At 43.6% G+C, this 144,179-nt stretch overlaps 4 protein-coding genes across 12 annotated transcripts; all 4 read left to right on the forward strand.

Moving 5' to 3' along the window:
• Positions 1-3,252: 3,252 nt before the first annotated feature.
• On the forward strand, positions 3,253-25,556 carry LOC119159946 (uncharacterized). 5 transcript variants are annotated; one of them, XM_075890293.1, is made up of 8 exons: positions 3,253-3,448; positions 5,058-5,113; positions 6,221-6,328; positions 13,085-13,161; positions 16,273-16,366; positions 17,573-17,628; positions 21,962-22,051; positions 24,504-24,742. In XM_075890293.1, exons 1-8 carry the CDS (start codon positions 3,382-3,384, stop codon positions 24,532-24,534), a joined length of 579 nt encoding a protein of 192 aa, XP_075746408.1. In that variant the 5' UTR covers positions 3,253-3,381; the 3' UTR covers positions 24,535-24,742. The 5 variants fall into 5 exon arrangements, with proteins under 5 accessions (XP_075746408.1, XP_075746405.1, XP_075746406.1 ...); XM_075890290.1 differs by lacking the exon at positions 17,573-17,628 and having other exon boundaries at positions 3,255-3,448; positions 24,504-25,556; XM_075890291.1 differs by lacking the exon at positions 13,085-13,161 and having other exon boundaries at positions 3,256-3,448; positions 24,504-25,556.
• A 6,866-nt stretch (positions 25,557-32,422) lies between these two features.
• On the forward strand, positions 32,423-51,475 carry LOC119171396 (uncharacterized). 2 transcript variants are annotated; one of them, XM_075890288.1, is made up of 8 exons: positions 32,423-32,521; positions 32,621-32,747; positions 35,714-35,769; positions 39,099-39,185; positions 39,629-39,713; positions 40,021-40,052; positions 43,653-43,742; positions 50,463-51,475. In XM_075890288.1, the coding sequence occupies exons 2-8, from the start codon at positions 32,681-32,683 to the stop codon at positions 50,892-50,894; spliced, it is 849 nt and encodes a 282-aa protein (XP_075746403.1). In that variant the 5' UTR covers positions 32,423-32,521; positions 32,621-32,680; the 3' UTR covers positions 50,895-51,475. The 2 variants fall into 2 exon arrangements, with proteins under 2 accessions (XP_075746403.1, XP_075746404.1); XM_075890289.1 differs by having other exon boundaries at positions 32,431-32,521; positions 32,674-32,747.
• Positions 51,476-55,817: 4,342 nt separating this feature from the next.
• On the forward strand, positions 55,818-98,496 carry LOC142803942 (techylectin-5A-like). Of its 3 annotated transcripts, none has more exons than XM_075890297.1 (6): positions 55,818-56,013; positions 70,193-70,476; positions 73,317-73,456; positions 76,778-76,883; positions 89,950-90,117; positions 98,135-98,496. In XM_075890297.1, exons 2-6 carry the CDS (start codon positions 70,212-70,214, stop codon positions 98,443-98,445), a joined length of 990 nt encoding a protein of 329 aa, XP_075746412.1. In that variant the 5' UTR covers positions 55,818-56,013; positions 70,193-70,211; the 3' UTR covers positions 98,446-98,496. The 3 variants fall into 3 exon arrangements, with proteins under 3 accessions (XP_075746412.1, XP_075746410.1, XP_075746411.1); XM_075890295.1 differs by lacking the exon at positions 55,818-56,013 and adding an exon at positions 65,170-65,312; XM_075890296.1 differs by lacking the exons at positions 55,818-56,013; positions 89,950-90,117 and adding an exon at positions 65,170-65,312.
• Positions 98,497-118,211: 19,715 nt separating this feature from the next.
• On the forward strand, positions 118,212-136,521 carry LOC119188161 (techylectin-5A). Of its 2 annotated transcripts, XM_075890299.1 has the most exons (7): positions 118,311-118,331; positions 121,113-121,195; positions 123,136-123,329; positions 124,377-124,519; positions 131,811-131,916; positions 134,835-135,002; positions 136,152-136,521. In XM_075890299.1, exons 3-7 carry the CDS (start codon positions 123,158-123,160, stop codon positions 136,493-136,495), a joined length of 933 nt encoding a protein of 310 aa, XP_075746414.1. In that variant the 5' UTR covers positions 118,311-118,331; positions 121,113-121,195; positions 123,136-123,157; the 3' UTR covers positions 136,496-136,521. The 2 variants fall into 2 exon arrangements, with proteins under 2 accessions (XP_075746413.1, XP_075746414.1); XM_075890298.1 differs by lacking the exon at positions 121,113-121,195 and having other exon boundaries at positions 118,212-118,331.
• The last annotated feature ends 7,658 nt before the right edge of the window (positions 136,522-144,179 follow it).

Raw genomic sequence — 144,179 nt, forward strand, 5'->3', positions numbered from 1 at the left:
CTACTCCTTGAAATTTTTAGTTGGTTTATTTGGCTTCTGTTGTCTCTATTCTTTATGGTTTGCCCAAACGTACGACACGTGCCGAACTCTAAATGGGACCTCTTTCACCCTTCTCTTTTTTCCTAGCTCCAGTCAATGAACCGAGAACTGTTTGGCACAGCGTATGTCACCACTGTAAAACCATTATAATTTGTCGCTCTCTCTGACTTCTTTCTTGCACCACCATGCCGATGCGGCATGTTCGCATAGCGTATAGCGTCGCACTTATTCACAAAACCTGATGAAGACTGGTCCACTGGACAAAGCCGTTGGAAATAAAACTAAGGCAAACCGCTGAGTTCTATATCTTCTCTTCCCAAGTGCGTTTGACATATTGGAGAAACGTCTTCACACACACACACACACATATATATATATATATATATATATATATATATGTATATATATATATATATATATATATATATATATATATATATATATATATATATATATATATATATATATATATATATATATAAATTAAATGAGATCTAACAGCCAATAATGGCAAGGAATGTATCGGGGAAGTTACTAGAACCAATCTAGTGTAAATAAGAAGACAGAAAAGTAGGTCAAAAAATTACTTGCCGTCAGCAGGAATTGAATCAACGATTCCTAAGTTATTTTTTCGCTCCTTTTCTTTCTGCCTACTTACATTACACTGGTTCTAATAACTTCCCCGATACATTCCTTGGTATTATTGTCTGTTAGATATGATTATTATTGTGTCAAAACCCTAAAAAACGAGCCCTTAGGTACATACTTCTTTCCTTTATTTATTAGCGAGTGTCTCGTACTGGCAGACTTGGTGCCTTTAGGTTGTATGCGGGGGATTATTGGTGAGCTGCCCGCTCGTAATAAGTTCACGTGCTACATGATACCACATAGACGCATAAAAGGGTGTTCCACACTCGCAGCCTTGGCTACAGATGGCGTTGACTCACGCTCCCACGTTTAAATTCACATATAAACGCAATAAAGTGGCTAGAGGGACAGCCGCCGTGATAGCTCAGTGGTTAGAGCATCGAACGCGTTAATCGAAGGTCGTAAGTCCGATTCCTGCTCACGGCAAGTTATTTTTTCACCCACTTTTCTTTCTTCTTATTTACATTACATTGGGTTTAATAACTTCCCTGATATATTCCTTGGCCTTATCGTCAGTTAGATCTCAATATTACTCTGTAAAAACACGAAAAAACGAGTCCTTATATATATATATATATATATATATATATATATATATATATATATATATATATATATATATATATCTATATATATATATATATATGGGTCTCATACCATGCTAATGTCTAGACATACCACGTGGAGTATTGTGGCAAAAATATTTTATATTTTTACTCTTAGAAGTTCTCCAAGACCAAAGCCCCGCCTGAAAGTTAGCTTGCTTTTACAAAGGGTGCACAATAGAAAAATGTACATAAAATTTATATTATTTTGCTGAACTGCAAAACTGTTCTTCAGCTACTAAAAAGGTTTTCTTTAGTTGTGCTACTAGACCGTTGCAAAATTTTTGCGTTTATCTTGCTGCTAGGCCTTATCAAAAACTTCGAAAATGTTCGAAGTTTGCCATTGTATGGCAATAGCAATTATATGGACACTCTTGACTGGATTTCACCGCCGGCGTCAGCGTCGACACCGGCGTTGATGACTCGCGCTGTATATATATATATATATATATATATATATATATATATATATATATATATATATATATATATATATATATATATATATATATATATGAAAACGGATGAAAGAAAGAAGAAATCTCTGAAAAAAAGACTCCGGCGCGCAGAATCGAAAGTGGGACCTCTACGTCGTTGAATGATAGGCGCTAACCACTGAGCTACCGAGATGTACCTCCATCAGCGTCCAAATGGCAAGCTGCTAATATCTATCACTTTGCGCTGTTGGCGCACTTCTCGCGGGGTAGCTATCGTGTTTTCAACATTATCAGAAAGATGGCGCAGTGAGCGCGCGTCGGCTCTCATCTCTCACGCGTATACTTTGGTTAACCTAGAGAATAAGGTGGTGTACGCTCGATCGCACTGTCTTATCTTGCAGTGGGGAGAATCGTACGTGTTGGCTAGCCTTTGAGTTCTATCGGAAAGTTTATGTTGTAGGTTCCGGGCTCACAAAGTTCACTGAAATCGTTTCATAGCCTCCGTTTGCGAAAATGGCTTGCTTTTCGGAAACAACGAAGTAACAACTGAGACGCCTGTTCGCATTTTCATTCTGCTTGACTTTCTGTGCATGACCTCCCAATTTGTTGCTGCAACGTTCATTCCTTCGCCTTTGCGGCAAAGCTGTAACTTGTTTTCTATGCTATGCGGTACTCTGTCTAAGGATTATTATTAATATTGTGGTTTTCAAGAAAGTTTAATTTCGTAAAAAATGTTTATGGGCGAAATTATCTTAAAATCTTCCCGAAAAAAATTTTGAAACAGCAAAATTATCCAATTTTTCTCATATTTTACCTAACGTTCGTACTGATGTGTTCTAAGGAAAACTTCTCATGATGCGGCATTCGATGGACAATTTTGCGGCTAGGTATGAAAAAAGTTTAATGGAACCATTTTTGTTTTAAGGAAAAAACTAATATTTGAAGTTTGCCGTCAGAACACACCCTGCATTCCATTGTTGCCACTTCACCGCACAGCAAGTAGTTGGCCTCTCAGCTGACACTCGTCACAGAAAAGGACAAGAAGCGAGATGCACGTAAGCTGCTCATGAGTGGTCGAAAGTCTTGTTTCTTTGCTGTCAAGGCTGAGAGTGTTGAGATCGCTTCACGATGTGAGCTTGCTTGGCGGGCCCATTTTGAAGTATGCAAGCTCTACAGCACCCTGACGTATCGTTGGAACTTTGTGCAGCAGGGCTGTCTGCACTACTGGTACAGAGAGACTGAGAGAAATAAAACACATTGTGTGCACTCCCTCGCACGTGCAGCAGTGGTGTAGACAGCCCTGTAGCCCATGGCAAGCACATGTATAACCGTCACTGATTACGGCATTTTTGTATCAAAGTGCCGTCAAATTGCATGTGCTCAGAGACACGCACTAACACAGAAGAAAAGCATGCAGACGGCATTTATTTTGTTTGCATATAATGACGCCAGAAAAGCTATGTGTCACCGATAGGGCGCCGCTGAGGAATGTGGGCGACGATAACGCTTTCCTGGAGAAGTCTATCATAACGACGTACGACGTCAGTCACTTTGAGGCGTCGAAGCTGCTTCTCTTCTATAGATGGCACGCACATCCCGCCGCCTTCTTGCAGCACTAGGAGTGAAACAGCTTACGTCTCTTGAATGGAAGCATGGACCGAGTCAAAGTCACCTGCACCTTCCTGACACTGGTCATCTTGGTGGTCACAAATTCTGTGGGTAAGTGCCCAACGTGCTCTTCATTGCAGATAGGGTAGAACACATAGATTTCTGGCTTCACCGCTGCGCGTGACTTGAGTAGTCAGGCGATTGCACCGACTGCTTGATTAGATCATGTTTAAATTTTCGCTTTGTAGTACACCTCGCAGGTGCAAGCGATCAAGCAGATACATAAAAAATCACAGCATATATCCACGGAGTGAATGGTGATGAGTGGGGCAAAGCGTCCGTCAGCCCGTCCGTGCTTCCGTCCGTCCGGTCGTTTTTGCTTCCATCTGTCCACGCGACCATCTGTGCGCCTATCCGTGCGTCCACCCATCTGTCCATGCGTCCGTCTGTGAGTCCGTCCATTCATCTGTCTGTCTGTCTGTCTATTCGTGCGTCTATCCGTTCGTCCATCCATCCACTAGTCTGTCTGTCAGTCCGTCCGCGCGTCTATCTAGTGAACACTCCAAGTACCAACATCTCGCATTCCCTGTGGCACATATCCACTCTAGAGCAGGTATGTGCCACCGGTGGCTACGTACTACTACATACAAGGAATGGACAGACCCACGCGTTAAAGAGCTTCACACCTCAATAAATTTTTTCAGGTTTACGTGCCAAGGCAGGCTAACCTTATGGGGTATGCTGCAGACAGTAAAACAGTTTTGAACATTTCGTTCTCCCGTTTCTGCTTAACATCTGTTTATTAACCAATTCCATAAAAGAAAAATAAAATATGTATATAACGAATGGTAATCGGAAAGCTTGGAAGAAACACATTTGTATAGATGCAGTCTTTTGTATGTAACAATGCGCAACTTTGTGACTACTAGCGCGCCACACTGAGCTAGATCCGCGATATTTGTATTCCTTTGTGTTGTTGCCTTGCTGCAGCTTACACAGAAGTGATAAATATTGTAAGCGTTAAGAATTACATGTTTTATTACTTTTAGCTATATTTAGAAAATCTGTAGCCCTAATGGCACTGGTGTGTTACAGAAGGTTAACGAAATACACTCCTCAGATACCGTAGCACTCCTCCTTTCTCACTCGTAGTAGGTTTGCCACTTTTAATTGCAGTCAATACAACCAAACTCAACAAATGTTTTGAAAACATATCATATGGTGGTCATGCGTTATTGCTGCCTTTTAGTCTGTGCATTGTTAACAAGGAATATGTCATTGGAAAGAAGGAATGTTACTGGGACTGGAAGCGGCTTAAACACAACCACTGAGAAAGCGCTACATTAAGACCTTACCGTATACTTCAGCGTGCCTTATTTAACTTGCTTGAAGGCTCTATTCTTCTGCAAGCTTTGCTCCTCATACGTAAATACAGACAGTGTAGGACACATATTCGTCTGACCGAAATGAGCTGGCGCTAATGAATATGCAAAACATACGGAATGAGCGAAGATAGCAAGCCCTTTGTTTTTCTAGCCCGTAATGTGGAATTCAGAGTACTTATACTGGGAATGACTTGGTAAAGGTTTAATGAACACTTTCTTGGACGCTTTCTTGAGTTGCCCTTGCGACACATTCACCTGGTTTTACATTATAAGTATTCAATATGGCCCACACAGTTGAACAAGCACTGTACACTCTCTTGTTTCTTCAACAACAGGCTGCAGTAGGACATTGGATCAGCTGATCCGGCGTCGGTCGGTGAACATTCGTATGGTAAGTTAGCCACCTTTGTGAATATATGATTTGCCGAAATGCGCGGGGATATTAAAAAATGTTGCCTTCCCGAAAATAGAACTTTACAGTGAAAGCAAGAATAGTGGTGTCCGTCCCAGCACTGCCAGTGCTTGAAAATACCAAATGAGAAGCATTCCTTAGCAGACTGCAGGCACTTCTGCAGGCACAAGTCCCTGCACTTCGCGAATAAATGCTTCGCACTTCAAGTTCAGCTCAAGAGTTTTGGATATCATTTCGACGTTGCATGGGATTTTCTAGAGATCACCATGTGACCGCACCAACTAGTATACAAATAGGGCAGCGAATGATGCGCAAGCAATTATTGTTCAATCATTTCCGATTTCCAAGCAATGCTTCATTGTTCGAGTCGTATCATTGTGGGTGACGTGGAAGTTGGTGCTACAGCGGAAGAATTGGCTGCCGCTGTCTTACTGGTTAATCTTGCCGTCAGCACTACCCCAAGCAGCACCGCAATTTGACGTATTCTCCTGATACCGTGCAAAAACTTATAGTATAAATATTTTTTTAACTCGCACAAGCAGTTTTTCTAAGTGCAAAGGTGGAGAGTGTCAGTTTTCTTGTATTTCACGTTGCTTGGTTGTAGCATGTTGTCCAATATACCTAACATTTGGATTCGAGGGGGGATTTTTTTACGTACAGAAGGTACGGAGTACCCAAGAATGTCTATTTTTGTACTCTCTATTTTTTTCATGCTGAAATTACTGCTTAAGCCAATGTAGCACACTCGAGAATTGGTATAGAAAGTGACCAGCTTCCTTGATGACTGCTATAAACGTGGCTTGTGCCCAAAGTCTCCATTTTTTACTATCAAGAAAAGGCAAGAAACGCAGTGACTTCAAAATAATTCGCGAAATCACGGTGCGGCTCTCAGTGGCACCTAAGCAATAACCGCCAAGGAGGAGGGAAGCACTTCGAAAGCCATTGCGCAATCTTTGTCTTTGTCGAATATGTTGGATGTAATATACAATTCTGGGTTTCATGGCGATATATCGACTATCATAAGATAGTTTACCTACGGTGGTATTCGTGCATTGATAGTATGTTCTTATGTCTCGAAAATTTCAGAAACATTCAGTGAACAGTGGAAAAGTTGTGAAATCGTGCCGGTACATTACGAAGGGGCGACCGCAACACGTGATGCACGTACGAGACGGCACAATCTGCTCAGAAGTGGTAACTATAACGTTATCTTTTTGCCTAGCTCCAACTTTACTTTTATGTGTGCTATAATCTGCTTATGAATTGTGTGCTTACAGTAGAGTTCTCGTACGTCCGCATTACACAGTGAAAGGCATTCTATTCCACACAAGTTTTTCGTACACAAAAATGGTACTGCATTGCTAATGCTTTTCGGTGGGCTAGTTTGTTTTGTACCAACAATTATCTGACGATAAGGTCCGGTCTGAACTTGAATTAGGCCCGGTCTGAACTTTAATGATGTCTCGCCCACTTTTTTAGCACCTCGTCACAATGAAAGGCTCCAGGTAGCATGTTACTATGGAGTTGATATACAAAGGGAGCCCACAGAAATGAAACATTGTCATGACGCTGTCTTGACCATTCTAAGGTGGTCGGTGAGCTCTTGTCGCACGATTGAGAAGTCGGCGCCACTGTCGACCAGTGCAGTAACGTGATGGTCAACAATGAGAACGCTAAGATCGGCACGTACAACTTCATCGGCATTAGTTTTCGTCATCGTATTCGTCGTTGTTGTCGTCATACCTTCTTGCATTGATAAGGGGAACTTTTCAGTGTCTCGAAGATTGGCAACCTTGCCCCGTGAGGTCGCAGCAGTAGTTTCCCGGCGCGGGCTAGGCGAACGGCCTCTGGTGACGTCCGCGTAGCTCTGAGGGAAGTCACAGTGACGCACTGGTGATGGAGATTGCCAGCGACGCGGTGGGGTTGCTTGGCCAGCGACAGTTGATCGGCATCGTGGGCACGACGGTCTTCGGAGCGGAAAAAAGCGGGACGAGAAAAGTTCCCGAACCCGGAATCACCAGGACGGCGATAGCGGGCAATGTGACCGGGTTCTCCGCAGCGGAAGCAGATAGGTCGACCGTCGGCCATGCGCCACGTCAGTTCGGCGAACTGATAGTCGTCTCGTAGAATCCCGTTGCCACCAATGTATGGCAGCGGGTCGTGGCTGGAAGGGAGTCGCCACAAATGTCGGTGGAGGGCGACAGACCACATCAGCGTAGCTCGCTGGATGTGGCTCAGGAATTGGCGCGGGTAGTGTAATGGCTTGCCTCAACTCCTGGCGGACGATTTTGGCAACAGATGCGACTGGTGGTTGGATAGGGGGAATGCAGAGGGCCCGACGTTCCTCACGCAGTATTTCCCTAATCATTTGTCGCACGAAACTATCGCAGACGGCAGTGTTCTGAGCTGCAGCACTTACTGACGTGGGGTTTGGCAGGCGGCCAAAGTGTCGGTATCGTTGTTGCAGTGCGCGCTCACTGACAGCCACTTCTCTTATGAATTAATCTACTGTTGAAGGTGGATTTCCTACGAGGCCCGCAAACACTGGTTCCTTAACACCCTGCATTAGGTGACGCACCTTCTTCGCCTCAGGCATGTCAGGGTCAGCTCGTAGAAACAGACGGATCATACCCTCTGCGTACATGGCGGCTCTTTCATTGGGTTTTTGCACACGGGCCTCAATCAGTTGCTGTGCGCGATCCCATCCGTCTGAGTTCAAAAATGTAGCAAGGGCTTTCAACTGAAATCTTCGCAAAATTGGAATGTAGCCTCACGGTTCTCATACCACGTGCGAGCGTTATTTTCCAGTGCGAAATATGCATGGCGAAGTTCCTGCTGTTGGCTCCAATGGTTGGATACAGCGACCTGTTTGAACTGCTCGAGCCAGTCCTCGACATCCTCGTACTCTTCCCCACGGAAAACTTCAGGAACGCGAGAATGTTCAAGAGTCACCTGTGAGGGAAGAGTAGTCTGCGATGACAGGATAAACGTGGATGTCGTAGGAGCTTCCATGCTGGAAAAAGGCGGCACAGGTGTGGACTCCGGACTTAGGCCTAGTAGGCGCCGACTGAATCGGTACACTGGAGTCGTAACGAGGGGCTGAGTCTCTGGACTGGGTGAACGGGTCCGAGCAAAACTGTCCTACGTCAGGTTGTAGGCTCCAGCACCTCCACCAGTGCCACGACGTCAAAACAGAGGTCTTGGTGCAGAGATTGAGACACCAGAAGCAGGTCAGTTTTTTTAATAGAACGCACAAGAGAGTTCTTCTTTTTCATTCAATTCATTGTCCTTCATGGCACATGCACAACTGCCATTGTCTTTCTTTTTGACAAGCACGTGACAATATATACACCGCCTGGCCACAAACCTTTCATATTCTTGTTCCAACAAAGTTTCTTGTGTTAATATGCCATAGTATGTTAGGTACTTGCAAAAGCTGTCGATTTGCTAGAGATGCTAATTGCAAGTGGTTGGTTATTGCATTTCGTGCAAGTTTATTCCGCCAAATGATGCTTTCTGGAATTAATGGTAGCAGTGCCTTGCACGATCAGTGAAGCTTCCTGTGCGATAAATAATACGGAAAGGTCCACTTAAGTTGCAAGAAATATCAACAGTGAGGACTGAGCTCGAAGTCATATACTGTGGGCTTGTGACTTGCATTGAAACATATACAAGCGAGCTTTCTGCGTTGACAAAATCCAAATTTTTTTGCACGAAGGCTAACAGCCAGTGCAATTCAGTTACTAGTAATTCCAAAGGAACGAGCTATGATCTTTTCATTTGCTGGCACCAAATCAATCACGGCAATGAAAGAACGAGGCGTCGCGCGCGTACATTCTGACAGTGTGTCGTGCCAGCTATAGAAGCTTGCTAAGATCATGGAAGTCCCGCGGAGCCTACGGCCTGATTAGTTCCTGAAAGATTAAGGTTACAATTAGGATGTGTTCTTGCGATCAGGTCAATACTGAAATTTTGCTGTATTGAAGTGCGCTTCACAATTTGCGTGGCCTGAAATTTGACTATTTGCACCTTCTCGGCGGCGTCAAGTAACCGAGAAAGAAGATTAGCGCGAGTGCGAGAGAAGCGGGGACGCTCTGAACTGATGTACAGTGCTTCTATGGTAATCTCAATAAGCAAATGTCTAAGCCAAGTGCATTTACGATGAAGTTGAGTCAGGTCACGGTGAGGTTACTACAATGAGGTTATTACGTGAATGCTTTGGAAGATGCAATGCACACTAATTGGGGTAAAGAATGGAGAGTTCTCGTAACTTATCGAGATGCCTTTCGAAATAACTGAGTGGAGCTAAATGGCACTAAGGTGCTAAGAATGTCCGAAAAAAAATTCAGTTAACCTTATTTGCCATGTGTCCAAAAACCCATTACACTGTGCGCCAGCTGCTTAGTCACTCAGAAATTCTAGTATTGGCAGAAACTTTTCGAAGTGACGCTGTACCCACCTGCCAATTATTATAAGTTGATTGACAATGTTTTTTCTATTTTTCGTATTCAGATATCTGTCCTACGTAAGCTTGCTCACGTATGTTCTGATCTAGATGGCTTGTAGTACACCTAATGATGTCCGAAATCTAATGCTAGCATTAACTTGGCACTGTACAGGGCACCTTCCGATCAAACTGTTAATCTTGCTCTCTACAAATTGACAAGTGTCCCAATAGATCAACCTAGGTAATTTTGAACTTTTTTTCCCTAAAAGCTGGACACTAGACCACCATTACAACCCCTTACAGCGAACTTTTTATTTCAGGTTCTTTACTGTGATTTGCAGCTGTTAATCTGGTAACCCAAAATCGCATGAGTGGGAAACTTACATGTCGCATTATTATTGTTAGCAACATTTGAGCGACCAATTCTATGTCAATTCGAAATACCCGTCTAAAACCATGAAATACTAGCCCTTCACACCACGAGAGCACATGCATTAAAAATGTTTTGACGATTCAGGTGCAGTTATCATATCTTGGCCGCCACTCGATAAAGACTGCATCACTGAGCTTCAAATTGCTGTCCGTATCTTAGATCAGCCAATTGACATTGCGAATGAATTCAACTCATTTTACGGTAAACAAGCTTCTAGTACACCCCCATCGTCCAATAGATCTCAGGTCCGCTCTTCACAATCTTTCTACCTCTTCCCAACAGACCCTAACGAAATTATCAGCATTATTCATAATCCTAAAGTAACTTCTCCTGGACTGGACGGAATTCACTCGTCCTACATTAAGCTAATTTCCAACCATATTGCCGTCCCTCTATCCCACATTATCAATCTAATATTCAAGACAGGTTCATTCCCATCTCAACTAAAACAGGCCAAAATAATACCAGTGTTCAAAAAAGGTGAGAGAACTTTCATATCTAATTATCGCCCCATAGCTATCCTATCATCTTTTAGTAAAATAATAGAAAAGTGTATTGAGAAACGTATAACTAATTACTTGCCTAAGTTTTCCATTTTAACTCCTAGTCAGTTTGGTTTTCGACATGCTTTCTCGACTAATCTTGCATTGTTAACTTTCACTGATAAGATTAAAAAAGCTATTGATTCTGGTGAATTAGCTGGAGCATTGTTCATTGACCTAACCAAAGCTTTCGACTAACTTAATCACAGCATCCTGGAAACCAAACTCACGGCCATTGGTATTGTTGGACCTGCCCTTACACTCATTAAAAGTTCCCTCTGTAATAGACAGCAGGCTGTTTATGTTCGCTCTACTTTATCAAATTTTCTTACTACTAATCAGGGTGTTCCTCAAGGGTCCATTCTTGGCCCACTTTTACTTTTAATTTACATGAATGACCTTCCCCTTTCAGTTACTAACTCTCTGCCTTTTCTTTATGCCGATGACACTACAATACTTGCCACTGGTAAATCAATTCACTCTTTAACGCTAAAATTACAAAAAGATCTAAATAACACCTTAAGCTGGTGTCTCACGAATTCCCTCAGTATTAACCCTAAGAAAACTAAGTTCATGATATTCCACTCAGCTAACAAAGTTCTTCTCTCCCAAATTTCTATTAAACTAAATGGCTCACTCATTAACCCTGACAATGAATGCTCTTTCTTAGGAATCGTTCTCGACAGCAACCTAAAATACTCTAATCATGTTATTCATTTGCGCAAAAAACTAGCATTTGGTGTCAGGATTCTAATCAGAGCACGTTACTACTTTAACATTTCAACTCTAATCAAGTTATATTATGCTTTTATTCACAGCCATATTAATTATTGCATCACCACTTGGGGAAATACATACCTCACCCACTTATCTCCCATTCAGCACATTCAAAACCAAGCCATCAGACTATTGACTTTCAGTTCATATCGTTCTAGTGCATCATCATTACTTCGTAACTTCGAAATACTTTCTACTGTTAGTTTATTTAAATATCACCTCATTATCATGCTGTTCAAATACTTGCACCATCTTGTCCCATCAAGCGTCTTTTATCCTAATGCTTTGTCTAACTTAAACCGTACTAGATTCGCTTCAAATGGACATTTTCTACTTCCTACTATCCGCACTAATTTTGGTCGCCACACTGCATATTTTTCAGCATTATCATTATGGAATTCATTGCCATCTCACATCAAGCAATGCTCGACTATTGGCACATATAAAAAACAATTGTATTCGTACTTGATAAACTACTAGATGTTTTTATCTTGTTATATTGTTTATTCCACTCTTCTTTTTACTTGTTTCTTAGTTAGTGTTGGTTTTATCAATTCACTAATCTCTCTGCTTTCACTGCTATCGCTAATTGAATAAATTTTGTAATCCCATTTTGAACAGGAGGTCCCCCTGCAGCCTTGTGCTTTCAGACCTCCTCCTGTATATATACTTTGTATACTGTTCTTTTTTCTGTACTAATAACTGAAAATAAACTGATAAACTGATATCACAGTGCGTGCTTCCGCATGAGTTCTGTCAAATAATCATGTGTCCCCTTGATTGATTGATTGATATGTGGAGTATAACGTCCCAAAACCGCCATATAATTATGAGAGACGCCGTAGTGGAGGGCTCCGGAAATTTCGACCACCTGGATTTTTTTGTGCACCCAAATCTGAGCACAGGGGCCTACAACACTTCCGCCTCCATCGGAAATGCAGCCGCCGCAGCCGTGATTCGATCCCGTGACCTGCGGTTCAGCAGCCGAGTACCTTAGCCATTAGACCACTGCGGCGGGGCAATCATGTGTCCCCTCAGAAAAAAGAGAAGCTTCTATGCACTAGGCAGCGAGAAATGTGGTGCTTAGTCAATCCTCCAGCATGGCATATGTGCCACAGATTCAAGGCTCTACTCTACTTCACCTTGCGACCGCGGTGTAACAAGAAATTACATCGTCTCTCGCTAAAGAGAACCATGTGTAGATGAGAAGCAGCGGGCGCTAACGCTTACAGAGGCGGCGGTGTCGACGTTTTGATTTATTTATTTATTTATTCGAGTACCTACAGCGCCCAGTTTGGGCATTACAGTAGGGGGGAGGAGACATAAAACTTGAAATTGATACAGGGTATGAATACCGATAACAAAACAAGTAAGCATGCTCGGCTTATACAGTGTGTACACATTCTCGGGAACACGAGGCAATCAAGGAAAAGTAAAACACAAACAGAAATGCAGACAGAAATTGGCATCTTTCCTTTCAACAAAAATTGTGACAGAGCATTTTGAAATGAGGGTGGCGGGGTGGATACAATATATTCTGGTAGGTTGTTCCATTCGTGTGTGGTTTTCGGGAAGAAGGAGTTTTTGTAAGTATTTATGCGACATCGGTATTCGCGAACTTTACGGGAGTGATCTAGGCGAGAGGATACATAAGTGGGATCTTTAATGTACACGTCTTTATTTAAACCAGTGCTACCAATATAAATATTATGAAATAGATTTAATCTTAAGAATTTGCGCCTGTCCTGCAGGAGAGGCCAACCCAAATCATCGCGGCGTCACGCTGGACAGAACCCTGGAGAGTTGCAAAGCACGCAGTGGCCAACTGGTGCGTCCTACCGCAACATGTAAATTGCTGCTAATGAGCATTGACAGAGAAGACTTCGATAAGACACGGAGACCTGCACTATGCTTTTAGTTAACGCGCTCACTTGGAGTTGTGTTCAACACTTGACTCTACTTTGAAAGTCAGAATCTTGTGGCTATATAATCGCGGTAGCCAGTGAATAGTTGTGCAGCACAAGTTTTTTTACAGCGAAAGCGCTTATGAGATCACAACTAGGGTCACGTACAGTTGTCCGCTGCCGCGACAACATCGAGCTGAAATCACATCGAGCGAAACTAGAAAAAATCAGCACCGATGACCAGCGGAGCTCAAACCCTTGTCCGCTGGGTGCCAGCCCAGTAATCTACCACTGAGCTACGCCGCTGCTTGGAACTTGTTGGTATATTTCCCTTGGAAAAGCCTGATGTTGAGAAAGCAATCGCGTTATTGCGACTTTTAAAGCATTTAAAAAGAGCGAAAGAACAACCAATCATCGCAGAATGCGAATAGCGTAACATGTTGGCCGTCCAATGCTCCAACCCATTGAAAAAGCTTGTTCTTGTTCGCCTAATAACTGTGGCGCATACCTACTTCAGCCATAATTCCTTATCGTCGTCAGCCATTGCATGAACAATTGGCAGAAAATTTTTTGCAAGGGATTCGCGGATACCACGCTTTTCAAAGAATGATGAAAAGTAACATAGTGAATGCCGACTTACTACCCAAGAAAATTATTAATAATGTCCTAGTGAGTATCAAGCAAGTGTGCTTGTAGTAGTTACCCGGTGGGTGTTTTGAAAAGGCTCTGATAGACCACTCTTCTAGCTTTCGCTCTGACCGTGCTGTGCCTTCTGCGCAGGCCTGGCATTTTTTTTTAATCAAGAAACTCGTTAGCCGACGCTGCCTGCGTCACAGCGGCGAGGCGAAAGAAGGAGAGAGTGTGCGAGAGGAAAGAGAGAGGGTGGGTGGTGGTAGGGGTTAGAAGATGAGAAAAGGCACCTAATTTCTGCAACCCGGTTGGGAGCACGGCGCAGTGCCTTGGAGAGAGAGGGAGGGGCCTGAATGCGCAGTTGGGTTTAAGCGCCACTGAGAGGGTTGCCTTTAGGAGAGAGCGATGAGCGAGCGTAGGCTAACAGACGAGAAGCGGCAAGGTAGAAGACGAGACAGGGTACGCGCATATGCAGTGGGGGTGTAAACACCGCGGTGAGGGATAGATTGAGGAGAGACAGGGAGTGAACGGGCCAGAAGTTTGTGCGGGGAGCGGTGCGCATGCGCCGTAAGGGTAGTCACGCCGTACGCCGGATAAGCTAGACCAGAAGAAGCTTCGCGTCTCAAAAATAATTCAGGTGTTGATACTCCACCCCATGGTGCGTCCAGATAGTGCTCGGCGCTTTCATTCCTTCTAGGACCCCATGTTGCAGCGCCTCTCTCGTGAATCAGACCAGCGTATGCACCATAGATGAAGAGTTGTGTAGTTGGCTTCCGTAATGGCGTTGCGTTCGGGAGAACATCATCGAGGCAACTACAGCGTTCACTGCACGTAGCATTTCTCAGTCACAAGAAATGCAGCTTGCATTTCTAGGTAAAAAATAAAGGAGAAATAAAAGAAGAATGTACATCTGCGTGGTCACGCTCACTCCATTTAGGCCGCCATGTCGCAGCCAGCGCTACTCATAAAGATGAATATTATCTGGTTTGGCCTCCGTCGCAGCTTGCTTAGAGCTACCACATTTAAATTATATCTTTTACACGCTGCTTGAAACCAATGTGAGAGCCGAAATAGAAGGGTGAGCAACAATAGCCCTTGTCAGGTAGCAGTCGTGGTGTTCTGTGCACCCCACACACTTTCTGTGACGTAGAGAATGTCTGCATTACTAGCGGAATGTCACAGAAACCTCGGGCAGGGGACCAGTGGCGATGTCGGAAGGTGCTGCTAACTGAGTGAAGCTTTTACATTTACTTTGATACAAGAATAAAGCGTGCTAAAGCTAACGTCCACAAGTAACAGTTAGTCAGAAGTACCGACGTATACAGGACAATCAAACAATACTAACGTCCCCAAGCTTCAGCTTTGGTTTCAGGGATCCTTTGAAACTTGGGTGTTGAGAGATCTTACAATGCACGTAGAACACATACTAATAATATCGTATGATTATTGCATATCGGCATCTGCGATAACTTGGGCCACTGAATAAACCAATGATAGATTAAACAACCAAAATCTCTAACCTGCTCGAGGCTCTCTTTCTAGCATGCAGAGTCGAAAGTGCAAGTACAGCTTGGTACCGGCATATACAGGAGTGAAGAAACGCGTCTCATGATTAAGTCATGGTATATCGAAGTTAGTGGGGGAGCGTGCGTGATCCAACTGTCAATTAACTTTCATAAAGAAGAAATCAAATGCCTTTACAGCTATTTTTTCACGTAGACCTTGAAACCTGGGGTGTTTTAGGCTCTGCTATTGCATGAGCATGCTCAGATAAGCTTTCAGGCTTTCTTTCTTTACCGCTGTTGTGTGTGCTTTTGTTTTTCAGTCAGCGTCTGTGGTGTTTCTTTTTTCTTGCACTCATGTTGCAAACCGTTGCTTTGTTTGAAACCCTAGAGTACACGAGGCACAAATGTTTTCTTAAAGTTGCGCAGAAGAAAAAGCCGATGCTCTTATGGTATTTCGCCCCGCCGCGGTGGTCTAGTGGCTAAGGTACTCGGCTGCTGACGCGCAGGTCACGGGATCAAATCCCGGCTGCGGTGGCTGCATTTCCGATGGAGGCAGAATTGTTGTAGGCCCGTGTACTCAGATTTGGGTGCACGTTAAATAACCCCAGGTGGTCTAAATTTCCGGAGCCCTCCACTACGGCGTCTCTCATAATCATATGGTGGTTTTGGGACGTTAAACCCCACATAATAATTTTAAAATTAATCTTTTGGTATTTCATGTTTCAAGTCACGGATCACTTCTGTCTGATATTTACTGTGAGAATGTTAGGTGGCTGAACAAAAATGCGCTAACGACACTTCATCAGTTCGCTGAGTGTCGTAGCCAATCATGTAACCACATTACTCTACGACGAGAGAAAGAGCTGCCTGTTATTCCTGAATATCTTACATATTTTATAGCCCTTCATCTCGGAAGGATTCTGTCTTCATGGACTCTGCGTGGGCTCCTATCGAGAAATGTCAGTGCAAGAACTTGCAGAAGACACAGCGAAAGGTACTTGTCTAACGCATGTGAAAACATTCAAAGAAATTTGTCTCTATCAAAGCTGCACGATCATTTAAATAAATCTCGGTGAAGATAAAGCTTCAGAGAACCCAGGCTTACGAAAATAGTTTCTGCTTCTTTGGTTGACATACATTCGTAGGTAAAAGTCTACGGGCGAACTAAGGGATACTCAAAATCGTCGTCTATGGCGTTTTTTTGTGTAGTCTCGTTCATGTAGAGAGAATCGCTATGTGCAGAATAGCTATGATATGTGAGGTTTCAACGTCCTAAAACCACCACATGATTATGAGATTGATTGATTGATTTGTGGGGTTTAACGTCCCAAAACCACCATATGATTATGAGAGACGCCGTAGTGGAGGGCTCCGGAAATTTTGACCACCTGGGGTTCTTTAACGTGCACCCAAATCTGAGCACACGGGCCTCGAACATGATTATGAGAGACGCCGTAGTGGAAGGCTCCGGAAATTTCGACCACCTGAGGTTCTTTGCAGTGAACCCAAATCTGAGCACACAAAATTTCTGCCTCCATCGCAAAAGTAGGCGCTGCAGCCGGGATTCGAACCCGCGACCTGCGAGTCAGCAGCCGAGTACCTTAACCACTGGACCACCGCGGTGGGGTACAGAATAGCTATCCAGGGAATTTCTGTGGCTATATTTATCCGGTAAATGACCTCAATAGAAAACGGCTAACCACTAGACAATGTAAACGTCCCACGTATATGGATTGCATTGGTCTTTGTAGTTTATCTTAAGGGTATATATTTCAGCTACGTGTGCTTGACCGCTTCATGTTGAATAAAACAGGTAATAAGAGTGGTCCACAAGGCAGGCCCGTAGCCAGAAATTTTTTTTGTGGGGCACGCGGGAGGGGGTCCTGTTGCTGAAAATTTTTGGTTGCATTATACACTGAACCAATTTAAACTACTTCTTGTTCATAAAACACTGCCCCTGCACAAGAGATGTGGGGAAGGCTCACAGACAGCCCCCAGGCTATGTGCCCGCCAGCAGGCATTTCTTTTTGGCAAAGGAATATTTTCGCCAGTTTTTGTCGCGAAAGTTACGTATATCAAGTTTCAAAAACGTCAACTCGACTATACAATTTATATTTTCATGACGGTGTTAAAAATGTGGGTCATAAGGCTCTCAGACCACTTACAAAATATTTGTGAATTTTGCGCTTTCCTTCACTAGCTGGATACCAAAAGGTACAATCTGTCAAGTGTTCGGAGTACAGAAGAAACGCCACAGTGAGTCTTGTATCATTACTAAACGAGCGTTTTCTACATATTGAGTGCATATAATGTGTTCTAATTAGAACGGTGATCAATTGACAAAAACAATCCGAGAAGATGAAGGGTTATTATCAAAGAAAAGCAACCTAAGTGAGAGTAGACGTACTAGCAGGATAACACATGCTGTTAAGATATGCAGCTGTGGAAGCTCGTAGGGCTCACTTGAACTTTAAGAAGACATTCGCAAAGTTCTTTTGCGCAGCGAAGTCTTTCTGTACAATAAAGCCGGTTGTAATTAAAGTACTTTTGAGAAGTAGTAATTCAAGAAAAAATAAATTGCTCTTGTTTCAGAGTAACATATGTCATGGATTTGGTACACCCTAGATTTGGCGCGCAGATAAGAGGGATAATTGCCTAAAACATCACGTATGAGCTACAGCGATTAACCTAGGTACCAGTGTGCTCAGAATCATTACCTTTGAGAGTCTCGCCAAGATAGTCAGAAACTTTGTGTTGTCACAGGTTTATATTATCGCCGACATCACCGTACACGTCGATAATCACGTCGTCACTGCCCTCGTCGACACGGGCGTCGATTACTCGGTTATGAGCAGCACCCTGGTATTAAAACTAAGGAAAGTAACTACCCCTTGGAAAGGACCTTCGTTACGCACGGCAGAGGGCCATCTCGTCACGCCGACTGGAATGTGCACAGCCCGTGTTCGAGTCCGTGCTTCGACGTTCACACGGTCTTTTCTAATGTGCTCCCATCCACTCATTCTGGGACTGAACTTTCTACGCGAACACGGCGCAATTATTGACCTACAAGACTTTCAGGTGTCGTTCGAGGACCAGTTTCATCCTGAACCTTAGAGCACCCACTTTTCTAAGGCTGCCCTACCTGTATTCTCCGAATTTGTTACTCTGCCTCCCCGCAGCAGCCTCTCTATTAGCGTTGAATGGGACTAAGACGTCCCCGGTGGTGTAATTGCGGATGGAAATTTGTCCCTACTTTTTGCACAGCAAATCCGCGTTGTCCGAGGTATCGTTTCACCCAGGAGAAAGTAAGCTTGCCTATTATTGATGAATTTCAGCGAGGAGTATCGCCATCTTACCAAACACACTGCGATCGCATATCTTGAGGATATTGCCGACGTCCCTGGTCCCTCAACATTATCTGCTCTTTCGTCGTGCGACGATTCCGCCATGACATTTGCAAGCACTCTCGACGTAAACCAGGGTCTACCGTCCGCACAATGGGGACGTCTTTTGAAGCTACTAGGCTCATTTCGAGACTGCTTCGCTACGACTTTGAAAGTGAACCAAACACGACTTGCCAAGCATCGTATCATCACTGAGCCTACCGAGAGACCCATTCGACAACACGCCTACAGAGTCTCGCAAAAAGAACAAGACAGTATACGCCAACAGGTCAAGCAGATGCTCAAAGATGATGTCATCCAGCCATCGACCAGTCCCTGGGCGTCCCTTGTCGTGTTAGTAAAGAAAGAAGATGGTAATCTACAATTCTGGGTCGACTACTGAACGTTGAATAATATCACGAAGAAAGACGTGTATCCTTTAGCACGAATACATGACTCGCTGGACCGCATTCGCAACGCTTGGTACTTTTCTTGCATGGATCTATGCAGCGGCTATTGGCGAATATTTGTTGATGAGCGCGACCGCGAAAAGACTGCCTTCATTACTCTCGACGGGCTCTACGAGTTCAAGCTCCTTCTCTTCGGCTTACGCTCGACCCCAACTACATTTCAAAGATTGATGGACACGGTTGTTTGTGGGCTGAAATGGTAATCGTGTCTGGTCTACCTTGATGATGTGGTCGTCTTCTCGGACACGTTTGAGGAGCACGTCCAGTGCTTACAGACAGTTCTTCAGGCGATTCGAACAGCTGAACTTTTTCTGAAAGCTGAGAAATGCCACTTTGTTATCGAGGAACTGAAGTTTCTTGGTCACGATGTCAGCCACGCCGGTATGCACCCAGACCCCAAGAAAATGAAAGCAATTGCCACATTTCCTGTTCCAACGAACAAGGGCTATCTCGGCCAATTTTCGGGACTGTGTGCATATTACAGAGGATTTGTCAAAGGCTTTTCTAATACCGCTGAACCTCCTAATGAACTTACAAAAGACGGCGTACCATTTGTTTGTGGCGAGGATCAGCGTCACACCTTTGACACGCTGCGAAATCATCTCCAAGCCACACCTGTACTTGGTCACTTTGACGACAACGCTGCCACACAGCTACACACGGATGCCAGCAACGTCGGACATGGAGCTGTATTGGCACAATGGCAAAATGGCGTAGAGCGCGTGATTGCCTATGCAAGTCGAATATTATCATCCACAGAGAAAAACTACTTGGCAACAAAAAAAGAATGCTTAGCCATTGTTTGGAATATATCAAAGTTTCGGCCTTACTTGTACCGTATCCCATTCAGGGTAGTTGCGACCATAATTTTTTATGCTGGCTCACCAACCTCAAAGATCCTTCTGGTCGTCTAGCATGGTGGAGCTTTCAGCTGCAATAATTTGACGTTACAGTCTTTCACAAGTCAGGACGCAAACAGAACAATGCTGACTCTCTCACTTGCACCAATCGGAAGTACGAATGTGGGCGTTGAAGAGGACAATACATTGTTTTCCCCTGTATCAGTAACCGACTTGGCTCAGCAACAACGCGACGACATAAAGCTAAGCCCACTGGTTGACTACCTTGAAGGCCGAAAAAGCAGCCTTCCTTGAAACTTCGCAAGCTCGCTGGCTTCGTTCTGCATCAGGGATGGAGTCCTCTATAAAAAGAATTTCGAACATACCCAGGCTACTTACCTACTGGTTGCGCCGACCTCGCTTTGTGACGATATTTTACATGCTTGTCACGACGAACCATCATCAGGACACCTTGGCTACACGTGCCCCTTGGAAAGAATTCGCACTCGTACTACTTGCCACGCCTCGCGAAGACAGCCAAGCAGTGCGTCCACACATGCCGCGACTGCCAACGCCGTAAGACTCCATCTGTCCGACCAGCAGGACTACTACAGCATATCGCCACGCCGAAAACATCATTCCATCAAATTGGCATTGACTTGCTCAGATTGTTTCCCACGTCTTCATCGGGAAATTGGTGGATTGCGATTGCCACCGATTATTTAACACGTTACAGCGAAATAAAGGCCCTTCCCAAAGCTACCGCAGCCGAAATGGCCCAGTTTTTCGTCACCAGCATCGTCCTTCGTCACGGAGCGCTAGCTGTGATAATTACTGATCGTGGGACAGATTTCACTGCAGAGATGCTTCAAGAAGTACTGGGACTAAGTGGTACGGTACATTGGAAAACCACGGGTTATCACCCCCAAACAAACGGACTCACTGAACAGTTGAACAAGACCATTGCTGATATGCTGTCAATGTATGTGGCAGTGTATCACGAGAACTGGGACGACATACTCCCTTACGTAACTTTTGCTTGCAATACAGCAGTCCAAGAGAGTACAGGTTTCACCCCATTTTGCTTAGTTCATGATCGAGAGGCCACTACAATTCTCGACGCAATGCTCCTTCCCAACAACCTGGGCATGTTCAACGCAGACGCTGCCTTGTTCGCTCAACGCGCCGAAGAGGCTCGTAAACTCGCCCGACGCCGTATTACCGCTCGCCAAACTGCTGACGCATGCCACTACAACCTTGCACGCCGAGAAGTTACCTTCCAACCAGGCGATAAAGTTTGGGTGTGGACCCCCATCCGACAGCGTGGTCATTCTGAAAAGTTGCTGCGGTGCTACTTCGGCCCGTACAAAGTTCTACGCCGACTCAGCGACGTTACATATGAAGTTCGCCCTGAGGGCACCTCAAGACGTTCCCTTCGGTTTCCACAAAGGGAGGTGGTGCATGTTTCAAGGCTCAAACTATATTCCTCTCGTGGTCACTCGAACGTGGACTGACTTATCATGCAATGACTACCTATTCTGCCATTTCCTATATGTTATTCTGGCACAGAAATCACTCAGGACGGACTGCTTTTCTTCCTTCATTGATTTTATTATAGAAAATATGGTCAATTGCTTCAGCATTGAGGTTTGCGTAAAAGTGCACTCGAATAAGGAAGTCAACGCTAATGAAGGTGATGAAGGCAGTAACGTTGGTTGGCTTTAGTAGGTTATATTTGGTACCGGCCGGCCTTAGTAGACTGTGTTCACCAAAGGAAAGAGCCCTTTATCGATTGTCTTTCTTTCATTCTTCAAGAGTGCGTTGACAGATACGTTGTAGTGTTGTGTAGAAAACTGAGGTTCTGATAAATGGATTGATATGTTATGTGGTATTACAGGCAGCCCGGTTTCTCGTCGACTGTTCATTCAGATGTCAGGAAAAAGGAACTGTGTACATTGTCCAGGAGCGAAAGTGGGTCCCATGTGAGGTATGTTGACAAGCGCGCTGCCAGCACTGCCAGGACGTATAAAGTGGAGCTATATTCACATACTTTGAGATGGCGAATGATTAGGGACTAACTTGATTTGATATGCAAAGTCATAAAAATTAAGCAGCCTTGTATACTTCATAGCATAAGCACCTGTGAGATACCCAAACACATTCACTAAATCTTTAGAGGTTTCCTAACACATTCAGATAAGAGGGGGTCTCAAACCCACATCATTTAGCGGGTCGTGGTTGCGAATATTTGTCCCACAAGCGCCGTAAAAGTGAAGGTAGAAATGCGAGAGGGGTGGGGAATTACCTTGCGCGAAATGGCAGATAACGTTCGCGTTAAAAGTGCGTCCTTTCCCGTACCTTTTATATGAATAGTTTCTAAAGGAGATTTGGCATTGGATTTCCAACAACACATATTCATACCCATCATCCCTATGACTACAAGATATACTCTTGTAGTCATTAGGCTTTTGTAGATTCTGGACTTTAGTTTTGTGCCACGGTTAGGCTTCAAGACGTGGTGTTCGGGTGAATGCCGCATAAATAATTGTTTGACACTGCGCATGCGTTTAAGGCCGTGAACATGCTTATTATAAAAATTCGAAAAAGGAAGATTAGATGAAGAGAGTTTTCTTCGCCATGGCAGTTGCTAGCGTGAGCTCCGTGGGTTGCGTGTTGGAGATGTTTGACTTCAAACAACTACTAGAGCGAAGCCGTGTTTGTTTTTGTGAGAAAATGTACTGTTGCAAGCCTGTTCACCAACTTAAGTTTAGTGCACCTAACTGTCTTTAGGATGAAAGGAATCGCAAATTTTCCCCCTCACATCGTTTCTATAACTGTCTCAGCGATGAGCCCCTTTGACCAAATGAGAAATGTCTTGCGAAAGTTATGTGACTTCCCAGTCCCATAATGGTGGCTTCACAATAATAAATGAGTGTTGAACTTGACATAGATGACAAAATCACAACTTTTATGAGGCATCTACAGTTTGCACAATAAAGCTGTTGTGTGCACATTGATACAAAATAGCATAATGAATGATGCTGTAAGAGACTCATAGCAATATAATTAGAAATAATGCTGTTTAGAGTGAATGAGGTAAGCGAGTATATTTGAATTGAAGTTATATAGGTGGTCGCGTGTGTACACAGCTCCGTTTTGCATATTATTCCAGAATGCGTACACGGGGAAATCCTGTTGAAAATTTTCTTGCAGTAAATCATGATTGTGCCTGTGCGGCCGTTTGCAAAAGTACAAAGATCTCCCTGTTGTACCGCAGCAGTTGTCTGCAGCGTTCAATAAAACAGCCCGAAGGAATATGAAAGTATGATAACGGTAACCCATGCTATTACCGGCTGGTGATATCTAAGATCAGACCGCGGAAGAACTTTGCTATATTGCGTATTGTGTGGCATTTGTGGCATGCGTACTTAAGCCAGTCGTAATTGAACTTTACTCCATTTTATCGCTCGTAGCACAAACGTGCTGGAATATTTGTGCAATTTGAACTGTGTGGAATCATGACTGCCTCCATCTTTTCTATCCTGACTTGCCCACTCACTGCGGCGAGGAAAGTTTATTGTCGTAATGTTGGTGAAATGCGTGATTGACAGTTATAGCTGCAATCTCACTTTGTGCTCAGTTGTCGTCTCCGTTTTTGGCGTGAGGGACCATCATGTACCTAGCAGTACCTAAAATTTAAGAAAGTCAAAAGGCTTGGTTTTGATCACCTTGTATCTCGTAGTACCGAGTCAGTGATATTAGCCTGCTTACTATGAGAAAAGGAAACGGTATTCAATATCATATCAGTGATACAAGAAGTGTATACCCTATGGACAGTGTTATGATAATGTCTACAACGAAATTTCTACATTTTCGGAAAACATGGCATTGTTGTGGTGTCAATATTTTGTACTAATGCCTTGCACAAAATCCTGAAAAATTTGCGCAACTGTTTTGACCAATAACTCAAGTCGTGGTTATTTTTTACAGTAGCCAATTATAATGTGGCAAAACTAAATTTTATTGTTTCAATAGGAGTTACAACACTTGCACACTTGACAAGTGACCATCTCGGCCTAAAAGTCCAGTTGTCCAGGCTTATGTTAGGGCTAGTTCATGACCTCTCAGTGATATACCCATGTTTCCAATTTGAGTGTGGCCTCCTCAAACTGAAAAAAGGTTGTGTTGAGAAAGTAGTTGGTAAGTTTCGTGTAGCTTCGAGGCACAAGAGTGTCAAAGCCTGGTTGTGAATCTCCCACAATTCATAATTGCTTCTGTTCTCTATAAGATGAAGTGTAGCTGTCTTTACTTCCTAAGCAAAATTACTTAGCAAGTAAGTGACGTGTGAATTCTCGCGAACCAGCAGTTTGTTTAACAGCTAGCTATAGAGTGTCTATGTCAATATGTATATCATTAACGTTTCCTATTCTGTTTCATAGAAAAGCCTGGGAAAACGGGGTCAGTGTATAGATGGCACATGCTGGATCACGCAGCCACTTATGTGGATTCCAAACTATACGGAAGAAATCGGTGCCCCACATACGGTGAATCACGATGCGACTACGGCGACTTCTACCGTCTCGATTGAGGAACAAGTTCGACAAATTGAAGTTGACAGAAGAAGAGGATCAGCCACGCCGACACAGCCTCACCTAATTATTACACACTTCGCCGAAAAGTTAGCGTCAATATTTCGACCATCTTTCGATGCGACACGGTATAGGCGTACAAGCCTCGTCAGAGTTATGCGACGACGCAATTGATAAATGGGTGCCTACCCAGTTTAGTGACATGACGGTCATCATAAGAGCTTTGAAAATGGCGCTGCCGAGAAGGGGCCCGCAGAAAGAAGTTTCTTAGCCTGGGAATTCGAAGACATAGAGAACGAGAAGAGAGGGCAAGCATTTCTGTTCCGTAAATTGTTATTGAAGGAACAGCGTATGTAGGAGATTGCAGCAACAATACTAGGTAAACATACAACGCGTGCTCCAATCAACTACACTGTTCTAATAAATAAATACACAAGCATATAAGGGAAAGAAGTGAGAATGATTGGCCACTATCACATCTACATAGGCCAAGCTGGAAGATGTGTAAACACCAGGTGGCAAGCACTTAAAAAATTGTTGGAGATGAAAGATAGCTCACGCTTGCGCAAATATTTTAGCTCGTGTGGTTGCAAGCCCGTCTTTTTTTTCGTGATGCTATTGTTTCATCTAAACACCCAGATGGGACCACCAGAGGCGTTTCACATTAGGAGGATAGAGGCGTTTCACATTAGGAGAAGAGGAAAGAAATGCGTAAGCGCACCCTAACACGTTAACAGAAAGCTAATTTTCGTACCTCATCCGCACTATGAGGGTCTGATACTAGGCACGTGTTTTATAGCCCCATTTGCATTTTTAATGTTTTATCTGCCAGATCATATAACAGAAGTTACATATATGTACCTACTTTTCTTTAGAATAAACTTTTATTGTGAGTGGCGCTTAGTCATGTGCATTTCTTTAGTGTCTGTGCCTCAGTGCACGCCTTCATTCAGTTAAAAGATGAACGAATACCAGCTAGCCCAATAATACAAGCTACACGCATAATCATCCTGGTTTTGAGACGTGTGACGTTAGTTATTGTTATATTTCCAACAATTCACTACAATTTATTGAAGATATCATAATATGTTGCACATTCGTACCTGTTTATTTATTGTTCATTGCATTTCTGTTAGTCAATTAGCTTGCTTCTCCATTTACTCTACCACCGTCACGTTCTTCACATACTTTCGCTTGATCGCCATTTTCTTACCTCAATGCTTTTTTGACTAGAGCGTGTAGAGGCACCTCTATGTGATCACTCCAGTTCAAGGGCGTCTTTAAATGAAACCGAGCCAGAAGACCACGCGCCTTCGCGCTAGAAAGCAGATCCCGAAAGATGCACCTTTTATAAGCGTAGCCACTCAATGGATAAATTGAAGGGCCCTGAACGGCGAAAAGGTGAAAATTTATTGTAACATTAAAGTTGTCCATGAGTCTACAGCGAACAACAGAGTACTTGCCTGGTTTCACCGTTCTCCATTTTTCTTCACAAGGCTGCGTGCGTCGGCTCACCTGTTTCCTCTCTCCTCGCACTCCACCTATCCGAGTGCCGTTCGAGCAGCGTTCGAGGTAGAATTGCAACAAGCGCGTACATATGCTGTCAGAAAACAGGCTCTCTATCGCACTCTGATAGTATCTCTTCCTGAAGACTTTTCTAATCATGAAGGGAACATCATGACAGCTGTTTACGACAAAGGAAAGACACGCAGAGAGGCATCTGACGTTGTTTTAGGGGCGAATTCACAGCATGAACAATATATTCAACAACTGCATCGAGGCAGCCAGTTATGTCAAGCCAGATATTTTGCCAGTTAAGAAGGGCAAGTCATTGCATACAAATGACTGACAACGGCGGCACAGCCACAGCCCTTCGTAATTTCGGCAACTTCCCACAGTTGCATGCAAGGCCAGCTCATATATACAAGGTAGGGGACACAAAAGCCTGCCAATGACAAGGTGTCTTGTATTTCTCAGTCATGACGATTGCCACGCACAACCTCCAACCCCCCCCCCCCCCCGCACCCCCCGGATAGCTTTTTGAGGATGTGTGATGCTCGCACCCTCACGAAGGTGAATAACTCATCTAGACCTTACAGCAAGTTGAACCTGTTTTATCCACCAGAGACGTGGGAATAGCTTCGACCCCGTCACAACACTCTTATCTCTTCCTCTGAAAGTGTCTGCACAAACTCGCGGAAATATGTTTTTGCCAATGAAGGGAAATCTCAGGGCGGAGCTTCGGCGTGTGTACCACTACGCGAAGTAGGCCGGTTTGTCATACGTTCTGTACTGCTGTGGAAAGGAACGGTCGTGCGCGATCAGCGTTGCATATTGACGGATGAGCCGCTTGACATTCAAAGTACATGTAAAAGGCTCGCGTTTTTCACGCGTTCAATAACATGAAGTGACAAATGAGAAATTGAAACAAATATGAAAATGTTACTGGTGTGAGGTGAGTGCTGTCTCAAAGAGCTACATGATAAAAAAAATGGAGGCATTACTTTTCAAATCTCACGTAGAAAATAATCACACAGTTGTTGGACTACATTCATAAGTGTTACGATGAGCGTGAATTGTCTCTGTATAACCTTCAGCGCATTGCCAATAAAAGTTGTCTGCGAGTAAAGAATGACTTACCACGTTGTTTGTCTCGGTGTTACTTGACGATCGATCATTCGGGTATGGCCTATGATGTGAAAGTTGGAGAGCCTGCGTTGTACATATAAAAATTTAGTTTTTCTTTCTTGTTATGAAATGTTAATTGAATTGATCACGTGACGACTTTCAGGAAGCAGGCAGACCATGATGTTCTCTGGTGGCCACTTGCGCTGGCGCTACTTACTTATCCTTTCTTTACGGAAGCACCAACTTAAGCAAGAAAGCTATGATATGAAAGCTGACATACAGCATAGAAAAAGTTACAACTTTTCTGACGATGCTAAGAAACGCTATGAATAACTGCGAGTACGTATTCCTTTCGGTCCTAAAGACCAGCGTACGGGACATACAAAAAAAATGGCGTTGCAGATTCGCAAGCAGAGCTTCAATCGATGCCGAAACCATTTTTGCAGCTGCTGCAGGCAAGAAATACAACTTTCAATGTTTTTCCTCCCTCTTCTCCATTTTATTATGAGAGCGCCTTAGAATATGGGCCTCATCCACGAGGAAAAGCATGCACATGATGTAGTTAAGTTACCAAACTATATTAGGAGCTACGTTCACACAATTTAAATATTCTAAATCGGGCGAGCTGAGCAATGTCTTGAATAAACAATGATGAAAAAAGGTAGCTTTTGTTATCACTAGTTTGCTCCTAATGCGAGAATGTTTTAGGTCCAGTACACTGAACATAGGATGCAGTTTGATCACATAGCTCCAATCATGCCCGAAAAAAATAATAAAACTACGACTAAGCGTCAGGCGTCGAACTTGGAGCCCAGCCATTAAAAATGGAGCGGGAGCATTCTGGGAATGCTACCAAGAGCAGGGAGCACGAAAAGAAAGCGGCATCAGAGAAAGTTGGTGGACGCTAAGTGCTCTTCGTCCTAGGTATTTATCTTAAATGGGCCCTGAAACACTTTTTTAAGTAACCATGGAATGAATTTACTGAAAAAGCTTATTGTCCCACAATTTCAACTCCGCAAAACTTTCAAGAATCCGTCCAGTACGAGTGGAGCTACTAAGATTTGTCACACGCTGTAATCGCATTCTGTCTTCGCTCGTCCCGGCAAAAGCACTAAATACTAAGCTGGGAAATACGGCAGGGACGCAGAGAAGCGTCACGTGCGCCCCATGACCTTGAGTACTTTTTTGTTTTTTTAATGCACATCTTTTTCAGTGTGATCGCTCGCGCATGCGTATACAAGTAGCGCCCTCCCACGGCGATCTCTGTAACGAGCGAGCGCACCTTGTTCATATCAGCCCATGGCTTTTGGATGGGCTTACTTCGTGTGATTTTTGGGTATATTGCATGATTTGTCGAGAGAAGAGAAGAGAAAGCAATTTTTAGCTGACTTCGATCAGTTATTGTAATTTCCAGGCCACGTGCTGCGCTATAATATTTGGCTTGCGTGTTGTCTGGAGCCTTTACTACAGATTAGCTGCGTTTTCTGGCCTTGCTCAAAAAGTGTTGCAGGGCCTCTTTATTTATGCTATGTGCGACTGTTAACTATGACAATTGTTTTAGGGGTGACGCTCCTCCATGTGGCACCGTTTTGTCCCTCGTAGTAGTGCGTAACATGTCTTACGCTATGACCTGCAAGGTGGTGTCACTGGGAGATTACTCCTGTGCGTTGTTGAACAATGAAAAATTTGCAGCGTGCGCATTAACTAAAAGCTTAATTCTCCTGTCTCTCATTCCCCATTAGCAGCCATCATCATATACATAACAAAGGGTTGATATGTTACACTCGCTCGGCATAAGCTCGTTGGTTTTAGAAAGGTTTAGCGAGCATTGTGCCGGAGTGCCATAAATACAGTGAACTAGTACATACCACGAACTCTAGCTGATTAAAGGTGGGAAGTAGACATGAAGCGCAAGCCGTAAGAAAGTGTGCGAGTGCCACCTCTCGTTTAGTCCTTGGAATGTCCGCTGGATGGCGGTTATTCTATATGCGGAATATATGATGAAAAGATGCGAGATGGTGGTATTTGGAGTGTTGACTAGATGGACGTACGGAAACACAGACAGATGCGTGGACGGACTCACGGATGGCTGCGCGGACGGATGGACGCATGCACAAATGCAGGGGCGGATGCATGGACGAACGCAGGAATGGACGCACGGATGAACGTGTGGATGCACGAACAGACGCACGCACAGACGGGTGGATGGACGCACGGACGGTCACACAGACGGAAGATTGGATGGACGGAAGCAGAACGAATGGACGGACGGATGCTTCGCCCCGCTCTCGATCATTCATCCCGTGGATATGCTGCCATTTTTTTTCTAATTTGATTGACATGTGGGGTTTAACGTCCCAAAACCACCACATGATTATGAGAGACACCTTAGTGGAGGGCTACGGAAATTTTGACCACCTGGGGTTTTGTAACGTTCGCCCAAATCTGAGCACACGGACCCACAACATTTCCGCCTCCATCGGAAATGCAGCCGCTGCAACCGGGATTTGATCCCGCGACCTGCGGGTTAGCAGCTGGGTACCTTTGCCGCTAGACCATCACGGTGGGGTAGAATTGTTTTCTTTTTCTTGGAAGAAAAGAAACTGATTTTTGTTTTTCAGGATGATTACCTTCTCACAGGACCGAAAGCAACAATCTCTCAATTAGGATAGCAGAACGCTTATACCTACAGGTGCAATAAAGGAATCCGAGTGTCCAGTGTACTGGACATACGTTTCGACTCCGTTTTTACTTAGGATCTGCGAAATTGTTTTTCATGCTTTGCCTCTCAGCTATAAATGTTATAAAATTTTTTCTGACCCTACGAAAAATTCGGGACAAGAAGGGATGTATTTTCTTACTTCTGTGAACTTAATCTACAATTTTCGACGTGCTGCTGAATGAAGGTTTGACAGCCTAAGATGGCATTAAGGTTTGGTATGCGGGTCTGACTACCTCGTTCTGGTTCTCACAATTATCGTCTGAGCTGTCTAGATGACGATGCTGTAATTTGACTCAAGGTAAATAAAGGTCACTGAAAACCCAAGCTAAAAGCATTTTATACTTTTCAAAAATCACAAGTTATTTACGCATTCATCATATACGGTGTGCCAACTGACACCTTCCTCTTTCTTTGGATGCAAACACAGCGCAAAAAAATAATTTTTCTTACACCGTGGATGGGAAGCAGCTCTTTGATTAGCCTTTGACTGGGCCAGCTCGAATTACATCGGGAAATTGGGCAGCAGCGTCCACGTCACCGCTGATGTAGGTGTTAGCACCCACTGCTTGCATATACATATGGCATAATTGTGTTAAATGCGAAGCATTTCTTAGCGAACGTCGGCGTTTTTGAGTGTATCTATCTATCTATCTAGCCGTCTATGACATTTAGCTCTCCTGGCCTTCTCGATAATGGTATCAATACCAAGGCGTGGCATAACATGACTGTATGGTGAACATAATTGTCATGTCACAACATAAAAATCGTAACACGTATATCATTAATGTCATGATTTACATTGCGTGGTCTTGCTGATCTTACGGTGGTTTTGTTCGCAGGACATTTTGTAAAACTGGTATGGCATGGCACGACTGCATACCGAACATAAGTGACAGACCCTAACACAGAAATCATTTATGCATGTCATGATTTTCATGTTATATAGAGTCAAGAATACGCACCACGCTCATGGTGCGCTCGCGGTCATTTCTTACGTCTCACAATAATCATGATAATCATAATCATCATAAGATAATGATACGCTCGTGGCCCCTCCGCTAGCTTCGCACATACCAAATTTGATGTTACGAGACGTCATTGGATGACGAATGTATATGACTGGTGCAAACGTGATAATATTGACATGAGTGTCATGTAAAAACATGACAACATACCACAGTCATCATAGGCTTGGCTCTTTTGCTAGCTTAATGTGTACCAAATATTTTATTACGTCACGTGAATGGACGACGAAGGTAAAGGACACGTTCAAACATGATAACCATGACATGCGTATCGTGTAAAACATGACTACATGCTACGCTCATTGTGTGCTCACCGCCGTTTTGCTAGCTCCGAATCGACTGAATTTGATATCACGTGACGTCAATAGACGACGACGGTAAATGACACGTCTTAACAAGATAGTCTTGATATGCGTGTCATGTGAAACTTGACTACCTGCTTCGCTTATATCGTGATCGCGGACGTTTAGCTAGTTCGAAATATACAAAATTTGGTATCACGTGACGTGAATGAACGACGAGGGTAAATGACACGTCCAAACACAATAATCACGATATCCGGGTGATGTAAAACATGAATTCATGCTACGTTCACAGCATGCTCACGGCCGTTTCACTAGCTCCGCATATATGAAATTTGGTTTTACGTTACGTGATCAAACGACGAAGGTAAATGACACTTCAAAACATGATAATAAAGGCATGAAAACCTTCTACGGCATCATTCACGTCCACCACCTAACGTTGTGCTCATTTTAATGTGAGATATCAACCACCCTCAATCACCTTTCACATATCATCGATTCCCTCAGTACGTGGAATCTGCCAATGGTCTCTCCATCGATGAACTGATTGCCCTCTATATGCCCAGTTATTCATAGCGTACAGATACCGATACCACCTTCAGTCCACCGTTTGATGAGGCATCTAATGCTTTCGCCTTGAAAAGATTGGATTCGCGAGATTCTTTAATGGGTCGAAGGCAGACTTGGTGATTTAGAGGTGAGCCCTATTTGGGATGTATAGGTGCATATGAGGGTATAATTTGGGGTATAATGTCCTTCCTCAGAAAGCACACCAAGGTGTGAAAAATCACACACGATCTCCCAAAGTGTTTGGTGGCTTTCAGCAATGCCACATGTTATCTAAGCTTTTTGTTGTTGTTGAAGACGTTATCAAAATATGAAATAAAATAATCATCAAATTTTCAGTGGCAAAAGGCATAGAAAAGCGAGAACCCCACGTAAGTGGCTCTTCTCAGCCTTGTGCCTGCATTTCTCGGCGAGAAGCGAAAAAAAAAACACACGCACCAATACGAGGAAGTTTCAAGCTCATGGAACACGGCTCAGCGGCCGATAATAAATCTTCTTGCGACCCCTTTATCAGTGCGCAATCTCGAAAGCCCCGCACGACCACTAAGTGTTTGTTCTGTCGCGTCGGCTTGACGCAGCTACTACAAGCTCGTACTACACTTGCAAAAAAGATCTAAGAAGGTGAGCGATTTCCTGACAGCATTTTTGGAAATGGTATATGTGTATTTGCGGTAATAATTACACATTCGTCATTATTTTGTACGTACACTGGCATGACAGACAATCTTCTCGGGGAAAAGAGCAGCTGGGTCATGGTTTTTCGCAAATATTAGGAGCTTCATGGAAGAAACCAAGATTTGCGCAGCTCTTTTAACCATGGTCATCTACGCTATCGCCTTGCCCACAAGTAAGTGCTGACATCGCAAAAGTAGTTTGGCGACCTCACCTAAGCTGTCACGCTTAAGCTTCCGATTTTTTATGGCTGCTGTACCTAATGACTGTACGCACAAACACCTCTGTTTTGCTTTAACCGGAGCTTGAATGTGCGTTTGGAACAATTCCCTTAAATTTTTTGCATTGAAAACTCTACTCATTATTTCAAGTATTTAGGTACATTAAAGAAACAGTGTAACCTCGGCAACCATATTTGAGCGATTCGTCTCAAGGCTTGAGGGATGTCGACAATGAGCTCACCCTGATTAAGAAGTCAGTCCGCCAAACCGCAAGCAATGCTGTGACAGTTGTCATTGCAATATACCCTTCAGTCCTTGAGATGAAGACCTGGTTAGAACGGCCATTCATGCATACTCCAGGATTATGTGACAAGTTTCAATCGCGCTTCATTGGACCCTATATAATCACCGAACAAACGTCACCATTCAAATGCTTCGTCACTGCCGCAGGGCTTTCTTCAGATTGTATTTGCCGTTGTTTTGAGATGGTTCATATTTCGCGTGAAGCCGTTGGTTTGACGTTCCGTGTCCACCTAAGACGCTGCGGGGCTGACTACTCGCGGCGGGGAAGTGAAAAAAAAATCGAAGCAAAACTCATACGCTTCATCTCAACTGTTCTTACTAGTCATCACCACTCAAGCCTGTGTTCTAGGCTTGAAATTTAGTGAATAAAACAAGTATCTTCCGGCCTAAATATTGCCTGATAAGTACATTACGAAAGTCACAAAAGTTTATGATATGTGGGGTGTAACGTCCTAAAACAACCATATGAATAGGAGTGGCACTGTAGCAGAGGGCTCCGGAAATTTTGACCACCTGTGGTTCTTTACCATGCGCCCAAATCTGAGCACACGGGCCTACAGCATTTCCGCCTCCATCGGAAACGCAGCCGCCACAGCCGGGATTCGATCCCGTGACCTGCGGGTCAGTCGCCGAGTACCTTAGCTACTAGACCACCGCAGTGGGACAAAAAGTCGTATAATTGGAGGCCTATCTGCAATATTTATATATGAGAACGCGCCAGCCAGTTATAATCAGCAAAATTATCCTATCTTGGCAAAAAAGAACAAAATGTTTTGGTCTTGTAGCATTGAACTTGAATATTTCTATTGAGCAAGCCATTCTTACATTCTGTAAGGCTGTCCTAGAAAAAAAATGGCCATTTTACTATTCCACAAAACGACACGTGCTGTTTCGACATTGTATTTCGTTGAAGATCTTGTAATGTATGAATGTACATTTTGAGAGCTCCTTGGGGATATGCGTGTGATGCTCATTAAAGCATCCCACTTCAATTAAAAGTGCGTCAAAGATTAATCAATAAGCCCTTTGGAGCTGAATAGTGACCATATAGAAGAGTTTTCCTGTCAAGCCAAAGTACAAATTCTGTAATCTGCTACTCAAGTCGATATCAACTTCCTATGCAAAGCTGAATTTCTGCCCATATCACATATTTCTATACAACTTACTTTGCGTTGGCCTAATTGGAACGCTATATTGATATATTGTAAACTAATCGACCTGCAACAAAATCATTTAAGTGAGCAAATATACCTTCTAATCAGCCTTGGTTGCTTCGAGTGTTTTCGACTCATAGAGTTTTTCCCCATCGTTATGAACTGATTTTCTTTGGTTTGATGTAAAAGACAAACTTCTACTGTGCAATTATTGGTAGTTCTTGTTTAACGTATTGGGCATTTACACGGAGTGAAATATATGCGCATAATTCTACCTGGAAAGTAGACATGACAGTATAGACGGACATGCATCTAGGTACTATGATACATGTTACAACTGATACGTAAGCTTTCATATAGGCTCATTGTTATTGCAATAGCGTCATTTATGTGCCCTCATAGCGGACAAAAAATACCATTATGAGAGTGGACGTACTTAAGTGTGATTGTTCTAAAGCTGTGATTAGGTACACTCATTCACTTTTATGTCGTTTCCGCTCCTTTATTCTATGCTGTCAATTCGCATAGTCAAGCTATTGTGTAGCCGTTTTACTTTTATTTTTTTCTGTCGAGCAGTGATAAAGGTACCTTATGTGAACCACGCGTGAAGTTCGCTGCGAAAAACTTGTGCATTTCTGTTAGGCATTTGCAATAAAACAAAATCAGATGCTCTGCTCGTATGGAGTTCAAAGAAGCATGAGTTCTGGAAAAAAATGAAATGTCTCGTAACGGTCATCTTCTTTTTACTGCGTTTAGCTTGGATCCTTAGGTAGTGTACACGGTGCTTTATAGAGGCCTGTCTTGTCTGTTTCTTGTAGAGATGAATGGAAGTACTTGTAATCGTAAATCCTTGGGTGAATTTAGCTACCAACTTAGTCCAAGCAAACAGCAATATCAGTGAGATTAAAACAGATGACATTCTTAGAAAAAAACTAAGCACTAAGGCTACGCGTCAAAATAGTTTTGTTTATCTTGTGCAGGCAAGTTTAAAATAAATAAATGAATAAATCAATTATCAGAACTAAGAACGGCAAGCCATCAAAGAATAGGTCTTAGAAACATTGCTAAGTCCTGCTCTAACACAATTAAAACTAATTTTTTTCTGGTTTTCATGCTCAATGAATACTTCGTTGCGCAATTCCAGCTGTAGGCATAAGTGTATATTTTTTTTAGTGTCATGTCTCTTAAATAGCAGTACTGAGCAGTAAGTGTGACGAGCTATTATACAACCCGTTTTCTTTGATTCCTCATGTGATCTTCCCTGTTCATGACAATAGAACTCCGAGTCAAAAAGGCAGGCAGTTAATATCGTTTTATGCCAATAGCAGGCAGCACGTTCATACTTGTAATTCTAAATACTACGGCATACAGGCAAGCAGAGCTTCCGTTATTGCGCCTCAAATGTCATATGAAGTGCACGCTAATACACATCCACGTGCTGTGAAATTTCTTTCAAATTTCAGGCCTGAACGAGCACTCAGGCAGCCCTCACATGAACTGGATAAAAGGGGCAAGTAAGGTACGCCATATCACTCATTGCCAAGTAATACGTGAAGCGTGCGGAGAAAGTTAATGTAGCGGCTATTAATCGTGGTGAGGAACTATGTTTTCAAAGTGGTAGCGTTAGCTAACATGATGAGATTTGTTGTAGCAAACAAGCCTTTTACGTTGGTTGGTAACAATTATTTCTGAGGTCAAAAAGTGGGGTGCACCACGGAAGCGCGACAACAGAAGTGTGGTCCTGTGTTGTTCACTTGTCTCGTCTTTGTTCCATGCTTCACCTCAATTTCGGCATTTCAGGTGAGGTTTTCCTGCCACGGAATGTAGCCACAGAGAAGAATTGCAAATGAATTCGGTGCTATAGGAGAATACTGAGTGAAGTTGTTATTCAGCACGGAGAAAATAACTAAGAGTGCAGGGCCATATTTTGGGCGCGTTGGTAAACGGAACTTAACGACATGTTGCGTGCCAAGAGACAGGGACGTGGGAGAGGGGGCAAAACGATGCGCTAGCTTAAACAATTTTTATTTTCAGAAAACGCCGATCTATATATATATATCCGTGCACAATAGAACCACCAGTCTATCCACTAGCCAAGCAGAAAAGCCCTTTCCTGATCTAAAAGTTCAACTGACGGTGCAGTTACACATGTGCCGCCATTGCATAAGATAGCATTGGCTTCGATTATCTCTCGGACGTCTTTATGCTTCGCCCGTACACTGCGGGATTCGTAGATAGGTGTGAAACTGCATTTCACGCAATGTACTGAAAAATATCCATAATTATTTCAATTGTTAACATTAGGCTTGTGATCGCGAAGGCGATCATTAATGTATCTACCCGTCTGACCTATGCATATGTTATCATATGTCAGCGTAAGCCCATAAACCTCGCCTGTACACAATCCACAAAATGTTCACGATTGTTCTTGGAACACCCAGCAGCTGGCCTGTGATACGGGTCCGTCAAGCGACTTATCCTGCCAAGCTTTTGTGGTGCTGAGAGCACTACTTTGATGCTCACTCGGCTAGCTATTTTCTTCAGAATATGAGCAGTTTTTTGCAGATAAGGCACTACAGCCACTCTGCTCCTGCTTCCCGCCTGTTGGATGGCTGCTTCGCGAATGCGGCTGTCCAAATGGCATCCCTTAGGCAAACTCTCGACAACCAACACCTGAGCCGACTCTGGGTAACCTTCTGCGGGTAACCTCCCAGACTGGCTCAGAAAACATTTTTTAATTTATGGTGACAGAGTTTCCGCAGTGCAAGAGCCGTCCGTTATCGTGCTGCGGTTTTCAGACATCGAACTTGAAGTCAAGCAACAGCGCACGTGTTAGAAATACAAACCCAGAGCTAGTAAGCCCCTGTTGCCATACCAATCTGCTCTCTCGAAGCTAGTAAAAAGAAGCATTGCAAATGTGTGTTTTGGAAATGCATTGCGAAAATCCTGCCGCCATAAAATTAAAAAATAAAGTCTTGTGAGTCAGTCTGAGAGGTTACCCGCAGCAGGTTTCTCAAAGTCGGTACAGGTGTAGGTTGTCGAGGTTTTGCTTAAAAGACGCCGTTTGGACAGTCGTCCTCGGGAAGCAGACATCCAACAGGCGGAAATCAGGAGCAGAGTGGCTCTAGTGCTTTATCTGCACAAACGTGCTCATAATCTGAAGCAAGTAGCTAGCCGAGTAGGCATCAAAATATACTATAGAGTTTTCAGCACTACAAAATCTGGGCAGGATGAGTCGCTTGACTGACCCGCACCGCAGGCCAGCTGCCGGGTGCTCGCTAACCATCGCTAACATTTTGTGGATTGTGTACAAGGGGAGGTTTATGGTCTTCCGCTGACATACGGTAATTTATGTATAGGTCAGACGGGTAGATGCATTAATGATTGCCTTCGCGAACACAATCCTAATGTTAACAATAAAAATAATTATTGCCATTATTCAGTACATTGCGTGGAATGCAGTTGCACACCTATCAACGAATCTTGCAGTGTACGGGCGAAGCATAAAGACGTCCCAGAAATAATCAAAGCCGATGCTATCTTTCGCAATGGTGACACCCGTGTAAGTGCACCGTCAGTTGAACTTTTAGATCATGAAAGCGCTTTTATGCTTGGCTAGTGAATAGAATGGTGGTGCTACTGTGCACGAATATATAGGTTGGTGTTTTATCAAAATAAAAATTGTTGAAGTTAACGCATTGAATTGCCTTCTCTCTCACGTCCATGTCTCTTACCGCTCAACATGTCGTCAACTAAAAAAGCTTTGTGAAGGACAAAATTCACATGGGTATTCTCATTTATCCTGATGACTTTTTGGGGGGGGGGGGCATAATGACGGCCATGCGTAAGGGTTTGCAGTAATCGTTTCATTGCGTTGCAAATCTGCTCGCTAATGATGACGTTGCCTTTGACGTAAGTGTTCGAGACAACGTTGCGCTATTGTAAAGCAACTATTACGCTGTAAATGAAAGTACGTCCATTGAATCACCATAAATTTTGGAGTTTTGAAAACTGTATGTGTTGTCGGCTGTTACGTTCTGTGTTATAGTGCTACTTCCGAAGTTTGTGCGAAACGAAATCGATGTTCGCGTTATGTGGCTGCATTCATCGACAAGATTCGCATATTTGTGTGCCTGGCGTTCTGTCAATACAGAGATCAGCGACTCAGTGCGTATCCTCCCTGCCGTTTGTGCTCTTTTCCGTGCCAGCGCAGCACAAAACAATTTTTAGCTGACGACACATTATTATTATTAGTAGTAATAACGGTATTGCTAATAAAGTTTTAATGTCCCCTACGCCAGATTATGCGACACGCTGTAGTGTACAATGTTCTGGTGTTCTCTAGCGTGCGTTAGCACAGCACAGTGCATGAGCATCAACCATTTCGCCTCTACCGAAATGATACCGTCGCAGCAGAGATGTAACCCACGACTTTCAATTCAGCAGCTGAGCGATTTAACCGCTGATCTATCACAGCGAACGTGGTGCCATATTTGCCCACATCTTCAGTTTCCGGCCGCTCAATATCGTCGCACTGCACGTTCGAGAACGGCACAAAAAAAGACTTCTGGGTGCTTGTGGTTGTCAAGCATGATGCGTTATTGTTAATATGGGTACGCAATGAGAATCCTGGTTAAACAATTTATAATGTCAATTGTGACTACAAAATGTAAGGTTGATAGGAATAGTATTATTATATATAGTTTTTTTATACGAGGTGAAGCTTTCGCGCTCGCTTCCAGCGTTTCGCCTTTCGGAATGAATTCTTGCTGAATTCTTCTTCGACCTATTGTTTCAATATTTAACTAGTATCAAATACATTCTTTGCTTCGTATGTTCAAAAAACAGGTAGCATTAACCAGAAAAGAAACCAGAGCACAAAGAGCTACACAAAAAGGGCTTTGCGAAACAGATGGAGCACCCTGCAGAAAAGGGGTGAGTATTTGTATAAAGTACATCAATATATTATTATATTTCTTTTGTGTCTGTTTTGAAAATCAATATTTTGATGCTGTTAACCATCTCCTGTATCATTTTCACAATGAATGCATTTCTGTGTCTCAGTTCTCCAAGTGAATGATAAAATGTGCGGTTCAATCACGCTGCGAGTGAAAGACACAGGCTCAAGCAGACAGCTGTTGGATATACAAACTGGCAATATTTTTCACCATGCTCTCTCTCAGTCGTTTTTAAAAGGCTAAAATGCAAAATCAGGACTCAATGTGAAATGAGAAAAGCTACGGGTTGGAAAGTAATGCACATAATCTGTAGTTGCACAAAAGAAATCTTCGTAACAGTCATTTAGAAGCTTTGATATGCCCAATCAGTTACATGAACTGTATCCTACGTAGCTCATTCTTGTAATATTTTACTTACAGGTTTGGCAAGGCCAATGTTTCTATGGTAAATGCGTTCAGGAATATATCGGCGCCCCCAATAGTGACAATAACGACGAAAACGAAGGCAAGTGTTAAGGAATGACACGTATTGAATGAGAAAATGCTTGGAGTGTGACTAAATTACAAGAGCAAATATTTCTTCCCGTGAGAAGCCAGTACCAAAGTTTTATGAAACCTAGCTTCTCTAGGGTCTCTGCTGCCACTTAAAAAGCTATTGTTCTCTCGCTTACGCATGGTTTAAGTAAATGCTTTTAGAGTTAAAAAATATCAGCCTTACAAAAAGGAAGTTCTATATGCAGAGCTCTAGTGTGTGCATTTTTTGTGAAGGTTTGGTGATACAATGCAATTTTTACGCTCTTTCTGGACCTTAGTTCTCTGCTCGAAGTACAAGCTAAACACAACGGTGAGTGCTTTCAATGTTCACGTTGATGCTCAAATGCCAAATATTTCATTACATAGAAGTCAGATGGCTGATGCTTTTATATACTTAAGTACAAGAAACACGAATCTATAGATATTAAGGTAATATAAGGAACAAAGAGCTGAAAATACTGTTGGCGACATTTTCGCTGTGCTTAAAGTATACTTTGCTCGAGCTTTATTTGAATACGCCATGTGTCAAGGTCAATGAGTGGTGGTTGTATTCAAGCTAATAATTCTGACACACGATAACAGTGTGCATCATCATTACATCAGCAAGGTAGTGCTACATTTTTTTCAATGTGATTGACTTATTGAACTTTTTCAACTATGCCTGACATATCTGTCGGTGCAGAGCTTGGTGTCCCACGGAGGACATTGCTGTCCCTGTCACTATTGCAGATAAGTACACACAGCCTTCGAAAAACTAAGCCACATAAATTGAAGATCGGGCGACAGAAAAAATAATAAATTGCCAGTTGCGTGGTAAATAAGAGATGTTTTCTAATTACAAATATATCTTACTTGTCAAAACTGTCTTCGTGTCGCAAAACCTATCTTCGCACGATCGTTGTCATTACTAAGACTTTTTATTATAACGCAATTTTAAAACGTTTTACACTAAATCACTAAATCTGTGCAAAATATAATTCTTGATCATCATATTTGCAGAAAGTGGTTTATTAAACGCTAAGCGTGTCTTAGTGAGTCAAAGCCACTTTGCATCTATCTATCTATATTTAGCAGAGTTTGACGTTGGGTGGGCTGGCGCATAGCTTAACAAAATGATGGTGGCGCAACAGATATTAGCAAGGGAAATGGAGGAGACAGAATAGAGCGCCAGACTTTCAACTAGTGTATTTTTCTCGCATCACCCAAATATATATGCTTCCAGTACGCACACAAGGAGAGGGCACAGCACATGTGACTATCACTTTGCGCACACGAAAACTTAAACAAAAGAAAGCTATTGCACAGCGCTATCTCGAAACAGGTATTCTTTCTTGTACAAAGTGATCGACGGAACACCGCATTTGTTTCTCTTTTTGTGTATGTGGTATGCCTCCAGTACTTTACGTGCTAACGTTTCCCTGCTTCGTCCTAACACACAAACAGCGCTGCGCGATAGCTTTCTTCTGTTTAAGTTTTCGTGTGAACAAAGCGATAGTCGCTCGTGCTGTGCCCTCTTCGTGTGCGCATACTAGAAGCATATATATTTGGATGATGCGAAGAAAATAAACGAGTTGAAAGTCTGGCGCTCTATCCCGTCACCTTCTGTTTTTCCTTGCTAATATCTGTTGCGCCACCATCATTTTATCATTTCATCTATCTATCTATCTATCTATCTATCTATCTATCTATCTATCTATCTATCTATCTATCTATCTATCTATCTATCTATCTATCTATCTATCTATCTATCTATCTATCTATCTATCGATCGATCGATCTATCTATCTATCTATCTATCTATCTATCTATCTATCTATCTATCTATCTATCTATCTATCTATCTATCTATGTCTGAGTTCTCTTGTTATGGCTTCCTTACCCTGGTGTTAACTAATGTATGCATGTGAGCGCAAGAGGCTTTTACGGATATTACTGTCGTGGTGACATGAATAACGTCATGAAATCCTGTCGCTTACACCTTCAAACCCATTCCTCCAGACGTGTGTGGCACATACGCGTGTACCACTGTCCGGAAGCTGCAACAGGTAATTGATTGTTTATTTCTGGGGTGATCTCGTCACTCTAGGGTAACTAACCTAGAGTGGCAAAAACAAACATTAGTAATTCGGATGCGTCAGCGTTGATAAAACTCCAAATTGGCAGCATCCACCTGTCGAATGCGAAGTATACAAATCAGGATGCCAACAAAACCGAAGCCAAGCACTCTGCGTGACAATCAGGTATTAGGGCGAAAACCTTTAATGTTTCAAACTCGCGGTTAGCATCCATCCATGCCTTAGAACGGTCCCAGTATTGGCCAATCCCCCGCAAATCATCTCGACAATCACGTGGTAGCACATCTATGCAAAGCAATAGATGCAGTACCACAGCAGCAGCCTTTCCCCTTACACTCTCTGTGAAATTGCGCAAATTCTGAAATAGTGTAAAAAAAGAAATTGAATATAGGGGCTGAATATTCAGTGGAATGGCCACAGGCGTTTGCCTAACACACTTTGGAATTCACATAGTGTCCTTCAATTTCGGTCTACCACAGAGCCACGTCGGTTTTTGCAGCCTTTTTTGAAAGAGACCCTATGGAGTTGTAACGTCGGAGCAGGCTGTGAGTACAGTGTGTGCTAATTTCATAACGAAGCTAAAAAATGGAAAACAGGCGTGGGAAGCGCAGCAAATTTATAACAAAAGCTGAAAGAGCACCATTTCTGAACCTATTAAAAACTCCCTTGGGGCTACGCATTCGAAAAGCTGGGCCCGAAAAGCTATAGCGACAAAGCGCTGACATGCTTTCACAATGCCTATTTCAAACAAGGGTGTTCAGGTACCATAAACAAAGAACAATTATATGACGTATTATGACAAAAACAATGGCCGTTTAGGCAATATACTGTGTGAAAAGAAGCGTTCACAGATTGTTTCAGTAGATGGCGCCGGCATCCTTGTAACGTTGAAAGCGTGGTGGTGCAGCTCTTTTCGCCGACTTGCTTGCGCACCTGGAGAGTGCCTCGTCATCCGTGTTTTTTGCTGCCAGTAGCCGAAAACTCGAGTTCACGTTTTAGTCTCTTACTGGTATATAACTGGAATAAATGAAACGAAAACATTGCAGCATGCAGTGTCATTGCCGCATGCAGTGTCGAATGTGAGTGAACATCACCCGAAAGCATCGTATCGTTTCATCACGACGGTACCCGAGCAGTTATAGGTTTTAATGCATGAGCCTGTTTATTAACTCTAAGAAGCTACTTATAGAAGAAAGCTTCTAAAATTCCCACTACTTTTCTGTTGCTTCAGTGGCTGATCTCTCCGCAGTGGTTTGGACGCATTCAATGACCCACTCGTTATACAATTTATAAGGTGCGACACCTGGTTGCACGATTCGCGATCTCTAACGCCTTATCACTATATCACCCTTCTACAACGTTACACGGCGTATATTATCACGGTTTCTTTCCGACATATTGCTTGTATTGTGCTGCCACGGAGAGGAGTCAGCTTCGAACCCCGTTGCATTCTAAATATACTCTCTCTCATTGCGTACAACAGCGGTTACGGACACCCGAGTGGGCAGTTGGGCACCACTACGGCGGACCCTGTTATAGTCTCTTAACAGCCTTCACTGTAACATGGTAACTTGGAGAATTAAAGTAAGTGTATAGGGGCGATGCGCGCTAGCAGAAAAAGGCCAAAATCTCGCAAACTCTAAATATACCACCACCAGCGCCACTGTACGAATGGTTGAGTGCGATTGGCATGAGCTCGCGTAGTGTAGGTCACATTGAACCCAATAGTACCTGTTACGAATGAATATCTTTTGCAGATAATAAATTCCCAGAAGAATATGTGAATAAGTGGTGCTGCTTTGAAAAATGGCACACCAATTTTCTTTCACTTGCAGGTGAACGATGCGGTGACAACTTGCTCTTATTGGTGCTCAGAAGGGTCAACGCCGTACAATGTTTATGTCCTGAATGGGATAGTGTGTGCTGTGAGTACACATGCGATATCTAATAATCTTATAGCCTAAAAGGCACCCGCACTGTATTTTGGCATCGCACATGGAGACTGGCGGAGCATTTTTTGATCAGTGGCGTTCGTGTCGGCAAAATAGACCTTTGCTGAGCGCAGAAAGCACGATAATTTAAAACAGATGACATGATCCCTTTAGCCCTATTGTCTGTTCTTAATTGGACAAGAATAATGCGAGGTTCTCAAGAACTTATGAAAAGCAGCTTAAGCTGCTAGAAACATGAAACTATTGCGATACATTTACCTTATTGGGACTACGTGATAAAATTTTTGGGTCATCGCGAACGTAGCAGAGGGAGGGCTAGTACCTACGCCTCTTTCGAGACAATCACGACTAGGTGGTACCCAACGTATTTTAGTCTGTCATGAAAATTGTTTTCCTATAAGAAACTTTCCTTCATGAATAAATCCACGAAATGACACTGAGTAGGTGATGAACAAAATTAAAATAAGATAACCCTAACAAAAGGATATTTTCGAATACAAAACCTACGTAGACAATTTCAATATCAGATAGAATCTTCACTGTGATAGAATCTTCACCCTCAACAAAAACGCCGAATCCTGATAGTATTATTTAGAAATTCTTACTGTCAGCTTGTATCCTAGTTTCAGAAACGCCAATGAAGTTAGGACAGAAAATGACAAGCAAACAAACAAAACCCACAGCTAAATAACAGTTTTTGTGGCTTTCGATGCATCACCGTTAAGTTGACCAGAATGATCTGATGGTTTGGACTTGCTCAAATGCAGACAGGGGCGTTTAGTAGAGTGTTTACAATGCTATTTAGCGAATTTCATTCACGAGTTCATAATGCCGCCCCAGTAATAATGTTTAATGTGGACATATTTGGGATCATTTATTGAATGTACATTTGTACCTTGTTTCCTTACTGCGCAGAGGCATCCTACAATTTTCTGCTAGTGAGTCTTACATTTTTTGAGTAGTGGTCTATTTTTCGCATTTGTAAGTCCTTTAATTTTAAGCCATATGTGAAGAAGAAGATGTGCCTGCGGCGAGCAGCATCGCCAACGCCCGGCTGTCTTGGCTTGTGCTTCGGCTCGCTGCTGTGCTGATCTCTGCTGGACGGTTCTTCATGCTGTCTCGCCGTTGTCGTTATCGACTAATAAACCTCGTCACATTTGGTGGAGGGTGCTGTTTATCCCCGTCGCTACACCCTGGAGCTGCGAAGCCGCATGCTACCGCCCATCATGACTGACAACGCCAACCCATCGGCATCGTCGCCCCAGTTCAAGTGCCCAGGCCATCCTAGGCTACGGGACCCGAAGGTCTTCTGCGGTGCGGATGGGACCGACGTGGAAGACTGACTTCAGCACGACGAGCTGGTGAGCGCCAAGAATAAGTGGGATGGTGCCAACAAGCTCGGCCACGTCATATTTTATCTCACCGGCGTCGCAGAATTGTGGTTTAACAACCACAAACACAACATCCCCACATGGAGCGTCTTCAAGACGTCATGCGTTGAAGTGTTTGGTCGGCAGACTGTCCGCAAGCAGCGGGCAGAACAGCGCTTGCGCGTCCGCTCTCAGCAGACTGGCGAAAATTTCACCAGCTATATTGAGGATGTCGTCGACCTTTGTCGACGCGCGAATGACACCATGCCCGAGTCGGACAAGCTCAAACACATCCTGAAGGGCATCGACGATGACGCATTTTAAATGCTCTAGGCTGGAAACCCGAGCACAGTTTCTGAATTCATCAGCTTGTGTCAGAGCTACGACGAGTTGAAGAAGCAACGCTCTCTGACTCGACAACCTCAGCGTGGTGGTGAGTCGCTGTCCAGTTTCGACACCATGCCTGACAATTCACCATTGCTTCAGCAAGTCCGAGCCTTCGCCCATGAGGAAGTCGCCCGCCAACTATCTCTAGTGCCTTTTACCCACGAGACCACCACCCGTCTACCCGCCCCGCTTCGCACTGTTATATCGGAAGAGGTTGCACAAGCTGTTCCCCTTGCGCACTACGAGCCGTCTCTATCTAGACGTGTCCACTGGCCGTGTGTCGCACAGCCAGTAGGTGCCCCTGTCGCCTATACGCCAGCGATTCAGCCTGTGGCCACGCCTCTAACGTATGCAGTGCAGCCTGTGGCTCCTCCTGTCACCTGTTAGCAAGAGATGTGGCCCGTAGCCGCCACGCTCACATATGCAGACGCTGTGCGCAGGCTTCCGCAACCGCCCTACACCACGCGCTCACAACCCGCACACCCGGCTGCTTATACTGCACCTTTGGCGGCACCACCAGTCGCCAATCCATGAAGGACGCCCTATAACCGACCGATTTGCTACGCCTGCTTCACTCCCGCACACGTTGCCCGCTACTGCCGCCGTCGACCTCAGACGTTCGGCAGCTATTCCCGGTCGCCGCAACCCGGCAGTCAACCCTTCGGCCAATACGGGCCAGTCTCGTCACCTCGCTATGCCCCTACTGACCACCTTGACTTCCAGCCGCAGCGTGCACCGTCTCCTTGTCGGCGATCGCCCTCCCCCATGCGTCGCCGGCCCGGACCCTCCGAACAGGAAAACTAAGCACCGCAGTTCAAAAGGCAAGAACTTGCCGTTTTCGAACTGTCTAAGCCATCGCCTCTCTTCTGCTAACGTGGTCGCAGTAACTGTTGAAGGTTATTGTACTTTCGCCCTTGTGGACACCGGTGCAGCTGTTCCTGTTATTGCCGCTAATCTCTGCCGTTTATTGCGCAAAGTCACGACGCCGTTTTCGGGACTCTCGCTTCACACCGCAAGCGCACAGCAAGTAACGCCTCTCGCAGCCTGCACTGCAAGAGTGTCCATCGAAGGCATTCTTTACATCGTGGAATTTATTGTTCTCGCTGTCTGTTCGCAAGACGTCATCTTCGGGTGGGACTTCCTATCGCACCATAATGTCGTCATCGACTGCGCTCGCGCCGAAGTTGACTTTTCACCCTTGTGCGATGTCCCATTACCTGACGCTCTTCATCAGCCACCGAAGTTGCTCGTTCATGAAGATACCGATATTCCACCTGGAAATTTCGCCCTTGTTCTCGTTTCATGCAACGCCTACACTGACGCTACATGCCTTTTTATGCCTTCCGATATCTTCAAGGGTCGTCGAGCTCTGCCGCTGCCTTTCGCAACAATTGACCTTGGCGCCGGAAGAAGCAATATGTTGGTAAGCAATCCACTTTCCACACCTGTCACTTTGCTTGCGGGGGAATGTCTCGGCCACGTGCAGGATCTCGACCCTTCGGCTTTTGTTGATGTCTCGGATGACTACTGTGACCACCCAAAAGCACTGTCGGAACTCGGGGAGTCGTCCAATGATACGTTTTCCAGTGCCATCGCCGACACTCTCACTCCCACTGAACAAGGCGACCTTCTGGATCTTCTACAAGAGTTCAGGAGTTCTTTCGATGTGTCGCAGCCTCAACTGGACCGCACGTCACAAGTCAAACATCATGTTGACACCGGCCAACACCAGCAACTGCGTCAAAGACCATACCGTGTCTCCGCTGAAGAGCACCGTGTCATCAACAATCAAGTCGAAGATATGCTTCGTAGAGACGTCACTTAACCATCTCACAGTCCCTGGGATGTGAGATGGTCTCGTGCGTAAGAAAGACGGATCTATCCGATTTTGCATGAACTATTGTCGTTTTAATAAGATAACCCACAAGGACGTCTATCCTTTGCCGCGCATTGATGACGCCATCGACACCCTTCACGGAGCGGAATTTTTCTCGTCGCTAGATTTGCGGTCTGGCTACTGGCAAGTCCCAATGGCTGAAGCTCATCGCCAAGAAACGGCATTTATTACACCAGACTGGCTATACGAGTTCAAAGTCATGCCCTTCGGGCTTTCTAACGCGCCTGCCACGTTTGAACGTCTTACGGATAATACGCTGCTTCGCCTCCAGTGGATTATGTGCTTCTGTTACCTCGACGATGTCGTGGTTTTCTCCCATGATTTTCCTACGCACCTCCTTCGCCTCAGGCACGTCTTGACTTGTCTGACCAACGCTGGCCTGCAGCTTAACCTTACAAAATGCCGCTTCACTGCACGCGAGCTCGTCGTACTAGGCCACATCGTGTCCAAGCACGGCGTATTACCTGACCCAGCAAAACTTCGAACAGTCTCAGAATTTCCCAAGCCGACGAACATAAAAGAACTCGCAGTTTTGTAGGCCTATGCTCGTATTTCCGGCGCTTTGTTCGCCATTTTGCATCTATCATGTCCCCATTAACCCAGCTTCTTCGCGGTGACGTGAACCTCTCCTGCTGGTCCCCTGCATGCGACGTTGCCTTCACTACTCTACGCCGTCTGCTCTCCTCCCCACCTATTCTTCGCCACTTCGACCCGACGGCTCCTACCGAAGTGCACACCGACACCAGCAGCGTCGGGCTAGGTGCTGTCCTCGCTCAACGAAAGCCCGGCTATACAGAATACATTGTAGCCTACGCTAGCCGCATTCTGACGAAAGACGAAACTAATTACAGCGTGACAGAAAAATAGTGTTTGGCTCTGGTGTGGTCGCTTGGAAAATTCCGGCCATACTTATACGGCCACCCGTTCGATCTAGTAACTGATCACCACGCGCTTTGCTGACTCTCCACTTTGAAAGACCCTGGCCGCCTTGCGCGATGGGCACTCCGCATCCAGGAGTACGACATTCGCGTAGTATACCGCTGCGGACGCAAACACTCTGACGCTGATGCCCTGTCCCACTTACCTTTACCACCAGATCCGACGTGCGGAAACACTCGCCTCGAGACCTTGTCATCGCTAAACCTCGACTAGATTGCCACCGAACAACGTCGTGACCCGTGGATCGCATCTCTTTTTGAATACTTATCTGGCACGCCCAACCTTCCAGTATCTCGATTCCTCCGACGTCAAGCTTTCCATTTCGCCATCCGCGATCAACTTCATCGACGCAACTACGCTCCCGCAGGCCGCCGGTGGCTACTGGTCATTCCACGTACTTTACGATCACAAGTATGTGCCTCTCTTCACGACGATCCGCAATGTGGCCCCGCCGGGGTGTTCAAAACATATGAACTTCTTCGCCATCGCTATTACTGGCTCGGCATGTACAATTTTGCACGCAAACTCGTGCAGTGCTGTCCTGACTGCCAGCGACGCAAATCAACAGCGCCACGTGCGACGGGCGCATCGCAGCCACTTCCATGCCCTGCCAAGCCATTTGATCGCGTCGGCGTTGACCTCTACAGCCCCCTTTCATTGACATCAGATGGTAATTGGTGTAATATAGTGGCAGTTGACCACCTGACACGCTACGCCAAAACAGCCGCTTTGCCGAGCGCTACAGCTCAGGATGTCGCCTCTTTCATTTTACGTCACTTTATCTTTCGACATGGTGCACTTCGAGAGCTCCTTAGTGACAGAGGCCACGCTTTCCTCTCTGAGGTCGTCAAAACTCTGTTTTCGCCTGCTTTCGGAATACCACGTCATTCATCGGAAAACGAAAGCATACCACCCGCAGACTAACGGGCTAACAGAACGTTTTAACTGCACGCTGGGTGATATGCTCTCAATGTACGTGGCATCTGATGATAGCAACTGGGACCGTGTTCTCCCATACGTCACGTTTGCATATAACACCGCAGTACAAACCACCACGGGATTCTCACCATTCTTTCTTCTTTATGAACGCTAGCATTCCCATACATTTGACACCCTACTACACTACCGTCCTGATGCTTCCGAGTGCCCACCTGTCTCCGACGCTGCTCGACAAGCCGAAGAGTGCCGCCAGCTCACCCGTGCGTTCACCTCGAACAGCAACGCCAGAAAGAACACCGTAGCACCACCCTTTCAGATCACAGATATGCCCCAGGGTCTCTTGTGTGGCTCACCATTCCACACCGAACACCGGGACTCTCCTCGAAACTTGTCCCCCGGTACGAGGGGCCTTACACCGTTTTGAAGAAAACCTCTCCGGTTAATTTCCTAATCGAGCCAGTTTACCGATCAGACGACATGCGCCGGCGCGCACGTGACATCGTCCATGTTTCCCGACTGAAACCATACCATGAGCCTCTGCCTGAAACATCTTAAGTCACCAGTATGGCTCCGTTTTCAGCGGGGGCGATTGTGAAGAAGAAGATGTGCCTGCGGCGAGCAGCATCGCCAACGCCCGGCTTTCTCGGCTCGTGCTTCTGCTCGCTGCTGTGCTGATCTCTGCTGGACGGTTTTTCACGCTGTCTTGCCGTTGTTGTTATCGACTAATAAACGTCGTCAGACATATATTGTATTTCAAATGTATAGAAAACGTGGAATAGCTAGTACAGTATTATTAAATTGTTCATCAGGTTGTTTGGGGTGGGGTGCACGTTAAAGAACCCCAGGTGGTCGAAATTTCCGGAGCCCTCCACTACGGCGTCTCTCATAATCATGTGGTGGTTTTGGGACGTAAACCCCACTTATCAATCAATGAATGGTTGTTTGAGGCGTTATTTCTCCATGCGTTACAGCGCACGCACACACTTTAATCACAATAATATTGCTATGGAGAATAACGTTGAAACAAATATTACTGCATGTGTTGCCGTGTCTTGGAAGGGCAGACGCTTTAGCTATAGGTTTTACATTTAGTTGCATTTGTGTTTTACATTTATTGCATTTGCCAAATGTTAAAAAAACTTTTATCAATCTTTTCTTCAGAAATCTGAAAACACCAATGGAATCTGCATGGACGGAGAGTGCAACACCGAGCAGCAGCTCACGATGGCAGTTTTATACAATCCCACGCCCAGCGGTGAACTAGCCCCTGGAATCACGAGCCTGTCACTTTCAACTGAAGGCAATTTTACACACAGCACTACCAGTTCCTTTGACGTGACCTCCCAAACAACGACGAACTCCGATTCTCGAAATAGCGAAGCCGTAACGAATGTCCAATATACGAAAGTTATTACCGCAGCAACTAAGCTCGAAGGCACACGGGCAGTTGAAGTAGCATATACAAGCAGATTGCCATACGTTATATTCACCGACTTCTTTCAAAAATTTGCTACTGCAGGAGTGCCGCCTGGAGTGAAATACCCTTATACAGCGACAAAATTGAGTGTAACTAAACAGTGGCCCTCTTTTTGACTCCCCCCGCGATTTCACATACTATTTTTTCCCTACATATAATATATCCCGGTACTAGTTCTTATAAACATCAGCTGTTGTCTTGCTTTAGGTTTTCGCGATCTTATTTAATAGAGTCGGATATCTTAAGCTAGCGCAACCTTAAAAGACAGAGCTGTTTGTACCAGAAGGTGTGATAAGAGAACTCTTCCCATTATGATGACCCTGCCATTCGCCCTGCCAACAGTGTTGAACAAATAATAAAATAATGATAGCCGCCTAGATAACCTAGCACCTTATGAGCATAAAATATTTTCTAACGTATAATGTTTGCTTCTCTCTTTCTTGTTTCTGTTTGTATACGGCTATATTGGAGTAATTTTATCGTTGCAACTTGCATACTTCTATCTTCTCCGTTACTCCTGTATGTACAATGCATTTCAATTTCTGCTCGCTGACTGCGTTTAGCTTCTTCTGCCATGTATGACCCATGAATGTATTTCTATTGGGCCTAAGGCGCAATAAAGCTGAAGGCTTGTAGCTTTCAGCCTGTGGCCTTCTCTTTTTTGTATGGAAAAATAAACAAATTATCAGAAACTTAAGGTGCGGTAAGTAAGTTCCTTGAATGACCACATTTTTTTTCTTTCTTCGAGGAGATCTGCATGAACTTATCATTAAATAATTGTAGCCACAAAACGCCGTTGTATCATATTGTATAGGATTTAGATAAAGCCAGCCGTTTTCAGGAATATTCACGCTTATTGCGTAAACAAGAGTATGTATTTCGTTTTAGAATGAGATACAGGTTGATCTTCGGCTACGATTCCCCTGACAACTCGCCTACAGAGAGGAAGCGCCTGATTATGTGTACTCTGATTTAACCTGCACGTCTATACATTTTCGCTGTGAACAATACGATATGGACACAGTGGTACGGTCGTTTCTGAATACTCATGTAGTCATCATATTGCTGCAAATTACGATTTGGGTTCTCACCAATTATTCTTACGGCGTAGTCGTATCTTTAAAAGAAATGCACGATTCACGCGGGCTGATTCACGGCATTCACGATGCAGTTTTAACCATTTTTCGATAGGGGGCAGCATCGCCTCGATCTATTGACCAATCAATCAATCAATCAATCAATCAATCAATCAATCAATCAATCAATCAATCAATCAATCAATTGAATATTCAATCGATTAATCAAATAATAATTCAATCAATCAATCAATCAATCAATCAGTGCATTCATTTTTCACCAAAACAGACATATTGTGGAAAATGGGAAGACGGCAAAAAAAGCTGCAGTTACTGCAGGTTCACTCACTTTCGTACAGCTTGCGGCAGCAATTAAGGGGTGAAAATGAAGTACAAAGATACAATAAATTATTGAATAAATGAAAAAAATTAATAAATTTGATACACACATGAACAGAATAAGTGATGGAGCGCATATCTTTGCTTTAGTGGGTAAGAAGGAAACACTTACATTGACATTGTAGTTTTGCATTTGGCGAGAAACAATGATACAAAGCTACAGAAAGTGAGCAATCTAAACAATGCACACATTGCAAAAGATGTTAATAAAATTGTAGTGCTTATTGCATCGCTGAATGTTTTGCTGCCTATATGACTTTTAAATAGTTGATAACGTGTGTGGCTAAGTCTTTGTGTGCCGTGAATGGTGCGTGATATTGAAATTTATCTCGGGCGTTTGTACTGATTGAAGCGAGTTTTTTTGAGTGTGTTGAAAGTTCGCGAGTCAGAAAAACACAACATAATCAGCATGTGATTGATGTTTAAAATAAATTTATTTTCTTGCCAATACAGAAATAAGCAGCAGTAGCAAATGGCTACGAGAACAAAGGGTACCTCCTTTTGTTCGAATCCAGGAAGAGCAGTACAAATGTTAACTAAGAATACTTTATGCACTGCACATACAATTTATTCCACATGAGAAGCCTAGAAGCTAACAGATGATGAAAATAAAGGAGAAAAGAACATGAAACCTAAAGCAGTCTCAACCAGTAGCGTGAAATAAGGTACTGAGGTTTTCTGAAATGATGTTCCTAAAATGTTCCGCAAGCATAAGTCCCGCTTTGGTTATTCTACTGAATGTTCGCGTCACTACCACCATTACCAGTAGGTGTTTCACAGCTCACTTTATTCGCATCGTGTGAGATGTGGCTACGTGAAGCAGTTGACTCTCAATGCATAGCAACGCTCCTTTCAGCAGTTGCCGTGTATGTATGTACCCTCAAGAGCTGCAGCATGCTTTTCAATCATCGAAAGTAAGTAAGGCGTGTTGGTACTGTACTGTTTAAATTTTTTTTTTATTTTGCTGTCCACATGTTCCGCTGGCCTACACGTGCGTCATTGTCCATGCTCCGAACTCTGACAACCTTGTTCATCCGTTTTTTACACATGTGAATTTCATTTGTTTTTAAGAAGATAATCAATTATCATGAGGCCACCGGTGTTTATTGTATTTAAGTACGTAAATTCCGCGCAATATGTGATAGGCATTGAACTATTTCGAAGGACATTTGTTTCATTTAAAGTCGAAAATTTTCTAACAAATCAGCTAATCAACCAATGAAAGAACTTTCTAAAATTGATAAGGCGCCATCATATGCGGTAATCTAATAAGGGTAACAAATATCACATCGCACACTTTATTCACGTACAATGAATCAAAAACACACACGGGCTCACTTCCGACAGGTTGTCTTTGTCATACGAAGGAAATATGGAGCACTGTGCTGAAACAGCGCTCACAACGGGAGGACTATCATACAGCACAAAGCGCTCACTATCAGGTGATTTCTCTTGTAAAAGCATAGAATGTATAGGGAGGCAAACTAATATAATAACATGTCACAAACGCAGTCTATTAAGTCGCCCGACCTGCATTGTTATTAATTTGAATAAGGGCTTTACAGGATACTCTCTTCGTAACGGTTTCAGCTCTGTCTCGCCAAAATTTTGTGTACCATACCAACTAGCCCGTCTGAGAGACCTATTGCTCACAGCAATCATGTCACGATGAGCACACTTTACTGCATGCATGTGTATTTATTTTGTTTTGCGATAAATGTTGAAGAGGTGCTTAACACTTCATCACGAAGTATGCTTGCGATGCCAGCTTCATTATCTCACTTTGAGCGTGTGCCGGTCTGCTATAGCAACGACATAGCATAAGTCTGACTAGGGTGAAAAGAAAAAAAAACATCCACCACGGCTTGAGAAAAGCCGGCAAAGTGGCTGTTTCGCGCTTTCTTTGCTTCGTAATGGTGCCCAGATTGATAAAAGGGACTGATTGGCCTGTCAGTCCTGTAAGTTTGCTGCAAGAAAATATTTTATTAGCAGCGTTGGGTCCGCACTCAACAGCGTCTGTTCCTCTGCTCATCAGTGCGTGCTCGTGTTTTGATTGATTGATTTGTGGGGTTTAACGTCCCAAAACCACCATATGATTATGAGAGACGCCGTAGTGGAGGGCTCCGGAAATGTTGACCACCTGGGGTTCTTTAACGTGCACCCAAATTTGAGCACACGGGCCTACAACATTTCCGCCTCCATCGGAAATGCAGCCGCCGCAGCCAGGATTCGAACCCGCGACCTGCGGGTCAGCAGCCGATTACCTTAGCCACTAGACCACCACGGTGGGGCTGCTCGTCTTTTGCAATATATATTAGTATATATACCTCAAAAAATCGCTCGGATGATGAAAATAGAACAGCAACAACACTGTTGTGTTTTGGTACGCTACAGCAGGTGGGGTTTGCCTGGTACACGTAGCGGATAGTTATTCCTCCTGAGAGCATGTGCGAATTTGTTCAGCAAACTGGGAGCGCGGGAACACAACAGACATAAAATAGCCTCACAGCACAAGCGCTAACTAACAACGGGTTTATTTTTTACTTTCTGAAGACACATATATATACGAGGGTGCGCATGTCAGCAAAGTATGACGACAGTACATTCATACAATGGCTCACGGACAAAAAGATGTGGGGAAAAGGTTCGATGTGCGCTTTCTTTTATTGGCACCCGATAAATTGAATCATGTACGTGCCATGGTGCATATAGGACAGCACACAACGTGTCTAAAGGCAGGGGATGACATCAGAAACACGCAAACCAGTTTTTAAAGTGTATTTCAGGAGTAATATATAGAATGCCGCTGTCTTGTGGTCCCATGTACGTGATTCAAACTGGCCGTTGTTTGAACGTACACCTATGAGAACACCGTAGTTTCTAGAAAAGTACCCCATATTCAATTTCAGCATCGCATTGCGACTCTAGAAAATGCCAACCATTGTTTGAAAAAAAAAAAGGAGTGTTCTCCTTTTTAACTACGCGTGAAACTACGCCTGAATTTTTCAAGCGTATCTCATTTGCAGGAATGCAGGTCAATGTATCAGCTCTATCCTTCATTATCAGTACATCAATGTGAGTACAACAATGTAGATAATTGACAGAGAGGTGTCTTGATTAAACGCTTCGCATGCTGCCCATACGGTCGTCATAATTTTGTTCACATGCGCACCCTCGTACATATAGCTGCGTCTTTCGAACGTGAAAAATAAACCAGTTGTTAATGAGCTTTCGTGTTGTGCCGCTCTTCTCTGTTTGTTGTGCGTTGCCGAACTCTCAGTTCGCTGAACGAATATGAACTACCAACTAGCCAACCTACATATCTATCCTTTCATATGTACGAACATATGCTTCAACAACGTGCGGCCAACAAGCAGCATGTGTTTGCCGTACTTTTGTTTCTTTGGGCCAACATTGACGGGGTGAATAAACGACTCGGGCAAGATCAAATGCGCTGATATCATAGGCTTGTCAAACTCGATGTCTGCGATGGCACGTAAACAACCGTTAAAGACCGAACCAAGCGCTGGCGCGCTCTCTGAGCAGATGAGTGTGTTTATGCTGCGAGGTGCTCCTTTCCCGGTCGTCGGTATATTACCTTAAGGAGGTGTGGTAGGATAAGCCGCCAAAATATCGAAGTTGCAATTTCGACCACGAGAAAACCACTGCACTCTTTGGAGCGAACCCGTGGAAATCCGACGACGAGCGGCCAATTCAAGAGGTTCCAATGGCGCGCTGAAGTGCGCCGAGCGCCCTTGGCGTAAGTAGTATGCGCACGTGAATCTTGGTTTTTCTCGTATTGCGATTTTTATAATTTTTACAACTTTATTGTGCCTTTTGTTTAAAAGTAATGAATAGATTTATATGAAACTTTGTGTGCGAGAGCTTCAACAAATCGGAAACAATATGAATTTAAAAAATGCGGACTTTATGAATTATGAAGCTGTAAAAAATTAACATGTCACTACACACCCTGGGGTGCTTTGCGCGAGCAGAATTTTTATTTCCTTTCCGAAGGCTTTATAACAAATCAAATAAGGTTTAGTTAAACTGTAACCTACGAGAATCTGCAGTAACACGGCTGAAGAGCTTCAAATTCTTTTTCGTGGTTACATAGAAAAGGTATATTGAATAAGTGAACCCATTTTGGAATTCGGGAGGAGACTAGAGACAAAATGGGCAACCTAGGCATAAAAGAAGGGTGTGACTTCATATACAGTGGTCTTTTTTGTGAGCGCGTAAAATCATATAGAAATTGTTGCATGCGTTTTTAACATATTACGTTAAGACTGGCTTATTTATTTACCCTATACCATACCCCCTTAGCGCTTGAATCTAAGCTGTGTAGTGATAGCTGCATTTATGCAATGTATAGCTTCATTCTCGTCAAACCGAGTAAGCAGTTCTGCCACACAACTGATGTCGCCTCAACATGATGCCATTTATTGTCACTTCTTTGTAGTAAATTGATACACTTACTGACTCAAAAGAAAAAAACGTTTGGTTGACATTCAAAGCACGTTGTTTAGAATTTTGGCTGAAGATTTCGCGCTTTTCTGTTCACTTGCATCGGAATTTTTGCCCATTGTCAACGCTGCAAACGCCCGCACCACACTTTCTGGGACAGACGCCTTCATGGTATCGCTTTAACATTTCCGAAGTTTTGGTTGCATTAGACTGTGAATTAGATCTGGCGCATACGTGCTTATTATAGGACACTGTACGTAGCCAGTGAGCGACTCGTGATTGTTGGAAAATATGTCAGGAAATGAGAATATCTGGGGAGTAAAATTTCAAAACTATGTCATTATGAAGAGAGACACCGCAGAAGAAGGCTCCGGAAATTTCGACCACCTGGGTTTCATTAACGTGCACATATGTCTAAGCACATGGGCCTCAACCATTTTTTTCCTCTATCGAAGTTGTGCATCATAACGTCAATGGGCAATTCGTTGCATTACCAGTGCATTGTGATGCAAGTCATACGCTCATGTCCACTTATGCCAATTTTGGTATGTTCAAGCTAACGAAACGACCACGAGAGAACCCAGACGCAGTCTGCTAGACAGATAGATGGTAGAGAGATAGAATATAGATATATAGATAGGTAAATAGATAGATGGATGGATAGATAGATAGATAGAAAGATAGAAAGATAGATAGATAGACTTCAAGTTGAACACATTACTAATGAAAGTAATTGCCAGTTTCTATCTGTAGTCCACCTCACCACCTGCGTCTGGATGCTGTCGCGGTCGCTTACTATCTTGCTGTATACCAAAATTGGCACATAATTGTATGAATGTACGGAGAGCATTTTTAAATGGGTATAGCATGAATAAGAGTGTTGCCTCAGCGTAATTCACCCGAACATCGAGCTACAGTAAAACAGGTGCAATCCACCACCTATTCTCCATGTTTTCGACGCAGCTTTATCTCCTTGATCGCCCTATTTTCGTCCCTTAGATATTTCAGCCACAGACCCATTCACTATTCCGGACTTCATTGTTCACACCCCATGGTGTAATAATTAAAGATGTTGCTGATTAAGGGGCATTTTGTATGCCTAAGGTCTCTCATACAAAATGGTCGTCAAGATTCCACGTAGCGAAGCCGTTTTGGTCATTTAAAAGAGCCTGTAAAGGTGATTATGAAGTCCCCTTAATTCTTTTCTACAAAACGCGGTTCCGAGGTTATACGTCTGGTATATCACTGCTACCTCTGCTGCCGAGTTACTCTTCATTATTCTTTGTAGGCCTCTTACCGGATCATAGTTTTCTTTCTCTCAGAAAAGACAAGATTTTCTAGAAATGCTCGTACATTCGCGGAAGCTGCAAACAAAAGACTGCATCCGAGACCACTTGTGTAGAAATGGTTGTGTTGTCGTACAGCGGCTACGAGGCAGCACGTTCAACCACCTCGAAAGCTCTAATACATCTTAACGCACTGCTTCGCGTCTCGAACAGCACGCTCACGAAGCTCTTGGCAGCTTGCTGATAAGGACAGAAAAAGCAGATTGTTATGCCATAGTAGCACGCGCATTATGAAAGTGTTGTGCTTTTAAAAGCAATGCTAACGTCACACACCGAAGCATTAGCATTTCGGAAACAACCTGCCCTTAGCAGACTAATGATGCCATTAGCGTCCTCTTTTCCAGCTCTGGCTGTAACAATTTTTGTGGATTGATCAATAGTGAGCAAGAAATATTCCGCTACCCTGATTTCTCCATCTGTATTTTCGAGCTCTACAAAGTCCCAGTGAATAAAGGCGAATAGGACATTGGAGTGGTCTAACGTCCGTGGGCTGCTTCAACGTGACTTTGTTCGTTTGGAAATAGCGAAATGTGTGGATCGCACGTTTCGCTATGCCCAAACAGCAGTGAGTCGAAGACGACGGAATTTTTCTGCTCGAAAATCACTGCAGTAGTGGCTCTAGAAACTTTACCTCGTGCACCACGACAAGCTTCAACGTCACCAACACCATTGAGGCAAATGAACCGTTTACTATAATAAAACTGCTTGGTGCTCTGCGGCTGGTGAACAAGGCGTCATCTCCTGAACCTGATTGTGTCAGCTACGTTGAGTTAACCCATTAAGGCGCCGAGGCAAAGACGCATCTACTTGCCATATTCAATGCCAGCTGGGAGACTGGCTGTCTTGAACCTTCCTGGAAACAAGCTTGTGCTATTCTTAATCCGGAGCCTGGAAAGTCACTCACGGAACTCGACTCTTATCGCCCCGTTGCTCTTTTTCAGCTTCGTAGGAAAGCTCATGAAAAAGACGGTGTCGATACGCTTGGACGGTTTGCTTATGAACAAGAATGCGTACCCTAATCAAATGTCTGATTTGAGAAAAGGTAGCAGCAGCATTGAAATTGTAATAAATCTCATCAACTGCGTAATGTTCAACAATGCGACCGGCAACATAACTATCAGCGCATTCCTCGAGCGTTCGATAACGTCACTTATACTCTGAAGTTTTTAGGAGCAGATGGTCATATGTACCACTGGATCTAGGACTACCACGCAGACAGATCAGTCTACATGTCCACAAAAAGGTGACGCATCTGCACACAGAGTGCTTCAAGGAGTTCCCCGGAGTGGTGCTCTCAGTCCGACCTTATTAAGCATCTCTCTCATTGGACTAGAGAAGTGCATCCCAGCATCGGTAGAAATATTACTTACGCAGATGTCATTTTCAAATGGAGCAGTGGTAGCACCACACGTGTTCTACGAGCAGGATTGCAGAAAACTCTCGGTTCAATCGAAAAATTCTCACTAGAGTGAGGTCTAACGATGTTACCCGAAAAGTGTACCGCCATTACTTTTACGAGGCGTCATGTCTCACACAACACAATAGGTGATAATCGACCGGCTCAAGACGTGGACTGCTCACCTTTGGATAATAAGAGAAAAAGTTGCGTCATACGCGAGCATCTTCCGCTCGTTATCAAACAGTGCCAGTGGCTGCTCCGCTAATCCAATGTTACGAATGTATACCACTCTCTGAGAAGGTTTTCTCTGTTACGAAATTCTCGCTATACAAGAAGTTTCTCGCACCAACATATAAGCACTCACTGGAGCTCCAGAAAAGGCACTGAGGGTGTGCCCCGGCCTACGAAAGAACACATCAAGCATCGGAGCCCTTGCTGAAAGTAGCTGCCTTTCAGCTCCTGTTTTTCTGCAGCAGGAGTTTCACAACTCCCATTTTTCTGCAGCAGGAGTTTGTTTGAGTCCACTAGCGTTATGCCACCAGAGGGCCGGATCATACACTTGCTTCAGACAGTGGTCCTATGCGGAGCCTCCTGCCGCTACACTATCAAATCGCATCAAGGCATACGGAACCATCGTGGAAAATTTCTTTGTTGACCATAGTCACTTTCGTGCCTGAGTTCGAGAATAAAAGACGCACACCTGCACTATCACTCACGTAATTCACTCTAGAGCATTTGGAAAACAGCTACAGAGCTTATCATCTTATTTAAACTGGCCGCTCTGCTACGTCTACACCATCCGCCTTTGGCATCTGCATTCCATCTGCCAATGTCACCATGTCTACCATTCTAAGTTACTACACCTCATTTACAGTCACTGAATCGGCTGCACTGCGGGATGCTTTTAATTACAACGTGGACCAGACAGCTGAGTCCTGGGTCATCTTCGCTGACTCAAGGGCAGCGCTGCAGTCGCTGAAGTTGACAAGCACGCAGGACCAACTCGTCAAGGACATGAAACGCCTATGCAAGAAAGCCTGCGACCTCCATCACCGTATTGTTCTGCAGGGGATACCTACCCACTGCGGAATACAAGCAACTTCCGGGCTGAGGACACTGCCGAAGCTGGACAAGACGCTTCTGCAGAAATCATCGGGATACCTTTTTCGAAGCAAGACGCTGCAACGCTAGTGTCGACGCACGCTTGGCACCTCAAGCGGTCCCTCTGGAGGGACCCTAGCCAACACTATGGGCCTCTGTAAAAAATCGATACATCGTGTCACTTCAGTATGTCGTGAAACCTCAACAAACATGGTGAAACATCTTTACACCACATCAGAATAAACGCTGCATATACCAGCTACTTCATAACGAAATCGGTCTGTCATATTTACCATTTTGTGTACAATGCAACGTCATAGAAGACATCAATCACGTCCTACGTGAGTGCTGGATATACGCATCAGGCACAGTTTTTAAAGATGGATTTAAAACGGCAACAAGACAAAAACTTGGAGTTGAAAAATATTCTAGGCCCATGGCAGAACAGCTCCAGTGCATTAGTCTCCAGAAAAGTGCAACTGACATTCTTATGGGTCACAGGTCTGAACGAAACCTTGTAAATAGTGCAGTGCGTGGGAGTGACTGTTTGTCTTCTTTGACTGTTATGCGTTTATGTTACTGTATATGCTATGCGTTTATTACAATATATATATATATATATATATATATATATATATATATATATATATATATATATATATATATATATATATATATATATATATATAACAGTCATCACGCGGCAGCTGGAGTAGCCTGTCAGGTGAAAAACCAGACATGCCTCTGCAGCTCTCCATTCAAAACAATTTTCTCTCTCGTTTCTGATATCTTGTTTCACACCTGGCCACGCAAGCTGTTTCAGAAGTTTAGTGTACGTGCACCAAAAACAGTCATGGCTACCTATATCAGGAGTACCGGCGTAAAAATGTCAGACATAGGCACTCATCTATGATGTAACTTGGTACTTTTCCTTTGAGGAATTTTAGTTTTTCGGTTCCTTCCCATAACTCTTAACGCTTTATTTGTATAGCGTTGTCAACTGCGGCACGACTCAGAAGCTTGGACAGTGCGTGTGCGTTGGTGAGTAGATGACATGCACAAATTTTAAAAATTCGAATCGGCCTAATGCAGGTAATTTAGCCATCCGGCGATACGGCCTCGTGGTTGTGCTTTACTGAGAAGGTGAATCAGTGCTTGGTGATGCGTCCAGTGGGAAATTTTTGTTGAATTAGAATCTTGTCGTTCCAGTTAATGTTCCTCTTTAACTTATTGTTATCAGGACAAGCTAGCAGAAGTTCTTAACATCTGACAGCACCAACACGTCAGTTGTGATTCTATGGCTTTGAAGTTGAAGAATTGCAAGTCCCCACTCATTATCTGAACACTTAGTTTCATCGTATCCTTGGACACACGGGGTCGTACCAGCATGTAAGCAGCTGACACAAACAAGCCCGTTATTCATTATCAACTCGGATGCCCACTGTCGACGAGGGCTTTCATTTACGGGTAATTGGTGTGTAACTTGGGCGCGAAGCAACAAGTGCATACAACGTACACATTTTCATCACCTTCAAGTTTTCGGTAGTAACATTTGAGGAACCAACAGTGTGTCATGTTGGCCACTCCTATGATTATTTTTAGAAGGATTGTATGAGCTTTACTTCCGATGGAAGGCTGAGAAAGGCAAAAAAAACTCTGTGTTAATTGACGTTCCGCTAATGTAGTGCAGTTACTTCGGCTGAATCAAAACTTCTTCTCTTTCATACGGTGCCAGTTGTCCCGGTAATTCAGCTGTTGACAAGACGAATGCTAGGCGCTGTAAGAGATCCTCGAATGTATCTGGTTCTCTCAATTAAACTTAGCTTAGTACGTGAACGCATAGTCCTTGTATAAGTAAAGTACAATTGCAGATGGTGCAAGCTTGGGCTCCGCTTCGTACACCAGGTGCATTTCTCAAAAAAAGTATGCTAGTAATGAGCCACATTGGTAGGTAAAAAGCATAGAAGCATACCTACGATCGAGAGCGTTCGGCTGATAAATTGACAAAAACTTATGTTCCACTGAGGACATATTGGCCGTTCAAGCAAAATCTCCGCGTCGTATCATTTTCTGGCTAAACCACCGAGATAGAGGCGCAAATTTTCAATCTTCTCGTCATCAGAGACCCAACCATACTTTTCACATGCATGCTTGTAAAACAAAAGTCTGGTTAGGACTTCCGGAGGTTTCCTCAAAAATATGTTTTCACTATTTATCCCCGACGCTCATGCAGTTACTACTTTTTATATAGTATGTTGCATCATTTGTCGTTGCTGTCATTCTATGAGATTCCTGATAAAGCTCTCTTACGCTTTAGTTTTTGCTTGGATGGTGCGTCGGCGCGAAGGCTCCAAGATTCAGCCCGTGAGCTCCTCTAGTCTCAAATCCACGGTTGCGGATTTTTTACCGAGTAGTTATTTATAGCTAATAGACGCTTTTAGCAGCAAAAATTCAGTGAGGCCAGCTGTTCTCGCAACGCTGGCAAGGTTCTTAGCTGGCTCACCTTGACTTGGTAGCTGGTGGGCTTATTTAAGCTAACGACATCCGGTCAACGAGGAATCTCCTCTACATGTCAGCTTGGCGTCCCTCAAAGCAATCAACTAAAACATTAAGCTACAGAGAGATGAATGTCATCCGCCATACATTCTCCCAGTTGATGATGATGATGCCTCAAATATGGCTCACGTCCACTGAGGGGGATCAGCCAATAATTGGCTATATGAGTTAGTGTAACGCTTCTAGTATCGAATACTGATGAGAAAATTAACAAAAATAAAACGAAAATGAAACGAAAATAGCGCAATAACTGCTTTCCTCCCGTTCAGGTCAGAAAATATATCTGTTATAGTGACTACAAATGAAAGTTATTGAAAAGTAAATTGGAAAAAATAGCTTATTTATGCTAAACTATAGTGGCGCTTCTAAGACACCAATAGCCAGTTTAAATTTCATTTGTTTAGCTTCGTGAAGACATCACACGAGTTCCTGCGGCTAAAGCCCAAATCCGAAGCACCAAAGGTAAGTATATTGTCACTTGTCAAGCTGAGCCCCAGTTTTGGAAAATGGGATAACAAGAAGTCTGTTTCTTAGGGATTCGTACCAGCGACATTCAACCCACCTTCATCTTTCTCACTCTGTTCTTGCCCCTTCGATGCATCAGACACAAAGCACTTCATGAACATCACAAAATGCTTGCAGGTTTCATCATGCAGCTCTCACACGGTGGCCTATTAGGGATTATCGTACACCGTGGTCTATTCTTTGCGTGCGGGTGTGTGTCATAAATTAACTTCCTATGTCAACATAGCACACTAATAATAGACATTTGCGTTGTACAAATTAGGAAAACTGCTACAAAGTGTTTTTTAGCTGCTGATAGTAATGTGCATTGTGCAAGAAAAGCTTTGACATTTACCCCTAGGAGTCAGCAGGCTATAGGTTAGAGTTTTTGTCCCCTCAGCAGTAGACTACCAGCGGCTGCTTATACTCCTTTTCAGAAACGTAACAATACAGTTGTAACTTGAGACATCCCCTCGTGAGATTCACCGTTTAAGACTTCAGTCAGACTACTGCATCAAAAGGTACTCGCTGACCACTAGAATACTATGTCTTTCTACGATGAGTGGACCTAAGAATGTCCTCGTTCGCAATAGGCCAGGCCTTATGATGAGAATATACATATTTGTGTAAATTTCGTTCAATTACGCACATTGTGGGATTACCAGGCACGTCGACTGAAATGCACGGAGTTTAAGTGGTAGCTCTGTGTCCGAGTGAGCAGTTTTATGCGCTGATAACCAACGTCGAGTCACAGGATTACGCTCGTAACGTTTATTACTTTGTCTCAAAGTATATAGCCAACACTGCAACCACAATGAACGTTAGACAAGCAACACCACGATCACTAGTGTTCGCCAACGGCAGGCGTAATAAAAACTTCTTTTGAGTCAGCGCCACATAGAAGTTGACTAACTATTACGCCTCATAATATTTTAAAATATTTTTCAGTCTGGAACTGATGTAGACTGTGAATTACCTGCGGCGCCTACCCACATAGGATGTGCAGTGAAAGAATGGTATGTGCCACACGTTGCCGTAAGAAAAGGCTCCAGGTCCTAAGCGGCAGAGATGTCCAAGCTAAGGCACACCAAGTGAAGCATGCAAGTGACAAGGGCAGGTAGACAAACACGGGTGGATAGAGATGCAGATAGATAAAAACTTCAATGTGCATTTGGTTCACAAACAAACTTATCGTGTGTATACAACTAATACCAGAAAACAACCTATCATTTTCATTTATCTTTCGCTGAAATAAAAGACCACGCTTGCGTAAAACAGAACATATACATTTCGGCAATGTATAGACACATTCTTCCGGATAGAAATAAAACTTTAGTATAGAGTTACCATACCATTGGTACAATAAAAATACTCGTTCTTAGATGTAGAAGCAATGACAGGATTTGAAGCAATGTCTATAGAGAAGCACAAAATATATTGTGTGTTTTCAGATTGAAAAAGGTCAATACGAAGACAAAAGAACGCTACGTAGAGAACCTTGGGAGCTTGAAAGACGTGCACAACTGATGCATGCACTGAGCACTCTCGCATTGTCTGGAAGTGTCCTTGCTATGTTAAATATATTCGTGCGTTTTTCACTGAAGAATCTGCCAGGTTACTTTGACGAGAACGGTTCTTTCACCAACTAAGCAGGTTCAGTGACGAAAGGCTGGCAGTCTTCGAAACGTAAGAACCTTCTATTTTTAGGTACCACATTATCTGTGTTTCATTGGATTACGTGTAGTTTTGGTGAACGTGAATTAAAGTGACAGATAGCTTTTATACCATAACGTAGTTGCACCGATTCTAGAGTGTTTGGTGAAAAATATAGCGAAAAATATACTCAACATAAATGCTCGATAGTACGGTTTTCAGGTTCGTTAAGGCGACTGTCACATGATAGCTAAAGTAAAGGCACTACGCATAAAGTGATGGAGTAGAAAATCTTGAGGGCCACAGTTAACTTGAAGTGCTTGTGGCTCTCTCACAACCAACCAATTTCATCTACAGTGAATCTACTCTTTCAAGTGGGAAACGTATCAAGAATGCTGTAATATAATCAATTAGTAGAACAACGCTGTTTGTGGGCAATCTGACTGAAAATCCAAATGAGCATAGGTTGAAAGAGTATTGATCACAGACGTACATAACCTGTAAAACTAGCCTGTGAGCTCTTATTAAATATTAGACGCCCGTAATGTAACAAGAAAACCAACCTGTAAATAGCGGGTCAGTGCGCAATGGACGATGGTTTGCAAAATGATTTTGCGAAATGAAATGCCCGCCCACCTACCTATATATGCTGCACGTAAAACTATATTACACGTTTGCGGATGCCCGTGACATTTGACCACTTGAAGAGCACGTTGTTTAGTAAACTGCTCATATTTGGGCAAGTTCTAGCGAACCTCGGATAATAAACAGTGACGCGTCACTGAGGCAGCAGAGAACGCCTCAACAAGCAAGGTATTATTAAGAAAGCCTTGCCTAGTGCTATGCGAGCGGGAATGAGCATTTGTTAACTGCTTATTTGGACGCTTGGATGAAAGTAACCCAACGTTGAGCGTGTCGCATTCTTACCTTTGTTTAATCTATTTCGTTTCGCTGCACAAGTTTTACGAATAAATGTGATTGAAATTAGTTGCGAGACAGTGCCTACTTTGTTTACAGTTCAATCCGTTATTTTTTTGCGCTCTGTTATTTTATTGATTAGGGACAGCAGCTCATAGGTACGTGAAGCTTCTTTCGCTAAGTTTTCGGAATAACGCGCGTGTTTGGAAGCTCGTGCATGAATCCACCGAAGGTCTCAGGAACGTTGTGATTTATTTACTTACAATAAGAATTATTGTAAAGAACTATGTAAAAGCAAACCCGCAATATTCACTATCGTATTGGTTGAATAACTTTATCGTCGTTCTGAGGATCAGTCAGATACTGTTTGAGGCTTGCCGCTCAGACGTCTGGTTAAAAAGGCCAAGCTCATCTGCCGCGCCTAGAGTATTTTTATTTTAGACACAACAAGGTACAACAGTACAGTTACTGCCCTGTCTAATAGGCTGCAACGATCTTTAGACAGTCTCTCAACTGCTAAAGTTTCCCTTAACAAGTTGCTGTATTTTAGAGTTAGTGCAGAAGAAAATCTCATCACCGCATATCCATCAATGCGTAAACGTACGGATAGCCAAGTAGAGCTGCTCAATTAGGTAAACATGACAAAGTCAATAAGCTGATAGAGCAAGGCACCTCAATTTCATTGACTCCATCAAAATCGCTAATATTTTGAACTTGCTATTTGATATTTACGTAATAATGAGCTTGTTTTCTTTGTTTACATAGGAATAAAATTCTAGCACAAACAAAGAAACTGAACATGAGCATTATCCAAACTTTTCATAACAGAATCTGAGGTAGTTGAGAGGATTGTCTGTGATTTTTGGCACCGAAAAAAAGTTTTTCTTCACTGATCTATACATTTATAGGCAATTCAGGCGTTAGTGTCTAAGCGGGCTCCTTCAGCGGCGTTTGTATCCTTATGGGAATTATGGAAAGTGCAGTCTTCGGATATACTTTAGATGAATTACATTCTTAAGAACTGCGACGCTTGTTTGCATTATTCAAAGCAAACAGATATAAGGCTGTATCTAAGTGAAACTTTCTTCATTCATTGGTACTAAATGTTGTTGCAAAAAAAAAAAACTTCGTGACCATGAGGTAGGGGCGAAACCTTGACAAATTTAACGACAAAGGTAGGCATTGCTCTGCCACTGCGTTCCAGATTCGGCATCAAGGTGTGGTGAGTTATTTTTACAACACTTGAAAACAGACATGATTGGCTTGCCCTCGGAAGTACACGTTGTCTACTTATAGAAAAACGTCACAGCTTTTCCGCAAAGACAAAGCAAAGAACCCGATAGCAACAAAGTTGGAAGGACACGTGCAGAATGGCAAGTAGATCAAAACGTGCGCCGCGTTTCTCACGCATAAATTATGCACAAAAAGTACCAAAAAGTACAGATGAACGCAACTTAGCGTTTCAGTTGTTACTTTGGTGGGTCTAAAAAGGGCGCTCCTTTCTCAAATGGAGACTGTGCAATGATTTCAGGGACCTTTGTGCACCTGGTAACTACAACATAATCGTTCCGGTAAAAGTCCAAGGCCAGTCGAAATGCACGATTGTTTCTACCGCGAGATAAGTGCACGCGTTAGCATCCACCCTGCTCCCTCTCCGCGATGCGAAGTACGCGTGGGGGATGAGAGCGCACGCCCCCGCGTCGTGAAAATCTGACGACGCACACTCACGGCGCCATTTTGCAGGTAATCCTGAAAACACGAGAGGTCTCCCCAAGATGCCCATCACCAGCACTAGGTGGCAGTTTTAAATAGCTTGCCGTTTGAACGTTGAAGGAGATGCCCCTTCGTGCCTCAGTGGTTAACGCCTCGCACTCACAATTCAGAGGTCTCACGTTGCATACGGTGCGCTGGAGTCTTCTTCTGATTATTTTGATTTCGTGCGTTTTATTACGTATAGATTTACGTATACGTATACGGTGACGCTGACGTCGAGGCCGGCGGCAAAAGCCAGTGAAGAGTGTGCATATCATTGCTGTATAATTAAAACAATACAGTATTAGGAAAGAAACAATAATATTCTGTTTGCTGCGATGCCCGGTGAGTCTGTCTAAAAGGTTTGCCACCAATGCACCTCTCATTTTGTTGTGAAGTCGAATCAGAGGACCCTTGACAGTGCGCGTCGTTCTGAATTCTTTTTTAACGAGATTTGACACGGTGCACTTACGAAAATACGTGAACTCGGTGTGATATTCTCCACTGGCAGGAAACGCTACATCTATGCTAAGCGTTAAGAGAAACGATGCTTCGCTTAAGCTGCCAAATATGACTTGTAAAGTACAAAAGCCACCACAAATCTTAGTCCTAGTGGTCTTGAGCATCTTTGAACAGTAAAGGCGCTCATTCAGTGCTTTGCAGCACACCCCACTACCAACGCTGTGCAAATAACGAAACTTAAACAGTAGAATAAGATGCGTAGCCAGTACGCGAGCTAACACAATCCAATTCAAAGCCTGTACTTCCGATAATTTTCAAAGGGGTAGACAATTGCAGCGTCAGATTCCTCTTTAGTTATTGTTGTATCAAACTCTATAGCACCACACGTCTCAAGACTTTTTTTTATTTTTCGCGCGTTACGTACAATTAGCTATCATGAAGGCAGTACTAAAATATGACCACTGCTTCATGCCCATACTTAATTCAGTGTTGTCGTGACGCGAGTACAGCTACCTACCGTTCTGCAGAGACGCTTTTTGTCATGTTTAGGCGCAAAAGTGTGCACACTTTCTGAATTAATTACTAACCATCAACATAATTTCAACACCAGAATGCTAAGAGTAGCTGTTAGAGCTTAGTAGTAAATCAGAAGTGGCTAGCTAAGCATGAATATGGAGAGATTGATACCAGTTGTACACCTTATGACACCAAGCAACCACGTCAAGAACAAAGCAAGTATGACAGAAAAACTAGGTTACTTTCACTGAATACTATAGCGTAATCAACGAGTCTATATAAACAAGTATATAATCCAGCGGAAATACAAGATGCCACTACGAAGCACCACGTGCGTGATATCTTTTCTGTGTCCACAATTTGTACTTTGAAACGTTCTTTAAATGTTTGCCAACAGTAACGATTGGTATGCATATGTTCGTTTTTTCCCATAAATGTCTCAAGTGTACATTCTTTTTGTTTTGAACATTCACGCAAGCAGTCTTGAAAACAAACGCTACGTCTGCTCTCGTATCAATCAACTACCTGCTCGGGACATGTAAGTTTAAGTTGGGAGGGGAAATGTGGCGATTAGGGTACACTTTCGTGGTTTGAAAATAAATGTGGTGAATCGCGGTTTTATTCTAATACTCTTTGAAATAAAAAAAAAACTCAAACGAAGGCATTATTAAAAAAAAACAAGACGGTACTTTTAATAGAGAGTTTGAGAATTGGGGCCTCAAGGAGCTTGGGGACCGAAGAAGCTTGCGACACGCCAGAGCACATGAGCAAAAATCAAGCCAATCCTGGGCTCTTGCGTTCGTGCTGAACCAAGGCCCGAAACCTTCGGTTTCAGCACTACCAAAGCTATGGGGTGTAAGAAAGCCACACAGTTGCGCAGAAAAACATAGTCCCAGGTATATTAGGTGCTTTAGAATTGACCGGGTTGACTAAAATTGGTGTTTGTTTGGTGTATGTTACATTGCAACATTATGTGAAACGTTTATTGTTCGCATTTAGTTCGAACGCAGGAAATCGTTTTTGTCTCCTAGTCCCGGTAAATGCGTTCGGAAGCCAACATGGCAGCATCCATGCAGCCATTTCCTGTTGGTGTCCGCTGACAGAACTGCTCTGACACATTTTGGCGATGAGACCGCCTCACGGCCGTCTGTGCAACTGCATCTGCTTAATGAGCAGTTAGATGGTCGGAAAATCCAGAGTATATTTTAAATGCAATCAAAGCTCAACGTGATCAAAAATAATGCGTCTTTCGTCTTTTCTTTCAGTGCCGAGACTACAAGGATTATGATGACAAAATGCTCCATGCTTTTCCACGTTCTCGTATTGGCATCGATTATCCGCGTTAGTCCTGTAGAGGCTCAGGCATCATCCGTGATCAGTGGAGGCTCCGGAGCTATACCAACAGCTGCAACAGCAGCTGCAACAGCAGCTGCAACAGCAGCTGCAACAGCTACTTCATCCGCAAAAACTGCACAAGTGCTAGAGAAGCCCTTTGACAATGCGGAAGAAAAAGTGAAGGAGCTGGAGAGCATATTACACTATATCAAAAGTAAGCATACAGTTTTGTTTCTTTTAGCAAATCAGAACACATCAATTACGTTAAAAACTTTCCCCTTCCATGTCAGTGAGGAACGTCATTCGTGTACGGGTCTGGAACGCTTCATTCTCGTCATCACATCAGTTGGTGCACTTGTGAAAATGTTTGCTTTAATTTTGCCACCAAGAATCACAAAACGATTATGAGCATGTAATAATGGGAGCCTACAAGTCAATTTTGAACACCTGGTATTCTTTTCACAAAGGCCTAAATGCAAGTTCATGGGGGTTTATTGCATTTTATCCCTACTAAAATGGGACAGGCATGGCTAATAGTTAAACCAGAGCATTCAAACTCAGACATTGTAAATTCTTACGTGCGGGGATATCACGGCGGATACTCGTCAAAGCTTTCAACGTCTGGCAATTTAGAAAAAGAATCTGACGAGGCTAAACTATTTGCGCCAATGTTCTAAGCGCACCTACATCTGATAAAAATGGGTTAAGTCTACATAAAACGCATCACTTGCACACTGTAATGTGGTCCTATAAACGTAGATGTAACATAAAAAGTCAAATTTGTGCGTCTTAATTCACCTAGCCATTGAACTCAAAAGGTCTATAAAGGAAATAAAAAATAGCGGCTCCTGGTCCGTAGTCAAGTTCGTAGTCAAGGCAAGGATAACGTTTTAAAATGGTACATGCTTTAGTAGTGGGCACTACACACCGTCATCTTTTCGTCACTCTTTAAACTTAAACGCGAACGTCGATCTAAACTAACAGTCAATCAAGTAAAAGAAAGTGTAGCGGACGTTGTTTGCAGGAACAATAATAAAATTGTGAAACGTTACTGTGGACGAAAAGTGAACTTGTCGCCAGCAGGAACCAAACTTGCAACATTCTATTAACTAGAAAGCCTTCATGTACGGGCCTCCGAGGGGCTCGGGGGCGTAAACATCAAGACTGCGAACGAATAACACGAACTAAGCTCTGCCGATTGAGTTAAGGTGGCGGCTGTTCTCACGTGGACCGTAAATGGTATACCAATGAATTTAGACCTGAGAGTGCTCGAAGTAGAGCATATGACATATTATTACACCAGAATAAAAATTATTTTTATTTGGACATCACAGTCCAATATATACAAATGTTGAGAGCCACGAGATAAAAGCCACTTGGTGGATTGACGAGACCCACAGTCCCTTTTAATTTGGAACTGACAGAAAGCAACCAAGATGTATACTTTTGTCCTTTGCCGGTTTTTTAGCTGCCGAAAGGACGTTGTCTTTTCATTCGCTTTATTTCTTCGTATATGAACATAATTAGTACAAATAATACCCACTATAACTTTTTTGGCTTGATTGATTGTGTTTATTTCAATAGTGTCTTTGAAAAAAGCTATTAAAATTACTTTCTTTCGCTGGCCCACAAACTGATATTCGCGGACCTGAGGCTCAGGGAATCAACTCCACTATGCATAACTATTTGTGAAAGTGGTACAATTATATCAAAGGCCATCGTTTTTTAATAAGTGATTGGTTAACAGCCTGTATGCTGGTCATTTTTTTAATAATTATTTAGAACGCAGCCTTTTGGTAGCGCATAAAAGCAGTTGTCATATATTTTCCAAGCTTTCCGTAACAGCCGGAACAAACTACCATGCAGCACGTGCTCGGTCACAAAAGGTTGCATTGTTTGTTTTGCAATTCGCTCTTCAACGTAACAAATTGCACTTCGCCCTAAAGCAATTTGAGATACGTTGCATAATTGATCTTAGATAAGTAGCTAATTAAGCACAATATGACAAATACTCAAGGGAGCACCACAATAACACAAGTCATGCGTTCAGTTTTGGTCCCCTATACATAAACATCCTAAACCACCAGTGCGCCTAAAACAGAAATACCTTCCACGCCAATCTTTATCAATATACAAGCCCCACCTGCGCAACACCTGGGTTTAATCTCGTCTAACAGCGCATGCACCGACCAACAGCCACCGCCAAGCCACGTCCACAGGCGGGGAGGTCCGTGCAGCCTCCACGCCAAGTTTGCCGGCGCGGCGCCAGCAGAGTAGGAAGGACTAAAAGTTACGCCATTATACCGGATTGCCTCAACCAGGTTTACACGTTAGCTTGTGGCGCTCGAACTTGGAGATTATTGCATTTTCTGTGGGAGTATGCTGTTTGACTCTACTCTGTCCTCGCGAATGAAAAACCTAGCATCAGACAAAAGGACACGTTAAGCCCGCAAGGTCGACCAGCTTCGCTGTTCTTTCAGATTTCCATTGGCATTGTAAACTTGTTAGTTTTATTTATTTATTTATTTATTTATGTATTTATTTATTTATTGCTACGCCAAACAGTATATGGTACAGTAGAAAAGTGTGTTGTCTGTCTGGGCTTGCTGGTACGTGGCACCTTGGCTATACGACGCGCATCACAAAAGTGGGTCACCACGTAAAGGTTAATCTGGTAAAACGAAACTCTGATGCATCACCAGCTACCTATCACGAGCTCAGTGGATGTATCTTCAAGGTTAGATAATTATCTTCGCATATTTGATTCTGTAGTATAATGCAGACATAGTTATGTTGCCTCTGAAAGAAAAAAAAACACACCACTTGAACGAAGAGCCCTCGAGGTTTAAGTTTAATACTTTTTCTTTGTTTGAACACATGCTAGGCAATTTATTTTCAGCAAATTAAGTCAATTTTTCAGCAATTCTGTCAATATAACTTTAGAAATGTAATTCTTCTGCACACATCACCGAATGTTAAAGCCACTGCAAGAAAGAACTTAGATGATATTATACACGCATTTCAAGCCTCTTCAGCAGAAAATTTGTCTTGCAGACAACAATCATCCTCGACAGTGCAGCGATCTTTTACGTGCTGGTCAGCGGAATGATGGTATATATACAATATACCACAACAAAGCACCTCAAGGACAGGACGTGTACTGCAACATGAAAGCCGATGGGGGAGGGTGGACGGTAGGTACATCAGTTTTTCTTCGGTAATTTTTGATATAAAAGCCTATAAATTGTAAGATGTGCAAGAGATGTGTAGATTGGACTTACTAGGTCGCATACTTGCCTGCACTTTCTTGTTACGACTGTCGTGTAACAAATTCTAAAACTTTAAACGTGTACCGAAAAATAAGAGCCGCTAATAAGATAACGCGCTACAGGATTACAATTTAGGTGCTCTTTAAGTTTGTGTGGTCACGTCGATAAATCGAAAATTATTCAGTGGTCTTTTTCAGCAGAAACGAATATTTTCTGCACTGACTTTTTTGCAGTCCATGTCAAGCCAAGTTTCCTTTACTACACGCAGCAAATGATTTGTTGAAGTCCACCCTGGCAGAAAAGCTGTAAAAATAGAGCTTGACGAAGCCAGGGAGCCAAAACCAGACAGCAACTGCAGTGCACATATACACAATGCAGAAAAATATTTTTATTATCATTCAGGCGCATTCTGGTAGCTCAATTTATTATTTTGTAAACTGAGGCTAGCGTAAAATGCACTCCATAGCCACACAACATTATATAAGGCTTAAGCTAGCTCTCTTATCTGAAAGTGCATCGTACTATTTTGGCGTCATGTTAGCCGCGAAAACAAGCACTTTGGGGCAATACAGTTTTCCAATTGTGACCTCACAGCAAAGGCTCGCTTAATTCGTGACTGAGTATTACCTTTTTTAGCGTCGCCGTCACACGCTATTTCGTGATACAGTGACCTGCTCATTTTGGTGACCAAATCTACTGGTGTAGAAAGTGGGCCTTTTTCCGGCTACTCAAAGTTAATAAAGCTGGAAAATTGGGATAATATAGCTTATAATGGGCTTACTGTAGACCATATGGAAGATTGATGATTGATTGATATGTGGGGTTTAACGCCTTAAAACCACCATATGATTATGACAGACGCCGTAGTGCAGGGCACCGAAAATTTCAACCACCTGGGGTTCTTTACCGTGCACCTAAATTTTCGAACACGGGCCTACAGCGTTTCCGCCTCATCGGAAAGGCAGCCGCCACAGCCGGGATTCGATGCCGTGACATGCAGGTCAGCAGCCGAGTATCTTAGCCACTAGACCACCGTGGCGGGGCACCGAACGGCAGATTCAGTGCCAGAATGACGATGCATGACAAGAAAACATTTGTTGTTTTCACCTCTTAGTCTCGTAAATTAGGACTAGAAAAAGATTCACGCCTATGGGTATAGCTTCATTACAAGCGCTAAATTGTGACATCATTAAAATTTGGCGCATTCTCCGCAGTTAGCACACGTGTTCTCAAGAAACACAAATTAAATTAGGGAGTTTTCAGTTCACTGGTTACGTTGCATGCAGTTTATCATGCTAGATAAATATGCCTCTGTAGATTATTTGGGTAATTGCACTGTGCTACGCTTTCTGCTCCAGCAGATATTTTCTGAATCTTTCATAACATAGAATAACATACAAAACATGGTCTTACCGCTCACGTCCGTGGGAATGCGGCTGTCGTAACGGAGAATCGAACCAGTCCGCAAGGTTAGCAGCACGACACAACGAATGGGATCAAAGTGTCTATGACGGAGCACGATCATAATTGTCAAGTGTACTGCAAGAATGCATAGCGTTTTGTCATTTTACTAGAAACATTATTGATTCTGTTTTCGTAATTCATCTGAAGCACGAGACAAGCGAAAAACGATCCCCTACAGTGGAACAGCATGCGAAGTGACTGCAAGGTGAACATTCCTACATCTGGGCTTCGCCACCCAAACTTCTCAAGGCTTTGTGTATTTGAGCAGCGACAAGTAGAAAACACAAATGCCAAAACTATTTTCTCTTAAGAATGCCGTTTTGTTGGCGGAATCTCGTTGATGGCATCTCACATCTTAAAGAGAATTTTCGCGCTTTTAGCACAATAATAAAAACAGTCAATTGTTTAGGCTTTTTTTAAACAAATTCCACGCAGTAAATTGACGATAAGTAGCCGTTTAGATTTCCGTAAGGATGCAAACCTAATGAAACAATTTATGTGCGAAAATATTTGAATGAACACCTCGAGAGAACTATCATCGACCTAAAGAAGCACATAGTGTAAAGTGCGGCAGTGCCATCAGCTAGACGATGCTATGCAGCGTGCACTGCACTTGCCCTTATTTGTTATATTTGTACCATGAGCCTGGTGAATTGTTATTATATAAGTAGGAATATTTTTAGCGGAATAATTCGCAACACATGCCTTTTGGGTGATACATTTGTGCCAAATGTGGAAACAATGAACAAATCGCCGATGGCGACCCTTCTTATTCGTGCTTCACATATCATCGATTTCCACTGCACGTGGGATCTGCCAATATTTTTGTTAGTACAAGCTGAAGTCACATGAGTTCATTCTTTCATTTCGTTAGGTTTCTAAGCACCGAAATGCCTTGCCAAATGGAAATATTTTTATATTGAGTTGTTTATTTTAAATCGTTGATAAATTCTATATAGCACGAGACCTGCAGATGTTTCGTTAACATATATTTGTCGAACTAACTCTGGCCAGCAATCGGTATCTTATCCTATTGCTGAACTTGTTTCAACCAGGATTAAACCCGGACAACTTGTCTCCTTGCTCCATTTTGACTAATTCATTTCGTTCTATCGCACTGAGTAATTCCAGCGTAGCATCAGTATGTGTGTACATACGAAATGTACATATATGTTTAGCAGTTAACATAAAGATTGATATTGTCATTACGTTTGTTTTATTTTATTTGGTTGCAATTGTTCATTGACATACCACTTTAAAATTATTTTGTGCATATATTTTTGATGTCGTGGCCCAGCGTTGTGTTACACTTAAGAAAAAAAAAAGAGTCGACTTACTACAAGCACGTCTACGCAGTTGTATTACTCTTTCTCTTATTTCCATAGTTATGCAAAACGCCTTCTTCTATTGTTAGCATGCCTTTTATCTATAGTCAATGTGGCATATTGTCGAGCTGTACCACTGGTGGCCGGGCTTAGTGAGGCAGCAGTTGCTGAGATAAAAAAAAGTTTTGATTTGATTTAATTTAATTCAATAGTTCATTGTGGATCACTGAAACTATGCAATAAACCACTATCAAAACAACAGAGTTTGTAGGGGAGTATGCTCACCTAATAGAAATTATTGAAACGTTGCTCTCGGAGGACTTCACTGCAATTTACTTTAATAGGTGCTCTGCATAGAATACTGATGCTTTAAAATCATTATAAACACCCCATAGCTTTCTTACCCAATAATGCACCAATGATTGATTTACGAGTTTCAACTATTTCTTTTATGCAGGTCATACAAAGGCGTGGTCAGTTCAAGAATAGAGTTTTCCACTTTTATCGAAATTGGACTGAATACGCAAACGGGTTTGGAGACCCTTCGCAAGAATATTGGATTGGTGAGTTTCCTGCAACCGCAAGTGACTTAACGAAAACATAATTTATTAAAAGTTCTTGTTTCATGTTGACAGTAAAAACTAATCCTTAGCGTACAGAACATGAAAATAGTTGCGGAAGTCTTTTAATGCGAGCAAAGAAAGTTTTTGTGCCGTATGCTGCTCTATAATTAAGAAACCTTTCTGTTCAATCTTCTTTGGTGTTTCAAGGGTAACTCTTGAAAGATCAGTTATTCCTGTGTGCCCACACAGTGTACACGAAAACTTGTATGACCTCTGCTGACCCTATTACATTCACGCTTAAGTTTCGACAATTGATCATACATTCACTGCTAGCACTTAAGAACATTGACAGTGTCCTGTAAACTCTCCATTATACGTGCACCAAATAATAAGAAAGTGCTCATAGAGACATGCAAAAGCAATATTTGCTTACGGGGTCGGTGTTGGGATTTTCGCGGTGGTTTGAACACTGCTTAAGCCCCATTAAATACCAAAATAATGGCAGCGCAAACTAACGAGACGCCAAGGGCCTAGACAAACGAGCGCAGACTAAAACTTTGTTTATTCACCAAACATTATATTTACAAAAAAAAAAACCACGAGGAGTAAGGGAAAACACAAGAGGGGAACGTTCAACCTTGATAAAGTGTCGTGCAGAAATGAGATTTCACATTCTAAAAGGGATAAAAGCAGTGAGCTAAAACAACTATCAATATTACTTTTTACGAAAGTAGCTTCCACAACCTCACTAGTTTTTGTGTTACGACGGGTTTATAATAGCGACGTGAGCGAAAATTCCGGTACGATCGATGATTGATATGTGGGCTTTAACGTACCAAAACCACCATATGATTATGAGGGACGCCGTAGCGGAGGGCTCCGGAAATATTGATCACCTGGGGATCTTCAACGTGCACCCAAATCTGAACACACGGGCCTACAACAACTCCACCTTCATCGGAAATGCAGCCGCCGCAGTCGGGATTCGATCCTGCGACCTGCGGGTCCGCAGCTGAGTAGCTTAACCCCTAGATCACCGCAGCGAGGCAAAAGTTCTGGTACGCAACCACATTTTGTCCAATGGGTGGTTTCTGGTTGGCACTTCATCACGGTGGAATGCTTTATCTCCATTTTTTTTGTGATAGCAATTATATGGTTACTCTAGGCTGGTCGTTGCCGCCGGCGTCAACGTCATGTATACGTATCTATATGTATGAAAACTCAAGAAAGAAAGACAGAAAGAAAGAAAGAAACAAACAAACAAACAAAGAAACAAACAAAGAAAGAAAGCCACCCGCACTCGGCACCCAGCTCGTTACGACGCGCTGAGGCACGCTCATTTACGACGCGTACTTTGCCCCGCAAAAAAAAGGGGGGGGGGGGGAGTTGTGCGCTCTTATCCTTCGGTGGGGAAAATCTCGCGCCTTCCTCTTTCACCAGACTGATTGCGTTTTTTGCTGGGCCCGCAAAGATCACTTCGCTCACTAGACAGGCACCATTAGCGAAAAAAAAGTGCTTTTCAAACACAGCGAAGTAAGAACTGGGACACATGTTATTTTGCACTCATCTGTACCTGTGATTATGTTTGGCGCTTCGTTTTTGTTTAAACAGCGTGTTAAGTGTCGAGTGGGCAACGTTGTTAGTTTGCTTATATTATGTGTGTGTCGTTTTTGGGCGTCATTTGTGCGTGCACAGCGCGCTGCATGTTTCGATCTGCTAGTCGTTTTTAGCATTAAGGCCAGTTCACGCTAGCGGCAAGTCTGTCCTGACGGCGCGGTGCCGTAGAGCGGCGGCCAGTGCCGCCCGCAGGAGAGCTGTTTCAAGTGCACAGCAATCTTCGCCGGTGAGATATTTCAGCCTCCGACAAACATGGCCCGGCCACTCATCCGTATACAGTTGTTGACCACCTCGAATATATCAAGTGGCCACCATGCGCTCTATAGCATGTAAGCTTCAAACGGACACTTTCATTCGCTTTTGTCTCATGTCCTTAAGCTTCGACAATACAGTGCTCGAATTTATTTGGCCCCGTTTTTGAGAGCCGTTCTGAAATGGTCAATTTTATAGTCGTACTAACCTACCTGAATCTCAGAGGGCATAACATTCGTTGTTTATAACCTTGAACAGGAGGCGCCACTAGCTCGGGCACCAGTTTTAGGACACGTTTTGATTAAAGCTGCGCTTTCATAAATACCGGATGATAAAACGCTCTATTAAGTGCTGGAACCAAGCCTGAGAACAGCAAGTGCGACATCCACATTGATAGCATGAAGGGAACACAACAGTTGCAAGCTGAACGGTTGTGTCGCCCGCAATTTCCGACGCCAGCGTAGCTCTGGCCGATCAGCCCGCTGTACACAATGTCCTGAGTGGTGCTCCATCCTCGGACTATCTCGACCGTGTTTACCGTGTCTCCCATCTTTCCCATCTGTTGTCTATGTCTGTCGCTCCTGTGCGGCGAGTGCTCTCTCTTCTTTATCTTATCCCTCTTCTCCCCTCTCCTACAAGGTACTGGGTCGTCTTGCCTAAACGAAGGCAGAAATTAAGTGCCATTATTTATTCTGCAACTACCACGCATTCATTCATTACATCGTCCGAAACCCCTGAAACAGGAAACAAACACCTCGAAGTGTCCCACGGCATACGCAGACGACGCGGAGAGCCAAAAGCAGACGACGCGGCTCCCCCTTGTCATTCCTCCGTCGCTCATTGGCTACGTGGCTCTCCGGCAAACGGGGCGAAAATAGGTCTCAGACTTATTCTTCGAATGGCAAAGAGCAGCGGACATGCGCGTATAAAACAGCCGCGCACGGCTGCCTGAGAACATCAGACGGCGAAGCATGCTTGCCGCTAGCGTGAATAAGCTCTTACAGTTCCAGTTATTGCTATCAAGTTTGTCGCTTCGCCCTTGCGGTGAAACTGTTACTTTTCTCTTTCCTCTCGTGTTTGTTAGCTGTAGTGTCTTCGCTGAATAAATCAAGTTTTAGTCTACGCTAATGTCTCCTCCTTTTGCGTCCCGTTAGTTTGCTCTGCCAATACTTCAGTAAGTATCTATACCAACTGGCCCGCACGATTCGCTCGGAGGATTTCAAGCTGGACGGTTGTGCCCTCGCGATCTCCGACTTCAGCGTAGCTCCCGCCGACTGGTTCGCCCTCCGCGGTCTCCTGATGCCGTGCAGCTCTCGCATTGTGGCACCCCGCCCTTGGACTGCTTCGACCGGATCCCCACTTTCCTATCTCCTTCTTTTTTCCTCTCGTTGGCTGGCGGCTTCTTATCCGTCTATTTTCCTTCTATTCTTTTTATCCCTCCTTCCTTCTCCCTATATCTTTTATTCCCCATATCCCATTCCTCTGCTGACCTGTTGAGGTGTCCTCGTAAGGAGAGACAGTTACGGGTCGGCACCTTTCTTTTCTTTTCTTCTGATATAACCACAATCTCTCTCTTTCGACCCTTCTTTCAATAACGTAAAGTCAGTTACGTAGTTCAATTTTACTATTTTTGTGTAACCATTATACTAGACGTATAGCCACTGCAATGCGCAAACTATGCTGAGATGCATGGGAAGCTTCTAGCTTATTCTGGAAGTAAGGCAGCCATTAGCTGTAGGACCCGAATGTTCCATGCCTTATGTATGACTTTCGATGTGTGTTACTGAAAATCAGATTACTGGTTGGCAGACGGCTCTCCTCGTAATTGTTTACAAGGGTTTTATTCTTTCGTATGTGAAATAATAGCAATAATAGCGAAAGTTGGGCTAGTTGGTGGTTCATACTTGGGAAGTAGAAACAGCGCAAAAATACAGACAAGGATGGAGGAAGAGACGACACCGCTATCGACACCATTATCAGCACCGTTAGACGACACCTTTATCAGTGTGGTATCGTCTCTTACTCCGTCCCTGTCTATATTTTTGCGGTGTTTTTACTTCCCAAGTATAAACTTTCATATCTGACCTTTCATATCCTGGTGAAAGTTCGCGCGACAAAAGATTTCCGTGTTTTCTATTCTTTCTGCAGCCTGCTCAACCGTTAAAGTCACGTACCAAAACCATCGCACGCAGCATCGGCTGCGCTCCGTCACCAAAAGCACGCATGACACAAAGCAGTCATTTTCGGGAGGGTGTGTGTGTTTGTGTGATTGGAAGCGTTGGTGTTAGGGGTAGCGTACAGGTTTCGGAGCCCCTTGCAAAATAGAAAGCCCGGAAGTTATCTTATGCCAACCCGGCACCGCTAGAGAAATACGTCCTACTAGACAGGTCGTAAGGTATCCAACTGAACATGTCATAGAGGGTACGTGGTCTCTTTTGTATTTGAATTAGAAGACTCAAAGGCGATATTTGACTGCTTTTACTTCACCTAAATAATTGCTGCCCCCCCCCCCCCATAGTCAGGTATTTTTGCGCTGATCCCGGGATCGGAGAAATTGGGAGCTCTGAGCACATAAAGTGCATTCTCAGTGCTTTCAATATCGGCCTGCCTTTCATCACACGATATTGCTATGTAATGGCGTCATAATAACGCCAGAAATTTTGGTGGACTTTGACGTCACGATGACATCATAGGGCGACCTCATCGTGCATTGATGATTTCTTTGGATCACTTATGTTAAAAGGACACTAAACGTTGAAACTATTTTTCTGGTACTAATAAATCGCTTTTTCCTAGTACCAAAACTCCGCGACCAGGGCAAGAAAACTCTTGGTAAGCGAGAAAACGTGAAAAAATAAAAGACACTTGGTAACGCCACTTTTAAGTTTTAGCACCATTCGTGGTGATGTCCCATATCTTGACGGCACCTACAAGTGTCTTGAACTTGGCAACGTTTAACACTAGAGCCTTATCTAGTGAGGTAAGTCTAGCTGTACTATTCGAGGAGCTAGAAGTTGTTGAAGGGGATAAAATAGGGCTCAGTGAGGTTAGGAGGACAGAAGAGGCCTATACGGTGCTACAGAATGGGCACGTCCTTCGTTATCGGGGTTGGCTGACAGAAGAGAACTGGGAGTGGGGTTCCTAATTCACAGAAACATAGCTGGCAACATAGTGGAATACTACAGCAATAATGAAAGGGTGCTAAGTATTGTAATTAAACTCAATAAGAGATAGAAGATGAAGATGACACAAGCTTACGCGCCCTGCATCCAGCCGTGATGACCCTTCAGTTGAAAGCTTCTATGAAGACGTGGAATCGGCAATGAGTAAAGTAAAAACACAGTATACTATACTGATGGGAAACTTTAACGCAAAGGGAGGGAAAAAGCAGGCTGGAAACCAGGCAGTAGGAGATTATGGTATCGGTATTAGAAATTACAGAGTGGAGCTACTAGTAAAATTTGCAGAACGTAATGATTAACGGATTTTGAATACCTTCTACCAAAAGCGAGGGAACCCTAAGTGGACATGGAGGAGCCCTAATGGCTAAATTACGAACGGAATAGACTTTATACTGAGTGCAAACCGAGGCATCATGCAGGATGTGGAAGTCCTTGGCAAGATACGATACAGTGACCACAGAATGGTACGGTTCCGAATTCGGGTAGACTTGAAGAAGGAACAACAGAAACTGATACGCAAGAAGCAAATCAATAAGCTAGCACTGAGAGGGAAAGTACAGGAATTCAGAGAGTCGCTTTAAAACAGGTACTGAGCTCTCATCGAGGAAAACAGCCTTAGCGTTGACGCAATATGACGATTGTCATTACGAAGTGTGCAGTGGAAGTTGGAGGTACTCTAGTTAGACAGGACACTGGCAAGCTGTCCAAAGGAAGGAAGAATCTCATGAAGAAGCGTCAAAGCATGAAAGCCGCACGCACAACAGACAAAATAGAGTTGGTAGAACTTTCGAATTCGATTAATAAGCGTAAGGTATCCGATGTAAGCAGCTATCACATGGAGAGAATTGAACACTCTCTGAAAAACGAAGGAAGCGTCAAAGCAGTAAAGAGGAAACTTCGGATAGAGAAAAATGGAATGTATGCACTAAGGGACAAACAAGGCAAAGTAACTACGAATATGGATAGGATAAGTAAAATAGCGGAGGATTTTTACAGAGATTGGTACAGTAGCTGGGACTACCACGACGTTAATACTATAAGAACTAGCAGTAACCCAGATGACACCACACCAGTAATTATAGAAGTCAAAAAAGCCTTTGAGAGCATGCAAAGAGGCAAAGCTGCTGGTGAGGATTAGGTAACATCAGATCTGTTGATAGATGGAGGACAGATTGTGTTAGAAAAACTAGCCACCCTGTTTACGAGGTGTCTCCTGACGGGAAGAGTACCAGAGTCCTGGAAGAATGCTAAAATCTTAATACACAAGAAAAGAGATGACAAGGACTTGAAGAATTACAGGCCGATCAGTTTGCATTTCGTAGTATACAAGCTATGTACAAGAGTAATTGCTATCAGAGTTAAGAAAACATTAGAATTGAATCAACCAAAGGAACAAGCAGGATTTCGAACAGGCTACTCAACAATCGACCACATTCATACTATGAATTAGGTAATAGAGAAATGCTCAGAATATAACCAACCACTATACATAGCCTTTATAGATAACGAGAAGGCGTTTGATTCGGTGGAAATATCAGCAGTCATGCAGACACTGCGGAATCAGGGCACCGATGAATCATATATAAACATCCTGGAAGAAATCTACAGGGGATCAACTGCTACCATAGTGTTCATAAAGAAAGCAACAGAAAACAAATCAAGAAGGGTGTAAGGCAGGGGGACACAATCTCCCCAATGCTATTGACCGCGTGCTTACAGGAGCTTCCGAGAAGCCTATAATGGGAACACTTAGGGATACGAGTTAATAGAGAGCACCTTAGTAACCTGCGCTTCACCGATGACATTACATTGCTGAGTAACTCAGGGGACGAATTGCAACACATGATTACGGAGTTCGACAACGAGAGCAGACAGCAGGGTCTCAAAATTAATCTGCCGAAAACGAAAGTTATGTACAACAAACTCGGAAGAGAGCAGCGCTTTGAGATAGGTAATAGTCCACTTCAAGTTGTAAAAGATTATGTATACTTAGGGCAGGTAATAACCCTGGAGCTGAACCACGAGATTGGAGTAACTAGAAAAATAAGAATGGGGTGGAGCACATTTGGCAAGCACTCTCAAAGTATGACAGGCAGATTTCCACTATCCCTCAAGAGGAAGGTATATAACAGCTGTATCCTGCCGGTACTTAGCTATGGAGCAGAAACATGGAGACTTACAAAGAGGGTTCACCTTAAATTGAGGACGACGCAGAGAGCAATGGAAAGGAAATTGGTAGGTGTAACGTTAAGGGACAAGAAGAGAGCAGAGTGGATTAGGGAACAAACGGGGGTTAAGAATATAATAGTTGAAATCAAGAAGAGAAAATGGACATGAACCGGGCATGTAGCGCCTAGACAGGACAATCACTGGCCATTAAGGGTAACTATGTGGATTCCCAGAGAAGTCAAGAGGGTTAGGGGGAGACAGAAGATTAGGTGTGCAGAGGAGATTATGAAGTTTGCGGGTATAAATTGGCAGCAGCAAGCACAAGACCGAGTTAACTGGTGGAACATGGGAGAGGACTATGTCCTACAGTAGACGTAATCAGGCTGATGATGATGATGATGATGGCAATTGTCATCATCATCATCATCAAAATTAAGTGAAGCGCTCTGAGAGGATCTATACTTAACATAATAAGTTTCAAAAAAGTCTGTGGTGCTACTGACGCCTAAGTAGGATTGATACATTTTGTAATCAGTGATACCATGAGCGGACATTTCAGCTCAAATTTTAAACATAAAATTTTAGAACAATAATTTCTTTAGTACTGTATCTACAATGATAAAGTAAACGACAATATAACTCCCAGTGCACTTTTTATCACTAATATATCGTTCATTGTTTCACATTGGTACCCCTTCACCATCGATGTTGACGGTCACTTCTCGTGTTTTCTGTGACATAGGTCATATAAAACGAAAACTCTCATCTAGCCCACATGCCTCGTATTCAATTATTTTGTATGAACACATATGAATCATAAGTGTTCTAGTATGTGCACACGAGAATATTGCAGATGTAATACGTGTCACGTGAAATATTCTGCTAGGAATATATACGTGAGGTTATTGCCTGAAAACGTCGTAAGCACCCCGATTCGCATATGATATGCGGCCTTTGAATAATGTGAAATTCTCAAGCTCCGTGTATTAGCTGAAATGTGCGGGTATCTACATAACTTATGTTTCACTTCACGCTACCTCTAGAGAGTGAGGGGTAACTAAACACGCTTTCGAATTTATCTGAAAACTACTCACTACGCCTTGGTTGTGGATGCTTACATTGCCGTCATTTCCAGTGGTGCGTTCATTTCTTCCAGAGCGAGCAGGCGATGTGCTCAATGATTAATTATTGCGCCAATGCTTACTGCAATATATTGAGGGGATATATATCTTCAAAATATATATGCGTACTAGGCGCATTAGTGTCGCTCTCAAGGCGTTGCTCTTCAGCGAAAGAAGCCACTTATGGACAAAAGTACTTATTCTACTACAGTTTCGAGGTAGTGAAGTCACTTGGGCTGGAGTCACTTGGGCTGCTGAGTTGTACCTCATGTTGGCGCTGACAGAAGTCTGAGCTTGCTCATGCATGTGCCACGGCAAGAGTAAATACAGGATGACCACTTTCACTTGCGTGGATACCCTGTACCAATTATCAAGAATGTTCTAAAGAACTTAGTGTAATATGTATTCCATGTATTTTTGATCACGTAACTTAGATTATATTAAGGTATTCAGCCAATCAAACCAACATTAAATAAAGCCAGTTCAAGTACTGTGGAACCTGAACAATAAAGATGGCAAGCAAGTGACACCACCTGAGAAATTTAGCTCTTGTACTTTATTATTTATTTCACATTTTACCATTATTTCTCTGTTTCCACACGTTTGCCTTATTTTTTTCATCTCTTCGTATATTGTATGGTTGATCGGCAATACGGCAGATCAAGACAAAAAAAAAAGAAGGCGAAAATGAATGTCTACAGCTCTCGCACTCGTCCTTTCGTTTTTATTCGTCTTAAACGCACTTATTTGAGTTGAGCTGTTCATTGCAACAAGCTATAGACTAGCAGTGTATTCTAGTTTTATCTACACCTTTACCTCATATGTATTAGACCATGCCTTTTTGTGACCACTTTTTCAGCCTACTCGCGGCTCTACTATTGTGTACGCCGCCATGCTATCATTTACGAACTCCCCTTCTGTTTTCTATCCTCGTCGCCCTGACATGAGTTCCCATTACTCTCACTTGCCTATCCCATCTTCTCGCCAATTCACGCTATACAAGGTTATATAAAGTTTTACCCTCTCTGCTCCTCCTTTCGTTTCTTGTCATCCCTACATACCTTCTACTCGACCGCACCCCACTTTCTCACCCCATTTCTGTACCACAATAGACATGGCTACGCTATGTCAGGTCTCGCTTGTCAGATTCTTTATTCTTTATTCAATGCTTACCCCGAATTGCCCAAAGGCGTTACAGCAGGGGGGTCACAGAAACGACATAAGCAATACTTCATTCTTACAGCACAATTGCATGGCCGACAATCCATTCCACTCTTTAACAGTTCTGACAAAAAATGAATTCGGGAACAGGTTCGTCCGGGAGCGTTATTCTCTTATTTTAAAAGCATGGTCAGTTCTAGATGAACGGTAATGAGGTTACTTAAGGTATTTTTCATTTTTTATTCCTGTTTTATCAATATATATCTGAAAAAAGAACTTCAGTAGCAGCTTTTGCCGACGCAAGAAAAGCAGTTTCCATCCAAGCTCATTTTTCATCCGAGTGCAGCTCTCCCCTCTCTTGTACCGTCTCAAGGTGAACCCGGCCGCCTGGTTTTGAATTTTTTCAATTTTATCAAACAATGTGGGTTGCGAAGGATCCCATACGGCACAAGCGTATTCCAGTATAGGTCATATGTATGTTAAATAGGCTGCCTTTTTTAAGTTCAGTTCCGAAGTTTTTAAATTACGTTTGATAAAGTTTAGCGCCTTTCCAGGTTTACAAACCACATCATCTATATGCACATTCCACGAGCAGTCGGATGACAAGATTACCCCTAAGTATTTATAAATATCTGCTCTTTTTAGGCCTTCATTGTTTAAAGTATACTCTGTTTCCATAGGTTTCCGCTTCTTTGTAAAAGAGACATGGACACACTTTTTATTATTTGGGTTCATTTTCCACGTAGAGCACCAATCTTGAACACGTTCCAAATCAGTTCGCAGTTGGGTAAGGTCTCTGTCATTCTTTACTTGTCTATACACAACACAATCGTCTGCAAACAATCTAATATGTGATGAAATAACTGCTGAAATATCATTTATATAAACTAAAAATAAAAGTGGCCCTAAAACTGAACTCTGTGGAACTCCCGATGACGCATTGCCGGCGCTGGCACAAATAATTTTCAATCCAATTTAGGACAGCAGAATCTATATTTAGTAATTTAAGTTTGTTGCAAAGGAGTGAATGTGTTATCGTGTCGAATGCCTTGCGGAAATCTAAGATGCAGTCAGTTTGCCCCCCTGAATGAATGGTGGTACCAGATCATGACAAAATTCACTTAGTTGTGTGGTGCACGACAACGCCTTTCGGAACTCATGTTGAACATTGGTTATTATATTGTATTCAGTGAGGTGTTTCATTATCCCAGAGTACAGAATGTGTTCCATTACCTTTCACACTATTGATGTTAAACAGGTTGGTCTGTAATCTTCAGCATCCTTTTTCGATCTCCCCTTGTGGATTGGAACAACATGGGCAGTTTTGCGATCAACTGGTAGGAGGCCTGATTTCAAAGATTGTTTATAAATTATGTGCAAGTAAAGAGTGATTAGTATCCTACGTTTTATTTATTTACTTATTTATTTTAGTATAATGTCAACCCCAAATGGGGTTTTTACATGGGTGGGTACACTTCGAGAAATAAAATAAACAAAGACACTGCGATGCTACAGGGCAAATAAAGGGGAAGACGAGATCACATACGTCAGTAGAATGTATACATGCCTTCCTTGACATAGATAATCAACTGATAATATACATGCTAAGCACAGTAATATACATACCTTAAAGATATACTTACTCAAGTTATAATATTGTAGGTTACATCATATTACAGACAATCGGTTACTTCATCAAATAATCAGGAACCTATTTAGGACTCAATCCAACAATATAAAGGATCGAGATCAGTGGTACAATGAATGGCGCGACGGGTTCTAAAAACTTTGATGCTGCCGTTTGCAATACTGCAGAGGCATCCACAGCATTCCACTCACGCACCAATAACGAAAAAAATCACAGCATACCTATAGAGTGAATTATGATTGGTGGGGCGAAGCATTCGTCAGTCCGTCCGTGCTTTCGTGCACCCACTCGTTCTTATTTCTGCCCATCTACGCGTCCGTCCTTGCATCCGTCTGTGCGTCCTTCTATGCATCCGTCCGTACCTCTGTTCTTTTGCCTGTCCATCCATCCGCCCGTGCGTCTGTTCGTGTGGCCATCTCTTTGTCTGTCTGTCCGTCTGTCTGTGTGTCCGGCCCTCTGTTGGTGCGTCCATCAGTCTGTCCGTATATTTGTATGTCCATCCGCCCATCCGTTTATCTAGTGAGCACTCCAAGTACAGCCATCTCACAACTTTTTATCATGTATTCATCATATACAAGTGCCACCATCCAACGGACATCCTAATGACCGCTCTTTCGAGTATGAGCCACCTTTGGCTTCATACACCATCAGAGGATGGACAGACCCACTCCGTAAGGAGCTTCGGCTCTAAATAAATAAAGAAATGTGTTGTTGTTGCAACAGTTTTCATCAAGATTGAGAGGGTGTTTGTGTCGGGTGATTCTAGGGTCTCGTATGTTGATGTAGTGATGCCTTAATCTTGAATGAATTGTGCTAGAGTAAGTGATAAATTTTAGACGACGAAGCTTCCATCTCCTGGATAAAGGAGCAAACGCTTCGCTCGGAGTAACTCAGTAGATGAATCTGTGCGTCGGTGTCAGATGTAGAGGAATCGTGCTGCTTTACACTGCGCACTTTCAGGTGTTGATATGCCGGAAGACGTGTAAAGGGACAAGACAATGGTACACCATACTCAAATATTGGCCGTATAAGTGAAACCTAAGCCAGAAATTTCATCTCATTGTGTGTGTTCATGGCTTTTTTTTTCAAAATACTGAACGTTCATTGTTCAGTTTAAATCGGAAGTGATGGTAATACCTAGATACCAGTATTTGTTGACAGAACGCAGCGCAGTGCTGTCGGAACCTTAAGAGAACTTGATCGGAATATTTTATTAGTAATTGACATGGGAACAGTTTTTTCTTTGTAAATGGTCAAAATGGTCAAATTACTTCTGTGGCGCATGAGCTATACAATACAAGGCTTTCTCATGTTCTACCCATTGACATACTTTCTTATTTTCACCTTCACACCACTCACACTGACGCCCCAAATTCCCTTTACCACCCACTTGCTCTTCTATACTATGGCTATGCTACACCACGAGCGCTCGTCACTTATGCAGGGGCATTGGCACGGGTTTGCGATAGTCGCTTACACAGTCACTGCAAGCTCAAACATCTCTAATGTCAAAAACTGCGATAGAATAGTAGAATAGTTTATGTTCAACTGTGTTTAGTGTATTAAGTTTGAGGGTACAGTACAACAACGCATTCGTCAGGGTACGTAAGCACACAGTCACAGGCTTATTCAAGCGCACATGCAATGGCTTTGTTTATACTGTAGAATTTTATTCCGTACCATTTTTTGTATACTGAGTGCGAGACCTATGCGTAATGCAGAGCGCTGCAGTATCTACAATAAATGTGTCTTTCATACAAAAGTGAAAGTAAAATGAGGACCGAATACAAAACAAATGCTAAAGTTGTTTCTGCGTTTGGTCAGCACCTTCCTGTACTTTTGACCATGAGCGTTCCTGACCGAACAAATTTTCATCGAAATCAATAATAAACAGGCATTGCATTCGTTACCTTTAGGAAATGAAGCTTTGAATGCCATGACGTCCGGCAAAAGAGACATGACCTTGCGCATTGTACTGAGGAATACTACGAGTGACAAGGTCTCCATATACTACAGCAAGTTTCGTGTGTCTAATGCTGCCAAGATGTACCAGCTGGAAATGGGTAATTTCATCGGGCCACAAGGTTAGTACATCAGATGACATTCAACAATTGTTCATGCTTGATATTCTTGCCGCAGGACCTCACGGCATAATTACCTTGTGTGTATTGTTAGCATAAACACCTTAGACCGGCTTTTCAATTTTGATTGCAGGTTTAGGTTGATGAGAATTTTCATTGAACTGAAGGCACTTTGAATCTATCTATCTATCTATCTATCTATCTATCTATCTATCTATCTATCTATCTATCTATCTATCTATCTATCTATCTATCTATCTATCTATCTATCTATCTATCTATCTATCTATCTGTCTGTCTGTCTGTCTGTCTGTCTGTCTGTCTGTCTGTCTGTCTGTCTGTCTGTCTGTCTATCTATCTATCTATCTATCTATCTATCTATCTATCTATCTATCTATCTATCTATCTATCTATCTATCTATCTATCTATCTATCTATCATCTATCTATCTATCTATCTATCTATCTATCTATCTATCTATCTATCTATCTATCTATCTATCTATCTATCTATCTATTCTCTATATTGCCGCCTGTGACATTTAGCTCTCCTGGCCATTTCGATTATGGTCCAAATTTCGATTATGGTCCAAAGAAATGTTATACCAAACTTGGTATAGCATAACAAGACTGTATGAAGAACATGTTGGACTAGTCATAAAGTATCATGAAAATTATGGCACGTATGTCATGAATGTCATGATTTACATTTCATCGTCCTGCACTCTTGCGGTGATTTCGTTCAAATGGCATGTTGCAAAACGAGTATGGTATGGCACGATTCCACGGTGAAGACAAGCGACGATCCTAACATGAAAATCATGACATGCGTGTCAAGAAACATGACTACATGGCATGCTTATGATGCGCTCGCGGCCATTTCGCTAGCGCCACATATACCAAATTTGGTAAAACGACACGTGAATGGATGACGAAGGTATGTGACTGGTGTAATCATGACAATCATGAGATGCGTGTCAAGGAACAATATGACTACAAGGCATGCTCATGATGCGCTGGCGGCCGTGTTAGTATACTACCTGCACTTTAAGTTCTAGAGTCCTCACCGTCATGTTTTCTTTAACTGCTGGCTGCTCGGAGACAAGGTATGCGAGAAGAAATATACAGCTCAGCAGTCCAACCAGCAGAACAATCAGGGTCGTTAGGAATATGGTGGTCTGATGGCGTATATCATTCACTCCAGTGTCAACCTGCGGAAGTCAGCACTGTTTGAGCAAATGATCCTTTGACGTCTCAGAATTCATGGAAATATCAAAAAGTGTGGTATTAGGAGGTGCGGCAAACGTTTTAGTGGTACGCAATCATTTTATTCATCACGTAGTTAAAAACACCTTACTTCGATGCACAGTCGAAAAATCTTTGAAGCCTAATTGTGTAAAACATAGTGGGCTTTATTTGGCTGCCTATTCATTTTGTTTCTGTGTTCAAAAGATCAAAACACCTGTGATCTATCTATCTATCTATCTATCTATCTATCTATCTATCTATCTATCTATCTATCTATCTATCTATCTATCTATCTATCTATCTATCTATCTATCTATCTATCTATCTATCTATCTATCTATCTATCTATCTATCTATCATCTATCTATCTATCTATCTATCAAATCATTGACGCCTTGTCACTATCATAATCCTTAACTTGGAATGAACGCAAATCGTGGAGAAGTGTACAGCAAACCAAATATGCAGGTAGTCACACGTACAGTTACTGTCCTGTAACGTACGTGATAAGATACTTTCGATCACTTACGTGTGGCACACATCCATGTACCGTAGTATCGAATTATGCGCCATAGGTGATACACTTATATGGCACCCCTGACATTACAAATCCTAACCCAACAGCCTGATGGAATCCGCGTCGCCGAAAATATTGCTGTTAATGGGTAAATTGTTCTTTTCAAAGCAAAAAGTGCAAAATCCTTGCTCGATCCCATGCAGCTGAATCCACGCCTTTCGCGTGGCCACCAATTATTTTATTACGGAGCAACGTTAGCGCTGACAAAATGCTCGCGATACTACGGCATGCAACCGTTATATCAGGGCAACGACAACAGTTGTTGCATTTTCGACTCAATCGAGTACATAAGTGACTCCGTAAGTTACATTCCAGCGCTCCACAAATACTCATACGATATCTGCTTACACGCACATAAAAGACACAGAAGCGAGCACTCCTATCCAATATACAGGGGGTGTCTGCTCTAATACGAGTGCTGATTTTGCATGAGACCATGCTCGACCTGCTATACATGCTGGTGGGCTCGATGGGATTACCGAACCTAAGATATGTGATGGCCATCGTGGTGGCCATCACCACGATGATAATGGCCACCACGATCGTGGTGCCTTTAGGAATGCCATCGTGGTGCCTTTAGGAATGAGAATTTTCTCAGACATGTGGTTTGTAGCATAGAGAAGTCCGGAGCCATTGTGGAACCGAACTAAACCTGAAGCAAGGGCTATACCTCTTGTGAGACAGTGTGCAGATGGTTACCCAAACACGACACCAGAGTCTATCACGTTAGAAGCGATGGTAACTATTCGCTGATGACCAGGTGGTAGCTTGGTATCCTCCGCAGCGTGCAAGCGAACCGGCTTGTCATCTGCATAAAGGTCATAATCAGTTTCCAGCAAATGAACAACATTTTCTCGGCAGTAGATGGAAGCGTTCCCCGTAGACTGAAGATCCCAGCCTTATACAAGCTGGTGGCCACATGGCAAATTGTACAAAACGGAGAAGACCAGCAATGAAAGCACGAGCGGTGCAAATAGCGACTGGTATATTGGCGTCCCCTTGAGCAACGAGCAGTGCAGGTCCAATATAAGGGGTGTTGACTTTTTGCAGACGTGAGCACAGGGAACGATCAATCACAAGCAAACGAGCACCAGTGTCTATAAAGCGTCCACGTAGAATCCTTCTATTAAAAGAGATATTTTATTATTAGGACACACTGAAGGAAATTCTGTCTTTTCGTTTGATTCAGCTTTTCTTCCGAAAGCTGCAGAGGTTAGTTTTCCGGGCGTTGGCTGGTGAATTGCGAAACAAGTCGCAATGAAGGCGAACAGCGGCGGAAAGGGGATGGTGAGCGGCGTCTAAGAGAGTGGCAAGGAGAACTTGGCTCGGATGTCGCAGTTGGTGACGGGGAGCAGCGTAGTGGCAGATCACAAGTGCGGCGTTGGAAAGTGGCCCCACTTGTCCCATCAGCCCGTTCGTAGGGGCCGAATGCACGACGCTCGTCCTGCTGACGCTTCCGACAGAAGCGCGCAATCGGACACAACAGCCGCAGTAATAACAGATCGGGCTAGGTGGCCGCCATGGTGGGTGAAAGGGGTGGCAAGGCGCACTCGGAGTCGTCGAAGCCAGGAAGACAGGTGTCGAGTGTGCAGGCATCGGTTGTACGACGGGTTGTGAACCAGCGAGGACTTCTGCGTACGTCGGCTGGAGTCGAGGTACCGGAGATTCTACATATGCTGGCCCGGTAATGGACGCCAACTCCTCTTTGATTGCCTTCCACATAAGAGTGTTGGAGGGGGAGGTGGACTCGGGGTCACTGAGAGGCCGAAATATTGCAACTATTTCCGTATATTCGCCCGCATCATTGCACGCAATGAGGGATCAGTCTTGGTGGTGTTTTCAGGGCTGCCTGGCAGTAACCGTTGGGACTCATACTTTTCTAGGCGTTGGCACGTGGCAACAACGTCAGCTACTGTGGTCGGGTATTTTATGACCAAGGAATTGAACGCGACCTTGCCGATTTCTTTCAATGGATGGCGAACCCACTCTGATTCAGGCATAGACGTGCTGAAACGGTGACAGAGAGCAAGCACATCCTCTATGTACAAGGTGTAAGACTCACCGCGTTGTTGCTTGCGAGCGTCCAGTGTCTTCGTCGCAAGGACTGAACGAACCACTGAGGGGCCGACAATTTAACGAAGCTGTTGCATGAAATGTGTCTAGTAGGTGGTGTCCGTTTCATGATTGAAGAATCACGTTTTCGCTACGCCTGTCAGAAAGAAAGAAACGCAGTAGAGTTTGGCAGGATTATCCCAGTTGTTAGTAGAACTCACTCGGTTGAATTGGTTCAACTAATTCTCCATATCTTCTCATCAAATTCCGGCGAACGTGAACGGGTCACGCTGGTACGCAGTGATAATCCACGATGCATAGGCTGTGGTAGTCGGGGCCGTGGAGGTAGATGCAGGAGCGCCAGTGGGCTTGTCCTGAGGCATTTTACCAGACACCTGGCACAGACGACGGTCTGGGCGGAACTCCACGTGGTAAAGCGGGCTAGGAGATGTACGGGGATCGATACGCCGCACCTCTACCACTTGTGATGCAATGGTGAAGGCAACCTTTATTAGGCCCAGAGTACACGATGAAGAGAGGACACCCGAGGCACTGAACCCAGGCAAGCCAATTCCATCTCTCCACACACACACACATTAATATATATATATATATATATATATATATATATATGTATATATATATATATATATATATATATATATATATATATATATATATATATATATATATATATATATATATATATATATATATATATATATATATATATATATATATATATATATATATATATATATATATAGTGGGAGTAATAATTTAATGGGCCAGTTAGTCTTCGTGAAGGTATGGGATATGGCACAACGGGAGCGTTGTCAACAAGGATAAATATATTTATTTCCCAACAGTTTCGGGAGGGTCCTCCCTTCATCAGGGAATGAGTTATTCCCTCATAACGCATCCCCTGATGAAGGGAGGACCCCTCCCGAAACTGTTGGGAAATAAATATATTTATCCTTGTTGACAACGCTCCCGTTGTGCCATATCCCATATGTATATATATAATATATATATATATATATATATATATATATATATATATATATATATATATATATATCTGAGATCTAACAGACAATATTGACAAGTAATTTATAGGGGAAGTTATTAGAACAACTAGAATGTAAATATGAAGAAAGAAAAGTGGGTGAAAAAATAACCAGCCGTGAGCAGGAATCGAAACTACGACCTTCGAATAACGCGTTCGATGCTCTCGAACGCGTTATTCGAAGGTCGTAGGTTCGATTCCTGCTCACGGCTGGTTACTTTTTCACCCACTTTCCTTTCGGCATATTTACATTCCAATTGTTCTAAGAACTTCCCCTATACATTATTTGGCTATATTGTCTGTTAGATCTCAATATTATTGTGTCAAATACGGAAAAATGAGCCCTTAGGTATACACTTTTTTCCCTAACGTATATATATATATATATATATATATATATATATATATATATATATATATATATATATATATATATATATATATATATATATATATAGTCAGGTAGAGTCTGTGTGAGAACGGTAACAATAGAAGCGCTTAAGTCGGCAGTTTTGTCAGGAATGATCGCGCGCGATCATTTTATGATATTTCTACTTTTGATGATATCTACTTGACTATTTAAAACGCTATGGCCGCCCCGCCACGGTGGTCTAGTGGCTAAGGTACTCGACTTCTGACCCGCAGGTCGCGGGATCGACTCCCGGCTGCGGCAGCTGCATTTCTGATGGAGGCGGAAATGTTGTAGGACCATGTGCTCAGATATGGGTGCACGTTAAAGAACCCCAGGTGGTCGAAATTTCCGGAGCCCTCCACTACGGCGTCTCACATAATCATATGGTGGTTCTGGGACGCTAAACCCCACATATCAATTATCAATCAACGCTGTGGCAACTTTAGCGACCGTGCCTGCCCATATATATATATATATATATATATATATATATATATATATATATATATATATATATATATATATATATATATATATATATATATATATATATATATATATATATATATATATAGTCCAGTAGATCCTCTGTGAGTGGTCACAACGTGGTTTATTTTGATGTAACCACGTTGTGACCGCTCACGGAGGATCTACTGGACTATATGCAACGCTGCAAATATTTTCAAATATTTTGCAAATATTGTCAAAGAAAGAAAACAAAATAAAATCTTCAGAGAAAAATGAAGCGAAGCAATGCAAGCTCTGTGCTTCGTTCAGGCTTCGCAGCACTAGTGCTAATCTGCCATAATCTTACCAGTTGTCAGATACCGACCATCTCTTGCTCGCCAGTATGTCACACATCCGGCTTCCGCAATCACCATACGCATGCGCAACTCTCCTCCTTCCGTCTCTTCAACAGCTGCGTGTTATGCCACGTTCCTTCTACCACATGCATGTGCTTGCACTCCCTTGAGAATGGGCGTTCCCAGGGTGTTCGCTTGGCGATTTAGGGTGTATTGTACTTGGCCTTGCACTTGTGGTGGCCGCTGATATGATTCTTTCCACATAGTAGGCACACCGGCTCGCACCGATTATCGTCGGGCGGAGTACTACAACAGCACCCACGGCACTTCTTGCGGTTCGGGTTGGAGCGCACGCTGGCCCATTGTCCTAGACGACCACACTGGTAGCACATCTTGATATGATTTTGAGAGAATTCTCCTTATCACCATTCCTCCACAGTGGACGTAATGGGGCACGTAGTAGCCGTCGAAGAGGATGATCACGTTGGTCGTATTCTTCATGCGCATGACATGCAGGACGTTTTGGTTATGGGGGCTAACGAGATTTCTCACGACGTTTGTTGGCATTTCGTTTAATGTTGTGCCCTTAATGAGGGGATTGGATGTCTTCTTCAGCGTTGCTCTGTAGGCATTCGCTTCGAATTCACGGTCACCGATACGCTGCTTGCTAGTGCCGCCGTACTGCTTTGCGTGATCTTTTGACGGTGCGGTTATCAAAATCAAGTTTTGTCATTGATTCAGACTAACGCGCTCTTTCTTGGCTACGTCGCATCCCAACCCGGCCGCATTGCGTATACACCAGAGGACACTGTTCATCTGGTGGTGTGGTATATGTCGAAGTGATGCCGGGTCGCGCGATGTAGTCATCAATCGGTAGGTCGGGCTACGGCTGCCGTGGTTGGGAATTTGGCTCGAAATGGTGATGTTCCACACACGTTGCGTCACCTTCTGTATAAATGTTGCCTACTCGGAACACCTGCCGTTGCTTGCTGGTTCGTTGCTGAAAGCCGCTTTCTTGGTGCTACGCTTGATGTCACCCCATATTTCTTTTTTCTCCCTAACACAGTCTTTGATACAACCTGTTCCTCAACTTTCAGGACGCCTATTTCAGAAGCCAGCACAGCGGATACAGCACCCGTTTGCGAAACCGGCGCGTCAGGCCTATTGTGCCTGTCTACGAGCTCGTCGCGCCAGCGTGGCGGTACGAAAATCCCAGAGTGGCCGGATTACGGGCTCACCTGTCTAAATCTAGTATCGGAAGAGTCCACAAGACTATCGCAGTCACTTAGAAATACAGTGAACTGAACTGCCATAGAGGCAAACTATCCGCGGAACCGAAGCAACGTGTGGGCGCACTCCATGGTCCCCTAGCGCCGCGTTCCAGCAGGTGTCATCTCTCCACTCTGACTCCATCTCAGCTACAGCTGCGGGCGCACGTGCTTATCTTCGCCTCTACCAACCGAAGCATGTAATGCGAGAGAGTGTTACCAGAAGCATGCATTACGTGGAATGCAGTCAAAGGAGAAATCTTCACTTACAATAAACACTTTCAACTTTATTGATTGCATTGTAATCCTCCACAATTTAGACTGCTCTAGTAACCTTAGGCAATAAAAAGTATACACTCAGTGCTTGAAATACTCCCGTTAGCAACAGCACATCGCTATCATACTCGACATTTAATGATGACGCTTAAGGGTGTCCCAATTTTCTGGAACGTGCCGTTCCACGCAACGAGTCTTTTTCTGGCTTTTTACATAAAAGAACAGCATTGTTGCTACGACAGATCACCATTCGTACTAGTGCCACATATTCATCTTTCGTTACTTTCATCTGACGTACACGTACTTTCTTTTGCAGGGTGGGACGCAATGAGGCACGCCGATGGCCAGAAATTTTCTACCTATGACCAGGACAACGATGTTTCAACGTATAACTGTGCCGAGCAATACCGTGGGGCATGGTGGTACAGTGACTGCCACGCGTGCAACCCGAACGGCCTCAATTTAAATGGATACCACGAGAGCTACGGCGACGGCATCGAGTGGAGCATACGAGAACACACGGGAAAATTGTACTACTATTCGTATCCGTATATGGAGATGATGATCAGGCCTGCACGTTTATTGGAAGGGAAAGAGAAGGACCTCAAGTTTTTTGCTAACCAATAACAGTCCAGGAAGCATGGTTGTAATAATAAAATAGCTTGTTAAAAAGTAGAATGCAGGTGCTAATTGCCTTTGTCATAAACACGGGCTCAGAACACAGAATAAAGAAAAAGATATTGACCCTTTATAAGAGCTCGAACAGTGTTATACGCTCCTATTTACGCCACATGTACTTATTAGGTTGCAAGCTTTATTTGCTATCCTTCCGGCAAGCTGCGGCATGTCTTTCATGTAAAGAACCCGGCATGACTTTCATGTGAAGTGGGCTTACATTTGCCCAAGTGATGGCAGCACTTGTCATGCTTTAATTGGAGACGTGGTGTTAGTTCATTAAGCTGGAGCTTGCCTACATACTATGCGTGTTTTTACCGAGAGAGCTGACTGCGTTTTCCACGCCATAGCGCTATCAATCCGCGCTTGAACAGGTTGTTACCACTAAGTGACTAGCCGACATTACTTGTTAATATTGCATAGTAGGAAAAACTAGCTTGACAATTTTGAAAATGGTCTATTAGACAGTGGGTCTTCGAAAATAGAATACAATGTTGCTGTGGTTTTCCAGTGCTTGCGGGAAAAGAACAGGGGTTAATAAGTAAGGTCTGCTAAACTAACATTGCCTGTAGCGACATCAGCCACATCGTATGAAGAATCTTTCTTTTCCCATTCCACTCCCTTGCCAAAGTAGCAAGACAACTTACTTCACAAATTTTCATGGCCCAGAACATCATTGAAGTAGTTGAAATATAGCCGGAGATGCCGCCCAAGTCAAAGTACTTCAAGCCGTCACCTGAGGCACCGACATCATATTAGACGCAAGGTGAGACGGGACAGAGGCTAACCCCTTGTTCACCCCGACTCGCCCGAAGAAAACTGTGGGACGTGAAAAAAGTTTCTTTATTTATTCAGTCATTGAACGATGATCTGCGGGTATATTTATCGTAACGTTAGGCCTTATACGGTGACACAGTGGTTATTGTTCGTGAGTGATCACCCACAATTCAGGGCTGTTGCATTTTCGGTCGAGCCAAAAATGCTTGAAGCCTGGGTACTAAAGTTTAGGTGCATGAAGTTTAGGCACAATTCCAAGTGCCCGTAAATTTTGGTTCCCTTCACCGTGCCATCATTATTATTCATAACGAGCTTTTGGGATGTCAGACCCGAGCTAATATATTATGAGCTCCTGTTCTTCTTTATTAACTTTGTCACTAGAACACAATAGAGTAAAGCATGGTTTTCTCTTTTTAGTACAGTACACTCTCTAAATAATCAGGGATCAGATGTTTTTCTTTTTTCTTCTTTCTTCTTTATCGTTTACCTTGCATGTTCTTTTATGTTGTGAAGTGTTGTGCATTCTTTTGACTAACGTGGTGTAGACTGCTTATTGTGAGCTGATGAATTGCGAAGACTAAATGCATTATTAATTTTTTTACGAAGTGCTTCGGTGCTTTCATTAATGCGAAAGGTAGCGTTGTTCTTTACCAGTTTCTTTTTTTATTGTAACCTCCACGTACTCAGTCCAAGCGCGCTTGTGAGGTTCTTTTCAATAAGTAAATACTTACTGAAAAAATAAATTGGTTTTGTAACAGCAGCTGGTTTAGAAAAAGCCGACTTTAAAACATGAACACTACTCTTCCAGCTCTCAAATTATCATAGGTACTCAAAATTGTTTACCTGCAGTGGCTCTCGTAGTTGCCACTCCTCTATCGACAAGTGCAGGTGCACCTTACCTCTCCCTACGACCCCGGTATTCGCACACGCTAGAAGCAAACGATAATTGTCACCTTTAAGACGTGTTACCTCAGCTGCTGACCGAAATGTCGCGGCTTCGATCCCTGCACGCCGGTGGCATTTTAATGAAGTAAAAATGGCAAAGAACCATGTGCTGTGTCATATAAGTACACCGTGAAGAACATAAGCAGGTCAAAATTTCCGGAGTTACTCACTACGGTGTCTCTCATAATGATCTAGGGATGTTGAGATGTAAAGCCTGCGATAGGAAAAAAAGAGCTCAGTTTACCCACAGTCCTTGTGAGATTATTTGGCCGTGGACAATAACGGTTTTAACTGGGAGCCCAAACACTCTGCAGACTCATGATACCAGCCATACTCAAGAGTAGGCTGCAACTGCTGTTGCAGGTGCCCATCTAAAGCATTCAATGTTGTCGTCCACCCAGCACCGTGAAACACCCATGTACCTTCATTGAGTTCATCCTTTGTTCATGGCGCTGTATCCCAGCGTCATGGACGTGGTTATCGCCAACCTTGGCTTATGGCATGGTCTTGACAAAGAAATGAGCCATTCATGGATACTCTTGGAGTAAAGGAGTACCTCTGTGTGAAAACTTACTTGGGCTGTTTGGTTCGCCACTGCATTACTTCGATTCCCAATGACTCTACGTCAATATTCTTCGTGACGTTCTTTTGAGGACATTTTTTCCCTTCTTTCCAACCAAATACGCTAAATAAATAACTCGTGCGTGAACCGTAGACGTAAGCATTTGCTTCTGACTGCACGAGCATTTACTGTTACCGTTCAGAGCGATGATGTCTGTCGTCTCTGATAAGCGATGTGTAGACGGCCAGCTAACTGGTTGTGTCATTCGAAACACGGTTGGGTGCTGTGCAGTGCACTGTGGTGTGGCATGAGAGCGGTCTCATAATTTTATTTAATACTTCATGCCATTTTTAGAAACACAAGAGAAATTCACCATGCCCCATGCACATTTCCGACGATATTAGGGTAGTCGAGGTTGTGCTGTATACTCTTTTACGTTACTGTGTTACCAAACACCCAAACAATTGTGAGCGTGTGCAGGAATTTACCGAATGTAAACTACTCGCCAGAAAGGGTTTATATTTGCGTCCCTATCTCGCATTTACACCTTCGTTCATGGCTACACGCGATATGCTCTTTTTGGGGACTCGGGCAACCGAGTGTAAATTCTGGGGCCCTTGAGCTTCATCTGTACGAGTTGAATGCATTAGCTATATTGTGTTCCTAGTGTGTACTGAAACCACTTATAATAGTTTTTATTGTATGATGTTACTCGACAAAGTTCAATTTTTTATTAAAACGATGTAATCTCTAAAGTTGAAAGTTGCTTGTCCCAGTCAAACTCTCACATACAGCTGCATTCTCTGTAATGAGTAGCATGCTTTAAACCATGAGAAATTGTGCATGCCAAATCCTATAGAATTTGCTGTGCACTCATTACGTGATCTTGAGGAAATGCGCGATGTAATGTGTTTGTGTTTCTGTAACAGGCGGCCAGCTTTAAACCACGAAGTCATTATGATAATCATTTTTTAGGACACCCGATGACAATTTACGTGTCTATCATTGAATACTACTGCAATATTGCACACTGCATTGTGAAGGCTGTACACAGGACGAATGTGTTTGCAAAGGACGCACGTTTCTTCACTGCACTTTCAAGCAGAGGAAGTAGTTTAGTTTCATTAGGATAAACTACATTAAAATACCGGTGAAGACGCCGACACCACAATTTCTGTGACATGAGCCCTTTAGCGTTAAGGGGCTGTCACTTGCCTAGATACCTAATAGGGGAGAGTGCGTAGTCAGCTTCAAAGATTGCCATATTAGGAAGGGAGCTTTGAGACTCAGGCGGGAGGGATAGGCTCAAGGGCAGCCCCATACATTGACAAAACAGAGACGGGGGGCACTGCGATGAGTCTTCTTCTCCCCTGAAGGCCAAAAATGTGCACGCCTGGGTTCTCTACAGATTTGGTGTTAGGTCAGTGAAACTTTTGTCACCCTGCAATCAGACCAACGTCAGTGCTGGACGCGCTTGTGATGGGCTTCGGTCGAGAGAATGAGCGGTTGAGTACACTTTAGAGGTTAATTGAAAAATACGTTTTAAACATCTACTGTTTAGAACCATTCAGGTGGAGTGTTCTTGCATACAGAGCAAATGGTATTGAGGCTTGTTTCAGCCTCGAAATGCGATGACACAACTCTTTTAAATAGGTTGCAGTGAGGGCACGAGTAGCCATGACCTTGTTTAAACCTGCTTATTGAAGCTAGTGGCCTGGAATGCCAAAGCCGTAAATGTGAGAAGCCTAAAGAACGCAATAAACTTTAGGGGTGGCGTCATCTAGTGGCGTTATGGTGAGCTAGGCAACCACGAAATTGCCATTGCAGAAATATGGTGCTTTCTACTGCTATAATGGTTGCTTGGACGTGTTGGTAAGAAATACTGAAAAAAAAAAGCAGAGCGGAAAACGAGCTAAAACCGAGAGACCTGACAAAGAAGAACACATACAGAGCGCTCTGTATGTGTACGTCTTTGTCTGGTCTCTCGTTTTTCGCGCTGTTTTATTTACTAAGGCATTTTACTGCCTGTGTGAGTGCTTTGCTGTAGCATATTTGAGAACGAGTTCACTTATTCATCATTTTTTCTCATTAACACTATGCGGTAAGAAACGCGCCTATGACTGTGGTTTTGCGAAGCGTCACAAGATGGGAACATCATTGTCCGGATACCCCGTATTTTTGAAACACTTTGCGTACACCGGGATACAGTAAATCCTAAATACCTCTCCTAATGATTGCCCTACAGCAATGACCACATCTTATCTTAATCAAAGATACTGTTATACAGCTGTCATCATCACTTAGTGATTTGCGAAAACGGAAAGAATGCGTTTACGTATGCACGTAAAAGTTTACGTACGGGGGGTTAACACATTTTTAAAACGTCTTCTGGTCACATGGAGAATAAAATTCGTCATTGAAGAAACACGTGAACGGTAAAAACGAATACGTATACGAGCCAGACGCCCCTATTCATCCGGCAGTTTTCTAATGCTCTTCGCCACGTAATGAAACACACTTAGCTCTGAACTGTATGATAATAATTTTGCGTTTTTAAGTTATATATTTGTACTTTTAAGGCAGACACATGCCGGCCAACTTCTTATATACCCCGCACATCTTGGCAATCTTGACTTTTTGAAGAGTGTATTACTTTTTCCAGGGTTCAAAGTGGGAAAATTTCTCGTACGTCTAGTCGTAATCATTTGCAGCATGATTGATACTTCTATATATCTTTTTTGGCTTTATTTCCCTCCATTTTATTTATGGTTGCAGTGGCTGCGTGTGGAGGCCAGTTCTATACATAAGTTAATAATCCAGCAGCACTCACTTACGGGTGGTGCTCTCAAGATGCAATTTCTTCGAATTGTCATATATTTGTCCATTTATTTATTTATAATTCCCTTCACATGAGCCGTTTAGTTGGCTGAAAGGGACGTACATTTTTCGAAATGCTCAAATAACAGACCTGCGCACTTATAGAATCATCTACACCCCAGAGAGTCATCGAAAAGCCAAGAAGAGTGATAAACGTTTGAGCTTTACGAGCCAAAGAGGCGATGTGATAGTGAGACAGGCCGTAGTAGGGCAATCGAAAATGTTTTCAGCCCTCTCAATTGAATCTAGCGAGGGCTCATTCTTTAGGACCAATAAATGTGTAATTGCCATGGCCGTGAATGAAACCTCAGTCCTTGAGCTCCGCTGAAGAAAAGATTTCCGGATCGAAGTGGTACAATAGGTAAAAATACTGAAAACATCGGATGTATGCCATCAGTGCATCCTTAGAATTATCAATGCCTTCTGTAGCTATATGTTTCTCGTTGCTCATTGTTGCTTTTGTACGCGTGCTCTCAATACCAGGGACGCTCATCATTGTTTGCCTGCTCTCCATTTGCATTACTGCTCACCCTTTGTTCTAGCGGGCACATCAGAGCCGAATCTTTGGATGAAATATGTCATTTTTGTGAAAAACATTCTTAAAAATATAGATGACTACATTGAAGGACAGTTATAGCACTGAAAAACAAGTGAAAATTTTCTCTTAAGGCTGCAGACACTACAATGGGAAACTTAAGACAAAATGTATCTGAATGAAATCAAAATACAAATGCCTATTACACTAGACAATTAAAAAAAGGGCCGCGGGACATGGTTTTAGAAAGCCTTCTGGCTGTTTTTTAATTGAATTTCACAATGCTCTCAGAGCCAAACTGATATTTCGACAATTCTTACCCTAGAACTTTACATAACGTTCACGAAATTTTCTGAAAGGGTGCATCGCAAAAAAGCGCTGTGCATCTGCTATCTCACATATCCTTAATTTGTATAGGTTTATTTCACAAATAAAGCCAATGAAATTCTTGCGAATATTTCACAATGCGAAATATTTCTTATTGAACTACAGATACTCAGCCTTTTCATTGAATTCGTGCTGACGTACATCGAACAATGAAGTGCTCTTTAGAAGCCAATGTTTTCGGCCAGTCTCGTAAGCACACGACGTGCGCACAATTACTCGGCTCACGCGAGGCGTCATACCACCTCGCAAAACTTGGCCATAGGCGTGAGACCGCATGAAATTGATTCCTACAACTAGTGGCATCTATCAGAGTTTAAAAATTCTAAGCACAACAGTTTGAAGCAGGCTTTACAATGAAAAATTCTCAATCAAATGTTAATAACATATTGGTTGGCATAAAAATTTCCCATTCCATTATTACAATAAGCATACGTAGTTAAAATTTTACATTCATTTTCAATTCACATACCACAATAAATTGAGGAAATGGTTGGTGTTTTTTACTTAGATTTCAAGTAGGTTAGGCAGATAAAGCAACCACCGAACACAATTAAAAGCTTCAAGGGCAGCCAGCTATTCGTGATTCATTGTTCATTACGACAAGTACACAGGCAATACCCATTTGTTATTCAGCCATTATTTGGCGTAACATGTTGCAGTTGATGAACTGAAAGGGTACATTGACGTAAGCTTTTGCGTTGTTCGAAATGCCACAGTTAGTTTAATGCCTGCACCTGAAACAAGGGCAAAGGCTTTTGTACATCATATTTACCTCCACTCCTTATTCAGCAAAGACGTTAAGTTTGTTTAAAGTATCACTGTAGTGCAACATATGAACTTCCAAATTTATGAGAAGCTATTTCCATACAAATTTTCCCTATTGATGTTCCCTGAGCGTTTATATGCGAAGCATTTCTTAGCGAACTCCGGCGACTTTGAGCGTATCTATCTATCTATCTATCTATCTATCTATCTATCTATCTATCTATCTATCTATCTATCTATCTATCTATCTATCTATCTATCTATCTATCTATCTATCTATCTATCTATCTATCTATCTATCTATCTATCTATCTATCTATCTATCTATCTATCTATCTATCTATCTATCAATCAATCAATCAATCAATCAATCTATCTATCTATCTAGCCGCTTACGACATTTAGTTCTCCCGGTCGTTTCAATATTGGTATCAATACCAAACTTAGTATGGCATAACATGACTGTATGAAGAACATATCTGACTAGTCATAACTTGAAAATCAGGATATGTATGTCATGAATGTCATGAATAACATTTCTGCACTGTGCAGAACTTGCGGTGGTTTCGTTCACATAGCATGTTGCAAAACTTGTATGGTATAACATGATTACATTCCGAACACAAGCGACTGACCCTAACATGAAAATTATGGCATGCGTGTCATTTGACAACATGGTTACATGCCACTCTCATGATGCGCTCACGGCCGTTTCGCTAGCGTCACATATACCAAATTTAGTATTACGGTACATGAATGGATGACGAAGGTATGTATGAGATGCGTGTCATGTAACAACATGCCCTCACAGCCGTTTCGCTAGTTTCACATATGACAAATTTTGTATTACGTGACGTCAATGGATGACGACAATGTGTGACTGGTGCAAACATGATAATCATAAGATGCGTGTAATGTGACGACTTGACTACATACCACAGTCAAGACGCCAATACATTGCTACCTGACGCGGTGCGCGTGGTCACTGGCGTTCATTTCATCGCGTCACGCCGGCGTTGCCACGCCAGGTGCCGGTCTTGCCATATACACGTTAAGGTCCCTAGATGAAACAAGTTTCCAAGGTAGCGACACCCTCCCTTTTCCTCCTCGCTTATTAGCCTGAAGCGCCCCCTAGAAGGTTTAAAACTTTCATCCAAAAGCGAATGTTTGGGTTCTGTTGCTACGGTGAACAGATGTAAATGAAACAAAATGGAACGAAATAAGACGTAGAATAAACAGTTACCTTTATGAACATAAACGGCACAACACAAGAGCAAGCGGGATGTGCGTTACTCAACCGGCAACGTTGGGCAGTTCTATACTTTACACCACTAGCCATGGCGTCTCGCGTAGTACATTTTAGTTCCACGGCCGCGGTATTTCGTCCAGTTCTAACTAGTCCACTTCTTCGATTGTGTTTTGTTCGTGCTGTGACACAGTGGACGTGCTTCTTGCTGGATCCTGTGCTTCTTGCTGGCCACAGGGCGTGACGTTGGGACGATTGATTACAACCGGCTTGTGCACATGCAAGAAAAAGAAAACTACGACCAGACTGGTACGAACACTCGTCCAGCAGCACTGCGATGACGTTTTTTTTTAAAATCTGCCCATTTGGACAATCGTGATGCCAAGTGATTCTGATGCAGTGCTGGGAACTTCCTGAAAAGTGAGAGTTCTACTGGTGAGGTGTCTCGAAGCAGCGCGTTTCGGCTCAAGCGGAAACTGGTCAAGAGTGAAATGTTTCTGAAGGTGCGTTGATTACAACCTGCAGCTGTTCTGTATACGCGCATACCCACATGTATTTGTACCAACTGGCATGCGCTAGAAACGCATTAGACGCGCGCCTGGCGTTTCAATAAAAACCGACAAGTGAACTCGCTTCGCAGATCCGCGTCGACATACGTTGACGGAGTTGCACGAACGCATTCGCGTGAAATGGTTCATAGTTGCACTTCATGGTGCGCTTCATATCGGAAAGCACGAGGTAAGTTGAAGAGAGCGAAACCATTTTCTGTTGTTTACGGCAACGCAGCATTGCTGAAAAACGCAGATGTTGCATTGAACAAGCATGGCGAAACAATCTTGGTCGACTTAGCGCACACCGAAATGCTCCTGCTCTTTAGTTTATGTTCTGGCTACGATTTTGTCTTTGGTCACGGCGAGAATCAGGCTGGAGCCATATGCGCATGCGTACTCGTTTTGAACCTTTTGCATAATAATAAATAACGCCACCAGCCATTTGCAAGATCACGTGCAAGTAATGCACCAATTACAGACGCGGATATCAGAAAAAACGAGGAGTAATCGAGAGAGTGAGGAGGACGGCTCGAGAACAATGAGTGACGCTACCTTGTTTCATCTAGGGACCTTAATACACGTAGGCGTGCGTGACGCCGCACTGCGTTGCTTCGACCCATGCGCATTTCATCCTGTCTGGCTTCGCTCCATCCCGAAAAGATGCAGATGCAGTGTTGACTGGGTAACGCATCAGTGCGAAATGCAGCATGTCAAATATAGCGCCGGGTGCCGTCGGGCCATGCCGGTCGCGCCTGGCGTCAGAATACAGAGTGCTCGCGTTTTGCTAACGCAGCGCCGCAGTGCCCAGTGTGCGCGTGCGTCCATGCTATATTGTAGTATAATGGGCCCTTCATGATGCGCTCGCGGTCGTTTTGCTAGCTCTACTTAAACCAAATTTGGTGTTAGGTGACGTAAATGGATGATGAAATTTATGACTGGTGCAAACATGAAAATCCTGACATGCGTGTTATGTAAAAACGTGACAACAAACTACGCTCATAGCATGCTCGTGCTCGTTTCGCTAGCTCCACATTTACTGAATTTGGCATCACTTGGCATGAATAAATGACGAAGGTCAACGACACATCCAAACATGATAATCATCACATGGAAGTCGTGTACGGCATCATTTACCTGCAGCTTGTATTGTTGTGCAGATTTTAAAGTGACATGTCAACCTTTCTCACTCGTGCTTCGCATATCACCAATTCTCACTGTACGTGAGATCTGCCCATTTTTTTCACAGCTGATCCTGCCGCGTCGACCGCGCGCCACGATTGGGACGCTACGCTTCCCCTAGCTGTGTCAGCACAAGACACATAGTTCGGACTCGTGTGTATGTGACTCGTGTGAATGTGACGTGTGTATGTGACGTTCGGACTCGTGTGTATGGACTCGTGTGTATGGACTCGTGTGTATGTGACTCGTGTGTATGTGACGAATAAACGTCCCAAGACTGGTTAATCGGAGTGCATCGGATATGTTGCAGCTATACACTTCAAGAAGGCTGATTTATCGACGCAGTTGGGGCGAACTAAATGCGACTCGCGCGTACCTGTAAAAAGGGCCCCGCCGACGCGCTTGCAGGGCCACCCCATAATGAGCACAAACGACCAAATTCCAAATATTGAATGCTCATGCGGGTTTCTACTTACAAGTATCATTACAGTACCTTTATATATATATATATATATATATATATATATATATATATATATATATATATATATATATATATATATATATATATATATATATATATATATATATATATATATATATATATATATATACCTATATATATATGTATATATTTGTGTGTGTGTGTGTGTGTGTGTGTGCAAGGGTGCGTGTGTGTGTCGTGCCGGGAAAGGGGGGGGTGTTAATTTGGCACAGTCACTCACCCCTGTGGCCACGGTACTGGTAAGTACTGTTTTTGTACTACCGCTGCTTACCAACATGTGAGCTAAGGTGCGCTAGCAGGTAACATATAGATCGCTGCCTAGTAACATCCTGCAGTAAACCTAAAGTTCACATCCCAAAGGTATCAAGAAGGAATCTGTCCACATGAAGAGGAAGAATTTCGTAGACATAAAGTAGTGTCCTGCAGGCAACATATAAAATGATGAACCATAAAGGTCATGTAAGACATTAGTAGAAAACAGACAGTACATTGCCAGAACATCACCATTTTCTTACGGGCTGAGTGCCTGAACCGCACACTGGCGACAATAATTTGCATGCATGTCTCCGCAGATCATCATGATTGAGGTACCACTTTGCCTTACGTCACGTTTGCCTACAACTACTCACACCACGACACAGCTGGTGTTCCCCCCTTCTAATTCTTCTACGGACATCACTCCACTTTGCTTTGACACTCTTCTGCCGTTACATACTAACACTCCTACCGAGTACGCTCGTGACGCAACTACTCAGGCTCGAGCGGCCCCCCAGATTTCCCTGGATCACCTTTCTGCCTCGCAGCTCTCTCAAAAAGTGCCGCCATATCCACGAAGTGAATTATGATGAGTGGGCGAAGCTCCGGAGGTAAACCATGAATCCTCCGTAAATTTTACCCACTCTATTTATTACAATGCTCCCCCTAGCGTACGTCACCGCACTTAATCGAATGATTGCCTTCCGCCAATTACACGCGCCATATGTGACATCATTCCTATTTTATAACAACTCGCATCTTTCATCATCAACTACAGGTACCGCCGTCTAGTTTATAACATCTTGCGTCTTTTTATCCTCAGCTACAAGTAGCACCATCTAGTGAACACTGCAAAAACTAAACGAAAGGTGGCTACATACAGGGGACGCACAGCTCACGCCTTAAAGAGCTTCGCCCCTAAAAGATCGCTACAACCGCCATCAAGAGCTGTTTTTTACTCCCCAGCATCGTTGGTTTTGCTCTGGACTTCCTCCCGTCACGTTGGTCTGTCGTCGAAGTTCATCGCTCGCTATAACGGGCCTCACAAAGTCTTGCGCCAACTGACCGTGGTCACATAAGAGATCGGCCCCTTGGACACTTCATCCTCATCGTCTCTGCCGTTCGCTGATATTGTACACGTCTCCCGCTTTACGCCATAATTGACGGTGCAGGATCACGTCCTTTCTTAAGAGCCCAGGCATGCTTCCACTGGAGACGGTCATATGATACAAGCCATGACGATCATCAAGAATAGACCATAAAGGGGACGAAGATAATAATTGAACAATAGCTCATGTTATTGTTGCTGCTCAGTCATCTTGGCTGAAGGACACTGTGTACTCCATGTACAATCTGTAAATATATTTCTACGTTCTATGGCGTAAAAATCTGAAAGGCCATCAACCGTAGAGAGATCTATCTGCTTGTTTTAATATAAACATAAGCCAAAATACAAAGATTCAAGTAATATTTATTACCACAAAAAAGTCACAGCTTCACCGCAAAGGCGAGGCAATGAACGTATTATCAAGAAATTGGAAGGTCACGCGCAAATGGCAGGCACATCAAAACGTGCCCCACGTTTCTCACGCACAAAGGACGCACGAAACATAGTCACAGGTGCAGATTAACGCGAGTAAGCGTCTAAGTTGTTACTTTGCTGTGTCTGAAAAGTGCGCCCTTTTCGCTAACGGAGGCTGTTCAACGTATGCAGTGATCTTTGTGTGCCCGGTAACTACAACAGAATCATTCTGATGAAACTCATGGGCTATTCAAGACGTATGATTCTCCCCTCTGCAAGATAAGGGCGCGCAATCGAGTGTACAGCGCCTTATTCTCTATGCGGCCCAAAATACGCGTGAGATATGAGAGCCACCGCGCGCTCATTGCGCCATCTTGCTGATAATGATCAAAACACGATAGTTCCCCCCCCCCCCCCCGAGATTCCCATCAACAGCGGTCAGTAGTAGATATGAATAGCTTGCTGTTCAAATGTTGGAGGAGGTACCTCTCGTTGGTGCACACTCCACTTTCGGCTTCGGTGGGAGACGGACGTGTAATGGCTCGCTCCGTGCGAGGTGCTTCGGCGGCCACTGATGGCCGCGGTATTAGATTTCCTTCTGCACCATCGAAATAGCGATTTCGATGCCTACATTGTCGTCGGGTTACAGTACGAAACAGTGTGTGTTCCTGCACGGTGATTTGGAGAGAAGACCATACCTGTTGGAAGACTTTCGGGCCCCATTAGAAGAAGTGGGACTCATCAAAGCGATCGCTGGCATCGGTGCCTTCTAAATGAATCACATCTGACTGGTGAAGATGCGAAGCAAGGCTGACAAAGGTTCATTACTAAAAACTGGGGGTCTCCAAGTCAAAGGTGGCTTCTGTGCTATCATCGACCCGATTCAACATGATGTCACCAAGAAAATCCACTGGGTTGACTGTGGCGTCTCCAACGAGAGAATTTGACAAGCGTTGAGTGACTTTGGTGAGGTTCTGGAGGTTTCAAACGACAACGTGACCGTCGTGGGCTTTGAACACGCGATATCGACGACGAGGATGGTGCCACTGAAACTGAAGGAAGGCGTGGTGCTAGAAGACTTGCCGCCCCTTCTTAAGTCTGGAGGGGGCACCGTTCTTCTTGTGGCCCCGGGTCGGGCACCGCTTTGCCTAAGGTGTCGCATGCAAGGACATATACCACGAGACTGCCAGACTCCAAGCTGTGGTGTATGCCGAGCATTTGGACCTAAACGTCAAGATTGCGTCAGGAGTTATGCCAGAGTTACGAAGACCGCGCTGCAAACAGATGACGCCCAAGATAACCTAATGAATGCCGAGGAGGCTGAGAAGTTGGCCCCTGGCAGCAACGCCATGGCACTCGACGTCACGGTTCAGGCAACTGGAGAAGAGACAGCCGACGCACTAACGCAAGACAGCAAAGACTCAGCGAAAGAATCAGAGGAGTTGGCCGCAACAGGCGGCCAGCAGGACATTCAAGAAACAATTGAGGAAGACATGGGTACCAGTGGCGATATCGCTACACTAGAAGCCAGCGCAAAGTCTCTGGAAGCGACCACGGGACGCGGCAAGCGTGACCGAGTAGGAAACACGGAACGCAACCTGGAATGCCCGGAGTGTCTGTGGCATCGCGTCATGGGCGCTAAGAGTAGAAAATATGCCCTCGAAACCCGGTCGGCGTCATCGTCGCCGGTTCGGGGACAGGATCGACACCCGTAAGACCACGGTTTTCTGATTGCACGGTATACCAGACACGGTAAGCGCAGTATCGTGGTTTCATCTTTGTCATCAACATGGTTAGCATGACTGCGCCTTTACGCGTTGGTACGCTGAATGTGCGTGGTCTAGGAGCGCGTCACAAACATTACTAGTTGAAACGCTTGATGAAAGAAGAAGACCTTGACTTGCTCACTGTCCAGGAGACTAACGTTAGTACTGAGGACGCGGCTGATAGCTTGGTATCATAGTTTTCATTGTGGTAGAATGCTTGTGTGAGCCATGCAGTGGGAGCATCAGCCGGGTGTATTATTTTTGTCAAGAACTCTCTTGGTATTGTAGTAGAGGAGGTCACTAGTTGCCATTATGGGCGTTTTGTTTTGTGTGACTTTTGTTTCGGGAACACTAAATTTGGAGTTATATGTGTATAGATACCTACAAATTTGAGAGACAGATGTTTGTTTTTTCGTGAAATTCAAGCGTACTTTGAATGTCAGAGATGTGTGAGTGTGTTGGGTGACTTGAATTGTGTTCTGGCCCTCAAATATTGTACGTATACTGCTAAATTAGGTGATAAAAGTGTTGGTTTGCTTAGAGATGGCCTCAATAAGTACTTTTTCTACGACGTAGCTCTGTTTGCGAAGGGTGGCAGTCACCAACTCTTCATACATTTTCAAGGCTCGAGTCACGCACGACTAGATCAAGCATACGTTTATTGAGATAGTACCTTTATGTCAGAACTATGACGTTTATGCTGTTTACTTCAGTGATCATTGCTCAGTCTCGTTTTCCATTGGACAAGTATAAAAACAGTGAAGCGCTTTGGCTTGAAAAGGCTGAAGAACTGTGCGCGAAAGCCGAAGGATGGGGTGGTCGTGACTTATCAATTTTCTCTCGGTTAGCTGTATGTAACGTGTTTCTGGCTGCTTTAACTATGGACCTTTTGCAAGTACTTAATCGTACTCGTAAAAGCATTCATAAAAGCCACAGGATATTCGCTACGTTCATCTGGAGCTCTACATGGGAGCGAACATCCAGAACGAACTTGTTTCGGCATGTTAAACAAGGAGGGCTGTCTTTGTGCTATCTGTTTCTTAACCAAGTAATATCACGTTTGCTGCTAATAAAAAACCAGAGAGACTCTTTTGTATGTTCTTTATTTCAAACATTGCTGTTACACCACATGCCTAACTTCTTTGTATCTTCAGACAAGAGAGAACGACATACCTTGTCACCGTTCTTGCGTGAAGTTGTGTTCTCATATCGTTTCTTAAGGGCAAGCTTTTCGATAGATTACTTAACTAGTGTGAAAAGAAAGCGCCTTATAAAAGACTTAATACAGAATGTTTTTCCTGTACCGCGTTACCGTTCAAAGTATGAAAAACTATATGGACGTGACGTACTAAAGCGAGGGAAAAACATCTGTACACCACTCAATGTTAAAACATGCTTTTTTAAACTTCATACGGGAACCTTGCCAGTAAAAACGTGGCTTGAAGAGAGAGGGATGTATGTACCATGGGGAAGCAGCTGTCTCCTGTGTAACAAACCGGAGACCATCAAACATGTGTTTAGTGATTGTAAGAATGCTATTTTCTTTTGGGACATTTTACCGAGGACTTTAAAGAAAGATTTACCTCTTACTCCATATGGAATTCGTTTTTTGCCTTGTGAAAGTTCTATGAAAAATTTGGATGTTATATTTTTACTTCGTCTTCATTCGGTTTGGCGTAGTATGCTATCGTACAGACACTGTGATGTAAGAGTTCTATCCGTTAAAGCGTGTTTCGTGGAAGCTGTTGTAATTGCGCGAGATGTGTATAAGACAACCGACTGTGCTGAAGATGTAATAGCTTTGTTTGATGCGTTATCTCACATGAAATACGTGTGATGGTTTCAAGAGGCAATAAAGAAAAAAAAACCTCTCGGTGGCGCACTCGTTAAGATCTTGCATTCAAGACGCGGAGGTACCACGTTCGATTCCGCACGCAGGAGTTTCTTTTTTTTCTGGGATTTTTTTATTTCTTGCGTTTTCACATATAAATACGTGTACGTATACGGTCTATGACATTAACATTGATGTCCACTTCGACGCCAACGCCCATGCTGACGTCGAAATCCAGCCGAAAGTGTCCATATATATTGGTATCGCAAAAAAATGCTCCATGCCGGTGTCCACTATGGCATCTATGGCGTGTTTCCATCATGAGTTTGACGCCTTAAAATACATTCTAACAGATTGCAAAGAAAAAAACAAAATGAAAAAATTCAGTACTTTGGCGTCGAACCAGCATTTTCCGCCTGTTAATGGCAAACGATTTACATACACCTTGGATTGTTCGCAAAACTGAGAGCTCAGCAACTTCAGTGCGTTTTAGGCATCAGCAGCACTTCAAATGTTGTCGTTCCGTGCCACCCCGTGCCTTGCCATGCGCGCGCACCTACACATAGCCTGTTCAAAGTGCGTATGGTTGCTATCTGGCGTAGTGGTTCACTAGTGCACTCGCTTATCTCGGGATACGGGCGCCTTTTACCCTCGTACTTCCAAGCCAAGTTTGCTTTGAAGTTACAGTGGTTAAAAAAAGCACAAAAGGTCTTTTCAGCCACTGTCATGGTTGCATTGGCTTGGTGCGTCTTTCTTTTTGTTTGAGCAGCGTGCTTAAAGTGTGAAGCTGTGAGAGTCGGTTGTGTGCGATCGCCCTGTGTGCGCTAATTTTGGTCTGGCTATTGCTTAAGGTGTACGCGGTAAGTTTCAAGCTGTTTACAGCGCGGCTGCTTGCTGTTCTTCGCGTCACATTGTAATGCGTTTCTGTAGCATTCATTCCTTCTACCATGATACAAAACAATGCACAATAAACGGTCAACCACCCCTGCCAAGACATGTTTCACTTCCGTGTTATTCGCATTTTTAGAGAAAGAAAACAGCCACGTTATTTTTAAATACCTAACATTGTGAAACCTGACCAGCTTCTTCTTCAGAAAGGAGAGGGGACAAGTTTTACAGTGTCAATACACGCCTCTTTGACGTATGCCACATACTTCTAGAAGGCGCAAGAAACATACTGTTCACGTTGTGCACTCTCATTTGTGAAGAAACCGATCAGGATTCGCAAGCTTAGGTACATTAAAACAATTCATATTTGGAGCTGTTTAAATGCGAAGCATTTCTTAGCGGACTTCGGTTATATTGAGCGTATCTATCTATCTATCTATCTATCTATCTATCTATCTATCTATCTATCTATCTATCTATCTATCTATCTATCTATCTATCTATCTATCTATCTATCTATCTATCTATCTATCTATCTATCTATCTATCTATCAAGCCGCCTAAGACTTTTAGCTCTCCTGGCCGTTTCTTTGATTGGAATCGATAGTCAATTTGGTATGACACAATATGATTGCATGACGAGAATAATTGACTAGTCATACCATGACTATTATGATATTTATGACATGAATGTAATGACTTACGTTTCATGGTAATTGCTGCTTTTGCGGTGGTTTCGGTAGCACGACATGTTGCAAAGCTGCTATGGTTAAGACGTGACTGCATAGAAAATTCAAATAACAGACCATAACGTTGAAATCATGACAAGCATGTTGTGTATGTCATGACTCATGACCACACGCCATGGTGATGGTGCGCTCACGGTCGCTTCGCTAGCTTCACATATGCCGAATTCGGTATGACGTGGCGTGAATGCACTGGTGCAAACATGATAATCTGGAGATGCGTGTTATGTAACAACGTGACTACATGCCACACTCATGATGCGGTCGCGGCCCTTTCGCTGGCTTTATATACACCATATTTGATATCATGGGACGTGAATGGATGACGAAGGTATATGACTGGTGCAAACATGATAATCATAAGATCCTGTTATGTAACAACGCGACTACTTGCCTCCCTCACGATGCGCTTGCGACTGTTACGCTAGCTTGACATATCAAATTAGATATAACGTGACGCGAACGGTAGACGGAGGTAATTGACACATCCAAACATGATAACCGGAACGTGCCTATCGTGTAAATCATGACTTTTGCTACAATCATAGCGCGCTTGTGGCCGTTTCTCTAGCTCGACATATACCAAATTTGGTATCACTTGACAGGAATAGAGTAAGAAGGCAAATGACATGTCCAACATAATAATGTTGACAATAAAGTCATGTACAGCCTAATTTGCGTCAGTCTCATTACGCTGTGCTGATTTTCAATTGACAAATAGGCCTTCCTTTTTCCTGCTTCGTCTATCATCGATTCCCACTGTACGTGGGAGCTGCCATTTTTTGTTTTTTTCCTCTAACCTAAATTTACGTGTGCATTTCTGGTTATTCAACGCCTCTTGTTTCAAGAAGTTGTGACTAAGGGATGTAGCACTGCTTGGTTTTCAGTTTTACAGTTGAGCTGTAATTGATTTCCTTGATTCCTTTCTGTCAATGAGCACAAAACCACTTGCCCCCTAAGGAGCAGTGGAAAAACAATATCAGCCGGTCCACTGCTCTCCAAAGGACACCAGACGTATTAGGCCTTTGAATCTTCAGCCTGTCGTCCCCTTTACCACTGTCGATTGGTCTCAATGAAGTATACACCTGTCCTCTTTCGAATCCATTGTTGAAGAAGTAAAGCGGTGAAGCTACAAGTACCTTCTAGGTAACAGTGCAAGAACAAACGCACAAAGCAATTCTTAAGAACAATGACGACAGCCGAGAAAGGAGCGCCGCAGGTACGGTGCCGAGTATATGTGAAGGCGAAAGCTATGTATGACTTGTTGAATGTTCACCCTTCAGCGAGCGAGAAGGCGACGACGAGCTTTGTGGCAGCATGTCAGCGAGCTTGGGAGGTCTCAGCTCATGCGGACGCTAATAAATATCTGTCTGAGTCCTTGAGTTAATGTTGACTGTTCAGCTGGCCTCATGATTGTCATCTGTCATCAATCAATGTACAAGCTGACCATTAATTGGCCATCGTCCAGCGGTGTCAGCGTGAGCACGAGTGATGAAAAAATGTCATCATTGCGAGATGAAGTCATTGTTTGACGCTATAACCGTACGTGTTTGGCGCTATAACCGCCAAATGTTGTAACGTCCTCATAAGCTCACTACGCGCCGAGTCACGTGACGTCCGCAATGACATCCTCACACGACATCATCGTTCGGGGAAATGGCCGATCACCGAGGCACTGCAATTTCAAGGGGGTTAAGAAAGCAGAGCACGCCGGCAATCAAGAAGGCAGTGTAAAACCTAGTTACGTGCAAAATTTTTTCGCCGTCGCGGCTGAGGATTAATGAGTCATGTGAAAAGGAAAAAAAATATTTTGCCTTTGTAGTGGCTTAGTGAAACGTATGCACAATAATGTGATGTTTTCTTTTTCTTTTTGAAAATATAACATTTTAGTAACTTAGAAGATTCTGTTATGTTCGAAATAACAATGTTTTTATGTAGTGCGTAGAGATAGATCTTAAGCGAAAAACACTTCCACAAAAACTTCTGATGATGAATTTGCGGTTTTATAAGCTCCAATTTTATTGTAAGCAGTTTTGTTTCTTGAAAAGAACGACCGTTTTTACCCGTTATGTGTACAGCCAATGGCTCTGTCAGCAGCGCTTCAACAAAATTCATAGTTGGTTTTGATTGGATGAAGGAAACTGACTAGCAAAAGAACAAGGTCATGCTCTGATGCAACGTAATCAAATGAAGGCAAAATGTCCAGTCTGTACTTTTTTACCTTGTCCCATTTATCGTGCTTCATTTCAACGAAGAAAGTCGAAAGAAGACAAAAATACATTCAAGAGAATTCCTATTGTTTAGCGTTCAGTAATGTCGGATATTTTGCCGCACATTGTCTTTATATGTCCATCAGCTTTCATTGTATTTTGACATGTAAAAATACTGACGTTGGGTGATTTTGACAAAGGGTTTTTATGCTTTGTATCAGCGAGACCCCTGCGCAAGGCTCGGTAGTCCTCGTAATGTGAGAAAGTTGGGATATCCGTAGAGGTCACCAGGTATGCATTTTATGTGTTATTAATATTCCTACTCTTATTATTTTATTGTTACTTCTATTACTATAATAAATGGTGATAATTATACCAAAAATGACAACATAACAAAAACCTCTTGTATATCAAATTCACATTCCTTTTATGCACCCAATAAAAAACGTAATATAAACGGAATACATGTCACGCAATCTGGTTGTCGTTTTATGTTATATCCGCAAGTTGTAACAGGTTCAAGATTGTGAATATTATGACTGGTTTTGTTTAATTGCTTCCGCAAGCAATAATATTGCTAGCATTTCCTCATTTCTACAAAGAAGGTCATTTAGATGAGTCATGGGCTGAAATTTATATTTATCAAACCATTCATAAGTTGTACATAAGCCACAAAAAGAAGCGAAGTGAATGAGGTGGAGATTCCCTGTGGGTGAGTTTGCAAAGAGAAAGTCGGTAGAAGTGCGCCTAGTGAATGACAGCAGTAACTTAGTGGCTGTTGTGGCTTACACCGGCCAACACATAGCAAAAGAGGTTATTCCTGCATTAAAAAAAATACTGTATAGTTCCATCCTGAGGTAACGAGGAAGAGCATAAAAGTTATCCTGCTTTGACAGTGAGAAATAATGAATCATTACTGCCGCATCAATCACCTCAAAAAAATTGACAGATCCTACATACAGTGCGAATCGATGGTAGGCGAAGCATGAATGAGGAAGGTTGATATGTCACTTTAAAATCAGCACATCGTTACGAGGCGAACGTAAAATATGCCGTACAAGACTTCCATGTCAAGACAATCAATGTTTCCTCGTGTCGTTTACCTTCGTTTTATTCATGACACGGGATACGAAATTTTTTATATGTTTAGCTAGTGAAACGGCTGTAAGCACGCTACGAGCTTAGCATGTAGTCATGCTTTACATAATAAGCGTATCAGGATTATTGAGTTTGGACGTGTCACTTACCTTTCTCGTCCATTTATATGACGTAATACGAAATTCGGTATATGTGGAGCTAGCGAAACGGCCGCGAGAGCACTATGAGCGTAACATGTAGTCATATTTTACATGGCATGCATGAATTCATGATCATAATTGGGCATGTCATTTACCTTCGTCGCGCATTCGCGTCACGTAGTACCAAACTTGGTATATCTGAAGCTAGCAAAACGGCTGTGAGCGCATCGTGAGCTTGACATGTAGTCATGTTGTTACATGACACGGTTTTCATAGTTCGCACCAATCACATACCTTCATCATCTATTCACGTCCCATATAACCAAATGTGGTATATGTGGAGCAAGCGAGACGGCCGTGATTGTATCATGAGTGTGTCATGTAGTCATGTCGTTACATGACACGCATGTCATCATTATTGTTTGGATGTCTCATTTACGTTCATCGTCACTTCGCGTCACGTAACACAAAATTTCATATATGTGAAGCAAGTAAAACAGCCGCGAGTGCGTCATGAATGGGGCATGTAGTGATGTTGTTGCATGAAATGCATCTCATGATTATCATGTTTGCACCAGTAACATACCTTAGCTCTCCATTCACGTCCCGTAATATCAGATTTTGTATATGTGAAGCTAGCAAAACGGCCGTGAGCACATCATGAGCATGGCATGTAGTCATGTTGTTACAATACACGCATCTCGTCATTGTTATGTTTTCATCAGTTACATACAATCGTCATCCATTTTTCTTCACGTAATACCAATTTTGGTATATGTAAAGTAGTGAAACGACCGTGAGCGCAACGTGATCGTGGCATATAGTCATTACTTACACGACATGCATTTCGTGATTTACCCGGTAGTGTCTGTCACTTGTGTTCGTCGTGCAGTGTACATAATGTTATACTATACCACTTTTTCAACAAGTCATGAACAAAAATACCGCGAGAGCAGCACGACTATGAAATGTAAATCATGACATTTATGACATAGATGTGATAATTTTTATGTTATAACTTGTCGCTTATGCTTGTCATATAGTCATGTTATGTCATACCGACTTTGTTATCGGTACGAAATTCGAAATGGTCTGAAAAACTAAAAGTCGTTGGTAGCAAGACAGACAGACAGACAGACAGACAGACAGACAGACAGACAGACAGACAGACAGACAGACAGACAGACAGAAAGATAGATAGATAGATAGATAGATAGATAGATAGATAGATAGATAGATAGATAGATAGATAGATAGATAGATAGATAGATAGATAGATAGATAGATAGATAAGCTCTAACTCACCGAAGTTCGCTAAGGAATGCGTGCCGTGCTCATTCAAGGGCGAAGAAGCCTTTGAATGAGCAGGGCAGGCAGTAGGATACTAGCTGTCAATGGTAATGGTTCACTTCCTTTGCATGGTTTCTGCCATATTTTGCTTCCTTGTGCATCGATATCTTTCAGTGTCCTTTTTCATAGAAAGCATTTTCTTCTTGATCTGAGTAATTTTACGCTCTTGATCAAATTTAGGGGTCAGTACTATAGGACCATAGCAGCAAGCACTTTTGTATGTAGCTTGCACTAAAAGAAGAAATGAGTAAAATAGTGATCGCAATTCATTGCAATTACACTTCTACGTCCTGATCCCATTTGGGCTGACCAAAAGAGACCAATAACTTAGCGTCCATACAGCGCTTTCAAGTACGCAACAATTAACTCTATCAACGCCAGTGGAACAGGAATGCACTAAGAAGGGTTGATTACATATTAAGAAAATGAAAAATATATTGAATCACAGGGAAAAAATTATACTTATTTATGTTATTCATTGCAGACGAGAGGCGAAGACTGTTAGCAAACAAATATAACGTGAGGTCTCATTGGCTTTTGTTGCAGACTACTGCTTATAGCCTTCAGGTATATGAAATATGCTTGGTTTGTATTCATGATTATTCGAGCTTTTTTTTTATTTTGCGAAGACATGTCCGGGCCCTGTTTGAGAGATTTGTAATAGCTTGTTGTAAGACTGGGCAGACTTCATCCACTGTTTACTGAGGATGGCTGTGAAGAATCGTCGCCTAACGATGACGTTAGGAGAGACGGAATGATACATATATTTTCTTTTAAAGAAATAGCATATATACCATACTCATTGCTGATTGGCGACAAACTTGACCTATTTGAAATGCAGCAAAACAATATACATGACGCCAATATTTATGAAATGAGAGAAACATTTTCAAGTGCTTTTAAAACTTGTGACTGTCACGCCTAACATAACTAGTTTTAGCTAGCAGAAATATGAATCATTGTCCAGAAAAAACCTCATGATTTGATTTGTGTGAATAGACTTATATGTCCATTTATTTTGGATGGCATGTTTCATGTTCGCGTTTATTGGCGGTGCTAACCCTTTGCACGCGTCACATTTGATTCGAAATTCGTGGATTAGTATTCCACCGACAGAAAGAATGACTTTTCATGCACTTTAACGGATTTCAATTTGGGTGACAGTCATGTCACTGCGGGTAAAAAAAACGAAAATAGTGTATTCTGTGCCGCGCTTATTGAATTTGTCTACACGTTTCTGTAGTTGTGTATACTACAGTAAACGAGCTTTTGGGCAATGCCATTTTCGCCTAAGCTACCGTAATTCAAGCATCTTTCTTTTTAAAACAATATTCAATTACAAGTCACAACATTACACGTCTTGCAACACAAAGAAATACCTTGTGCTATTTGCAAGATACTTGCAATTTTTGTAATGGCACTTTCTTTCATTTCAGTCTTTAATAGCTAGTATTTTTTGCTATTTTCTATAATGGTGTTAGTTTACTGGTTTCACAATTTGTCTCCCCAATTTCTTTCTCTTTCTTTTGTAACGCAACGTAACCTTTACGAAGATACACTGCTGGTGACGAGAAATTTCAAAAAAGCTGAATGAGCGAATCTGTGAATGACTAGACTACTTTTTCCTGCTTGTTGGCAATTTGAGGGTATTTTCGTACCCCAAGAAGTCACCCTGGGAAGTGATAATGCGAATTCTCGTTTTCTGTTTCTCCACACTTTTAACAGTTATTGAACAAATAAAGGTCCCAGAATTGCATATGCAGAATATTGATAGCATTCGTTATCACTCAAATCTTTATACATCAATATTTACTCTAAAGTTTCTCCGAACCTAATTGTAGATTCCTTTGCCAAAACAAAGGAACAGTTGATAAGAATACATAATGCGCTCAAGGACAGGCGAACAAGAGGAAAAGAAAGAATCTGGAATCTGTGGCACACACCCTCACTGGGGAATTGGCCAAACGAGATGAACCTCTGTCTATTCGAGATATCCCTTGTGCCTTCGTCATCCTTATGGTGTTCATCTGAAGCGTCTCCTGGCAATATTGGGGAACACTGCCACAAGATTACAAAAAAATAATAATAAAGTACTAGTCACAAAAAGACCCCTTAGACTTCGAGTACTACAATTATCTATATGCTTTCAAGCAAATTTACATGCATTATGTGAAACCTCTCCACCTTGTTTGAAGATTTACCTCTTAAAGCTGTAGAAATATGGTGCATAGTTGAAGATACTCGGTAGAGAGTGAGGGGTGATGTTTTCTAATGAACGATATTTTGAAGTGTGTATTATAAAGGCGTGCAACGTACAGAGGCTGTGATGCTAGCCGCTAGTGCCACTCTACCCCATGTGAGCTTTTCCATCTTTGTATTCTTACACAATTGATCTGTCACCACCATCTAGTCCGAAGAACGCAAGTGTGCCTACATTCCTTTGGTGGTTACCACCCTTATTTATTTTGTAGTGACAGCAAAAAATGTGTATTAATCTTTTATTCCAGTGCCGAGGCAGCCACGAGAAAGATGAGAAGCAGCTTCATGGTTCTTCACGTTCTTTTAACGGCATCAATTTTTGTCGTGAATTCGACGTCCGAAATCAAAGGAAAAGAAGATGCTGAAGAACTGATAGAGGAACCCGAAGAGAAAGCGGGACGAAAACTTCAAGAGTTCCTGCATTTGCTGCTATACATAAAAAGTAAGCAGATTGTTTTATTTGCCACCAGTTCGGTGTTCACATGAGATCCTACAATATCATTCAGCGTTTACGATAAAGTGCAACGTCATATGTACATCAGAGTGACAATTTGTTAGTTGAATTCGGTGGTCCAAAGAGTTTCCAGATGTGTTCCATGGTTCTGGGGGTTGTTCCTAAAAGCTTTATTTAACTTGCTTATACTTGAAGGGCAATCTCGTATTGTGACAAACATGGGGGCCAATCAGCTGTCATGTCCGACAGAAATCTGTTAGACCTGCCTGTTACAAGACCTAGACCTAACTAACCTTCAAGATCCCTCAGCAGCGCCACGACGTTTGAGCCTAACTTACTAACCGACATCGGTTTTCTTGCACTGATATAGCAGCACGAAACTCCAAGCACGAAAACTTTGGCCGAACACGTCGTGTCTATTCCAAAGTACCCCTGTCGATAGTACCCCTGTCGCACCATCTGAGGGAAAAAAAACCATGAAGGTAGGCTAGGGGTGTGGTTCGTCGCTTAAAGCCTTGAATGTCTTATTTCTAATGCATTTTGGTTCAGTGAAGAGATACCTCTACAATGACGTTGTTTCAGGCTATGGCACCCGCACACCACGAAAAACGGAAGCGTACTACGTAATCTATATTCAATGTAGTACTTTGCTTCAGTTTGTCACTTTCAAAGAAAAATGTTTCACATTAAGGGATTTATTACGGCTCCACTGCTGTACCTGTGTGCTTTGGCCAAAAAAGCGTCACTTGTTTCTGTGTTTAAATACACTACTCCAATCTCTATTCCCACCACAAATGGGTACAAAAGAAACTTTGCTGCACAGAAATGTTGGAATTGTTACAAAACCTACGGTCGCAGGAGAGGTACACGAGGAAAGAATTGTGATACGTTGCTAGACAACTTTATAATAATTACATAATGGTACAGTTGCCAAAACATCAGAATATATTTATTTCAAAAATTTGAGGTCAGGAAACGATTACGCCAAAGCCGGTGTCATTTTATATATCTATTTACGTAGAATGCTTTCTACAGAGTGCCGTCGACCTCGACAGTGCAGCGATCTCCTGCGTTACGGCCAGCACAAGAGTGGTGTCTTCCGAATTTTCCACAGAAAAGCCCTTTCTACAGGGCAGGATGTGTATTGTGATATGGAAGCAGATGGCGGAGGCTGGACGGTAAGTACACTTTTAAGATAAGCTTTAATAACTATCATAAGCCGGCATGGCCCTTGTAGGCAAAAAAAGTAGGCGCTGGCAAACTTTTAGAATTACTGCTCTTGAAGGTACAATGGTCTCTTGTGTATTTGTACGTGCCATTATTCAATAATCTATCCACCCTCAATCGTGCGCTTGTGCTTGGTCAGCCCATTACGATATAACAATCTTGTGTTTTGTGAAAGATACTTGTCATTTCAAATTTCCACATGTCATTGTTGCCTGAATATGAAGGATGAATATACTTTATACTTATTGTCTGTAGTAGGTGAAGGATTGCGCTCGGAAACACGCGTTTGAAGGCGCGATTCTTGGCATGGTGGATTTAGGTAGTTAGAAGTGAAAATTTCCTGATGCGAGAGTAGAGTAACGAAAAGAATGGGGTGCTTCTGGCACGCACAAAAAAAGCTTCGTTAGCCCCCACTTTCGCAAAAGGCAAAGGCCCCTCAACTGCTTACACGGAGAACTTTAAGGGCCCGGGCGGTCGTGGGCTATCGTTGCCCCGAAACAGCTAACCTTCCCTGTGCATCAATGAGGGGGATATATTCTATGCTAGCCTGAGGGTAGCTATTTGATCTTTTGTTTTTATTGGCACTTCAAATTACTTCACTTATCTTCAAGTAATGAGGCAGCGACCTCTCTATAAAAGGGTTTTACCACGCCGTTGATCAACGTGCCTTTACTTGGCTTCCGGTAATGAGCAAGTGAAAAGTTTTATGGATCCGGAAACTCAAACAAGCGGAGAAGAAATACCGGGAATTGATGCAAGCTGTTGGGAAAAAATGCAACCCATGTAATTATGATGGCCGCGATAGCACACGCTTATAATTCATTTCATTTTTATCGTCCCTAATGTGATGAAGATGTTGGTGATAATCAACTTTAGCCGAGGCAAACCTCAGAAAGCACATGCGTCAAACCAGGTGTTCTAGGGTCAAGTGGCTGCCTCATCAAGAAAAATAAGTTTTATTTCATCAATTTTTCTTCGTCTCGTCTTTCTTCTTTGTTTCCCTCACTTTGTTTCCCTGTTTGTATTTCTTTCTCTCTCTCTCACACCCTCTCATTTTCTCTTTATCTCGCCGTTAGCATGTCCCCAACAGAACCCTTACAACATTGCAATCATTTGCTCCACACTGAATGTGATCTGTAACAGCAACTTAACCTGTACCAGTGGCATGAACAATGGGGGAGGCGTTTGGTGGTTGAACATGCCCCTGAATGTTTCATTTTCCTTTTATATATATTGTAACGAACAAATACAGTGCCGGAAGCTAAAACAGCTATTTAATAATGGCGAACTTGTGGCCGTCAAAAAAATACACAAAGGTTGTGAGCTCACTCGTCAAAACCTCGTCAACTTCTTCTCTTGCGTCTCGCCTCGAGCTGCTTCTCGAAAAACCGCCAGCGTTCCTTTTCCAGCGCGTGATGTGGTCCCACGTGCAGCCAGCGTTGCATGGCACGTTTAGCTTGGCGCGTTTGGCTTGTCAGTTGGTGTGGCAGAATTCATAATAGCCGGAAGCGGCGCAAGACTTCGGTAGGTGCCTAACAACATGCGGCATTAGTCCCCCTCCCGAAACGCATCGTCCCGATGCGTACGCTGACGTCGAACAGTTTTATAAAGGAGTATTTATCTGATGTTTGAGCACATTTATCAGTTGCCTCGTTCAGTGAGTTTCGTAGTACAGTTTCATTCGTACTACATGTACGACTTCTGGGCGATTCCTGCGTCGGGCTGAGCACACTTGCCCTTCAGGAATTACTTCGTAGTTTAGCGTGCCTAACCGGCGAAGTACTTTGTCAGGGCCGAAATAGCGCCGCATCAGTTTTTCCGATAGGCTAGGTGCGCGTATAGGCGTCCACACCCACAATGTGTCTCCGGGGTTGTACTGTACGTCTCTCGGCTTCAGATTATAGCGACTTGCATCGGAGCCTTGTTGCAAAATGATACGATGTCTTGCCAATTGCCGTGCCTCTTCTGCTCTTTCTATGTAGTCGCTGATGTGTGGGTCACTCTCATTCGAATCGTTCACAGGTAACATCGCGTCTAACGTCGTTGTGACCGTCCGACCATAACCAAGTTGAAATGGCGTGAAGTGTGTCGTTTGTTGTACTGCGGTATTATACGCAAATGTTGCATAAGGCAAAATACTGTCCCATGTCTGGTGCTCAACGTCCACATACATCGAGATCATGTCGGCGAGAGTTCTATTGAGCCTTTCGGTTAATGCGTTTGTTTGCGGATGGTATGCTGTAGTCCTTCTGTAGTCGGTGTGGGTGAGCTTCATAACAGACTGCATCAAACGGGCAGTAAATGCTGTTCCTTTGTCTGTAATGACAACCTGTGGTGCGCTATGTCGTAGTACAATCTGAGTGACGAAAAAGTGGGCTACTTCGTTTGCCATTCTTTTCGCGAGAGGCGATGTCTCAGCATATCGAGTCATGTAGTCGGTTGCTACAACAATCCGGCGCTTTGCCGATGAAGATGGAGGAAATGGACCAAGCAAATTCATTCCCACTTGCTGAAATGGCTCTTTTGGTGGCTCTATTGGATGCAACAGACCCGCTGGTTTCGATGGTGGTATTTTACGTCTCTGGCAATCCCAGCATGACTTAACATAATGGTGCACCGAATCCCTTAATTTCGGCCAATAATACTTCCGGCGAATTCTGGCCAAAGTGCGACTACTACCCATATGGCCAGCCGATGGGTCATCATGACACGCTTCTAATATTTCTGCTCGCAATGATGATGGTACAAGAAGCAGAAACGTCTCACTGGTGTTTAAGAAATTGCGCTTGTATAGGACGTCGTTCCGGAGGACATAGGATGTCAAACCACGGACGAAAACTCGTGGTACCTTAATTTGGTGACCCTCCAAGTATTGGATAAGCGGGCATAGTTCCGGGTCCTTTCGCTGAAGACAAGCAATCTCCGACACATTCAGAACTCCAAGAAATGGGATGTCTTGTTGTTGGTCAGATGACGGAGACTCAACAGGTGCGCGAGACAGGCAATCCGCGTCATTGTGCTTGAGACCGGACTTGTAGACTACAGTGATGCCATGTTCCTGCAGACGCAGGCTCCATCTAGCAAGTCTTCCTGAAGGGTCCTTGATGTTTGCCAGCCAACACAATAAATGATGATCACTGATTGCTCGAAACGGTCTGCCGTGGAGGTATGGGCGAAACTTCCTGATGGCCCATATAACTGCGAGACACTCTTTCTCTGTCGCTGAGTAATTGTACTCAGCATTCAATTGAGTGCGGCTCGCGTAAGCAATGACCTTTTCTTCTCCATACTGCCACTGAACGAGGATGGCACCAAGGCGAACGTTACTCGCGTCGGTATGTATGTCTGTATCGGCCTCTTCGTCAAAATGGGCAAGTATTGGAGGAGACTGCAAACGGCGTCGCAACTCTGAGAAAGCCGCTTCTTGTTCCTCCCGCCGAGAAAATGGTACACTTTCTTTCGCTAGCCGTGTCAAAGGCTCAGCGACCTTAGCAAAGTTTTCAACAAAGCGTCTGTATTAGGCACATAGTCCCAGTAATCGTCTGACGGGCTTTTTGTCTTGTGGTGTCGGAAAATTTTCAACTGCTGCAATCTTTTCCGGGTCTGGGCGGATGCCTTCCGCACTATGTGCCCGAAGAACCGAAGGTGACGAAATCCAAAGTGACACTTTTGCGGTTTGATGGTCAGTGCTGCCACGCGAACGAAATCCAGTACCATTCTCAGTCGGTGGATGTGCTGCTCGAAGGTTGAAGAAAAAACCACTACATCGTCGAGGTAGACGAGACACGAATGCCATTTGAGTCCGGAGAGCACAGTGTCCATCATCCTCTGGAAGGTAGCGGGAGCAGAGCACAAACCGAAAGGGAGCACTTTGAACTCGTATTGTCCGTCTGGGGTCACAAACGCCATTTTTTCACGATCTCGTTCGTCCACCTCGATCTGCCAATATCAACTTTTTAAGTCCAATGATGAAAAGAAGTGAGCATTGCGTAACTTATCCAAGGCATCATCAATTCGTGGAAGTAGGGAAACATCACGCTTTGTGACTTGGTTCAGCTTTCTGTAGTCAACGCAAAACCGCAGAGTGTTGTCATTCTTTTTGACTAGCACTACCGGTGATGCCCACGGACTGTTGGATGGCTGAATTACATCATCGCTGAGCATTTCCTACACTTGGTTCTTGATGGCTTTCCTTTCTTTTGGCGCTACTCGGTATGGGCGCTGATGCACAGGTCTCACGTGCTCTTCGACCACGATACGGTGCATTGCGACGGGAGTACGTCCGACTTTCGACGAGGTGGAGAAGCACTCGGCGAACTCTCTGATGAGGTGAGCAATCTGTTGCTTCTGAGATGACGAGAGCTCTCTGTCAATGTCTACTGACTGGAGTACGTTATCTACTGTCTCTGAAGCTTTATCAAGAGTGCAAACATCTGAGACTTGCACGTACTCATGCAGCGATGCCACCGATGTTCCCTTCGCAACATGCTGCAGCTCATTTCGAAAGTTAGTTAATAGGACATACGCACATCCATCACGAAGGCTCACCAGGCCTCTTGCCACGCATACTCCTTTTTCTAGTAGCAGTCTGATGTTTCCGTCAGCTAATCCGTCACAGTCACGAAGAACTTCACTCCTCACAAGAACGGTCACACTGGAACGTGGCGGCACGGTCACATCTTCGTCCACAGTGCAGAGAGGTAGAACGATTGGTTTCTCCGCATGATAGAAGGCGACGGCATTCTCCGTAGAAAACGAAACCTGGAACTCTTGCAAGTCAATGACTGCATTGTTTGTTTGCAAAAAGTCCATGCCTATAATCAGTTCCCGGGAGCACTCAGGAAGCACAATAAAGCTGCCGACATACACAAATCCTCTTATTCCTATCCTTGCGGTGCATAACCCCACGGGACTAACTAAGTGCCCTCCAGCGGTACGTATCTGAGGTCCGGTCCACTCAGTCATCACCTTCTTAAGCTTCTTTGCGAGAGCATAACTGACAACGGAATAGTCTGCACCAGTGTCTATTAGCGCAATGGCCTCGAGGTCGTCGATCGTGACTAATATCTCGGAGGTGACGTCGCCACTACTGCACTTGTCCGTCATTGCGTAACTGCCACCATCCTGTCGGGCTAACAGTGAAGGGTCCTCAGTTGTCAATATATCAGCGGCCTCACCTCCAGAGGTCGCTGGCTCTAGTTTTTCCGCCTCGGGCTAGGTGAACGCGATCTTTGGAGATTTGATGACGGACGAGGACTCGGCGACCGATAGCGCATCGGTGCTGTCAAACGCGACTCCCGTTGTTGCGTGTCTTGAGGTGAATAGCGTGAAGACAAGTATTCTTCAATTTCGTAGGGCCGTTCTCCGTTCCGTGGGCATGGTGCATTGACTGGAAAACCACGCAGTTCCGCTCGACGATACTGGCACGCCCGGTAAAGGTGACCTGCTTCTCCGCAGTGGTGGCAAAGGGGCCGCCGGTCTACAGTGCGCCATACATCGCTCTTACGCGGTCTTGCTTCCGGAACTGGTAGCGGCGTACTCGCAGAAAACGTCGGAGGCATCACAGCAGTCGCAGCCGGCCGATTAATGCGTCCGAGGTTCTGTCGTACAGCTTGCGCGTACGACAACTGAGGCGGAGGCTCCGGTTGTGCGCGCTGTAGTACATGAGGTTGTGTTGTAGAACCGCTTGCCGCACTTCTTCGCGCACAACGTCGGCAAGTGAGGACATCGCTGGATGAGCTTTAGTCATTTGTATTTTCTGGAGTTCATCTTTTACGACAGCCCTCATCATTTCACGCAAGAGCTCAATGTTACTCGTGAGGGTTGTCGACGCCGCGATAACATAGGAGACGCTTACGTCCCTGTTGTATTGGCGCGCGCGCTGCTGCAGGGTCTTTACTATCATGGTCGCCTCTGATCTGAACTCAGCAAGAGAGCGCGGTGGATTACGCACCAGGCCTGCAAAAAGCTCCTCCTTCACTCCACGCATCAGGTGCCACAACTTCTTTTCTTCAGCCATGTTCGGGTCGGCCCGGCGGAACAGTCGAGACATGCCTTCAATTTACATGGCGACGCTCTCGTTGTTTCGTTGGTTTCGCGTCTGAAGAGCGGCCTCTGCCTTTTATTTGCGGTCCGTGTTTGGGTACGTAGCAAGAAACTCTCTTCGAAAGTCGTCCAACGATAATAAGGACGCTTCGTTGTTTTCGAACCACGTACGTGCAGAATCTTTCAGTGCCACGTAGACGTAGCGAAGTTTCCTGTCTTCGTTCCAACCGTTCAGTCTGGCAACGCGTTCGAAACCGTCGAGCCAGTCCTCGGAATCCTCGAAATTATCAACGTGAAATACTTCTGGTATGCGGGGCGGGTCCATGGCGATATGCGATGGAAATGAAGTCGCTTGGGTGGCCATTGCCGGGGCTCCGGAACTTACGTCCTCCACTGGCCTCGAAGAATCGAAGAGGGCACCAAACTTGGGCTGCTCACCTCGTAGGCGACGACTCGTTCGTTGGTGTACGGGAATCAACAGCGCTGGCTCCAACCTTCGGGGTTCTGGGCTATGTTCCCTATGCTGAGATGGGCTTGGAATCATACCCCGCACCTCCACCAGTTTGTAACGAACAAATACAGTGCCGGAAGCTGAAACAGCTGTTTATTAATGGCGAACTTGTGCCCGTCAACAAAATACACAAAGGTTGTGAGCTCACTCGTCAAAACCTCGTCAACTTCTTTTCTTGCGTCTCGCCTCGAGCTGCTCCTCGAAAAACCGCCAGCGTTCCTTTTCCAGCGCGCGATGTGGTGACACGTGCAGCCAGATTGGCGCGTTTGGCTTGTCAGTTGGTGTGGCAAAATTCATAAGAGCAGGAAGCGGCGCGAGACTTCGGTAGGTGCCTAACAGCATGCGGCAATATACACACGCGCACAAACATAAGCACGCTCAAACAAACACAAAGTATGAGTTAACCCCCCCCCCCTCCTGCCTTGCCGGAAAAAATATTCTGGATACGCCCCTCAACTGCGCCGATGCACTGAAGCGAAAAGAAAACATTCTAAGGCACTCGACGACCCATCCTTTGTGAAGTGGGCCGAAAATGGTCTCCTTGTCATTGCTATTTTGGTGATTATCATGATAATGTTGGTGATAATAAACTTTGGCACTCTTGAAGTGACCGAGTGCATATCTTTTTGAGCAAATTAGGATACTTGTACTGCTTAGGCATGCACCTGTCTTTTTTTTTATGATAGGTAATTCAGAGACGTGGACAGTTCGGGAACAGAGTTTTCAATTTTTACCGAGATTGGAACGAGTACGCGCAAGGATTCGGAAGTCCAAACCAAGAGTACTGGATAGGTAAGTTGGCTAAAGGAAGAACCAGTTCAATTTTTTCCAAAGTCTTTTTTATTCAACAGCTTTTATGCCTGAAGTAGGACTGCAACATAGCTCATTGTCATATCTCAGAGCTTTTGATAAACGGTCAACTAAGCATAAGAAATAACGCGTCAATGCCTGACTGTCCTGCTGATCACTTCCTTGCTAATAGGGTTTTCCCGCCCGAAATGTGAAACAACGAACTGAATGAGTACCGCGTGAAAACCTTTAAGATGCAAACTATGGGCGTGTCATATCGTCTGGACCTCTAGGGTGTTTAGAAGTATGCATTTAGGCAGCCATAACACGTACTAAACAGCCAGAATTTCAAAGTGGGGCTAGATACGTTGTGTGCCTCATTCACATTTGATGAAGCATGGCTCACGGTGGCGTCATAGTACCATGTGCTTGTGCGGGGAGTTCTAGCACATTAGCGAAAGCTAGTGACTTTAGTTAACAGCTCTACATGATGAGGGAGGGCGACAATAAATAATTATTTACCATCTTCCGCTAAAAGAAACTATGAGTCAGTGCGAGCAGTGGGAGAAATTAGCTTGAGAAGGAGGTGGGGTAAGTTTTGAGAGCTTGTTCTGTCGCTAAGGCTAACACTGGCGGCGGCGTTGACACGGGCGTTTATCGCGGCGTTGCGCAGAAGAGTGGGAGGCTCGCGAGTTCCGTCTTACCACGGAACTATCGTAGCGCCCCCAGTGTAGTATGCAGCTGTCGCACCACTTGTCGTGCGCCTAGCACCGTAGAGGATTCCTAGTGGAGAGAGAGGGAGTACGGCAGGAGAGGCGAGGAAGAGGTATGGAGCGCGCATTCACCATGGTGGTGTGGACGCCATGGGAGGGCATAAAGAGGAATGCAGCAGATTAGAGAGAGGAGGGGCGGAGGCGCTTGCATAGTAGGGGTTGGATTCCACCGGAAGGAGGAGGGAGTTACGGACGCAGCGCTTTCTGTAAGCTCCTTCGTATCTAAAAGTACGCTATCTGAAGTTGAAACATGGTTTGTTTTGCTCTTGTTGACAAAGACTACAATTGTATAGAAACGACAGGCCTAACGTGGCCCGACGGTCACTGCCCTGTCTTTTCCTCCCCAACATGCGCAGAGGTCCTGTTGGCCACAAAATTGTACATGAAGGCCTTTTATTTCTCTCAAATATTCTCTCATTTATTCTGGCTTCATAGGGAATCATTTAGAAAAAGTGTTTTTCGCTACACATTCTCACTAATGGTGTAAAGCATAAAACATTGCAATGTCAGCATCAATAAGTTATTACGCCGTTCCTTTATTACTCAGTTCTTTTTTTTACTTCACTCATAATGACGACAAAAATGTGTGATGTTCGAGAAACACTGCAGTTTCTTTAAACACCCGATAACGTCTTTCCACTAATTGAAATGGTTCACACATAAAAATGGCAGCTAAGTTTTGCTTTTTCCACACTTTTTTGGGTGAAGGGCAGTTAAATGTTTGCTGCAGTACCACCGGTTTCCAGGATCCTTGGTTTCGGGTGTCCTTCCAAGTGATTATGAACTTCGTTCAAGCAAGCATATCTATAAATGTGCGCACATACTTGCTTCACTTTTTTATAAAAGCTGCGGCACGTGCTGTCTGCCTCCTAAAGCATCCCGGAGTCTCGAATTTCCCACCAAGGCTCAGGTTAAGGTGCAGCCTGACAGAGGCAGAAATTTTCAGAACAACCGTTCTAAAGATCGGTACCCGTAGACCACTAAACATTTTGCAGTTGTATTGATCTGCTCACTAGAAAAAAACAGGCTGTGAGTAAACAGTGGACACGAGGAAGCTAGTGCTTCCTTCATGGGATAAAGACACTCTATTACTTAGTAGCCAATGTAGTATTCGCATATGTGTCGCTGGATTTCGTGCCGACTGGTTGTACCCCCGCGATCTCCGACGACAGCGCAGCTCTGGCAGACTGGCTCGCCCAACGCCATCATCTGACGCCGACAAAAGCTTTCGCATGGCGCCCCGTCCTCGGACTTCTGCGACCGTGTTCATATTTCCTATCTTTTCCTTACTTCCGTATGTGGCTGTCCCTGCACCTCTCTTTTTTCCTGCGCCTCTAGCTCTATCTTCATACCTTTAATTCCTCCCTATCATTTTTAATCCTTCCTCACCCCTGTTCTGTGCACAGAACTGTGAAGGTGCTCTCCATTAAGAAATAGGCAGCACCAAAACTGCGCTTATTTCTTCCTTTTCTCCTTTCAAAAGTCACTTATATATGATGATGGAGCTCTAAGAAACTTAATGGTCATATGCTTGTGCAGGGTTGCCCATTGAAGAAGGGAGGGGCAAAGGAATATAGCAGCACCTCCTCGCTGCTACTAAGTCAATGTATGGGGCAGGATATGTGCCTCCCATCTCAGTTAATTTGGGACAGAGAGCTGCCCTCTTGCGCCCCCTCCCCTCCGCCTTGCACGTGCCTCTGCTAACAGGGCGGTACACGTAGTGGAGTAATGGGAAGTTGAGACGCACGATTTACTTTAATTGAATTACCGTCTTACAGTCCTTTACCGGGTCATAACGTTGGTTGAGCTGGACAATGTTTCCTGGAGTCCTCTTGGCAAACCGAAGTAGAAAATGACAATAACTATTTCAACGTACATCTTGAAAGTCTATATTTGTTGGTAATATTTTTATAAAGCTAAAGACTTGTTTTATACTCATGCTGCGAAAACAAGTAACCGTGCGGTTATGTGTCTGGCCAAACGCGCACGTGATTTTACCATATAGTCGAGTGTAATTATTCGACGTAATTTCGATGGCTGCTATGGCTATCACCAAACTTTTATTATATATACATTCATACAGAGCACCAGAACAGTGAGGAATTGACGAAATGGCATTATTTCATGTTTCTCTATTATTTTTTACAGGGAACGAAGCACTGAACGCCTTGACTTCTGGCGCTAAAAAAATGAGCTTGCGTATTGTGCTCAGGAATAGCACAGAACACAGTATCAATATCTATTACGGCAGTGTTAGTGTGGCTAGTTCTGAGGAGAATTACACGATACATGTGGGAGCTCTTCTTGGCCCACCAGGTTTGTGCTTTTATGTGCACTATATTTCCGTGCGCAAGCAACACAACGTTACTCAATGCTCACCTCACCACCATGATTTTGAAACTGGGCAACAGGAGGCTGAATAAAAAATACTAGCAATTAAGAAATAAAAAGCAAACAAGAGAAACACTACACCAATGTTAGGAGACTTTTTCAGTAAACTTCTAATATAATTAGCAGAACTTAATGCAAAGTAACTACTGCCGAGATATAACTATTCTCGTACGAATACGAAACTAAGCGAATTTTTTAAGTGTTCCATACAAATACAATCTTTTTATTGCTTATATTCGTAAATAGCTTACTTATAACTCCTTACCGAACGACTTTAGCTGTTACTACTAAAAAAAAAACTTGTGTTCTTTCTTTTTGATGATGTACTTTAGAATGACACAGTGGTAGTGCTAAAAATACTCAGAACATTATAAGTATGTTTGCCCTCCTGTGTACAAAGCACGAGAAGGTCTTTTTGAGGGGCTACTTCCAACGTGTGAAAACATGTAATCACTTGGTACTGCTTTCCTTGAGAACCAGAAAATACACATGCGTGTAAGGCTTCAGGTTGTCTCTTTCGAAAAGTACACAAAATGTTTTGAGCATCGGAGGTAATCGAATGCAAAGATGCTGATAAGGATCTCTTTTGATAAGTCGCACGGATCAATCACTGTGACTAATGCATTGTGTTGCATACTGAAGAATGACGTCATGTTGCACCTTGCCAGTGCGATCAACACTAAATATTGTTGAACAAAGAAACTGAGCAATAAAACTCCCCACATCATGCACAAGTAAGTATTGACGCGTGGCCATTCGTACAAAGTCAAAGGCAAAAAGCGTGTCTACACTCCATTTTGTATCGAAAATTGAGGGATCAGAAGTTTGATATACATGATGAATTTCACAAAAATTCATTCAAGCCAGCTTGCCGTCTATAGCAATAACTCGCAGTGTAAAGCATAAGATGACAGTCCTCTGAAAAAGCTAGAGTGTTAGCCATTAAAAAAATCTCATTTTAGGTACCAGCGAAGGACAAATTCCTCGCTTGGTTGTTTTACCAAATGAGCGTTGTAATAAAGCACAAGATATACGGTGATTTGTTTTGTTTACCACAAATTGCATTCTTTCCAGGCTGGGATGGAATGAGACTTTGTGACGGCGAAAAATTTTCCACTTATGATCGTGACAACGATAAGAGTCCAGATAGCTGCGCAAAATTATTTCGTGGTGGCTGGTGGTACAGGGCGTGCCATGCGTGCAACCCAAATGGCCTCAACCTCAATGGCTATCACGCAAGCTACGCTGACGGCATCGAGTGGAGTGTGCAAGAACGCCTGAACAATCTCTACCACTACTCATATCCCGCTATGGAGATGATGGTTCGGCCGGCTCACATTCTGGAAGGCAAAGAAAGTCAGCTGCAGTTTTTCTCGCGAAAAATTCCAGACGATGGTATTTCTGAAGAATTGGAATGAAAATAAATAAACTGGACTATATTGTATGTATGTGAGCTCAAGACACATTGTGCTAACATAAATACTGCAAAAGTCACGCTGCTTTCACGTGTATGAAAGCATGGTGTGGACATCTTAAGGATACATTACAGTAAAATCTGCTATGGTATCTCAAGGACAGTAATATTTTGTGGGATTGATTTTTCACACACACACACACACACACACACACATATATATATATATATATATATATATATATATATATATATATATATATATATATATATATATATATATATATATATAAATAACAAATAAACGGAATCTCTTATCGTTGGCTGGTTGTTCTATTATCTGACTTCGTTCTCATTGTTTTCCCAGTGTAGCCGAGCACGCGCCCAAGCATATATATATATATATATATATATGTATATATATATATATATATATATATGGGATATGGCACAACGGGAGCGTTGTCAACAAGGATAAATATATTTATTTCCCAACAGTTTCGGGAGGGGACCTCCCTTCATCAGGGGATGAGTGTGCCATATCCCATACCTTCACGAAGACTAACTGGCCCATTGAATTATTACTCCCACTATATATATATATATATATATATATATATATATATATATATATATATATTATAACGGACAAGTAAAATGTAGAAAAGAGAAGGAGAGGAAGGCGAAGAGTTTTGGCACGATTGCAGTGCGTTGCCGCGAGCGACTATCATTCACCTGCTGTAAATAAAACCATTTTATCACAGCTCACTGTAACAGTTGTGGTGGACGTGCTGGGTAATCGACACCCGAAGACGGATGCTGGACTGCAAGTTCTTTGACGGAGCCGACGCACTGCTGGACTTCCACCGAATCCATCTGGGCTGGACATATCCCACAACGCAGGTGAACACCAACCCTTCTCGTCTTCTGCGCCGACCAGTTAGGCTCCACAACTGAGAGATGGTCGTCCCTTCGCCGGCAGACTAGATTAAGACGTCGAGGCTTGGCTCATTCCTTACAAACGGGTGAGCGCCGCTAACAAATGGGAAGCCGCTTCTCAGCTTTTGTACGTCGTTTTCTTTCTGACGGATACTGCATTAATGTGGTACGAGAATTGGGAGGAAACGCTAACGACGTGAGACAGATTTGTTTCGGAGATCAAAGAGCGTTCCGGCGGCCCAACAACCAAAAAGAAAAGAGCAGAACATACGCTAGTGCAACACGCTCAAGTGCCAGGTAAAACTTGCACCACCTACATTGAGGAAGTCATAAAGCTATGTAGGACCATTGACTCCGGAATGTCTGCGGAAGACAAAGTCGGGCACATTCTAAAAGGAATCACCGAAGATGTTTACGGTATTGTTATCGCGAAAGACACCTTGACATCTCTCACTAATGTCATTCACCATTGCCGCTTTTTTGAGCATCTTGGTGTCTTATTCGACCCACAATGCATCTTAGTGTACCAGGGATCCGGAGGAAATCTGAGTTTTTGTCACCCGTGCTGAAACAACTGTCTCTTCTTCTTTTGCACGAGAAATATTCAGACAGCATACATGTATACACCGATGGTTCCACGAACCACCAGTGTTCGTCAGGGGCAGTAGTTATCCCAGCAAGAGGTGTTACCATCAGCTTTAGGACTGACCACTCCACGGCATCTAAAGCAGCGGAACTAGCTGCTTTGCGCGCTGCACTTTGTGTGGTCAATTGGGAACCACCGCAACAATGGTCGATTTTCAGCGACTCAAGGGCTGCCCTACAATCTTTGCTCTCAGCACTGCGTCGCGGCCCGTACGAACAGCTTGTTTTCGAAATTCGATGCCTTCTCCACACTTTACTCGAGAAAGGGCATCATGTGACGCTTCAATGGCTGCCAAGTCATTGCGGCATCATAGGAAACGAATGTGCCGATACTGCCGCGCTGGCAGCCCTTGAAGGAACACGAAAAGAAGTCATACCACTTTCGAGGACTGATGCTGCCAGTAATCTTTGACGACTTGCGCGTGAAATAACGTTTTCACTATGGTGCCCACCAAGCATCGGTACGAATCGTCAACACCACCTGTCCTATTTGATGGATCTCCGCATGCCCACTGGACTCGACCGAAGAGAAGCCACCCTACTTCATCTCGTATGGCTAGGAGTGGCATTTACAAAATCTTACTCCTTTGTCATAGGAATGGCCGACAACGCTCTCTGCGATGCCTGTCATTGCGAAGAGACGCTACACCACATCCTGTGTGACTGTCCATTGTATGAAATCCAGAGACAGTCACTGGCGTCTGCTTTTTCGCGCATTGACAACAGCCAAATGTCTGTGGACACTATTCTGTCAAGTGCCCGAGAGAAGACACTGCAACAGAAGACGACGAAAGCTCTGTTGAAATTCCTACGCGACACCGACTTGAACAAGCGACTGTAACAGCAATGTCACACACCGCGAAAGACAAGACTGGACGATGACTGAGTGTGCGCGCATGTGCTGCCAAATGTGCTGTTTCTATCTTCCCTCTCTGCTCTCTTTCATCTCCCCTATCCCTCCCCCATGCGCAGGGTAGCAAAACGGCTGCCTATAGGCTGGTTAACCTCCTTGCCTTTCTTTTCCCTGTATTTTCCTTCCTTCCTTTGGGCATCTGAAAATGAGGCGCATCATGCCGAAGTTCGGCAGGCTAGCCATTGTGATGACTATCGCGAGTATAGACAGCAACCACGCGCTTGATCTTGCATCAATAATCCGGCAAATGGTACGTGAAGAACTCGGCCTGTACGCGCAAGTGGATCACCGCCCAAGCACACATCCCCCCTACCAGCCATTAGAGCTCGAGTGAAATGTTGCTTCATTCTCCTTGCACCGAGTAGCGGAGGGTATTGAGGATTCTGATGCCACACCTCAGTCCCAGCCACGTCTATACAATAGAGGCCCTGCTTACGACGCACGATCACGACGAGGACAGCCGCATTTTTATACTCAGGACTCTCAGCTGGACCACGTCCCGCTGCAGCAAGGACAGTACCGATCCTACTTCCAAGATGCAACTTACGCCGAATACAATAGATTTCAGAGAGTGGCAGAAACCCAATCTTCGCGTGATAACTAACTTCCTCGCTGACAGCAGCGGCCCAGGATTCGTTCCGTTGAGTATAGTATAAACTGTGACCCTCCCGTGTGCTACAACTGTGGTTTCACTGCGCATATCACTCGATATTGCCGCCAAAAACGCCGCCAATCACGAAGGACACCAGCCTTGTCTTCGCCACGAAGCCCCGGTGCTTCATATGACCTGCGGACAACCGACTTGTTTCTAAGGGACCGTTTTTCGCACGAGACCAGACACAGTGATTTGCCAGCATCCGAGCGGAGTTTGACACCACCCTCCAACCGTTATCGTCGCTTGCCGTCTCCTCTGCGTCGTTCTCCTTTCCGCCGCCAGAAAACTAGCATCCACGGCCAATGAAAGTGCGGTTGCCGGACGGTCTTTTCAAGATATACCTCTGCCTATTGTTATGCTCAAAAACAAAGTGAATGTGTTGATTGATGGAATACCGACGATGGCCTTAGTTGACACTGGGGCGAGTGTGTCTGTGATGAGCCTCGCTCTCAGAAACTGCTTATGTCGCAAAGTCATGTTTTCATGGGACGATACAATCACCTATCTTGGTGTCGGCGGCGAGTGGCTTAATCGTCTTGGTGTATGTGTTGTGAGTGTATCATTGGCTTGAAAAGTATTTGTATTCAAATTTCTGCTTCTATCTCGTTTTTCGCACGATGTCATTCTTGGTGTCGTTTTTCTGGAGCAATGCAGTGCTTCCGTTGACTGTGGTAGTGGGGAAATATTATTAAACAATTTGTTTCTACTGTCGCTTTCAGAAGAAGACTACCGTGGCGAAGACAGGAACACACTTAGTGTGATTGATGAAGTGATAGCACCATCTTGGTGCCTAAAACTCGTTCGAGTCTCTTCAACAGCGGTTGAAGATGCTTGTGTTGACCTCGTAGTGGGGCCTCTACGTAAGAACTGTTCTAAGAAGCACATACTTTTGCCCTGTTCTGTTGTGTGCATGACAAAAGGGGTAGCATCATTGTGGGCGCTGAACTGTCCTGCCACGCCAGTTGTGCTTTCTCGCGGGATGAAGATAGCTCTCTTCGACGAAGCCTCATGCAGCTCCATAGCAGCGCTAGCTACGGACCTCACCACCTCTTCCCCTCCTTGTGATATTCGTCATAATGAAGATCTACTGCTGGGTATGATCAGCAAGACTCTCAGTACGACGGAATGGCAAGCGCTGGTGCAGGTCCTTTCCCGGCATGTTGCTGCTTTCGACTTCAAACATAGACATGCACCCCTTCTGTTTCCCTCGTCCCACGCTCGTCACAGTATAGACACCAGCTCTGCACACCACATCCGCCAAAAGCCCTACCGAGTGTCATTCTCTGAGCGCAAAGTTATCCTTGAACAAGTAAAGGACATGCTGAACAAAGGTGTCGTGCAAGAGTCGTCCAGCCCGTGGTCAGCTCCAGTAATTCTTGTCAGGAAAAAGGATGGTTCATGGAGATTCTGCGTAGATTACAGGCGTCTAAACACTGTGACGAAGAAAGATACCTTACCGCGGATTGATTACGCCATAGATTGCTTGCATGCCGCTTCCTATTTTTCAACCCTTGATTTGCGGTCTGGTTATTGGCAAATACCTATGAAACCCGGCGACAAAGAAAAGACTGCTTTCGTAACTCCAGATGGCTTATTTGAATTTAATGTCACGCCTTTTGGCCTTTTTAATGCTCCAGCCACCAATGAAAGATTTATGAACACAGTATTACGTGGTTTAAAATAGGAGATATGCATGTGCTACCTTGACGATGTTGTGATCTTTGGCCGTACGTTTGAGGAACATAACAACCATCTCAGTCTTGTTCTCGACTACATCAAAAAGCTGGGCTGGTTCTGAATTAAAAAAAATGTCGCTTTGACGAACGTCAAACTCTCGTGCTGGGGCACTTGGTCGACAAAGATGGCGTCAGACCCGAACCTCGCTAGATAGAAGGAGTGAGCTCTTTCAAATCACACCAGTCCGCACGAGAACTTCACTCATTTGTCGGCCTTTGCTCATATTTTCGTCATTTTGTTCCACGATTTACGGAGATCGTGTACCCGCTGACAAACATCTTGCGACAGGATACAACCTTCAACTGGACACCAGAGTGTGACGCCGCCTTCTCCCAACTTAAGTTTTTACTAACGTCAGCACCACTGTTGCGTCACTTCGATCCATCTTGCCCGACTGAGGTCCTCACGAACGCTAGTGGTATAGGTGTAGGAGCGGTGCTTGTACAACGTCACAATGGCGCAGAGCACGTCGTGGCATATGCCAGCCGTCGCCTGAGCAAATGTGAACGCAACTACACAGTTACGAAACAGGAATGTCTGGCAGCTGTTTTCGCCTTACAGAAGCTTCGTTGTTATCTTTACGGGAGGCCATTTAAGATAATTACCGATCACCATTCGTTATGCTGGCTGGTCGCTTTGCGTGACCCCTCTGACCGCCTTGCACATTGGGCGCTGCGACTTCAGGAACACGACTTTACGGTGTCGTACAAGAGGGACCGTCGTAACGCTGACGCAGACTGCCTCTCCCGGATTCCTCTTGCGATTACCAACTGCGATGCTGAGAATTTTGATGACTGCCTTGCTGCTGTTACAAGCACGTTACCCAACGCAGCTGACTTCCAGAGAGAACAACGCAACGATCTCAACCTAGATCCTCTTTTTGCCGCCACACGTGCCTCCCAAAACAGCGGTCGCTTTATGGTTCGAGAAGTGTTGCTCTATAAAACTAACTACTCCAGGCCTGGAGCACGTTTTTTTCTGGTTGTCCCCAAGAGCCTTCACTCCGATTTTCTACGTGGTATGCATGACGATGCGATGTCCGGTCATTTCGGCTTCATACGAACGCTGAACTGCACGCAGGAACGCTTTTACTGGCCCAAGATGTAAGAAACAAAAAAGCGTGACGTCGCTAGCTGCGAGACGTGCCAACGTCACAAGCGCCCGGCCACCACTGCAACAGGTCTCCCCTTCAGCCATTACACCACCTACCACACCTTTTGAACAAGTAGGAATTTATAATATGGGTCCATTTCTGTTATCTAACAATAAGAACCGTTGGATAATCGTCTGCCTAGATCATCTTACGCGGTGTGCCGAAACCGCAGTCATTTCCTCTTCTACCGCTGCATCCGTGGCAGGCGTTTTGCTCCACTCCGTGTTCATTCACCATGGCCCACCGCGTGTTATTTTATCAGCGACCGTGGCCGTCAGTTCACTGCTGATGCTGTTGAAGAATTATTACGCATGTGCACGACACAGTTCCGTCATTCCACACCGTATCATCGGCAGATGAATGGCCTCGTTGAACGGACAAACAGAACGCTGACGAACATGCTTGCCATGTACGTTTCTTTCTATCACAAGAACTGGGGTGAAGTGCTGCCCTTTATCACGTAGGCGTACAACACGGCAAAACATGAAACAATGAACTTCAGCCCATTTTATCTGTTGTTATCCCATGTTACCAACAGCCCATGTTATCTCTTGTATAGGTTGCCACTAAGCCCTCTGACCCTTTCTTGACCTTCAGTCTACAAAATGACGACTCTGTATCAAACACTATGTGCCTCGCGGAAGAAGCCCATTGAATCACTCGTCTTCGGACTCTGGCCTCTCAACGTCGTTCGAAGGAACAATACGATGACCGTCATGAACCGGTTTTATTCGAAAAAGGTGACTTAGTGTTACTTTGGACACCGCAACGCAAGCGTGGATTGTGTCAAAAGCTTGTGTCACGATATTCAGGCCTACTTGTAGTTTTAGAGCGTCTCAGCCAGCTCACTTACGTAATAGCTCGTCTTTTGTCCAATGGTCGACGATCGAGCAGAACGCAGCTCACTCACGTTGCTCGCCTGAAATCTTTCTAACCTCCTTGTGCATTATGATTCGCCCTACGGGCTTCGTTTGCTTGCGGGGGAATGTAACGAACAAGTAAAAAGTAGAGAAGAGAAGGAGAGGAAGGCGAAGACTTGGCACGATTGCAGTGTGCTGCCTTGAACAACCATCGTTCACCTCCTGTAAATAAAACCATTTTACCATTTTATCACAGCTCGTTTTACCAATACATATATATATATATATATATATATATATATATATATATATATATATATATATATTGTAGAGAAGACGCTGAACACTGAAGTGGGTCAAACTCTCGAGTGTTCTCTAGTGGGTCTACCCAAAAAGGACACCGCTCACGCTGCGAGTCCGTGCTTGGCCGTTACTGTCGCCATTGTGTATACTCGCTGTGTGCCTGCTAATAAACGCCATAACAAATTGGTGGAGGTGCTACGATCCTCTTCGATGCCCTTGGAACTGCGCTCACGTACCCTGCAATCTACCATGTTCCACGACGCCTCTCAGCAAACGCCTCTTCCCATGCCACCCCCTTGTCCCGGTGTCTCCTGGATCCGAGATCCACCCATCTTCACGGGCGCCGATGGCACTGACGTGGAGGACTGGCTCGCCATTTACGAGCGCGTGAGCGTTCCAAGCAATTGGGACGAGGACGGCAAGTTGACAAACTTGGTGTTCTACCTTGCGGGCGTTGCAAGCTTGTGGTACAACAACCACGCG

The sequence above is a fragment of the Rhipicephalus microplus genome, chromosome 3 (assembly GCF_043290135.1).
Source record: "Rhipicephalus microplus isolate Deutch F79 chromosome 3, USDA_Rmic, whole genome shotgun sequence".
NCBI classification, from domain to species: Eukaryota; Metazoa; Arthropoda; class Arachnida; order Ixodida; family Ixodidae; genus Rhipicephalus; species Rhipicephalus microplus.

Excerpts from the sequence above, each read along its gene's own strand:
- LOC119188161 (XM_075890298.1), top strand. The coding sequence starts at position 123,158 with ATGAGAAGCAGCTTCATGGTTCTTCACGTTCTTTTAACGGCATCAATT. Across the intron at positions 124,520-131,810 it reads CAGATGGCGGAGGCTGGACG|GTAATTCAGAGACGTGGACA; the intron begins GTAAGTACACTT and ends TTTTTATGATAG. Across the intron at positions 135,003-136,151 it reads AGCTCTTCTTGGCCCACCAG|GCTGGGATGGAATGAGACTT; the intron begins GTTTGTGCTTTT and ends CATTCTTTCCAG.
- LOC142803942 (XM_075890297.1), top strand. The coding sequence starts at position 70,212 with ATGATGACAAAATGCTCCATGCTTTTCCACGTTCTCGTATTGGCATCG. Across the intron at positions 70,477-73,316 it reads CATATTACACTATATCAAAA|ACAACAATCATCCTCGACAG; the intron begins GTAAGCATACAG and ends TTTGTCTTGCAG. Across the intron at positions 76,884-89,949 it reads TTCGCAAGAATATTGGATTG|GAAATGAAGCTTTGAATGCC; the intron begins GTGAGTTTCCTG and ends CGTTACCTTTAG.
- LOC119171396 (XM_075890288.1), top strand. The coding sequence starts at position 32,681 with ATGGAAGAAACCAAGATTTGCGCAGCTCTTTTAACCATGGTCATCTAC. Across the intron at positions 35,770-39,098 it reads GGATAAAAGGGGCAAGTAAG|GTAGCATTAACCAGAAAAGA; the intron begins GTACGCCATATC and ends TTCAAAAAACAG. Across the intron at positions 39,714-40,020 it reads CAATAACGACGAAAACGAAG|TTCTCTGCTCGAAGTACAAG; the intron begins GCAAGTGTTAAG and ends TCTGGACCTTAG.
- LOC119159946 (XM_075890290.1), top strand. The coding sequence starts at position 3,382 with ATGGACCGAGTCAAAGTCACCTGCACCTTCCTGACACTGGTCATCTTG. Across the intron at positions 3,449-5,057 it reads GGTGGTCACAAATTCTGTGG|GCTGCAGTAGGACATTGGAT; the intron begins GTAAGTGCCCAA and ends CTTCAACAACAG. Across the intron at positions 6,329-13,084 it reads GCACAATCTGCTCAGAAGTG|GAGAGGCCAACCCAAATCAT; the intron begins GTAACTATAACG and ends CCTGTCCTGCAG.